General features: G+C 37.9%; 10 protein-coding genes, 4 long non-coding RNA genes and 1 other non-coding gene across 21 annotated transcripts; 6 read left to right on the forward strand and 9 right to left on the reverse strand.

Moving 5' to 3' along the window:
• Positions 1-36,763: 36,763 nt before the first annotated feature.
• LOC131007044 (uncharacterized) lies at positions 36,764-46,917 on the reverse strand. The gene is made up of 11 exons (XM_057934191.1): positions 46,733-46,917; positions 46,574-46,641; positions 46,235-46,316; positions 44,665-44,748; positions 42,333-42,372; positions 41,736-41,781; positions 39,254-39,312; positions 38,616-38,683; positions 38,068-38,151; positions 37,902-37,966; positions 36,764-37,086 (listed from the first exon to the last, which is right to left on the reverse strand). Exons 1-11 carry the CDS (start codon positions 46,786-46,788, stop codon positions 36,998-37,000), a joined length of 741 nt encoding a protein of 246 aa, XP_057790174.1. The 5' UTR covers positions 46,789-46,917; the 3' UTR covers positions 36,764-36,997.
• A 1,234-nt stretch (positions 46,918-48,151) lies between these two features.
• Positions 48,152-50,674, reverse strand: LOC131007045 (uncharacterized). The gene is made up of 3 exons (XR_009095869.1): positions 50,280-50,674; positions 49,029-49,089; positions 48,152-48,410 (listed from the first exon to the last, which is right to left on the reverse strand). It is a non-coding gene; the product is annotated as an uncharacterized LOC131007045 (long non-coding RNA).
• A 3,612-nt stretch (positions 50,675-54,286) lies between these two features.
• LOC131000616 (uncharacterized) lies at positions 54,287-55,559 on the reverse strand. Its single transcript, XM_057926661.1, has 2 exons — positions 54,396-55,559; positions 54,287-54,313 (listed from the first exon to the last, which is right to left on the reverse strand). The coding sequence occupies exons 1-2, from the start codon at positions 55,557-55,559 to the stop codon at positions 54,287-54,289; spliced, it is 1,191 nt and encodes a 396-aa protein (XP_057782644.1).
• Positions 55,560-57,875: 2,316 nt separating this feature from the next.
• Positions 57,876-60,400, reverse strand: LOC131007046 (uncharacterized). The gene is made up of 3 exons (XR_009095870.1): positions 60,002-60,400; positions 58,751-58,811; positions 57,876-58,134 (listed from the first exon to the last, which is right to left on the reverse strand). It is a non-coding gene; the product is annotated as an uncharacterized LOC131007046 (long non-coding RNA).
• A 4,590-nt stretch (positions 60,401-64,990) lies between these two features.
• Positions 64,991-65,984, reverse strand: LOC131007047 (F-box protein At2g32560-like). Of its 3 annotated transcripts, none has more exons than XR_009095872.1 (3): positions 65,743-65,984; positions 65,460-65,657; positions 64,991-65,250 (listed from the first exon to the last, which is right to left on the reverse strand). XR_009095872.1 is itself a non-coding variant. In XM_057934192.1 (3 exons), exons 1-3 carry the CDS (start codon positions 65,848-65,850, stop codon positions 65,223-65,225), a joined length of 225 nt encoding a protein of 74 aa, XP_057790175.1. In that variant the 5' UTR covers positions 65,851-65,979; the 3' UTR covers positions 64,991-65,222. The 3 variants fall into 3 exon arrangements, 1 of the variants encoding a protein (XP_057790175.1); XR_009095871.1 differs by having other exon boundaries at positions 65,578-65,657; positions 65,743-65,955; XM_057934192.1 differs by having other exon boundaries at positions 65,578-65,657; positions 65,734-65,979.
• An 11,021-nt stretch (positions 65,985-77,005) lies between these two features.
• Positions 77,006-79,417, reverse strand: LOC131000700 (uncharacterized). Its single transcript, XM_057926770.1, has 6 exons — positions 79,196-79,417; positions 78,686-78,817; positions 78,575-78,579; positions 78,307-78,344; positions 77,843-78,132; positions 77,006-77,734 (listed from the first exon to the last, which is right to left on the reverse strand). The coding sequence occupies exons 1-6, from the start codon at positions 79,415-79,417 to the stop codon at positions 77,006-77,008; spliced, it is 1,416 nt and encodes a 471-aa protein (XP_057782753.1).
• A 222-nt stretch (positions 79,418-79,639) lies between these two features.
• On the forward strand, positions 79,640-80,408 carry LOC131007048 (uncharacterized). Its single transcript, XR_009095873.1, has 2 exons — positions 79,640-79,747; positions 79,933-80,408. It is a non-coding gene; the product is annotated as an uncharacterized LOC131007048 (long non-coding RNA).
• Positions 80,409-85,479: 5,071 nt separating this feature from the next.
• On the reverse strand, positions 85,480-86,064 carry LOC131000778 (berberine bridge enzyme-like 18). Its single transcript, XM_057926887.1, has one exon. The coding sequence runs from the start codon at positions 86,062-86,064 to the stop codon at positions 85,480-85,482; it is 585 nt and encodes a 194-aa protein (XP_057782870.1).
• Positions 86,065-86,665: 601 nt separating this feature from the next.
• LOC131007049 (cellulose synthase A catalytic subunit 3 [UDP-forming]-like) lies at positions 86,666-94,324 on the forward strand. The gene is made up of 15 exons (XM_057934193.1): positions 86,666-87,069; positions 87,431-87,552; positions 87,831-88,026; positions 88,977-89,191; positions 89,287-89,362; positions 89,468-89,660; positions 89,851-90,117; positions 90,337-90,682; positions 90,763-90,900; positions 91,123-91,248; positions 91,329-91,541; positions 91,640-91,904; positions 92,227-92,429; positions 93,110-93,460; positions 93,540-94,324. Exons 2-15 carry the CDS (start codon positions 87,529-87,531, stop codon positions 94,122-94,124), a joined length of 3,198 nt encoding a protein of 1,065 aa, XP_057790176.1. The 5' UTR covers positions 86,666-87,069; positions 87,431-87,528; the 3' UTR covers positions 94,125-94,324.
• A 269-nt stretch (positions 94,325-94,593) lies between these two features.
• LOC131007050 (chaperonin-like RbcX protein 2, chloroplastic) lies at positions 94,594-95,960 on the forward strand. Its single transcript, XM_057934194.1, has 5 exons — positions 94,594-95,158; positions 95,226-95,317; positions 95,397-95,454; positions 95,534-95,599; positions 95,683-95,960. Exons 1-5 carry the CDS (start codon positions 94,877-94,879, stop codon positions 95,809-95,811), a joined length of 627 nt encoding a protein of 208 aa, XP_057790177.1. The 5' UTR covers positions 94,594-94,876; the 3' UTR covers positions 95,812-95,960.
• Positions 95,961-104,084: 8,124 nt separating this feature from the next.
• On the forward strand, positions 104,085-105,277 carry LOC131007051 (uncharacterized). Of its 2 annotated transcripts, none has more exons than XM_057934196.1 (3): positions 104,085-104,258; positions 104,501-104,692; positions 104,894-105,277. In XM_057934196.1, exons 1-3 carry the CDS (start codon positions 104,205-104,207, stop codon positions 105,047-105,049), a joined length of 402 nt encoding a protein of 133 aa, XP_057790179.1. In that variant the 5' UTR covers positions 104,085-104,204; the 3' UTR covers positions 105,050-105,277. The 2 variants fall into 2 exon arrangements, with proteins under 2 accessions (XP_057790179.1, XP_057790178.1); XM_057934195.1 differs by having other exon boundaries at positions 104,089-104,258; positions 104,492-104,692.
• Positions 105,278-110,052: 4,775 nt separating this feature from the next.
• LOC131007052 (uncharacterized) lies at positions 110,053-112,231 on the forward strand. Of its 4 annotated transcripts, XR_009095877.1 has the most exons (4): positions 110,056-110,553; positions 111,194-111,421; positions 111,705-111,778; positions 111,870-112,231. It is a non-coding gene; the product is annotated as an uncharacterized LOC131007052 (long non-coding RNA). The 4 variants fall into 4 exon arrangements; XR_009095875.1 differs by having other exon boundaries at positions 110,053-111,421; XR_009095876.1 differs by having other exon boundaries at positions 110,054-110,553; positions 111,194-111,778.
• A 3,258-nt stretch (positions 112,232-115,489) lies between these two features.
• On the reverse strand, positions 115,490-117,328 carry LOC131000850 (uncharacterized). Its single transcript, XM_057927006.1, has one exon. It carries the CDS (start codon positions 117,326-117,328, stop codon positions 115,490-115,492), a length of 1,839 nt encoding a protein of 612 aa, XP_057782989.1.
• A 7,561-nt stretch (positions 117,329-124,889) lies between these two features.
• LOC131001095 (uncharacterized) lies at positions 124,890-126,553 on the forward strand. Its single transcript, XM_057927350.1, has 4 exons — positions 124,890-125,495; positions 125,581-125,676; positions 125,794-125,864; positions 126,064-126,553. The coding sequence occupies exons 1-4, from the start codon at positions 124,890-124,892 to the stop codon at positions 126,551-126,553; spliced, it is 1,263 nt and encodes a 420-aa protein (XP_057783333.1).
• Positions 126,554-141,520: 14,967 nt separating this feature from the next.
• Positions 141,521-141,626, reverse strand: LOC131007393 (small nucleolar RNA R71). The gene has a single exon (XR_009096095.1). It is a non-coding gene; the product is annotated as a small nucleolar RNA R71 (small nucleolar RNA).
• Between the last annotated feature and the right edge of the window lie 2,553 nt (positions 141,627-144,179).

Raw genomic sequence — 144,179 nt, forward strand, 5'->3', positions numbered from 1 at the left:
ATTTGAAGGAGGCCTCATTCTCTTCATCTAGTATATATATGTTATATGAGTTCTCATAGTTGGCACATATCTGAGTATATTGTCTGCAGACTAATGATATTATTATGATGATGCAAATGAGTTTATGACAGAAAAACATGAACATGTATTTCAAATCTCACAAAATCCTGTTGATGCATTGAAAAGGGCAAGATTGACATATAGCTCTAAGAGCAACATTTCAATTATTTCCGGCATGAGTCTACTGAGTGCTTTTTGGTACTCAGCCCTGCATGTATTTCTAAATGTGCAGGTCTGGCTTGGCGCGAGGATGGGTGAAGGCTGTTGGAATTGTCAGTTGACTGTGTCTTCCCTATGTCTCATATTTATCTTTATATGCTTTGACTCTATAAGAATTTGAACTCCCTGCTATATGTCTTCACACATATAGTAACGCATATCGCTGCACAACTCTGATGAAACTTTATTTAATTTGCTTATGCCTGTAATATCCCATAAGGGAAATACGTCTTAAACCCTTGCTAAGTTTCAACTGCTTATTATGTTTCACCCAAGCGGCCAAAGTGGCCATTTTTGACTAAATGAGAAATGTGATTACTTGTTTTGATGCATAGTTATTGACAATTTGTATACATTGATTGAAAACCGAGTACTTTGATGCATTGAGTATACTCTATGTGATAATGTATACATATATATATATGAGATGCATGATATGTTGTGAATTACTCAGCTATGAGACTAGAGTATGAGAAGCCTTGTCACATAGAGGAACTTATCTTTTGACCAAACTTGTAGATTGTCATAATGCCTCCACGAAGAGTGTACAGAAATGTACCCATGAATGAGGAAGAACCCAGAGAACCTACGCCGCCGCCTCCACCTCAAGATAGGAGAGTGGAAGAACTTTTCTTAAGACAGAACCCACCGACTTTCGCAGGCACGAGAGACCCTGCCGAAACGGAAGAATGGATTCGTGCTATGGAACGAATCTTTCGATTTTTGAGATGCAACGACGCAGAACGTCTTATGCGCATGTCTTACCAGCTGAAAGGAATCGCTGACTATTGGTGGGAAGCAAAGCAGAAAACTATGGCCCCGGAGCAGTTAGATGAACTCACTTGGGAGCTTTTTAAGACTGCTCTGTGTGAGAAGTTCATACCCAGAAGTTATAGGAAAAAGAAGGAGATGGAGTTTACCACCTTAAAGCAAGGAAATAGAACTGTAGTGGAGTACGATCGACTATTCTGCGATCAGGCCCGCTATGCACCGTATAGAGTGGATACGGATGAGAAGATGTCTGAGTTGTTCTGCGCCAGACTGCAACAAGAGATAAGAGTTGTATTGGCAAGTCAAACGGCACTTTCCTACGCCGAGGCCTTGAACAGAGCTCTAGATATGGAGCTAGCAATGCAACCGGAGAAAGCAACACACGCACCAACGCCTCCATCAGCTCAATACACGCAAACATCAAACACTCCCTACTCTAACCAGGGCCAGAAAGGAAAACGCAAATGGGAAAATCGTGGAAATGAGGGTAAAAAGCCATGGCAAGGCCAGAATGTTCAGCCTCCATTCGTGAAGGGCGATAAATCATTTTATGGTGGACCAGCTACATCACATCCCGGACACCAAGGGATACCCCCTTGTCCTAAGTGCAACAAGTTACACACAGGAGTGTGCAGAGCTGGAAACCCAAATTGTTTCACTTGTGGAAAACCAGGGCATTACTCGAGCCAGTGCCCCAACCGACAGCAGGGGATGAGTGGAGGAAGACCCAATCAGTTTCCAACCCCACAGCTCAGGGCAATGGAAGGAATTCTTCCTCTACCTCAACCACTACAGCAACAACCTTTTCGCCGTCCAAACCAGCCTCATAAGCAGCTACCTGCACCGCAAGCAGGAAGACCACCGCAATATCAAAGGATGTATGCTATCAATCAGAAGAATCAGGATAAGAACCAAGGAAACCTAACAGGTATTGGGGAACTGAAAGGTGTACCCATTGTTATTCTCTTTGATACGGAAGCATCACATTCTTTCATCTCATATACCTGTGTGGATACGTTAGAGCTGAATATAGAACCAGCCCAGCTTAAATTAGGGGTAGCCACTCCCTTAGGAAAAGTCACCACTGTTACACATGTGTGTCCTAACTTGGAATTTGAATTAGGACCTCTTAAGCTTAAGGCTAAGACGTTGAGACTTATGCGCATGTGGACCACAGACATCATTTTGAGAATGGACTGGTTAGCAGAACACCATGCGGTGATACAGTGTGAGCAGAGACGGATATCATTCCAGCCACCAGGCGAGGAACCTACATGTTTTTATGCCATCAATAGAAAATGAAAGAAGACACCTATCATCTCTGCAGTGCAAGCGAGCAAGATACTGAAAGAAAAGGGTGCGACAGCATATCTAGTATACTTGAACCAAGAAGAGGAAGCACAAATAAAGATTGAAGATGTACCTATAGTGCGGGAGTATCAGGACGTTTTCCCTGATGTTCTACCAGGTCTACCCCCGAACCGACAATTGGAATTCACGATCGATTTAGAACCTGGAGCAGCCCCAATATCCAAAGCACCATATCGGATGGCACCAGCAAAATTGCAAGAACTGAAGTTGCAACTACAAGAGTTGTTGGACATGGGATTCATTCGACCCAGTGTTTCGCCTTGGGGAGCACCGGTCCTGTTTGTCAAAAAGAAAGATGGAAGTTTAAGATTGTGCATCGATTATCGAGAATTGAACAAATTGACCCTAAAGAACAAGTATCCTTTGCCACGTATAGACGATTTGTTTGATCAACTTCGAGGAGCACGCGCTTTCTCAAAGATAGACTTAAGGACAAGGTATCACCAATTGAGGATACGACCTGAGGATATTCCAAAGACAGCTTTCCGCACGAGATACGGACACTATGAGTTCATAGTGATGCCTTTTGGATTAACAAATGCCCCCGCCGTATTCATGGATCTCATGAATCGAGTGTTTCACGAATATTTGGATCAATTCGTGTTGGTATTCATAGACGACATCTTGATTTACTCGAAGAATGAGAAGGATCATGAAGAGCACCTTAGAACTGTGCTAGAGAAGGTAAGAGCTGAAAAGCTTTATGCTAAGTATAGCAAATGTGAGTTTTGGCTACGAGAAGTCAATTTCTTAGGCCATGTCATTTCAGCTGCAGGGATCAAAGTGGACCCTGCCAAAGTTCAAGAATGGAGATCACCAACGACACCTCACGAGATTTGTAGCTTCCTAGGATTAGCAGGCTACTACCGTCGTGTTATACAAGATTTCTCCAAAATAGCCAAGCCTATAACTCACCTGCTCAAGAAAGAAGTCAAATTCTTGTGGACGGACGAATGTGAACAAAGCTTTCAAGAATTGAAGAAGAGGTTGACCACCGCGCCAGTACTAGCCGTTCCAGAAGCAAACAAGGAATACACTATCTATACGGACGCATCAAAGAAAGGACTAGGTTGTGTACTGATGCAAGAGGGTAAGGTAATAGCTTACGCCTCGCGACAGCTGAGGCCACATGAAGCAAATTACCCGACACATGACCTAGAGCTAGCAGCAGTAGTGCACGCATTGAAAATTTGGAGACACCACCGTTATGGAGTAAGGTGTGAAATTTACACCGACCATAAGAGTCTCAAATATTTCTTTGAACAGAAGGATCTGAATATGAGACAAAGAAGATGGCTAGAATTGGTTAGGGACTACGATTGTGGAATCAATTATCATCCAGGCAAAGCCAACGTAGTGGCAGATGCCTTGAGCAGAATGGAACAAGCCAAGTTAGGGTGTATCCTAACCAAGAAAAATGACTTGGTCAGGGAATTCGAAAGGTTAAGGTTGGAAGTGGTATTTCTGCCGCAAACCACAGATTTGATCATGGCGACACTCAGTGTTACCCCCGATCTAAGATCGAGGATTGTTAGTATGCAAAGAGAGGATGAGAAATTGGAAAGATTACAAGTGAAAATCCGTACCGAGAAGCTTGATTCATACTAAGAAGCCGCAGATAATGCGTTAATATTTGAGGGAAGAATCTGTGTACCCAATGATGAGAAATTAAGAAATGAAATCATGAGTGAGGCTCATGACACGCCTTACGCAGCACATCCGGGAGGTACGAAAATGTACCAAGACTTAAAAGCAAGATTTTGGTGGGAAGGCATGAAGCGAGACATAGCTTCGTTTGTAGAACGATGTTTAGCTTGTCAACAAATAAAGGCGTTGCACCAACGACCTTATGGCAAATTACAACCGTTGGAAATCCCAGAATGGAAATGGGACCACATTGCCATGGACTTTGTCACTGCTTTGCCAAAGTCGAATAAAGGGAATACCGCCGTTTGGGTGATCATAGATGGATTGACGAAAAGTGCTCACTTCATACCGATTCCTATCACGCATGGATCCGAAAAGTTAGCTCAAATATACATTCGTGAGATAGTACGTTTGCACGGAGTTCCAATGACGATTACCTCCGACCGAGATACAAAATTCACCTCATGTTTTTGGATGAGCTTACACAAGGAATTGGGTACTAAGTTAAATTTTAGCACAGCTTTTCATCCACAGACAGATGGGCAGTCCGAAAGAACTATACAAGTTTTGGAAGATATGATTCGGACTGTAGTGTTAGATAGAGGAGCTCAATGGGAACAAGTGTTACCCCTGATTGAATTTGCCTACAATAATAGTTTCCAAATGACTATTAACATGGCACCATATGAAGCCCTCTATGGAAGAAAATGTAGATCTCCGCTTTATTGGGATGAAGTGGGAGAAAGAAAAGTGTTAGGACCTGATGCAGTGGAAGAAATGATCACAACTGTGAGACAAATTCGGCAACGAATTAAAGAAGCTCAAGATCGCCAAAAATCTTATGCCGACACTAGACGCACAGAGATTCAATTTGAAGTGGGAAGTAAAGTCTTTTTGAAAGTTTCCCCTTCTCGAGGGATTCACCGATTCGGTATAAAAGGAAAGCTCAAGCCTAGATTTATAGGCCCATACGACGTATTGGAAAAAGTAGGCCCTGTTGCCTATAGACTCGCGTTACCTCCAAATTTCGCGAATGTTCACAATGTCTTTCACGTGTCGCAATTGAGAAAATACGTGTTTGACCCGAAGCATGTTATTCATCGAGAGGATATATCTCTTGAACCGGACCTGAAATATGAAGAAAGGCCCGAAGCTGTGTTGGATAGAAAGATCCAACAATTGAGAAAAAAGTCAATTGCCTTGGTCAAAATACAATGGAGACATCACGGGCAAGAAGAAGCAACTTGGGAATTGGAGGATAAAATGAAGGAAAAATATCCATAATTATTTCCCGAAGGTGAGATTTCAAATTTCAGGACGAATTTTTTTTTTTTAAGGGTAAGGATGTAACACCCCGTATTTTGAGAAGCTAATCGTGCCCTAGCTCGTATTTAAATTGAGTTTTTAAATAGTAGCTAGAGGAATTATGCACGTGGGCGAATAAATGAGATAAGAATTATTTTGAGAGTTTAATAGGAGGCGATATTATTTTTCTCGGGCCTTATAAATCCTATTATTTTGAGAGTCATATCTTCGCCCTATATTTAAATATCTATGTGAGATTAATATTTTACGTGGTAGAATATTCACATATGATTTATTGATGCATTGTTATTATGATATTAGTAATATCATAATTGAGATATATTTTCTTGGATATATTCCTACACACTAAATAAGAGTTAATTATTCAAGCATATATATATGCCTCTCGATTCCTCTTCCCCTCACTCCCCTCGATTCCTCTTCCCCTCACTCCCCTCGATTCCTCTTCCCCTCACTCCCCTCGATTCTTCTTCCCCTCACTCCCCTCGATTTCTCTTCCCCTCACTCCCCTCGATTCCTCTTCCCCTCACTCCTCTCGACTTCTCTGCTCTCTCGACTTCTCTGTCTCTCTCGATCTATCTGTCTCCCTCGACCTCTCTGCTTCTCTCGATCTCTCTGTCTCTCTCGACCTCTCTGCTCCTCTCGATCTCTCTGTTCCTCTCGATCTCTCTGTCTCTCTGTCTCTCTCGACCTCTCTTCCTCTCTCTCTCGACTTCTCTGCTCCTCTCGATCTCTCTGCTCCTCTCGATCTCTCTTCTCCTCTCGATCTCTCTTCCTCTCTCTCTTACTCGATCTCTCTTCTCCTAGCACTCTCTCTCAGTCTCTACCTCTCCCTCACACTCTTCTCTTTCTCCTCCTTAAATGAGACTCACCTGCACCATTAACCACTCCCCTAAAAGGCTAACCTATCTAGCCAACACAATCCCCATTTTTAAGCTCACACATGCACATGCACGAGCTTCTCTCCCTCCCCCCTTGCTCGATCTCTCTCTTATCACTCTCTTGCACAATTAAGAGCATGACATCCTCACCATTACTTCTTCATTTACTACAAGATATGCATTAATAGCCAAGATCACACCATCACTTCTCATCAAGGCAAGCTCTCTCTCTCTCCCCTTCTCCTTCATATTTTCGGCAGCCTCCACTCCTCACTACACCACACTTCTCTCCTTGTTTCACCATTTTTGGAAAGAGTTAAGGAAGCCAAAAGTGTTCTACCTTCACACTAAAGTCATCAAGTGTGCTCCAATCTTCAAGCACAAGCTCCAAGCATACTACGCATCATCTTCTACTCCACCTCCATTGATCTTGTTGGTAGCAACCTCAATCCTCCTCTTATGTTATGTATATATTTTCATGATGTATAAGCATGTATATTGAAGCATGATAGTCCCCTCTCTACTCTTATGATTTTCGAAAATGTTGGTGAAAGAAAGCTTATGAACTCCTTCAAACTTTCCACTACTTCTCATATGCTCATACACACGTCTACATGTTAGATGCATGAGAAAGAAAGAGATACTTTTTGAAAACCCTTAAGAGGGTTATATGTTATGATAATTGAAGCATGATGAGTTATTAGTGAGAAAATGCATGAGAATAATGGTGGAATTATAGATCTATGATTATATGTGTAAATGTTGTTATTTCAACCATTTTGAGAAGTTTTCTTAGGTTCTGGACTGATGATTCGACGAGGTTTCCCTCGTCCAAAACTCTTCAAACTTTTACAGTGTGTAGATATATGTGTCTTGTAAGCTCTGGTAAAATTTCAAGTCTTTTGGACTTCGTTTACTACCTTTTTAAAATGTAAAACTTTTACTGCACATTTCCGCCGGAAATCTAGAAAGGCAGTCACTTGAGTCACACTTTTCAGTGACTTCCAAAACTATTCAGCCTCCCAAATTTTTATGGTAGAACGATACATGTGTTATACAGATGCATGTCAAATTTCAGACCATTTGGACAACGTTTGCTAATTTTTAAAAATCCTAACTTCCAGTCGTGCAAAACTGCCGAATCTGGTAGACTGTGGGAAAACACCCATATCTCTTAAACTACTCGGAGTTTTTCACACTACTTTTTTTAACGGTGTAAGTCTCGAATCCAGGAGATTTTTGAGTTAAAACAGTTTATTCTTTAAAGTTGAGGCAGAGCAGAATGGTAAACTGGAAGAGTCCGAAAATTTCTACTTTGAAATTGTTTTGAGGATTTCAAAGTTTTGGTGGATAAGTACACCATGTTTGGCATGAAAATGCTACTAGAAAATTTTATATATATTTTCCAAAGCTTACATGAATATTTGAGGATTTATTTACAATGAAAAAGATTTCAAGTTCATAGTGTGACTTTTAAGTCACTTGAGTATTGAGATAATTCATATATATATATATAGGGGGCCGCTCCAATGAGACCCCCTAATTTTAGTGAGATCTAAGGCACGATCTGGTGCGTTTATTTTATCAATCCTATGGCTGATATTGTATCTGGAGGGTGATTTTTTTTTCGCAGGGTTCGAATCCTGGAGGGAGCAGAATATTTTAAATTTTGTTATTCATCAGTATATACTGCATTGTTCATCAGTATATACGGCCCTGTTCATTAGTATATATGTCTTATTCATTAAGAATTTTTTAAATTTTATTTTTCATCAGTATATACATCTTGTTCATTAGATATACATTTTGTTCATTAGTATTATATGTCTTATTCATTGTCCTAGTGCTTCACGAAAAATAGGGAGTCTCACTGGAGCGCGCCCCTATATATATATATATATATATATATATATATATATATATATATTATGGATTAGTTGAGTAATTGGAAGCATGGATGACTATGTGATTTTTTTATGAATGCTATTTACCTAGGATTGAGAGTCTTTTAATTGGATAAGATATCCAATTAAATTGGGAGGTCCAATTGGATAAATAGTAGAGAAGTTATAAGATGAGATTAAGCATTGATGCAAGTATAAGTATTAGATATTAGTTAGATTAAATTCTAACTAGAGTTTATTTTGTCACATGGCAATCTAAACCACGTGCGCCACCAAAGGTTCGAGTGACGGCCGGCGTTAGTACGACTCTGAGCGTTACGTCATCGACCCCTGAGACAGGTGGGCTTTATTCTAACTCTATTATGGCTAGCTACCATGATAATGAGTTCAAATGCAAAATCTTATGAAAATGAAGCATGTTGAAGCATTATTGATGAATCTTATGAAAATGAAGCATGTTGAAGCATTATTGATGAGTATTATGAAAATTGTCAACTTGTCATATTTATTGATGAGAATGAGATGTGGTATGTTGCCTCTATGAAAGACATGATTATGATCATGATGCAAGATATCGGCCTTTAACTGATTTATATGACAGTAAAGGTTTTGTGCGCAGAGGTGATCGTGAGCCGTCTCTAGTCGGCCGGTCACGGTGATTTGAAAGAGACCTCCTTCTCTTCACCTAGTATATATATGTTATATGAGTTCTCATAGTTGGCACATACCTGAGTATATTGTCTGCAGACTAATGATATTATTATGATGATGCAAATGAGTTTATGACAGAAAAACATGAACATGTATTTCAAATCTCACAAAATCCTGTTGATGCATTGAAAATTGCAAGATTGACATATAGCTCTAAGAGCAACATTTCAATTATTTCCGGCATGAGTCCACTGAGTGCTTTTTGGTACTCAGCCCTGCATGTATTTCTAAATGTGCAGGTCTGGCTTGGCGCGAGGATGGGTGAAGGCTGTTGGAATTGTCAGTTGGCTGTGTCTTCCCTATGTCTCATATTTATCTTTATATGCTTTGACTCTATAAGAATTTGAACTCCCTGCTATATGTCTTCACACATATAGTAACGCATATCGCTGCACAACTCTGATGAAGCTTTATTTAATTTGCTTATGCCTGTAATATCCCATAAGGGAAATACTTCTTAAACCCTTGCTAAGTTTCAACTGCTTATTATGTTTTACCCAAGCGAGTAATTATTTTGGGTCTTAAAACTTTTCTTGAAAATGAGTATAAGTTGCAAATGCTTCCGCTAATACTAGATGCAAATTCCATTTCTTTCACTATTTCTTTTATTAGTCGTACGATACTTGGTATACGCTATCACTGGCTATATCGGGCTGCGACACAAAATCAATGGATATGATTAGTTCTTAGGTGTCACAAAAATATGCAATTCTCACAGGACTCTCCCTCTATATATATATATATATATATATATATATATATATATATATATATATAAAATATGCAATTCTCACAGGACCCTCCCTCTATATATATATATATATATATATATATATATATATATATATATATATATATAATTTATGCGAGTCTAAGATCACAATCATCGCGCATAGCGCGGAAGATACACTAGTATCATATTATGAGTTGATCTGCAAAAGAAAAAATTGTGGATAGAACTGTTAAATTTAGAAATTATAGATTATATATTAAATTATGAAGCATGACACAAATAATTATCTTTGTCACAAATACTCCTGTGCAATCGGTTGCACCGTGCAACTGGTTTTCAGAATGATAATACTTCATTCGGGAAATGACACTTGAACATTTTTGAATGACACTACTTCAACATACAAATGACACTTGAAGATCTTCAAGTGTCATTTGTATGTTAAAGTAGTGTCATTTAGAAATCAGTTGCACGGTACAATCGATTGTACGGGAGAGTGCCTCTTATTTTATAGTCAATTTTATTCGACCATAGCTACTTGATCGATTTACACATTTTGTTCATTGACTGAAGTTTCAAGGCAAATGCACTATCTTATCCTTTCGAGTAGAAAAACCAAACTAGTAAATGCCAAATTACCTTGTACAAGTTCACAATACAAATTACTCCTAATTAACAACCACGTCAAATTAATTACTAGATTAATTGCTCATGAGAATCACGGTTAATTAGTCTTAATTTACTCGATGCCGGCAGTTGTAAAAGAGGCCATGACCAAATCAAAAACAACTAAAGGTAGTGTTAATTGTAATCGCAATTACTAGTTGATGTAGGTATCATTAATATTTAATCCAATATATATTGACCAATTCAATAGCAGCCCTTGTTAATTAATTAATTAATTTTTTCTTCTAAAAGTAATTTATGGTTCTTAATTTTCGTACATACTCATTGATTATAACTTTATCTGTCTCAGTTCTGTGTATCAAATATATAACATTTGGAAATATGTTTATGAACTTTGTTTTTAGGGGGAATATGTTTATAAACTTTATTCGAAAGAAACCACCGTCGCCTTTTAATTATATATGGTCGCAAAGGCTAAAATAAAATATACTTCAAAGATTTAGCTAAGAATCATTTTTAGTTTTAGATGACGAAGATCTATACTAAATTTATCGCTTTATTTAATGAATTTATGATTTTAGGTTCTAATCTCATAGAGGACAAGTTCTAACCTTATTTAATTCACCACTTTTCACAATAAATTTATCATATTATTCATAGAATTCATCACATTATATCATATATATATATATATATATGATTGAGCTAAAATAAAAACTTATTTTAAAATATAAAATAAAAACTATTTTTAGCCTTTAATCATGAAGATCTACAGCGAATTCATAGCTTTGTTGGATGAATTAATGATCTTGTGTTAAAATCCCATGGCAAGTGAAAATTATAAATTTTGAATTCATACATTTTCACAGCAAATTCGTACATATTCTAATAAGAATTCATGAAAATTCATAGTTTCTAGTTCCTGTTTTAAAAGGGATTTGTAGTCCAACTCCTCCCTACATATATTTATTGTTGGGAAAATTATAAAGTTTTGATTTAATACTAAAACCCCCAGACTGATGCATATGTAATAGGTTGTATCCTATAGACTGCAGCTCACGTGTTTGGGAGTGTGCATTTCAGACTGAAAAACCAGAGACTGAAGGTTCAAGCTGATGGTTGAGCTAATCAGTGTGCGGTCAAGTTTCCTCCATTTAAAATTTTTCTATGTACCTGAAGTCCAGCTGCTGCTTTATCAATTTGAGTAAATTGACAGAAGGATCTGAAGCTGACACGTACCCAAATTTACTTATATCACGTCAATCCTAAAAGTCAGAATATATAAAGCAGAGTCAACCTTTGTAGTGTATCGTGGGAGATCAGACATTTAATACAAAAGATTTGGTATTTAATGAAGATCCCGACTTTTCAGAAAAAATGACAACATGGTACGAGAATTTCTACAAAATGTCAACATCTTCAAAGTACGGAGTTGCAGAAATCTGACACAACCTCTCTGTGGATCCAAAGGGGAAGAATTTTAAACCCAACCATTGAGGTTTTTGAAGAACTCTCTTCAACGGATCTACTCAACATGTCGATGTAAGCTTTAAGTGTTCTTAGTATCTATAATCCATTAGTTGTATAAAAAAAATTCTAAGAATACAAATATCCTAGCATCCCAGTTTGATATTTAGGTATAAGTCATCTAGAAATCATAAGCTTATAAAATTCTATGCATATCACTTATCTTACTGCTTTCGGTTCAGTTATAACTCAATAGTCCCTCACTTTATACTTTTGTAACCTCCCGTTAGATATCCACTTACATAATAATAGCTGCGGGGTGAAGCGTTACTAGCTCTTTATGCAATAGTTAGCTAATTAAATAAGTCACGGTCATTGCTATGAGCAATGACTCACATAAATTATTATCGAATAAGGCACTAGTCAATTCAGTGTTCCGTCACGCGTGAACCGTCCAAATGAAGAACTACGCCCGTGTCACTGACTTGTGCGTGGCAATCTTCTTTACATCTCATTGTATCTTATCATTGAACTCTTATGCATCCTCAAGGATATCTTACTTTTCATACTCCTTTGTTCTTCACTTTCAACTGTAGTAAAAGATAACTGAACTTCTTTATATTTTTGCTTCTATGTTATGTTGTAGAGGTGATCATATAACTTAGTAGCTCTAAGTTCTTGGGGATTCACACCATAGTCATACTTAATCATGCTTACGCCAATCATTTCGTTTAATAACAACATAACTTAGTCATTGACAGTTGCACACTTTCACATATCTTTCATATTGCATTAATTCCCACCTTTTATTCATGTTAATTGCTATTCAAGAATTTAAACATCAGTTTAAAATTTGGAAGCGCTCACCATTCGTAGAGTGTGATGCGATGAAGTGCTGAGCTTTGTCGACTGAACTCTAGACACTTTAGTGACTCAGTCTAGACTTGACTTAAAGAAGTCTAGGCTCAGAGTAAAAATAAACTACTCTGGTATCACTGACGCGACCGTACTTTGGGTTTTAAGCGAAGCTGTCGTATTGGTCAACGTACAAATAAATTTATAACCTTGCCTAAGATAGGCGTATTGCCTAATGGTAAGTAAGGGTCGATCCCTCAGGGAGTTGGTGCAGCTTGTCTCTTGTCACGAACAAAAAATAAGAAAATGGTGGGGTGGACTATCGTACTGGTCACGAGACACCTCTCGGGACTAAACTCAAATTGACTTGAAATAATGAAAATAAACTAAAAACACTAAACAGAAATATCAATAATAAAAGTTAATCTGGTCAAGACGTCGAATCTGTGAATAATCTCTTACACTCGTTCTTTGGTCAAGATATTCATTACAATATTGTGTCTACCGGTTATAACTTACCAATGGCATGTGCCCCCATTCTCACTTGTCACGTGCACTTCCATTGTCTAAGAAAATCTATCCTTAAGTGTGTTCAAGGTAAGGGACACCCTATACCATTAAAACATCCCGACCTAACCATGCAATAGGACACCTCAGAGCATGCAATTAATCCGAAAGACATTTAGCTATAGATAGACCCGATATTGAACTTAGGCAGACCTTAGTTTACTTCAACCTCTCGTGCCCGCGAATACTCTCAAGACGCACAGTGATCGTACACACCCCATAATCTTGATTTATAAGTCTACTTAATTAATTAATGGTCTGTTAACTAATCAAGTCGGTTTAGACACTTGGCTATAATGCCCAGCACTTCGGGAACACAACATGCAATTACTTAAGAACACAATTTGACCTCACGAGTTTATAAGTTCATATCCACATCATCTATGCCTTGCCCAGACTTATAAACTTAGTTAAACATAATATAAATTGCGAAAACAAAAAGATAAATAATACATGATAAGTAAATAAAGTAAACTTACGATTAAAGGAAAATAAGGCAGGATGCTATGCTGGCAATGCTGCCAACAAAAAGCATAAACTATCGTCTTGCCTAAACCGGAACTTTAACTACTAAAATACAGAAAAGTAAAAGATTGTTTTTTGGTACTCGCCTTACTCCTCTAGTTCGTGTACACTCAAAATGAAATGGGAACATGTATTTATAAGAATCCAGGCTGGGCCAAAGGCCAACACGCAGCTAGGATTTTGGAGAGTCCAACTCTAGTTGGAGTGTTCTTCTTCTGCCCGAGATAGAGTCCACAGGTGTAAGGACTCTACCTTTGATAAACTCCACCCTTTTGATTCGTGTATATCTTCAAGCTTTCATCCATATTCCCTCAGCGGATGGGAAAATGAATATTCCCTCGCATCTTCTTCTGCACCGGATCTGCCACGTCAGCGTCTAACCCTGGACGCCTGGTCGTGATGGATTGCTTTCCTGTTCATCGTTCCTGCCTTCATTCTGCCCTTCCACGTGCCCTTGGTACCTCTCGTGGTGGATGCTGATTTTCGAGCGTAAGTCAGGCCAACCTCTTGATCAGCTGCAAATAGCCTTGGCTGCAACACTCTCTCCCGGAAATGGCTCCAACTGCCCAGGGTCTTGCATTCTTCCTCATTAGAGCAGTACTACCTGCTTGGTCAACATTGATTTATGCCTAATTGTTCTTAATTTGGGGGTTTGCATGTGCTTATTTTGAGATAAATATCCTAGAAATTGGTGCGTTTATCGGTTTGTTTTATGCTTTGCAGGAGATTCTGATTTTATAGATGAAAGAGTGTTATGTTGGAGATTTTGGGTTAGAATTGCGTACTTAGGCGCAAACTGGTGTCCAGAGCTAAAAGTCCGCGCCAGAGCAGAGCGAAAAAGCCCGCGCCAGAGCAGAAAAGCCCGCGCCAGAATAGAAAAGCCCGCGTCAGAGCAGAGCTGACTTCCATAGTCAGAGCTGACCATCTCCAGAGCTGAACTTCACTATCAGAGCTAAATTCTCCAGAGCAGAACAAACTTGTCAGAGCAGAGTTAAAGCTCGACAGAGCTGAAGTACCAGAGTTGACTATTTCTCCAGAGTCAACATATTTCTCCAGAGTCAACATATTTTACCAGAGCGGACTTTACGCGCCAGAGTCAACATATTTTTCCAGAGCAGACTTTACTCGCCAGAGCTGAACTTTCCAGAGCGTACTTCCAGCTCTGCCATGACCGCCAGAGTTAGCAAATATTCGTCAGAGCTACCGTTACTTGTAGAGCACGTTGCCAGCTGGACTTTCCTTTGATTTCACGATGTTTATCTTTAAGAGTCCAGTTTTGCAAGGCCTTTTTGATGGTAATTAGGGTTGGAATGAAGTCTATAAATAGGGTCTTAATTGTAATACCCCGTTTACCTCGAGCTAGGTTTAGAATAATTTTTGAACTTAGATTTAAGATGATTCACGCCGGATTGAGAAAAAGAATTTATTTTAAATCCAACAAAAATGATTTACAAAAGCAGTTGTAAATTTTAGTTATTAAATTTATATGCATTGCATATTTATTTAATTAAGCATTTCATGAGTTGAGCTTTAATTTTGTTTGGGCCTCAAGCTTTTAATTACTTTCAAGGAAGAATGAGAATCGGCCTAAACCATTCCAATAAAGCCCAACCCATCTTTGCCTCAAGATATTTTCGTCCACCTCCACCGCCTCACTGTCCTCTCTCTTCAAATATATCTCCTCCACAAAGTTCACAAAAATCATCTCCTCTCATTCACTTAATTCTCTCTCGTTCCAACACGCCGGACGGAGCTTCAAACACTAAACTCCAAGAACAGCAGCCAACGATTCACCCAGCAAATCCAAGCCAAGGTTTCACCTTTAACTCCCCTGCTTCTTTACTTCACTTTTGGTCCAAGAATTCAAACTGCATGTTCATGTATTTGTGTGTTTATATGTGTTTTAGCTTCATAACTGTTATATGAATAAGGAAAGGTAGAGTCTTGAACTGAGTTGCTGTAAGTCGAGTCTTGGGCATGTTGTTTTGTGGAGTTGGCTGTGTGTGAGGGTCGTCGGAGTAGAGGAGAGAATTTGGGTTGATTGGGGGCTGATGTGGGGATTTGGAGGAAAGGAGCGTGAGGGTAGCGGTCGTGGCTTGCTACGGTTTCCGGAAAGAGAGGGAGGTGACGGCGCTTCACCGTTGCCAAGGAGGTGATCGGCGTGAACTGTACTGGTGAGCTGAGAAAGAGAGTCGTGAGGTGTTCAGAGGTTGGGAATGAAGAGCAGAGCAGGGAGATGAGAACAGAGTAGGGAGATGAGGGCAGAGCAGAGCTAAAAGCCAGAGCCGACCACCAGAGCTGACTGCCAAGGCTGAATGCCAGAGCTGGAATGCCAGAGCTGAAATGCCAGAGCTGACTGCCAGAGCTGAAATGCCAGAGCTGAATGCCAGAGCTGAGCCGAGAAAGGGGGCAGAGGCGGCAGTAGGCTGCCTTTGTTTTTGTATCTTGAACTTGTGCATATTTTTAGTAAACACTTTTTATGCTTAAGTATGAAATGAGTCATGCATTGCATCATGTTTTAATTGGTTTTATTTATAATTCCAATTACAAAAGAAAGATGAGTAAGAATATTGTTGGTGTTCTTAACTCAAGAGAAATGTTTACATTTATTTATTCTTTAATTTTTGAAAACCCGGCTAAGTGAATCATAGAATGTTAAGCACTTTACCGTGACTTGAGTTTAGATTTAAGAGACCTATTAAGAATAGATTTCTTGTAGGCTTTGAACGTCAGGAGGATTAGCACTGCTATTCCGATTCAGAGTTAAGTTTTAACGACAGGCTTTGCCTAAACAGGTGGGCATATTTTCCAAATGTGTGGTTTAGCTATTGAGCTTAAATGTTTCAATGAAATGAAAACTGTTTATCTGATAAAATATTTTGTGCACTCTGCTCTGTTTAAGGCTCGCAATAATGAATCGATCGAGGTTCTCTCTTGACCTAATACGTTATTTGAGAATTGTGTACACCTATTAGTTGACTCGGTGGGTTGATCTCCATTCGGGCACTAATCATGTATGAGGCGTTATAAGGGTGCTCGACAGGATGTGTTCCGGAGCATTGGGTCCCAAATGGGAACTTGACTGGGTTACGCCCTCAGTTCAAGTAAGCAGGAGTAATGGATCCGTCGGTGGCTAAAAGGTTCGGGATCACAGCGAGTAACGGAAAGGGAGTGTGACAATTGCGCGTAATATTATAATATATTTTAACATGTTTAGAAGTTATTTAAAACCTTTTAAGTCATGTCAAGTACAATTGGATAAACTGCTCTTACGATTATGAAATGTTTATAAAAATGCTAGCCCACTAAGTACATTAGTACTTAGCCCAAAAATACTTTCAAATGTTTTTCAGGTTAGCGGCTGGTGCTGACGGAGCGAGCTGAGGCTAGGGTTTAACTCTGTATTTTGTCTTCCGTTGTTGCACTAGCTCTTTTGTCTTTTGTTTCTCTGACTTAAGACCTATATGTAAATTCTGAATTATGTTTCTTATCGAGCTTAGACTCTCAACTTATATATATATATTTTGTTGAGCCGAGACTATTATTTCACAAGTATTTCATTCTAAATGTTGGTTATCAGAAGCATGACACTAAACTTGTGATCCAAAGGGGACTAGCCCGACTTGTTATTTTATTCGGGTTTTAACAAGGTTGTTCCTTGTTTATTTCTATGAATTAGTTGCACCTCGATTATAGTTTATTCATTCAAGAATTGGGGTGTGACATTAATATTCATTGTAATAATCACTCTTTTGCCCTAATCTTTCGTTCCACCTTGGAGAATCATCTTGCGAGCGCTGCAACCAAAGACTTAAGTTTTTCAAGCTTTCTTAATTAGCTCTTTAAGTTTTCGTTACTTTTTGTTCTAGTTCGATTTTAAGTTTAGCTTTGCTTTAGTTTTTCTTTTGAATTTGTAATCAAGTGACAGTGGTTGCACCTTCGAGATGTTTTATGGTATTTCGTATTTATTTTAATTCCTTTGCATCGTTTAAATTATGTTTTGCTTTAAATTATGCAATTTCATTATGTTTATGCTTTCCTTTAAATTATGCAATTTAGTTTATGTCAATTAGATTAGAAGCTTTTATTTAAAAGTATTTAAATTCTTAGTTAGTAGCGTTTACATTCAATTCACTTTTACTTTAATTGTTTAATCTTGCCTAGGGTTTAATAGTTTATTTCGCCTAGTTAATTCTAACTTCAATTTTAAATTGAGTTTTTAATTACAAGTTTTAGTTTAATAATTAAAGTTTACCGCTTTCTCATGACATAATTAAAAGCCCTTAAAGATCTTCCTTGAGAGACGACATTGAGTTAACTTACAACTACTAGGATGTCCTTGTTCTATTGCAAGTCAATCTAGAGGTGTTTCTAGTTGAGTCAAACATCATGCCCACGGCTTGACAAAAGTAACTCTCGCGCTTTGATTTGCATCCAACAAGGGCTGCGTTAGACTTGACCGTTGAGGTGCCTTCCCAGATCTCTTCGGAGTACTCCAAAAAATCCAATTATGGCATCCACGAAGCCCTGTCAAACAAGTGTTCTCCCAGACACGAAAACAAACAAAAACACACATAAAGGACTCGATCTAGACCTAGACACAACAAAGAAAAAGATCACAAACTTGGGCTCTGTTGGGGTCCCGGAGGGTTGACTGACAGGTGTATGGGGGGAGGGGGAATACACCTGTGGGCTATTTTTCACAAGGCATAATCAAACTTAACCAATTTCCAGTTTAGAAAATAGGTTGTGTTTAGCCCTATTTTGTGATGAATCTCTGGGTGTTTACGTGTTATATTGACTTTTATTTTGGTCTCTTTCACTTAAGAGTTGAATGATTTGAGCTTTTGTGCTAATTTTGTTGTCTCAGGATTTTGTGCTCACATTGATTGATTTGTGAACAAAATTAAAGTCAGAATTTAGTTGAATGGTCTGAAGAAGAATCAAAGTTCGTCTCGATACGAGTTCGTAGGCGAAAACGGATCTAAAATCCGACTTGAAACGAGGGAGAACGGACCAAAACAAAAACGCTGCGCATTGCAGTCTGCGAAAGGCATACACGGCGGCGCCGTGGCACGGCGGCCGCCGTCCCACGGCGCCGCCGCCTCTGTTCAGATCCGAAAGTACGATTTTTCGATTAAAAACCCCTTTCTAGGGTTTTACTTTATCATTCTCGTCCCCAGCAGCCCCCAGGCGATTTTTCCCTTGCTTTCCCTTAGTTTTAGAGTAGTTGAAAACATCATAAACATCTTGGATTCATTGGATTGCTTTGGATGTCAATTAACATTTCATCGGATTGGATTTCCTTGGATTGCTACGTTTTGTAAGAACTCATTTCGATTCTCTTGGTTATTTGAATCTTTGTTTCTTGCCTTTGATGAATGTGATGATTGAAGATCATTATTGTTGATTCTATATTTTCTTGGTTATATGAATCTTTTGGTTAATTGAGTTTTATGTTTTATGCTTTGATGAATGTGATGATTGAAGATTATTATTGTTGATTCTATATTCTCTTGATTTTATGAATCCTTTGGTTAATTGAATCTTTGTTTTATGCTTTGGATGGATGTGATGATTAGAGATTATTGTCGTTGAGTTTAGATAATCTACGTGATTCGTAGTTCGTTGCTATTGCTTACGTTTTTCCCTTCTTGTTGGTGAAAGTTTAGAGATTTCTTTTTATGGAGATTAAGATTTTCTTTGCATTCGAATCTTATGCTTGATTTAGTTTCTTGCCTAGGTAGTTATTAATCTTAGATGTTTACGAGTTTATGATCGTTTGGTTTAGTGTTTGAGTTTGAAACTCTAGTTGATTTCATTAATGTTCAAATGCCATGTTCTAGTCCTTATATGTTTTCTGCATTAGTTGATGTTTCTTGATAATTTAAGTGCTTAGTTAGTTCATCGTTGAGTTGCTTGCGGAATTCTCTTTGATTGTGTGTGTTTGCTTAACATTCATTTGATTAAATGTTAATATGTTATTTCGCCTAGATAATCGTTGTTTATGGTTGAATTGATGACTGCCTTCTAGATTGCTAGTTTAGAACCCTAGCTTTGTTTGCCTTCTTGCATTCTTATCGGCTTCCTATCTTTTGCCTAATTAACTTTATATGCTTTATTTTAATTACGCATTAGTTAATCGGAGAGGAAGTGTCAGACCCAAACTTCTGATTAGAGTGTTTAGGTTTATTTCCTGTTTTCTGTGCGTAGCATGATCAAAGCCCTGTTTAGCCTTCCTTGAGAGACGACTTGAGTCACCTTACCACCCTAGGACGACCTCGTATAAATTCGAGTCCATCCGTTAGGTGTTTTAGGATGAGTCAGGTTGAAGACTGATACTGAAGATGCTTCAGTAGATTGACATCAGTCGAGCACATGAGCTTAACTGATGTCCACGTAAGGCTTCAGTCTATAATTTGTAAAACAGAGTTGAGTTGTTAATAGTTCTGACTATCAGTTGAATCGTCAGTAGGATTAATAACTCAGCAGCGGAATTTAAACTTAATGTGAATAGCCTTTAAAAATATGTTTGTCACTTGAAAAATCCTTAGCTACACTTTTCAATTAATCCAGTTCAATTGGAATCAGTTCAGCACAGATAAGAAAATAACGAAAAGCAAATAAAGAACACAAAGATTTTAACGTGGTTCCGAGACATCTCCCTTACATCCACAGCCAGATATTTGTCTGACAAACTTCTCTGGGCTAATGCTTAGAGGTGCACAACAAACCTACCAATCCAACTAAATTGGTTTTAAAACTTAGCACGCCCTGACACTGTCGTATCCAATCAGCTAATGCTAAGGTAATTGGAGCCAGAACCTTTAAGCTGGACTCCCTCTTGGTTTGACGGTACCAAGGTAACCTACCTAGTTTAGTTTCCTGGTACTAAACAACAACAACTTGGCTTACCGGGTGCCAAGGGACCTACGGTTTAGTTTCCTGGTACTAAACCACAACCACTTGGCTTACCGGGTGCCAACGAACCTACAGTTTAGTTTTCAGGTACTAAACCACAACCACTTGGCTCGACTGGTGCCAAGGGACCAACTGCTTAGTTTAACGGTACTAAACAACCACTCAACCTTTTCTCTTGTAGAGATGTGATTTGAGCACTTCCAACTAAGATTACTAAGAAAACACTCTCGTGTAATCTAGACTAGACTTATGATATTACATGATGTACCTAGTCTATTAAGAGAGTTTTGATAATCAGCTAGACTGATTTTACAACATTGATTTACTCTATTCTTCGATTCGACATTAGTAAATCTAATGAATTGTTGGCTCTATAATATAGCAGAGCTTCAGCGTATGTCTTCGAATCGAAATTCCCCCAGATTGAAGATCTTCCTCGATCTCTATTTATAGGCAGAATCTTGAATAGACCTGTTGGGAACCTTGTGGAATACCCTAATCCTTGTTTTGATGATACCAAAATTCATAGGTCGTAATTATAATAGACTAGAACTGTTTTGAACTCAAGTGTTAGAGTTCGTTTCTAGTTTAGTATGCAGTTCTGAAGACTGAAGACTGAAGGACGAAGGACTGAAGACTGAAGATACCAACTGAAGTATCAGTTGAAGAATCAGTTTGGAACTGATTACTTAATGCGTGCCGCAGACTGATACTAAAGTCAAGTATCAGTTGAACATTCTTCCTCGGACTGATCTTCCAACGTTCAAAGGAAGTCACGTACTCACAAAAGTACAGCCGCATTAAATGCAGAGATCTCAGGATCTTATCTCTGCAGAGGTCATTCCTATTTGGTGGTTACTTTATCAGAGATGTCACATCTCCTGTCCCTCAAGAGAGTCGTTTCCACCAGACAAAGAACCTCGAAGATTGAAGCCTCAGCCCAAATTCAAATTGCTCTCCAACGGAAGAAATCTTGAGGACGTTCTACGCCAACGGATCTATTCAAGAGTTCTTCTACAAATAGCGCTCGAGGATCACTTCAACCTTCACCGATTCAACGACATAAGCTGAAGCTCTGCCAAAATCGCTACTCAGCCTAAAGCTTAAACCTCCCCAAAGCTTGAAACGAAGAAGAGAATTCCAAAGCCAAAATCAGTCACTGCTGATTACATACATTCTCTTAGACCTTAGGCAAACCTCTGTTTACCCAGAAGCCAAGGTCAAACTTGCTACAAAGAACTTGTTCTTTGCAGTATAGTTGGCACTCGTTCAAACCTCCTTTCCGAAAGAAAGATTTGAGTGTTTGAGTGATTCGGAGTCCAGAAAGGTACTCTGACTCTGAGAGTCTTAGCGCAGGTTGTGCTAAGCAAGAGAAATCCGACACGAGTGAAGTGTGGGTACTGAAGAAGGGTTTTCTTCAGTGGTACGGTTGTGTGCACCCGGCAAGCACACGGTTTGGTTTGCAGTGCACCTGTTAAGCACTTGCGGAGTGGATTGTTGGTCTGATCAACCGACCGTGGATGTAGGAAAGGGTTTTTCCGAACCACGTAAAAGTCTCTGTGTTGTTTACAGCTTTCAGTTTTACATTCCTACTTGTGTTGTTTCAATTGATAAACTGAATACTGAATAACTGCAAAGAGAAACCTAAGACCAACAACGTGCTCAACCGAGGCTATTGCGAAACTAAGTTTAATTTTCGCTGCGTATGATATCAGTCTGACTGACCTATCTTTTGATAGTCAGGAAGAGTGTTATCATCTCTGTTTTAGCAAACTCGACTGAAGCCCATAAGTGCATCAGTTAAGTTCCAGCAACTTAATTGATACCTCCTTACTGAAGAGCTTTCAGTATCAGTCGTCAACCATGTTTGGTCAAAACTGTTTTCAGTCAACAGGCGTCACTGTTTGCGTGTATAGTTTCGCTTAGATCTCTATCTTGAGATCCCTCACTTTGAGGAAAAGAAAAATAGCTCATAGGTGTATTCCCCCCCTCCCCCATACACCTATTCGAGACCCCCGGGACCTAACAAGACCCGTTGGAGATATGGTCTTCAGGATTTGTGCCGTTGTGAGACGTTCAGGATTTTTGGGCTAAGGCTTCAATTTGCTTTGCTCCTAATTGGTTAAGAGTTTGATTCCTCTTTACACCAAAAAGGAAAGTCATTGTACTGGAAGTGACGATCTTCAAATCTGATGCATTTAATGCCGTTGCAGAAGCATTTAATGCAAATATTCTGATCTTCAGTCTGGGTACAAGAGTCAACTGATAAGGTTTCATCGATCAGTTGTGCATATGATCAGTCGTTGACTTCAGTAAGATTGTCCTTTGTATTTCCTGTAGCTTTCCTCCGTTGTTCAGTCTTCGGTTGAGCTTTGGTCTTTAAAGTCTTCAGTCTTCAGTATTTGTCATCGAGAGACTATATCTATCAGTTACCTTCAATCTAGTCAAAGGACAGGCATAAGATCTAGTCTAAGAAAATAAATCTAAGGGTTTAGGGATCATCAAATCTGGGATCAGATAATTCTTCTATTTTCCTACAGGCTCGTCAATCACTCTGTAGGCACGTGATTTTTACTAAATATTTATTGATTTTATATTTTATTTAGTTTGGAATTCTTATGAAATCCAAGATTAAATATTATATATTATTGATAAAGATATTACCATATCACAAAGATTGAGATCAATTTCTTTGGCAGCAAGTCAAATCTTAGTATTGATATATATCAATCTTTAAGAGTCAATAAAACCGTGCTATGTCAGCCCTAGGCCCATAATCATGCGGGCTCTGACCCAAAGCCTGACTCTTCCTACAACTATAAATAGAGGTCTCCATATCAGTTCTAAGCACACCAAATCATAATTCAAAAGTTCAAGAATTGGAGGAGAGTTCTCTACAACGAGCTTCTCTCCAATATTCAAGGTGTCCAGTCGAGGTTCAAGGCGTTCTTCGTGGAAGCAACCCAAATTAATAATTGTATAAATTATAAAAAAAATCAAAATACTATATGTTCATTTTCCTTTTAACTTTAAATAATTAATAAGCAGAACAAATCGATCTTTGATTGTTATTTTAAATTCATAATTTCAATAATAATTTATGAGGCATAAGAATAAAAAATAAATGTATATAAAAAATAACAATAACACGAGCTCTAAACATAAATAGTGTTCGCATAAAGTATACAACATAATATTTCTCATTATTTAACGAATTTAAAACATTCACTTTTTAGTATTAATATCTGGTTGAAATCGAAAGTTTTTGACTAATTTGTCAAATTCGGGGTGACCGATTATAGTCACTATAAATCAAAAGGTTGGATATCGCATTATTACGATCTAAAAAGCTAACGCTTATACTTTCAAATGCAATTAACCACGTCATTTTCAGTATATATATATAAAAAATAGTACTCCTTCCCTCCCTAAAATTGAGACCCAAAGAAGATACACAGATTTTAAGAAAAATTATGGTAATTATGTTTAAGTGGAAATTAGGTCCCACATCTTTTAGTAAATAATGAGAAGGAAAGTGTGTGGGGTCATTTTCAAATAAAGAAAAGTCACAGTTTTCAGGGACGTCCTGATATAGTAATAAAGTCACAATTTTTAGGAACGGAGTGAGTATTTCTTAATAAATTATACTCCCTCCGTCCCTCAAACATCTTCCTAAGGGAGGGTGACACGTGTTTTAATAAAAGTTGGTTGTGTATTAGATGAGTGGAGAATATGTCCCACAAAAAGTAAAGATTAAAGAATAATAATGAGTGGAATTATTTTTAAAAATAAGTTAGGAAGATGTTTTGAAAATTGACCAAAATGAAAAGAGGTGAAAATGTTTGAGGGACGGGGGAGTAATTTTTATAGCCAATTAATATTAGGTTTCTTTGATAATGAATTATGGTAGAGTCAATCAAAAAGATAAATATGAGTATATTAAAAATAAGTTAAAAAATCATTACTTTTTACGTGAACTAACCTATATATTTGAATTATCCGAAAAGGAGAGAATATATAGTATTTATAAGAATGGTTATTATAAGAATGATTTTCCTTTTACCTCCGCTAGTTGTGGATGTTGTCGTGCTGTTTCTGGTTTTCAGTTTGGTTCCTTTTTGGTTGGTCGTGTTTTTGCTTCTTTTTTGCTTGTTCTCTTTTGTTGGTTTGCTTTGATGTGTTCGGGAACCGAGCTGCTTAGGGGTGATGGTTCGGCCGGAATCTCTGAAGTTGTCTCACTTCCGTTCCCACACAGCTCCTTTTTAGACGAGTACTCTTTTTCCCTTTTAAGGATTTTCCGAACAGGTTTGCCTTAAAAGGGTTTTAATGAGGCTCGGCCATTTGTTTGTTGTTTGTGCACTCAAGGGTTCTTGGTTCTTTTTTCTCTTTCTCTTTTTAATAAAATTTAATTTAATTATAATATTGTGTGCGGTCAACCGCAGCGGTTGACCCATTTATGCACGTATATGTGCCAGTTTTGAGAGACAATAGAAAAAGTAAAGAAGTGGTGCAGTGGTAGGCGGTAGTGCCTCACTGTTTTCCAGAGGCCACGTATTCGAAACTCCTTACCCCCACTTTTTTGATTTTTTTTCCTTTTATTTATTTATTTATTTTAGGTTTTTTTTCTGGTTTTGTTTCCATTTTTTTATGTTATTTTTTCCTTTTCCTGTTTTCTTCATTTTTTTGCATTTTCTTTTATATATTTACTTTTTTCTTTTTAGTATTTTTTTTCTTTTTGCTGTTTTTCTTTTGCATTTTTTTAAAACAAATTACTATTTTTCTTTTGCATTTTTTTTTATATTTTGTTTTTTATCCTTTATGTTATTTTCTTTGTTTTTTCGTTTGTTTTTTATTTAATTATTATTTTTCTTTTGTATTTTTTATATATTTTTGTGAAAAATGTAATACTTTTAAAATATTACATTTCTTCCTATTACATTTCTTCAAAAACTTTACATTTCTTCATGTCAATAATTATTTTTTCTTATAAGAATAATTATTTTGAATAATGTATAAATAAATACTAGAATAAAGAAAAAAAATAATCAAATAATTATTCAAGTAATCATTGTCATCAGGAAAAGTAACTATTGATATGATGTAATGTAATGTTCCTAAATTATTACATTTGTTCATGATAATTGTTACTTTTATTATGAAAATTTTTACTTTTAGTTATTTGTTCGAATAACTATTTTCGTAAGTAAGTAGTTATTGATGCGAAGAAAAGTAATGTTATTTTCACTCGTTAATACTTTTATTCTTAACTATTTGGCCAAGTAATTTTTGTCGTAACAAAAAATAATTATTGTTACAATGAAATGTAATGTGTATTACTTTTGTTTCTAAATTATTTTCAAAAAATACATTTGTTCACGATAATTCTTACTTTTATTCAAGTAATCATTGTCGTAAGAAAAAGTAACTATTGATATAATATAATATAATATGTCTAAATTATTACATTTGTTCACGATAATTGTTACTTTTATTTATGAGAATGTACTTTTAGTTATTTGTTCAAATAAATATTTTTGTAAGTAAAAGTAGTTATTGATGTAAAGAAAAGTAATGTTATTTTCTTTAATTAAATTTCAAATTTCTTAGTATTTTGCACTTTTTTAATAATATTTGTATCATGATTTAGTATTCATGGTCTAGTGTTCAGGATTTTAGGGTTTAGAGTTTAGAAAATATAATACTTTATATTGAATGATATGAAATACTTATATTGACATAAGTATACATTTGTGCAAAGAAATGTATATATTAGGCTAAATAAAAGTAAATATTCCAATTAGGGTTTAGTATTCTAAGGTTAGGGTTTAGTATTCAAGGTTTAGGGTTTAGTATTCACTATTTATGGTTTATTATTCAGTGTTTATGGTTTACAAAATATTGAATGATAGGAAATATATACTTATATTGACATAAGTATACATTTATGCAAAGAAATGTATATCTTAAGCTAAATAAAAGTATAAAAGTAATGTTATTTTTACTCGTTAGAACATGTAATTTTGTATATTCAGTCAAGTAATTATTAATGTAAGAAAAAGTAATTATTGATATGCACAAATGTAATTTTTTAAAATTATTACATTTGCTGTAATTATTATTGTATTAAAAGTAATTATTATTATGATGAAATGTAATATTTCGAAAACATTACATTTCTTCATAATAATGTTTATTTTTATTCATAAGTATACATTTGTGGGAACAAATGTATACCTTATAATATTAAAAGTAAATATTCCTATTAGAATTCATGATTTAGTGTTCAGGGTTTAGTGTTCAGGTTTTTAGGGTTTAGTGTTCATGTTTAGTTTTCAGCGTTTAAAGTTTAGAAAATATAATACTTTATATTGAATGAAAGGTATAAATATTATAATACTTTTGAATTAATTAACTACTTATATTAACATATGTATACATTTGTGCGAACAAATGTATATCTTATGGTTATTAAAAGTAAATATTCCTATTAGGGTTCATGATTTAGTGTTTAGTGTTCAGGGTTTAGGTTAGTTTTCAATGTTTAGGATTTAGAAAATATAATACTTTATATTGAATGAGGTAAATATTTCCATTAATATAAATAATGCATTTGTGCTAATTACAAATGTATAGTTTATACTTATTAAAAGTAAATATTGTCATAACAAAAAGTAATTATTCATAATAACAAATGTATATCTTATGTTTATTAAAAGTAAATATTCTTATAAGGGTTCAAGATTTAGTGTTTAGGGTTTAGGGTTTAGTTTTCAGGATTTAGGGTTTTAGAAAAAGTATAATACTACTTTGTATTGAATGAAGGTAAATACTTATATTAATATAAGTAAACATATGTGCTAACAAATGTATATTTTATGCTTAATAAACGTAAATATTCCTATTAGGGTTTAGTGTTCAGGGTTTAATGTTTAAAAAATATAATACTATATTGAATAAAGTTAAATATTTATATTAACATAAGTATACATTTGTGCGAACAAATGAATATCGTATGCTTATTAAAAGTAAATATTCTTATTAGGATTTACGATTTAGTGTTTAGGGTTTAGGGTTTAACGTTCAGGGTTTATGATTTAGAAAATAACAATGCTTATATATAAAATGTATATTTTATATTTATTAAAAGTAACTATTGTTTTAATAAAAAGTAATTATGCATATGAAGAAATGTAATATTTTAATATTATTACTTTTTTCACAAAAATTGTTATTTTTACTCACGAAAACTTGTAATTTTAATATTTGGTTAAATAATTATAGTCGTAAGAAAAAATAACTATTAATGTGAATAAAGGTAATATTAAAAAAAATCATAAATAAATGGGAAAAATAGAAAAATGTTTAAAAAGTGTTGAAAATAAAAAATTAAACAAAAAAAGGCATAAAATAAAAAACTGAAGAAAAATGAAAAAATGAAAAAGACAAAAAACTGAAAAAAGAAAAATAAGCGAAAAAGGAACCAAAAGAAAAAGAAAAAAAACGATAAAGTGAAAGAGGAGCAAAAAAAACGAAAAAGAAAAAAAAATGAAGCAAAAAATGGAACCAAGAAAAAGAGGGCAAAGGGATTCAAACTATTGCCCACTTGGAAGAATGCACATAGTCATTACCAGTGCACCAGAGAGTACTTTTGGTTTTGCGTACTAAAACCTTCTATATAAATATTGGATCCGGGTCTGGTTGGACCCAACCGCATACGATGCGGTGACCGCACACAAGACTAGCTCAAATTTCTTCCTATATAAAACATGAAATTGAAGTTGAATAAATGTCAATCTTATAAAGTGGTGTAAGAGAAAAGAAGGATGGGCCAAAGACATCTTAGTTACCTAATAAAGATTAAAGACATCATTTAGTAAAAGCGATATAATTTTGTTCTTGGCAAAGCAAATGTTTCAAGTTTCATGCTTTGCAATGATTTAGACTTAATGTTGAAATTTATTTGTGAAGTAACTTTGATAGTATTGAAGAGGGCAGATGTTACTTGGACACGGGCAAAAGTAGGAGAGATGTGAGATGACTTCTCATTGCAAAAGTCACTTGCAACTTCCTTTTGGTGTTTGGTGGCCTTCATAACTTAAAACTTGATCGATTGTTTGGACTCATATATATATATATAGCAATAATGTGTGCCTATCATACAATTATGAACTTCAATCCAAGAGTTTTCTAGAAAACATAAATAATAATAATAATAATAATAATAATAATAATAATAATAATAATAATAATAATAATAATAATAATAATAATAATAATAATAATAATAATAATAGAGAGGAATTCAAAACGAGAGAAATGATCTTCAAATTTTCAATTTGTTTGATTTACCATCACAAAAAGAATCGAATTCTCTTGAATTTTCTTGTTTACTACTCCCTCCGTGCTATTAAGCTTGTTTCATTTTTTTTGGCATGATTATTAAGGAGAATATAATTAGTGTAGTAAAAGTGTGTAAATATGTGGAATTATATTATTTGTAGCGTAAAATCATTATCAAATATAGAAATAAGAAAATATCAATAGAACAATTCAAAAAAAAAAGATAAAATCAATGAAACAAATAAAGTAGTATTTGATTGAGGAGAGTGGATGATGGAGCTAGAATGAAATATCGGTACTATGACGGTGGAGAAATGGTGTAGAAAGAGGGACATAGAGGAATTCAAATTCAAAGAAGAGTTGGGAATGGAAAAGCCTCAAAATTGAAAAATAAATTGAATAAAATCAATGAAAACTAGGGAATAAGAGAATCACATCCCCAAACCAAAAGGTGCTTTATTTTTTTGAGGAATAATCCTTTATTGTTTGGGTTGACTAGGGGGATCAGAAAAGTATAGTTGTAGGGCCCACCAGAGATTGATTGGGTAAATTAGTGATATTAGAAGGGATTAAGGGAGGTGTAAATTGAGTGTATAGAGAGTGAGGGAAAGCTAAATTCAAATTCTAATTCCACTAATTAATTAAAGAGTTGGAGAAGCGAGGACCACAACGTGGCAGCAGGCGCATAATAAGTTACCTTGGCCCCACCACTTGCTAGCCGACACTTGTGCTGTACTAACGGCGGACTGACGGCGCACGATGGAGACGCCTCGTGTTCCTAGGAACCAAGTAACGGAGTTGGAAAGCAGCCAGTCGGCGCCACTATTGAGCACTGACACGTGGGAAGCATTACGGTGTAGCGTGGGAGCGCCCTACTGGAACACGCGAATCAAAAGTTCAAAATATTCCTTTTTTTTAATAAAATTGGAAAAAACAACACTATCCACACAAAAAGATGGAAACATGTGGGATTGAACTCAAGATCTCTCATTTATGGGAGTTTTTTGGTGCCTTAACTTTGCCACTTAATCTAGGCCTCATCGACACACGTGAATCGATCCATCACTTAATTAATTAAATAGTGTGTTCGTGTCACGACCGGACTTAATTAAGGATAATTAAACCGGAAAACCATGACTAAGGGAGGGAGATAAGAAGCGGGAGTAGAAAAGGGGAGTGAATAAATAGAGAAGGATCGTACTTTTCATTAATAACGAAGGAAACATCTAATATATATAACGAAGGTTTAGTTGCAATGATTCGATTGAACTAGTAAGTTCGGATATCTCCGACTTAGCCAAAATAACATAAGACTTCTTTGAGTACGCATCGGAAGTAATAAGGTTTCTGATTACATGTATGAAGACATGTACCCAAGAGTTTTTCAAAACATATAACATCGAGACAAAAGAAGATCATGCTCGTCACTTCATCACCATCGGCTACTGCTCAACCTGCACATTTATAAATACATGCAGGGCTGAGTACAAAGGTACTCAGTGGGCACATAAGTCTATAATGAAATATAACATGCTTCGTAAAGTTGTAAATTGTCATGCCATCATAAACAGTACAGTAAGGGGGTTTTTCGCTAAAAAGGCCCAAGCTTATTAAATTCATTTGCGATTCTTAAAGTTCGTCTGCGCAGACTAAGTTCTCATAATCTATCATATCTGAAGCTGTGTGTCGGAGAGGTGGCCACCTCTCACGGACACTTGACCGGCCAACCCGCTCGATGACTCACGGTCACTGGTGTACACTAGCCCTGGCAGGATAGCTATCGACTGCTCAGGACCCGAATTCGATTACATAACACATCAGATAGATATCATACTAAATTGAAACATTTTATGGCAAGACAACAGTTGAAATAACTTCAATTCAAAGATTTTGTCATGAAATAACTTGCTTGAACGTAACATTTAAACTCATTTGATATATATGAAAGTAATGCACACCTGATAGAAACTTTCTGTGGTACAGTAGCTCCTTGATTGATTATTAATCTCGCGTTTGACCTTTATTACGAGAATATAAATAAGATATTGTTCAAGCAAAATCCTCAAATAATGAGAATACGAAATTAACGATGCATGATCCTCTTATGCATGAATTATTATTCTGAGATAATAATCAGAGAATTTCTATTGTTAATCCAGGCTATCGGATTTAAACAAAAGCTAAATCTCCTCTCATGAAGCCGGATAATTAACTAAAATTAATCCGTTCTCTTCAGGGTGTTCTAATCCGCCGATTAAATAAATCTCACTCGAGGTAATCGATAGAAAAGAAATAAATAAATACTTCGACTTATTCGCTTTATAACCTCATAAACTCAATCGGGCTTAATAAATAGGAATAAGTAATGTTATAAGATTAAATAATTAAAAGGCTCAACATAAGGCAGCCTAATAATTAATTAAGTAGAAGTGGGCCTGAATAAATAGTATGAAAGCCCAATCGAAATAATTCCTTGGCTTAAGTAATTAAATAAATCTTGGCCCAAATAATATAACAAGGGTCTAATTGAAGGATTATAAACAGCTCAAGTAAAATAAGGTCTGTTGGGCTCAAAGTGAAAGATTCGACCCAACAAATCATATAATTCAGCCCAAAAAACAATAAAGGCCCATCTGAATAAAATAAATAAGGCCCAACTGAAATTAAAATATCAAAGGCCCGTTCCTTCTTAAAGATCAGTCGGCCCAAATGAATAATAAAATAAGTTAGGCCCAACTGAATCTCTCTCTCCCTCTCTCAATCAGTCGAGCTCTCTCTCTCTCTCCCTCTTTCTCGTAACAGTCAAGCTCCCTCTCCCTTCCTCTCATCAGTCGCGGTCTCCCCCTCTCGATTCAGTCGGAGATATCCGAACTTACTAGTTCAATCGAATCATTGCAACTAAACCTTCGTTATATATATTAGATGTTTCCTTCGTTATTAATGAAAAGTACGATCCTTCTCTATTTATTCACTCCCCTTTTCTACTCCCGCTTCTTATCTCTCTCCATTAGTCATGGTTTCCCGGTTTAATTATCCTTAATTAAGTCCGGTCGTGACAGTTCGCCCGTGAGTTGCACATCAATTGAACAGGAGCTATGGCCCTGTTCGCTGTCCTCGAAATTCCTTTCTTTTTTTTGTTTTTTGTTTTTAATTATACTCACTCAAAACGACGTCGTTTTATGGCACATCAGATAGATATCATACTAAATTGAAACATTTTATGGCAAGACAACAGTTGAAATAACTTCAATTCAAAGATTTTGTCATGAAATAACTTGCTTGAACGTAACATTTAAACTCATTTGATATATATGAAAGTAATGCCCACCTTATAGAAACTTTATGTGGTACAGTAGCTCCTTGATTGATTATTAATCTAGCGTTTGACCTTTATTACGAGAATATAAATAAGATATTGTTCAAGCAAAATCCTCAAATAATGAGAATACGAAATTAACGATGCATGATCCTCTTATGCATGAATTATTATTCTGAGATAATAATCAGGGAATTTCTATTGTTAATCCAGGCTATCGGATTTAAACAAAAGCTAAATCTCCTCTCATGAAGCCGGATAATTAACTAAAATTAATCCGTTCTCTTCAGGGTGTTCTAATCCGCCGATTAAATAAATCTCACTCGAGGTAATCGATAGAAAAGAAATAAATAAATACTTCGACTTATTCGCTTTATAACCTCATAAACTCAATCGGGCTTAATAAATAGGAATAAGTAATGTTATAAGATTAAATAATTAAAAGGCTCAACATAAGGCAGCCTAATAATTAATTAAGTAGAAGTGGGCCTGAATAAATAGTATGAAAGCCCAATCGAAATAATTCCTTGGCTTAAGTAATTAAATAAATCTTGGCCCAAATAATATAGCAAGGGTCTAATTGAAGGATTATAAACAGCTCAAGTAAAATAAGGTCTGTTGGGCTCAAAGTGAAATATTCGGCCCAACAAATCATATAATTCAGCCCAAAAAAACAATAAAGGCCCATCTGAATAAAATAAATAAGGCCCAACTGAAATTAAAATATCAAAGGCCCGTTCCTTCTTAAAGATCAGTCGGCCCAAATGAATAATAAAATAAGTTAGGCCCAACTGAATCTCTCTCTCCCTCTCTCAATCAGTCGAGCTCTCTCTCTCTCCTTCTTTCTCGTAACAGTCAAGCTCCCTCTCCCTTCCTCTCATCAGTCGCGGTCTCCCCCTCTCGATTCAATCGGAGATATCCGAACTTACTAGTTCAATCGAATCATTGCAACTAAACCTTCGTTATATATATTAGATGTTTCCTTCGTTATTAATGAAAAGTACGATCCTTCTCTATTTATTCACTCCCCTTTTCTACTCCCGCTTCTTATCTCTCTGCATTAGTCATGGTTTCCCGGTTTAATTATCCTTAATTAAGTCTGGTCGTGACAGTTCGCCCGTGAGTTGCACATCAATTGAACAGGAGCTATGGCCCTGTTCGCTGTCCTCGAAATTCCTTTTTTTTTTTTGTTTTTTGTTTTTAATTATACTCACTCAAAACGACGTCGTTTTGAGTATTAGAATATAACTACAAAACGACGTCGTATTACATGTTCGACGGTTAGTCCACGTCTGCAATTTCCGGCTGCCACGTCAACTAGGCTTGAGGTGATGGTCAACGCGTGTGCAAATCACAATTAAATTAAAAGGTTATGTATTTTGGGGCTAATTTTGAAGGTCATGTGCAATTTGCAAATTCAGTGATAGTTCGTGTATTTTTCGACTATTAACCCATTATTAAATAAAAATTCAAATTTGAAAACGTAAATTTTCAATTTTGTATAAAATGTTATGATAATTATTGCTATTAAATAATTAAAAATGATTCGATAATGAAAATTAGCATTACACATTATTATAATAAAATATTACACGTCATAATAAATAAATAAATATTTTCATACACAAATATAATAAAAAGCCATATTTGAAATTCTATTTTTTTAATATTTAACTAATTATTCATCTATAAAGTTATCTTTGAATTAATATAATTTTTTTAAAAAGAGTTATAAAAGGAACCAAAATATTTTTCTTCACCTTTGTTACATTCTAAACTATTATAATTAAAAAATGTGTAAAACAAATATGATATTTACTTATTATTTCTTTAAAAACACACAAAATAAATAAATATATAGAAAAGAATATAAAATTAATATAGTAGAAAAAGTAAACATGTCATTAAATAGAGAGGCTATTACACAAAATAGAACAACCTTTTGAAGTTAACTGAAAGAGAGACTTCAGTTAAACAAAGGTTGAAGACTGATACTGAAGATGACTTCAGTAAAGAGATATCAGTTAAGCACGAGACTTAACTGATATTCACGTTGAGCTTCAGTCTTGATTTAGAAACAGATGAGTGTTATAAATCTTACTGATTATCCGAAGATTGGTCAGTTAGACTAATAACACTGGCATCGGAAAATTTTTACTTTGAAATAGCCTTTGTGAGTTAACACGTTGTCAGATTAAGGTTTCAATTTGCGATTAATCAGTTTCAGTTAAGAACAGGTTTGAGCACAGATAAGAAAGTAAGAACTGAAAGCCATAAAAGACAAATGAATTTTTACGTGATTCGGAACAATTTCCTACGTCCACGGTCAGTTGATCACACCGACAAACACTCTGGGCTTGTGCTTACGGGTGCACAACAAACCTTACAACTGAAAATCAAATTTTCAGTAATAACACACTGAGTTGGATTTCTCGCTCACTCTTGGCACGCTAAGACGCAACAATGCATTTGTTAGCGCTGACTAAGATCTCTTGAAGTCAGAACACTGGTCTGAACTCCGCTCTACTCAAACACTCTTTTCGCTCAATTGGAAGGAGGTTCGAAATACCAACTAGATCACAGATAACAGGCTCTCTCTAATCGAAACTTAGGCTTTGGATATTACAAATATTTGCCTAAGGAACTAAGAGAATATAGGTAATCAGTAGTCTGATTTTGACTTTGTATATTCTCTTCTTCGATTGAAACTTTGATGGCTTTGAATAGCTGAGTTCCAGTTTCGACAACGTTTCAGCTTGTGCTTTTGAATCGGTGAAGATTGAAGTTATCATCGAGCTCTATTTATAGGAGAGGTCTTGAATAGATCCGTTGGCGGAGATGGTCTTCAAGAATTCATCCGTTGTGAGAGTAATTTGAATTTGGACTGAGGTTTCAATCTTCGAGGTTCCTTGTTTGGTGAGAAACGGCGTCTCAGGTACAGAATGTAAGACGCCTCTGAAAAGTAATCACCAAAAAGGAATGCTCTGCAGATAAAGGACGATCCTCTATATCTCTGCATTTAATGCGATTGTACTTGGAGTGCGTGGCTTCCTTTAAACTTGTGGAGATTCAGTCCGAAGAAGAATGTCAACTGATATTTGACTTTAGTATCAGTCCGCTAAATCTGCATTTATGAATCAATTAAGATTTATTCTTCAGTTGAGAAACTCGTTCAGTCAAACATCCGTATTTGACTTTACCTTTAATTGCAAACATCAGTCTTCGGTCTTCAGTCTTCAGAACACTAAACAAACTAGAAGGAAAACCCCAACACTTGAGTTCGAAAGGTTCTAGTCTATTACAAAGAAAACCTAAGGATTTTGGTATCATCAAAACTATGCTAGAATATTTCATTAAGTTCCCAAAAAATAGGACAAGCCTAATTAGACGAAAGGAGTATATTGTAATATGGAGCAAACCAAAAATATACTCAACAAAAAAAATATGAGAAATTAAAAACAAACAAAGTAAGAGTACGTTGGACCTTCTAACCGCATTCATCTACAATCTTATATGGCGCTTCAAGAATTTCGTGTTTCTAATTTTCTAGATTATTGAATTTGTGCATCTGATATTCAAATCTAAATCATTTACCATTACATCCTAAAAAAATATCATGAAACGTACTAAACAAAGCTGTAGGAGAGATCAGCCAGATATTTCTTGATTGCATGATTACCGACTCTAAAAGAAGATTAATTAGTCGATAAAAGTCAAAAAAATTCTATAGAAACTCAAAAGGTATTAACCAATTTACTGATAGAACACAATCAAGACGCCACTAACTAAATCACATCAAAACAACACAATAATATCATATATAACTCAAGTTCATCTGTTACAATACGTCAAAGTGGATGATCTCCGACGAGAGATCGATCGTGGCGATTTTAGCGCCACGAACGATGAGCTTGAATCTGGCATGGATGAAGGTATTCTCAGTGGCTGCGTTGATTAATGAGAGAGAGAGAGAGAGAGAGAGAGAGAGAGAGAGAGAGCACATACTTGTGATCATAAAAGTATAAAAAGAGAGCTACTTTCCCCACTTCTAAATGAACACTTCTATTCTTCAGCCCGTCAACATAAAAACTGCACTTTTAGTCTTGAAATTTCAAAATTTATGTTGCACATTTAAGTAATGATTTTGAATTCTTTACGTAAATTTTGATTTTTGTTTTATCAATATTTTGGGAGAAAGCATACGCTTCATATAATACATTTCAGAATATATAATATTATCTATTTTTTTTCATTTACTCATATTTTATCTAATTACAAGTTATATTTAGTATTTAGATTTATTTGCTTAATATAGGAGTATTTAATTTCGATGATTACCAGTTCATCGTACGGAAGGGTTGACTAATTTGAATGACAGGAAATATTGAACAAAAATAGTTTGAATTTAAAGTGTACCTTAACCTTCAAAAACGAAATGGAAATAATTTCAATGGTTAATTCCTAGACACTAACACCATTTATGAATTCATCTCTCAATTGATTGATTAGATCAACAAGAGGGTGGGTAAAGAATGTATAGCAGCCATGACCATAAGTGCTACAATGGCAACAACAATCATTCACTACTATTCCAAACCAATTTATAAGAAGCAATATTTCCCAGTTGGAAGAAGAGCATGACCTAAATCACTAAAACTTTTGACAGATACAACTCAAAAGCAAATAACATACCAAGTTCGACTCCGTCTTAACTCACTCAGTGTATGCTTGCTTCCGATGCAAACGCTAGTAATCTTCAAGGAAACATCCCCGAAAGATATTCATCGAAGTTTTCATCGTCATCATCAGGCTTGTGATCACTGTCGGAAGTTAAAGCCTTGCCTCCTGAAAGCAAAATGCAAACTCACAAACCAAGACATTGCCAAAAAAGAGTTTAATTTATCTTAGAAAAGAACAGCAGGGAGATATTGAAAGTTTGGAAGAAAGCAACCATATACCAAAACTATTAATTCGATGATATACTGTTGTTGTATAGATTTAAATTCATGCATGTCAGTGAAGCTCATCTTCTGATGGAACAATTCAACCATTTAAAACATGACAAGAAAACATAAGAACCATATCAAACAAATTCTGTCCTACCAAGTAAGCTGCCGAGGAAGGTTTTTGAGTTGCATGCCATGTCTAAACCTACCATCGGTATGGATTCAGATACGACATTCATTATGGATCCATCATTTGCATCCAATTTACATGTGTTTAATAATCCAAATAGCAGCCATCACAGAAGATTTTAGAGAAGCTTAACAGAGTGATATCAATAGAATAACACTAAACACACCAACCCGGATTTTGATTTTGAGATGTTAAATCGGCTACTAAAACAGCTAATCAACAATTCTATTAGCAAGGATAATGAATCCAGCTTCTAAAGAATAGTTGAAGGGAAAAGAAGTCCCAAGAAGATAAGGATCTATATTACACTGTCATAGAGTCAAAGACCATAGTGTCTTTATCTTCCCTAATTAGAGGACGGGAGTAGCTAGGTTATACTATTTAACCTGTCTAAATATTAGGTATCTTAACCTACCACCTTTTCATTTAAGAAATCTTAGGTTGTAATACTTTAAATTCTCCATCCTGCATTCATAAACCATAAGTGATAGTTTTCAGGAGCATAATTCTGTGCAGCATAATACCTTTTCTCCTCTCTTTGCTTTTGCCATGGTTGATACTTGTGTCATCATCACTCTCAGACCGATCCCTGAAAGCAAATTAATTAGCCCAAAAGCAACAATTTTTTTGGATGTCCAGTCTCGTTCAGAAACATGTACATAATATTAAAATGATTTACAGGATGCTCACCTTTTTCTTTGGTGTTTTTCACTCTCTTTTCGCTTCAATTGTTCCTTCTCCTTTTGTTTCTTATAATAAAGCTTCTCTGCACATCTATCCGGTAATCAACTTTGATATAGAAATTCATGATCTAGAAAACTCATTAATCAACTTCTATATGAAATTCATGTTATTGCGAAGATAACTAAGAGAATATAGAAGTAGGTCCGAACTGAAGCAATTCCTACTAAAGTTCATCTTGATTAACTATTTTGTAAAAATATTTAAGAATACATTTTAATGGCCATTGAGAAGGCCTTATTAAAATTAAACTTAATGAGCTGTGCATCAAACATGCATTAATAAGGAATGACATGAGATCACCAGCATATCAATAAAGCGCTATATCAGGTGTATAACTAACATGATACGGAAAGGAATAATATTAGTAACCACTATGTTAACTAGGTGAGAATTAAAAAGTTCCTTTGCTTTAGAATTATAACTGTACAACAAAAGATTAACCAATAAGATGATAAGGACCAACATTTAAAATGATGAAACTGTTAATAATTTACCTCTCACACGCTACTAACTTCACTAGAGCTTGTTTGTTTTCCCCAGCTTCAAAATAGGAAAAGTTCACCTGGAAATGCATAGTGGAGACGGTTAGCTAATGCAACAAAAAAGAAGAGAAAAGAAAGCCTCAATGATAGATGAAGTTGCATATCTCAAGTACAGAATAACAGTATCTATGTTGCATTATAATTTAACATGTTGAGTATCTTTAACAATACGACGATACATAATAATTTTGTTATGTGGTAAAGAAGGAACATGTTAGTCTTGTACTTGAGATATCTGCCATTAAAAGCAGCAATTTTGTATGAACGGGGAAATACAGTCAGCTGGGGAACTCTTTATTTGAACAACATGCTAGCTAATTGCCTCTCTGTCATTTTCAAACCTAAATCTTACAGTACAAATGGTAGTTTTTGGAATTTGGGAGTAACTAGAGCCTTTTCGAGCATATTTTCCAATGTGAACTTCCCACTTATATTTTTATCTTTCCATTTAGCTCCATTGATTCAGAAAACGAGGCAACACAACCAATGCCACCTAGAAATTAGAGGTGAAAGTTACCAAAAGAAAGTGGTTTCTCTTCCTTATATATTTACGAAAAATAATTGGCAGATAACCTTGGCCAAAAACTTGCCTCATAGCTTGACAAACCATCTTCTTGGTCGCAGTGCTTATTACCACAAACAAACTGTCCTGACAGTTAAGAGGTATTCAGTCAGAATTAATTCCAAACTAAAAGAACAACAGAAGCAGAGAAACTCCATAAGCTGAAATTGAAAAGCAAAATACTATAATGCATAGAGAACTGTTGAAAGCACCCAAAGATCATTCATGGGTGACACTTCATATCTAGAAACATTTATTAAACTTTTTTTCTTTTTGAAGTTATTCTTTTTCCCGATGACACCTGGCTGGCTTCTATCCTTTCATTGTCCAAATGGTTATCCACTTATGCGGATGGCGGCTCTAGCTCACCACCCATTGCACACAATGAAGGGTGCTCATGTCATGCTCATTAGTGGTGAAGTTAACCAGAAAGGCAGAAACCATAATGAATTTTATAGAAAAGGGAAAACCATTCAATTGTTCCAAGGAAGAACTCCAAAATAATTCCATCAGGTATAACACCGATAAGGAAGAACTCTTGGTTTTAAAAGACGCAAGGCGCACCGAGGCGCAAACTAGCCTGGAGCCTAGGCGTAGAGCCTGAGGCGCAGGCACGGGCTTTTCGTAGGCGAGGCGCACCTAAAGTATAAGAATTCCAATATATTTATCTATAATATATTTTCTACTTTGTATCATGCAAAGTTATACTCCCTCCATCCCATAAGAAAGTATCACATGACCCCACACATTATCACTTTTTCTAAAAAGTAGTGGGTTCCTTTCTCCACTTAACATATTATCTACCAAACATTTCTTAAAACTCGTGTCATCCCTCAAGTGATACTCTCTTCCGGGACGGAGGAAGTATTATATTTTATACCTTAATATATTATTTAGGGTTAGAAATTCTTTTACAAAAAAAGTTGCGGATGATGGGTCCCTTTCATTCAGAAAGTTGCGGCTGTTCCTTGGCCTCTTGAAAATATATATATATATATATATATATATATATATATATATATATATATATATTTTAATAACAAATATTGCGGCTGTTACATGACCGCCTCATGCAAGCTTTTACACAGCCTCACAGCCTTTTAGCCTTGAGGCACCGCCTCAATTACTAATAAGACAATCTAAAAAAAAAAAATTGAAACCCTAGTGATACCCCAAGTAGAGCACCTCTGCGCTTCTAGCCTTCTACGCCTCGGGCGCACCTTACGTAGGTGCATGCGCCTGATGGGAGAAAAAGCACCAGTAGTGCGCCTCGCCTGGACGCGCTTTTTAAAACCAAGGAATAACTCAAAATTAATTCTGTTGAATCCTAAATGTCAGACCAAACGCCTGCCCAGCATAAAACCGAATTTTCCATTAACCTTCTCCTCGGGTAACTAATTTAATTTCATCATACTTAAATACTAGTACCTACAGGTTCAGGGACAATACAACAGTTGACTGGTGCCCAAAATGGTACCCAAAATACACAAAATAAATAAACAGCAATTACAAAAATAATCTAAAAAATGCTCAGTAGTATGGCTGATTCCTATCATATGATGCGTAGCTAATAAGAGATCCCTAGCCATAGTATGAAAATGCCATAGAACTGCACTTGATCAATATTTAAATGGTCAATCCAACACTAAGATGGGAGCCCCAAGGATTTATTTGATTGTTCAGGAAAGATTCGAAAGAAAAGTATTTCCAACAATCGTAACTTTTACTGAGAAAGAAACTCAAGCATCAATTTTCACTAATATTTGACTCCCATGATCTCAGAAAATGAATGGCTTTCAAGAAACCTCATGGAAACCTAGAAACGAATTCATAATTAACTTTTACAAGTTCATAACTAAATATAAAGCAAAGAAAAAGAAGTAACATAGCAAGATGTGGTAGTCACAAACAAGATAAGTTTTTTGCTCTTGCACTCAAAACTTGAGATACAAAATACAGATAAGCACATATACTCAGGAGTCAGGATGACATGCTTCAGAAGAAAAAAAAAAGTATTTACGATATGCAGAGAAAACAATTTCTTACAAAAGGGAAATGCAAGAGAAACTTTCACAATGTATTATAACTATCTATACCTGGTTCTATCATCTATGTATTCTAAAATAATGCTTTTAATTTATTTTCACTTGCCTACTTATTTTTTTATTGAGAAGATTCTATTTTGAATTTACCAAAGCATAAAACATAATCATTTTTTTACAGAAAGACTTATAAGAGAATGAATTGGTAAGTCCTCCCAAGTATGTTCTCCTTTCTTTTCATTGGCTGTGAAGATATTGAGTTGTCACTATAAATTATAATTACAAGAGTAATGCAAAAGCTAGAAGATTGTGGGATCCCCAAATCCCCACAACTTCTGCTACAACAAAATGCAGGGCAGAGGAAGAATTGCACTACAAGCATCATTTTGAGTGCTTTGCATAAAAATATTTTCATATGAACACTAATAATTGAAAACAGTGAGAAAAGGAATTTGAAGTAAACTATACCTTTACCAGATATTACTTCCTTTTCAATCCTCCATCTAAGGCCAATCTAAAAAGAGAATAAGCTATGGTTTAGCAAAAGGTTTGTATAAATAACTAAAACATGCAAAACTGCAGAAACAATAGTTACATGCAAGTAGGTCACTTAAATGTACATTATAGCTAAGTTGGTAAGTCTTACGCTATCAGCACAAAGCAATTAGTTCTGAAATATGCTGAAAGAGACAAGTGCTTGTTACAATTCTTATATTATGTTCCACAGGGTCCTAAATATATCAATAAACAACAAGCAGAATATAGGTATGAGATGGACTTCTACATGCATATACAAGCAAAAACTTTTAGCATTCTTTGGGTAAATTGGGTTTAATCAAAGATATTGCAGTTCAAAATCCACCAACTGGCTGAAGTTGAAACATCTATCAGAACCCATCTGTTTTCTTTGTTTTTTTTTTAGATAACTGTTATCTTTGATTACTGTTGGGAGAGATACAGTATACATGTTTTGATCATTTCTCCAAACGAAAAGTAATAACGAGAGGTGGGGGATCCTATTGACTATAAAATGCCTGCAAGTTACTAAGGTTAGGAAACTCATACCTTGCCAGTCTTGTAATGGGACATGTCAGCTATGCAGTATCTTCAAAGAGTTAAGAGACATACAAGTTGGAAAAATTCATTCATATTAAACCAATATAACAGCTAAAGAATCTATTGAGCAACTGTTTCATATACCAACACTATGTATGTATCATCACGTTTGAGAATGCCTGAAAAATATATATTTTGGGGCTGAGAGTTCGTAAGATGACCTGACAAAGATTTTCACTAGGTACTTGATACTTCAACACTTAAGTTTAGAATAACATTTTTATGATATTTGGAACCATCTTTCTGAAAAAACAAAGGTCCTCTCCCTTTACTAGTGATGTTACTAGATGCATTCAACCAAATAGCAACTTTTGTTAATTTTCTTTTGATTTGGCATGAGATTCTGAGTTCAACGTTTTATGCACAACATACTGTTTGAAATTTCCTGATACTCATTACAGTAACAGAAAGAAAAAATTATACCTAACAAGTAGAGTTTACTTTGTGGGCATAGCATTCCATCAGGTAACTAGTATCATCCCTTGAGGCCTTGAGCAATGTACTATGATTGTTGAATGTGCATTAATAACAGTAGTTTCATTAGTTTCATTACATAAAATTTTGAAGCACCCTGCTGCTAGCTTATTTTATTACAGTTAAGAAACTATGTCAAAACTAACAACAATATGGTGCGCCTAATGTTGTGAAAAGCTTAAGGCGGAACTGAGGGATTTTGCCTCGGCGAGGCGGTGCGAGGTGTAAGCCTCACACCGAAGACAAAAAAATCATAATAATTACTCCCTCCGTCCCAACAAAAGCGGTGCGTATTCATTTTTGAGTCGTCCCAACGAAAGTGGTGCATTTCCTTTTTTGATAATAATTTTACACTACAAATAATGTGGCCCCACACACCTTTACACACTTTTACACTACAATCTTATTTTCCTTAAATCCCGTGCCGAAAAGAAGCGCGTCCTTTTCGTTGGGACGGAGGGAGTATAAAAAAATATAGAACGTATATAAAAAAATATATACTCCCTCCGTCCTAGCTTTTAGTACCTATTTGAGAGTGGCACGGGTTTTAATAAAGTTGTTGGGTGTGTAGTGAGCGGAATAAGGGTTCCACATTTTATGTGAGTGTTAAAATAATTAAAGTGAACCAAGGGTCCCACCAACTTTTACTAAAAATAGAAATGGATACCAAAATGTGGGACAGCCAAAAAATGAAAAATGAATACTAAAAGTTGGGACGGAGGGAGTATAAATTATGGATTTATAGGTTTAAAAATAATCAAAATAAAAGTTGGAAGTATCTTAAAAACACAAAATTCTCTAGTTCATCAAATATTTATCATTTTGATTAGGGTGCTCAATCTTTTCCGACTTTGCAGCGCAAAGCAAACATGCAAATGTCTTTTAATTTATACTTTTAATTAGTAGCTTAAGGTTATAATGTAATATATTGCATGGACTTTTTATTTTAATATATAATACTTCCTTCGTCCCACTATTGTTGTCCCTAAACTTTTGGGCATGGGAATTAAGGTGTAAATTGGTTAAAAGTGGTAGGACCCATACCTTTTGAAGAGTTAATTATTACCTTTTATGGAAATGAGACAATAATAATGGGATAACCCAAAATGATAAGTGGGACAACAATAGTGGGACGAAGGGAGTAATAAATAGGCTAAATAATTAAACCAATTAAAAGAAGTCAGCACCGCTTCACAATTGCCTTGCACCGCTTCTATCATTTAAAGTCATGAGCAATCTGCCTCACGCAAAAATGGCATCCAATATTAAAAATTATATTGATGCTGTGCGGTTTTCCGTCACTGCGCCTCAAGGCGTCCGCACCGCGCGCTTTTCACAACAGTGGGTGTGCCTACATAACGTGGAAGAAATATATGTTTCTGCACACAGCAAGCTGAAAATTGAAAAGGCCTTGTGCATTGATATAGATAAGCATAAATCATTTATCTTAAAAAAGGGATGGTTTGGGGGCCACATGTCTTAGCTTATTGGTTATCATATGTCAGCTAGTAACCCAAGAGCCATCTGTTGTCCCCGAGTAAACATTTTTCTAACTACTTTGGCAATGTGAATGTGCAAACTAAATTAATAACTTGCTCAGGGTCAAAGTAAATATGCAGCAGCCATAAAGACTTTGACAGATTCAATCAGGATTAAAGGGCTCAGCTATTTCTCTGTGCTCACCCTCCAACACATGAATTGTTTTTCATCGGCATGATTGACTCGTGTCTACTGATTTTCAATCCCAGGGGGGAAATAGAAAGACGAGAAACCAATAGCATAGTAAGATCACTTATGCAAAGGATACTCCTTGAAGAGCTTGTCATAGTAACGCTTCACTAGCTTGTGTTCCCAAGAAGGATTCATGTCATCTTCCTCAGTCATTATGAACCTTTTGGCAATATGATAAAAGACATAGTTAGGATCACTGACTAAACATACGAGGACAAAGAATCAAACTGCAGCCAAATTCCTTAGGCTTTAGGTCCTTTGTTAGGGATGGGGTCATATTGCATAATTACATGTTGGATTTAGATCTTCAAACTAAAGATGCAAATAAATCGATGATTTCTGAAACATATCATTTCAATTTCTGGATGTATTTCAATGCCAAAAAGAGCTCGAACTTTGTACAATTAGGTAAATTCATATAAATTCAAGTTCAACAGTCTGGTACTTAGAACTTCAAAAGTCTACGGCTAAAAAGAAAAGAATCATATGCATATAGAGCTGTAAGTTCTAATATTTCTACTTCAAGTGCCACAAAAAATAATTCTTGACATATCTCATGTTTAATCTCAAAAGTTGCTGAAGAATGTAGTAGAATAAGAGTTACTAAAATGACTCTAAGGTCAATCTGGTTCTCACAGATACAAACTGGTTTACTAAATACTTAATTATATTCAAGTTGTACCGTACTTTTCCGCACAGAACCAGCAAGTCTGTATTGTCTATGTAATAGTAAAAATCAAAACATGGATGAAGTAAGTGGCCCTAGAGGACTTAAGCCTCCTTCAGTAGAAAATCAAAGTATTGGCTGCCTGATAGTCGAAATACAAACACTCATTAGTCCTACACTACTAAAGAAGTAAAGATGTCTGAGGGTCACATGACTTCTATGAGAATTGTAGTTCAAAAGACACAGAATGACTATTTGCACTTTCTGGCATAAAGTTAGCTTTCAAAGTCGAGTATGCTTCAAGGAGAAACATTAATTTTTTGCTTTTGAATAGGGTTTTTCAGAATAAACATTCCTCTCTGTTTCTTTTAATTCTAGGAGTATAGTACCAAAGAAATATCAGATACAAATGCCTGGTACAAATAGTAGTGGTTAATTTTTTGTAAAAAGCTTGCATTGTTCACTAGCTCCCAAAGAAAACCCGTATGGCTAAACAAATCACTTATACTTGGTTGTCATAAGTCATAACAGAACATCTTACAATTCAATGCTTTGAAGCTAGAACTCCCAGGAATATCTATCAATTATCAATATCGTCATTGGATATATTACATAGTCATACACAATCTTCAAGGTTTAGTGACTTTAGTCTAGTTCTTTCTCAATCTGGTCCCAGGATTCTATTATCCTAGAATATTGTTTGTCTAGAAGGCATATCGAGCCCAACTATCACACAAAGAATACGATGTTCTTGTCCAATAAAATGAATTAATAGGCAAAGCAAGAATAGGTTCTAAGACTTCCTGACCCATGTAAAATCATTTCCAGTCATAAAAATAAAATTATGACAGTAATAGATCGAAATAGCAAGGAATGCAAGGCCACAAATATGAAATTAACTCTCGTGAGACGGACAACAATCACCTAATGCATGTAGCAACAACTTTCTCTTACCAAATCAGACGGAAAGAAAACCTACCGATATCCTTCTCTAATGGTGTCTTGGTCAGTTTTAACAGGCAATATTTTTTGAGCCGATTTCTCTTTTCCATAATAAGCAACTGCAACCAGGAAATAAAAATGACATAAAAAATTATTGAGCTTATCTCCCCAAATGCTCTTCCCACAGAAGAACTAGAAATGCATATATAGACCCATTAACGTGCAACAACATTTTATTCTATGTGATTGTCCACAAATTACTATTCTACTAGAACATTATAAGCAAAAAAGAGCAAGAAATAAGGTCATGTCCTATCATATTCATTACAACAAGAAACAAATTCACAAATTTTTGAAACCTAAATGAAAAACTTACCGTAATCATTCAAAAATTTCTTGTGGCGATCGAATGCGTTGAGCCCTCGTATATGGTCCTGATACTGCCTGTTTGTTCGTATACCGAGAGACCCTAATTCAGAATTTCTCTAAACTAGACATAATTAAAACAGAAAAATAAAATAAAAAAACCACATACTGCTTTCGTGCTTGTTTCTCGAAAATTGCTTGCTTAATAGATCCAAATGACGCCATGAATTTGAATTTCCCAGCGATGGTTCGATTTTGATCAGAAATCAAATGGGAACTCCTGTTCTTTTCTGGCCTTGATTTACCCTTCGAATTTTTCACCGCTTGTGCTTGCTTTGTACTACTTTCATTACTCTTTCGAAGGAGTGTTAAGTCATACTTCCGCTGACTAATTCCAATAGGCTCACTTCTTTTGGTCACCGAAATTAAAAAAAATTATTTTTTAATAAAAAAGTGTTAGTAAAATAATACGATCCACATCAATTAAGTACAACTTTTTTATCCAAAAAAGAAAATGAGCCTATTGAAATGGGACATCCCAAAATAAAATGAGCTCATTGAAGTGAGACGGAGGAAGTACCTATGGGCTGATGGCCAGTAAATCCATCACTTATTTCGGTATTTGATTGATTTTGCACCTATTTCTATTTTTAAAAAAATGACTTCTAAATTCACTAGTTCGTTGGCCATCGAATTTTCAACGGAAATTAATTATTATATATAAATTTTATTAATAATTTTAAGTATAAATTTGATAATTATATAATATGCAGATTATGAATTTCGTATACTCGTATCGTTTTAAACTCAATTAAAAATAATTTTACTACTCATTCTCATTCTAAATTCATAATAGTAATATTCATTAATTAACCGAATATGCTTAAATTTATTAAATATCTAAATAATCAAATATAAGTTGTTATGATAATTAGTTATCTATTTCAATAAAAATTCATAACATTTCAAAATAAATATTAACAATAAATAATACTCCCTCCGTCCCATAAATAATGGCACGTTTCTTTTAAACACGGAGATTAAGGAGTGTTGAATTAGGGAGAAAAGTTGTAGGGACCACATGTTTAATTTATTGTTAATTAGTTTTCAAGGTTTAATTCCGGTTCGGTTCCTGTTTTTAGAATTGTGGAATCGCCGGTTCCGGTTCGGTTCGAACCGGGAACCGGCGGTTCCGGTTCCGGTTTCGATTTCGAACCACCAATTCCGGTTCGAACCGTGAAAATCGTCTTTTTTGTAATGTTTTATGTATTTAAATAAAATATGCTTTAATTATATGAAATATGCTTTAATAAAATAAAAGACACAACAAAATATAAATTGCATAATTACTTTAGTTGAATATTGAACTTAAAAATTACAACTCGTACAAATACAATTTAAGTTACAAAGTTGCACCTTTACAACTGTCGCAGCCCGATATAGCCAGTGATAGCGTATACCAAGTATCGTACGACTAATAAAAGAAATAGTGAAAGAAATAGGAATACATCTTGTTTTAGCGGAAGCAATTGCAAACTTTACTCATTTTAAAGAAGGATTTCAAGACCAAAATAATTACTAGCTTGGGTAAACATGATTAAGCCATTGAAACTTAGCAAGGGTCTGAGAAGTATTTCCCTTAAGGGATATTACAGACATAAGCAAATTAAATAAAGAGTTTCATCAGAGTTATGCAGCGAGATGCGTTACTATATGTGTGAAGACATATAGCAGGGAGTTCAAATTCTTATAGAGTCAAAGCTTATAAAGATAAATATGAGACATAGGAAAGACACAGCCAACTGACAATTCCAACAGCTTTCACCCATCCTCGCGCCAAGCCAGACCTGCACATTTAGAAATACATGCAGGGCTGAGTACCAAAAAGCACTCAGTGGACTCATGCCGGAAATAATTGAAATGTTGCTCTTAGAGCTATATGTCAATCTTGCCCTTTTTGCAATGCATCAACAGGATTTAACTGAGATTAAAAATACCTGTTCATGTTTTTCTGTCATAAACTCATTTGCATCATCATAATAATATCATTAGTCTGCAGACATTATATATTCACGGTATGTGCCAACTATGAGAACTCATATAATATATATATAAGGTGAAGAGAAGGAGGCCTCCTTCAAATCACCGTGACCGGCCGACTAGAGACGGCTCACGGTCACCTCTGCGCACAAAACCTTTACTGTCATATAAATCAGTCAAAGGCCGATATCTTGCATCATGATCATAATCATGTCTTTCATAGAGGCAACATACCATATCTCATTCTCATCAATAATAAATATGGCAAGTTGACAATTTTCATAATACTCATCAATAATGCTTCAACATGCTTCATTTTCATAAGATTCATCAATAATGCTTCAACATGCTTCATTTTCATAAGAATTTGCATTTGAACTCATTATCATGGTAGCTAGCCATAATAGAGTTAGAATAAAGCCCACCTGTCTCAGGGGTCGATGACGTAACGCTCAGAGTCGTACTAACGCCGGCCGTCACTCGAACCTTTGGTGGCGCACGTGGTTTAAATTGTCATGTGACAAAATAAACTCTAGTTAGAATTTCATCTAACTAATATCTCAATACTTATGCTTTCATCATATGCTTAATCTCATCTTATAACCTATCTACTATTTACCCAATTGGACCTCTCAATTTAATTAGATATCTTATCCAATTAAAAGACTCTCAATCCTAGGTAAATAGCATTCATAAACATCAAATAGTCATTCATACTTTGCAATAATCAATTTCCACATAATACATTTTCACGATTTATCACAATAGTCAAATGACTTAAAAAAAATAATCCTATGAACTCGAAATCTTTTTCCTTGTAAGTAAATTCCCAAATATTCACGTAAGCTTGGAAATAAATATAAAATTTTCTAGTAGTATTTTCATGACATAACATGGTGTATTAATCCACCAAAACTTTAAAATCCTCAAAACAATTACAAAGTAGAAATTTTCAGACTCCTACAGTTTATCATTCTGCTCTGCCTCAACTTTAACGAATAAACTGTTTTGACTCAGAAATCTCCTAGATTCGAGACTTACACTGTTGAAAACCTTTCTGCGTCTAGTTTTATTTAAAAAAAAGTAGAGTGAAAAACTCCAAGTGGTTTACGAGATATGGGTGTTTTCCCACAGTCTACCAGATTCGGCAGTTTTGCACGACTGGAAGCTATGATTTTTGAAAAATAGTAAACGTTGGCCAAATGGTTTGAAATTTGGTGTAAATCAGTATAATACATGTATCTTTCTACCATAAAAATTTGGGAGGCTGAATGTTTTTGAAAGTTACTGAAAAGTGTGACTCTAGGGACTGCCTTTCTAAATTTCCGGTGGACATGCGCAGTAAAAGTTTTGCATTTTAAAAAGGTAGTAAAAGAAGTCCAAATGACTTGAAATTTTACCAGCGTCCTCAAGACACATATATCGACACACTGTAAAAGTTTGAAGAGTTTTGGACGAGGGAAACCTCGTCGACTGATCAGTCCAGAACGTAAGAAAACTTCTCAAAATGGTTGAAACAACAACATATACACATATCATCATAGATCTATACTTTCATCACCATTCTCATGCATTTTCACACTAATAACTCATCATGCTTCAATTATGCATCAATATACATGCTTATACCACAAGAAAATATATATATAACATAAGAGGAGGATTGAGGTTGCTACCAACAAGATCAATGGAGGTGGAGTAGAAGATGATGCGTAGTATGCTTGGAGCTTGAGCTTGAAGATGAACACTTTAAGAAACCTTAGTTCTTACTATATTTGGTGGAACAAGAAAAAGAAGTGTGGTGGAGTGAGGAGGAGGAGGAGGGCTGCTGAAAATAAAGAAGAATAAGAGAGGGAGGGAGATGAGAGAGAGGTGTGCATGTGCTTGTGAGCTTAAAGTGTGGAGGAATGAGTTGGCTAGTTAGATTAGCTTTTTAGGGGCTCTTTAATGGTGCATGTGATTTCCATTGATGGGAAAGAGAAGAATAATGTGGGAGAGTGGGGAGGGAGCTAGTGCTGCGTAAGGGTGAGAGAGTGAGAGAGAAAGAGTGAGAGAGATTGAGAGAGATAGAGAGAGTGAGAGAGAAAGAGAGATAGGTGTGTATATATATATATATATATCTATATATATATATATACTTGAATAATTATAACTCTTATTTAGTATGTGGGAAAAATATATCTCATGAAAATATATTTATTCATGTGAGGAAAAATTATCTCTATTATGATATATCTAATATCATAATAACAATGCATCAATAAATCATATGTGAATATTCTACCAAGTAAAATATTTATATCACATAGACATTTTAATAAAAATATAGGGCGAAGATAGGTTTCTCAATAAGAGAATTTATAAGACTCGAGAAAATAATATCGCCTCCTATTAAACTCTAAAAATTTCTTATCTCATTTATTCGCCCACGTGCATAATTCCTCTAGCTACTATTTAAAACTCAATTTAAATTCGAGCTAGGGCACAAATAGCTTCTCAAAACACGGGGTGTTACATCCTTACCCCCTTAAAAAAAATTTCGTCCCGAAATTTGAAATCTCACCTTCGGGAAACAATTCTGGATATTTTTCCTTCATTTTATCCTCCAATTCCCAAGTTGCTTCTTCTTGCCCGTGATGTCTCCATTGTATTTTGACTAAGGCAAGTGACTTATTTCTCAATTGTTGGATCTTTCTATCCAACACAACTTCGGGTCTTTCTTCATATTTCAGGTCTGGTTCAAGAGATATATCCTCTCGATGAATAACATGCTTCGGGTCAAACACGTATTTTCTCAACTGCGACACGTGAAAGACATTGTGAACATTCGCGAAATTTGGAGGTAACGCGAGTCTATAGGCAACAGGGCCTACTTTTTCCAATATGTCGTATGGGCCTATAAATCTAGGCTTGAGCTTTCCTTTTATACCAAATCGGTGAATCCCTCGAGAAGGGGAAACTTTCAAAAAGACTTTACTTCCCACTTCAAACTGAATCTCTGTGCGTCTAGTGTCGGCATAAGATTTTTGGCGATCTTGAGCTTCTTTAATTCGTTGCCGAATTTGTCTCACAGTTGTGATCATTTCTTCCACTGCGTCAGGACCTAACACTTTTCTTTCTCCTACTTCATCCCAATAAAGCGGAGATCTACATTTTCTTCCATAGAGGGCTTCATATGGTGCCATGTTAATAGTCGTTTGGAAACTATTATTGTAGGCAAATTCAATCAGGGGTAACACTTGTTCCCATTGAGCTCCTCTATCTAACACTACAGTCCGAATCATATCTTCCAAAACTTGTATAGTTCTTTCAGACTGTCCATCCGTCTGTGGATGAAAAGCTGTGCTAAAATTCAACTTAGTACCCAATTCCCTGTGTAAGCTCATCCAAAAACGTGAGGTGAATTTTGTATCTCTATCGGAGGTAATCGTCATTGGAACTCCGTGTAAACGTACTATCTCACGAATGTATATTTGAGCTAACTTTTCAGAACCACTTGTGACAGGAATCGGTATGAAGTGAGCACTTTTCGTCAATCTATCTATGATCACCCAAACGGCGGTATTCCCTCTATTCGACTTTGGCAAGGCAGTGACAAAGTCCATGGCAATGTGGTCCCATTTCCACTCTGGGATTTCTAACGGTTGTAATTTGCCATAAGGTCGTTGGTGTAATGCCTTCACTTGCTGACAAGCTAAACATCGTTCTACAAACGAAGCTATGTCTCGCTTCATGCCTTCCCACCAAAATCTTGCTTTTAAATCTTGGTACATCTTTGTACCTCCCGGATGTGCTGCGTAAGGCGTGTCATGAGCTTCGCTCATGATTTCATTTCTTAATTTCTCATCATTGGGTACACAGATTCTTCCTTCAAACATCAATGCATTATCTGCTGCTTCTTGGTATGACTCAAGCTTCTCGGTACGGATTTTCACTCGCAATCTTTCCAATTTCTCATCATCTCTTTGCATACTAACAATCCTTGATCTTAGATCGGGGGTAACACTGAGTGTCGCCATGATCAAATCTGTGGTTTGCGGTGGAAATACCACTTCCAACCTTAACCTTTCGAATTCCCTAACCAAGTCATTCTCCTTGGTTAGGATACATCCTAACTTGGCTCGTTCCATTCTGCTCAAGGCATCTGCCACGACGTTGGCTTTGCCTGGATGATAATTGATTCCACAATCGTAGTCCTTGACCAATTCTAGCCATCTTCTTTGTCTCATATTCAGATCCTTCTGTTCAAAGAAATATTTGAGACTCTTATGGTCGGTGTAAATTTCACATCTTACTCCATAAAGGTGGTGTCTCCAAATTTTCAATGCGTGCACTACTGCTGCTAGCTCTAGGTAATGTGTCGGGTAATTTGCTTCATGTGGCCTAAGCTGTCGCGAGGCATAAGCTATTACCTTTCCCTCTTGCATCAGTACACAACCTAGTCCTTTCTTTGATGCGTCTGTATATATGGTATATTCCTTGTTTGCTTCTGGAACGGCTAGTACTGGGGCGGTGGTCAACCTCTTCTTCAATTCTTGAAAGCTTTGTTCGCATTCGTCTGTCCACAAGAATTTGACTTCTTTCTTGAGCAGATGAGTTATAGGCTTGGCTATTTTGGAGAAATCTTGTATAAAACGACGGTAGTAGCCTGCTAATCCTAGGAAGCTACGAATCTCGTGAGGTGTCGTTGGTGATCTCCATTCTTGCACTGCTTGAACTTTGGCAGGATCCACTTTGATTCCTGCAGCTGAAATGACGTGGCCTAAGAAATTGACTTCTCGTAGCCAAAACTCACATTTGCTATACTTAGCATAAAGCTTTTCAGCTCTTAGCTTCTCTAGCACGGTTCTAAGGTGCTCTTCATGATCCTTCTCATTCTTCGAGTAAATCAAGATGTCGTCTATGAATACCAACACGAATTGATCCAAATATTCGTGAAACACTCGATTCATGAGATCCATGAATACGGCGGGGGCATTTGTTAATCCAAAAGGCATCACTATGAACTCATAGTGTCCGTATCTCGTGCGGAATGCTGTCTTTGGAATATCCTCAGGTCGTATTCTCAATTGGTGATATCCCGTCCTTAAATCTATCTTTGAGAAAGCGCGTGCTCCTCGAAGTTGATCAAACAAATCGTCTATACGTGGCAAAGGATACTTGTTCTTTAGGGTCACCTTGTTTAATTCCCGGTAATCGATACACAATCTTAAACTTCCGTCTTTCTTTTTGACAAACAGGACCGGTGCTCCCCAAGGCGAAACACTGGGTCGAATGAATCCCATGTCCAACAATTCTTGTAGTTGCAACTTCAGTTCTTGCAATTCTGCTGGTGCCATCCTATATGGTGCTTTGGATATTGGTGCTGCTCCAGGTTCCAAGTCGATTGTGAATTCCAATTGTCGGTTCGGGGGTAGACTTGGTAGAATATCAGGGAAAACGTCTTGATACTCCCGCACTATAGGTACATCTTCAATCTTTATTTGTGCTTCCTCTTCTTGGCTCAAGTATACTAAATATGCTGTCGCGCCCTTTTCTTTTAGTATCTGGTTCGCTTGCACTGCAGAGATGATAGGTGTCTTCTTCCATTTCCTATTGATGGCATAAAAACATGTAGGTTCCAGGCCAGGTGGCTGGAATGATATCCGTCTCTGCTCGCATTGTATCACCGCATGGTGTTCTGCTAACCAGTCCATTCCCAAAATGATGTCTGTGGTCCACATGCGCAGAAGTCTCAACGTCTTAGCCTTAAGCTTAAGAGGTCCTAATTCGAATTCTAAGTTAGGACACACATGTGTCACGGTGGTGATCTTCCCTAAGGGAGTGGCTACCCTTAAGTGTAGCTGGGCTGGTTCTACATTCAGCTCTAACGTATCCACACAAGTATATGAGATGAAAGAATGTGATGCTCCAGTATCAAAGAGAATAACAATGGGTACACCTTTCAGTTCCCCAATACCTGTTAAGTTTCCTTGGTTCTTATCCTGATTCTTCTTATTGATAGCATACATCCTTTGATATTGCGGTGGTATTCCTGCTTGCGGTGCAGGTAGCTGCTTATGAGGCTGGTTTGGACGGCGAAAAGGTTGTTGCTGTAGTGGTTGAGGTAGAGGAAGAATTCCCTCCATTGCTCTGAGTTGTGGGGTTGGAAACTGATTGGGTCTTCCTCCACTCATCCCTTGCTGTCGGTTGGGGCACTGGCTCGAGTAATGCCCTGGTTTCCCACAAGTGAAACAATTTGGGTTTCCAGCTCTGCACACTCCTGTGTGTAACTTGTTGCACTTAGGACAAGGGGGTATCCCTTGGTGTCCGGGGTGTGAGGTCGCTGGTCCACCATAAAATAATTTATCGCCTTTCACGAATGGAGCCTGGACATTCTGACCTTGCCATGGCTTTTTACCCTCATTTCCACGATTTTCCCATTTGCGTTTTCCTTTCTGTCCTTGGTTAGAGTAGGGAGTGTTTGATACTTGCGTATATTGAGCTGATGGAGGCGTTGGTGTGTGTGTTATTTTCTCTGGTTGCATTGCTAGCTCCATATCTAGAGCTCTGTTCAAGGCCTCGGCGTAGGAAAGTGCCGTTTGACTTGCCAATACAACTCTTATCTCTTGTCGCAGTCCGGCGCAAAATAACTCGGACATCTTCTCATCCGTATCCACTCTATACGGTGCATATCGGGCCAGATCGCAGAATAGTCGATCGTACTCCACTACAGTTTTATTCCCTTGCTTTAAGGTGGTAAACTCCATCTCCTTCTTTTTCCTATAGCTTCTGGGTATGAACTTCTCACATAGAGCAGTCTTAAAAAGCTCCCAAGTGAGTTCATCTAACTGCTCCGGGGTCATAGTTTTCTGCTTTGCTTCCCACCAATAGTCGGCGGTTCCTTTCAGCTGGTAAGACACGCACATAAGACGTTGTGCGTCGTTGCATCTCAAAAATCGAAAGATTCGTTCCATAGCACGAATCCATTCTTCCGTTTCAGCAGGGTCTCCCGTGCCTGCGAAAGTCGGTGGGTTCTGTCTTAAGAAAAGTTCTTCCACTCTCCTATCTTGAGGTGGAGGCGGCGGCGTAGGTTCTCTGGGTTCTTCCTCATTCTCGGGTGTATCTCTGTTCACTCTTCGTGGAGGCATTATGACAATCTACAAGTTTGGGTCAAAAGATAAGTTCCTCTATGTGACAAGGATCATCTTACTCTAGTCTTATGGCTGAGTAATTCACAACATACCATGCGTCTTATATATATATATATGTATATACATACATTATCACATAGAGTATACTCAATGCATCAAGTACTCGGTTCTCAATCAATGTATACAAATTGACAACTACATCATAACAATGCATCAAAACAAGTAATCACATTTCTCATTTAGTCAAAAATGGCCACTTTGGCCCATCATGTATATACCGTGAAAATTGCCTCAGCGAGGACTTCTTTTGTACAAAATGTATACTATGATCTATAAACTGCTATAGGTCAGTACAAAGTACTACTCTGCTAAAGACCTAGCTACTGCATCAATATTGCCTCTATGTACAAGCAGCCCTACAACTGGGTACAGATACTATCCGTTACCCGTGTACTATGGGGGCCTAACAAAATAAGTACAAACCCTGGTCTGGGATGGAACTATCCATTGTTAGCCAAATCTAGGGGCTATCTAAACAAAGCTACCATATATATACATCTCTATTCAAATACCATCATATCAAAACCATATCCACCCATGACCTCTACCATCACCCCGGCTACTATCGTCACTCCCATCCTCCGTAGCATCATCACCGACATCTGCTCGAGCGTCACCCAATCGGGGCACATACGGAACACCATCCTCACTGTCAGAGTCGGCACGGTGAAAAGGGTCGAAGGCGGCTCTCTCTCGAATCGGATCTCCTCGAGGGACGTCCGTCTCGAAGGCCTGGCCCATGTTAGGAAGATCCAAGGGCTGTGAGATGAGAGTCCCAACAACCGAGACTGATCCTGTGTCGTCCTCCATGTCTCTAGCTGTCCCCTGGGGTCGTGAAGGTCCTGGTGCGAATGGATCAACATCAGCCATAGCAATCTCGCCCTCTCCAACCGTAGGGAGGGGAGGAACAGGGAGGGTCTCACGGATGGGGCTCATCAGCTGCTCGATGGTATCGATGGCCTCAGTGGTGTCTATGGTCATAGGGGTAACCAAGATATCAATAGGAGAAATCTCCTCCTCGGGCAGAGTGCCCTGAGGAAGTGAAGGAATAGGGTCATCAATCGGCTGGAAGATAAGGAGGTCTAGTCCCAATGCCATAAAAGGATCCTCAGTCTCAAGAAGACCCTGAGGCTGACTCTCTGCCTCACCCTCTCGGGTGTCACTCTCCGTCAGGTAAAAGTAGGGTGGGTTCGCATACATCACGAACCGGCTCAACAGAATGGTTAGGTACTCCGGGAATCGCACCTCAAATCCTCCCGGTGCCAACGGGCTATAGAAGTCTGGGGCGATAAAATGACACCAAGCCTGCCAGTGGGGTGGCATCCTATGTGGTAGTATCTGCATGGCCTGCTGGGCCGTGACTCCATGCTCTACGGCGTCAATCCACCTGTGGTGGAAGCGTGCTAAGAACTCTCCAATAGTCTCGTGGTGCTCCAAAGTACAGTCATAGAAAGCCTGTACTATGTCGAATCCGTCTGCCATGCTAGAATAACAACTCGTGTTACTAAGTCAAGAATGACTTACTCGTTTATTACTCAATAACATACTCGTTTGTCGGTGTTCCTCTAGGATTCTCGTAGTGTATCGGTATCAATATTGATTCCAATAAAAATTTTCCACCATCTTACTTATCCAGTCAATCAAAACCAGATATCAATAATATTGCATCATGTACTAATCATGCTTCTTTCTCAACTTATAAATATCATCAACTTATCAATTGCATATCTCATGCTCATAAGTAACTTTAAAATTTAACTTGCATACCTCGTCAAGCTGGCGGAGATGGGGTGTTGGCTCTTGTCAGTGACATAGCTCTTTTAGTCTAAGACTCTAGCTTAGACTCAAAAAAAAAAAAAAAAAAAACTCTATAAGAGATTATACTCAGAGCAGACGAGCTGCTCTGATACCACTCTGTCGCAGCCCGATATAGCCAGTGATAGCGTATACCAAGTATCGTACGACTAATAAAAGAAATAGTGAAAGAAATAGGAATACATCTTGTTTTAGCGGAAGCAATTGCAAACTTTACTCATTTTAAAGAAGGATTTCAAGACCAAAATAATTACTAGCTTGGGATAAACATGATTAAGCCATTGAAACTTAGCAAGGGTCTGAGAAGTATTTCCCTTAAGGGATATTACAGACATAAGCAAATTAAATAAAGAGTTTCATCAGAGTTATGCAGCGAGATGCGTTACTATATGTGTGAAGACATATAGCAGGGAGTTCAAATTCTTATAGAGTCAAAGCTTATAAAGATAAATATGAGACATAGGAAAGACACAGCCAACTGACAATTCCAACAGCTTTCACCCATCCTCGCGCCAAGCCAGACCTGCACATTTAGAAATACATGCAGGGCTGAGTACCAAAAAGCACTCAGTGGACTCATGCCGGAAATAATTGAAATGTTGCTCTTAGAGCTATATGTCAATCTTGCCCTTTTCAATGCATCAACAGGATTTAACTGAGATTAAAAATACCTGTTCATGTTTTTCTGTCATAAACTCATTTGCATCATCATAATAATATCATTAGTCTGCAGACATTATATATTCACGGTATGTGCCAACTATGAGAACTCATATAATATATATATAAGGTGAAGAGAAGGAGGCCTCCTTCAAATCACCGTGACCGGCCGACTAGAGACGGCTCACGGTCACCTCTGCGCACAAAACCTTTACTGTCATATAAATCAGTCAAAGGCCGATATCTTGCATCATGATCATAATCATGTCTTTCATAGAGGCAACATACCATATCTCATTCTCATCAATAATAAATATGGCAAGTTGACAATTTTCATAATACTCATCAATAATGCTTCAACATGCTTCATTTTCATAAGATTCATCAATAATGCTTCAACATGCTTCATTTTCATAAGAATTTGCATTTGAACTCATTATCATGGTAGCTAGCCATAATAGAGTTAGAATAAAGCCCACCTGTCTCAGGGGTCGATGACGTAACGCTCAGAGTCGTACTAACGCCGGCCGTCACTCGAACCTTTGGTGGCGCACGTGGTTTAAATTGTCATGTGACAAAATAAACTCTAGTTAGAATTTCATCTAACTAATATCTCAATACTTATGCTTTCATCATATGCTTAATCTCATCTTATAACCTATCTACTATTTACCCAATTGGACCTCTCAATTTAATTAGATATCTTATCCAATTAAAAGACTCTCAATCCTAGGTAAATAGCATTCATAAACATCAAATAGTCATTCATACTTTGCAATAATCAATTTCCACATAATACATTTTCACGATTTATCACAATAGTCAAATGACTTAAAAAAAATAATCCTATGAACTCGAAATCTTTTTCCTTGTAAGTAAATTCCCAAATATTCACGTAAGCTTGGAAATAAATATAAAATTTTCTAGTAGTATTTTCATGACATAACATGGTGTATTAATCCACCAAAACTTTAAAATCCTCAAAACAATTACAAAGTAGAAATTTTCAGACTCCTACAGTTTATCATTCTGCTCTGCCTCAACTTTAACGAATAAACTGTTTTGACTCAGAAATCTCCTAGATTCGAGACTTACACTGTTGAAAACCTTTCTGCGTCTAGTTTTATTTAAAAAAAAGTAGAGTGAAAAACTCCAAGTGGTTTACGAGATATGGGTGTTTTCCCACAGTCTACCAGATTCGGCAGTTTTGCACGACTGGAAGCTATGATTTTTGAAAAATAGTAAACGTTGGCCAAATGGTTTGAAATTTGGTGTAAATCAGTATAATACATGTATCTTTCTACCATAAAAATTTGGGAGGCTGAATGTTTTTGAAAGTTACTGAAAAGTGTGACTCTAGGGACTGCCTTTCTAAATTTCCGGTGGACATGCGCAGTAAAAGTTTTGCATTTTAAAAAGGTAGTAAAAGAAGTCCAAATGACTTGAAATTTTACCAGCGTCCTCAAGACACATATATCGACACACTGTAAAAGTTTGAAGAGTTTTGGACGAGGGAAACCTCGTCGACTGATCAGTCCAGAACGTAAGAAAACTTCTCAAAATGGTTGAAACAACAACATATACACATATCATCATAGATCTATACTTTCATCACCATTCTCATGCATTTTCACACTAATAACTCATCATGCTTCAATTATGCATCAATATACATGCTTATACCACAAGAAAATATATATATAACATAAGAGGAGGATTGAGGTTGCTACCAACAAGATCAATGGAGGTGGAGTAGAAGATGATGCGTAGTATGCTTGGAGCTTGAGCTTGAAAATGAACACTTTAAGAAACCTTAGTTCTTACTATATTTGGTGGAACAAGAAAAAGAAGTGTGGTGGAGTGAGGAGGAGGAGGAGGGCTGCTGAAAATAAAGAAGAATAAGAGAGGGAGGGAGATGAGAGAGAGGTGTGCATGTGCTTGTGAGCTTAAAGTGTGGAGGAATGAGTTGGCTAGTTAGATTAGCTTTTTAGGGGCTCTTTAATGGTGCATGTGATTTCCATTGATGGGAAAGAGAAGAATAATGTGGGAGAGTGGGGAGGGAGCTAGTGCTGCGTAAGGGTGAGAGAGTGAGAGAGAAAGAGTGAGAGAGATTGAGAGAGATAGAGAGAGTGAGAGAGAAAGAGAGATAGGTGTGTATATATATATATATATATCTATATATATATATATACTTGAATAATTATAACTCTTATTTAGTATGTGGGAAAAATATATCTCATGAAAATATATTTATTCATGTGAGGAAAAATTATCTCTATTATGATATATCTAATATCATAATAACAATGCATCAATAAATCATATGTGAATATTCTACCAAGTAAAATATTTATATCACATAGACATTTTAATAAAAATATAGGGCGAAGATAGGTTTCTCAATAAGAGAATTTATAAGACTCGAGAAAATAATATCGCCTCCTATTAAACTCTAAAAATTTCTTATCTCATTTATTCGCCCACGTGCATAATTCCTCTAGCTACTATTTAAAACTCAATTTAAATTCGAGCTAGGGCACAAATAGCTTCTCAAAACACGGGGTGTTACATCCTTACCCCCTTAAAAAAAATTTCGTCCCGAAATTTGAAATCTCACCTTCGGGAAACAATTCTGGATATTTTTCCTTCATTTTATCCTCCAATTCCCAAGTTGCTTCTTCTTGCCCGTGATGTCTCCATTGTATTTTGACTAAGGCAAGTGACTTATTTCTCAATTGTTGGATCTTTCTATCCAACACAACTTCGGGTCTTTCTTCATATTTCAGGTCTGGTTCAAGAGATATATCCTCTCGATGAATAACATGCTTCGGGTCAAACACGTATTTTCTCAACTGCGACACGTGAAAGACATTGTGAACATTCGCGAAATTTGGAGGTAACGCGAGTCTATAGGCAACAGGGCCTACTTTTTCCAATATGTCGTATGGGCCTATAAATCTAGGCTTGAGCTTTCCTTTTATACCAAATCGGTGAATCCCTCGAGAAGGGGAAACTTTCAAAAAGACTTTACTTCCCACTTCAAACTGAATCTCTGTGCGTCTAGTGTCGGTATAAGATTTTTGGCGATCTTGAGCTTCTTTAATTCGTTGCCGAATTTGTCTCACAGTTGTGATCATTTCTTCCACTGCGTCAGGACCTAACACTTTTCTTTCTCCTACTTCATCCCAATAAAGCGGAGATCTACATTTTCTTCCATAGAGGGCTTCATATGGTGCCATGTTAATAGTCGTTTGGAAACTATTATTGTAGGCAAATTCAATCAGGGGTAACACTTGTTCCCATTGAGCTCCTCTATCTAACACTACAGTCCGAATCATATCTTCCAAAACTTGTATAGTTCTTTCAGATTGTCCATCCGTCTGTGGATGAAAAGCTGTGCTAAAATTCAACTTAGTACCCAATTCCCTGTGTAAGCTCATCCAAAAACGTGAGGTGAATTTTGTATCTCTATCGGAGGTAATCGTCATTGGAACTCCGTGTAAACGTACTATCTCACGAATGTATATTTGAGCTAACTTTTCAGAACCACTTGTGACAGGAATCGGTATGAAGTGAGCACTTTTCGTCAATCTATCTATGATCACCCAAACGGCGGTATTCCCTCTATTCGACTTTGGCAAGGCAGTGACAAAGTCCATGGCAATGTGGTCCCATTTCCACTCTGGGATTTCTAACGGTTGTAATTTGCCATAAGGATCTTGAAAAAATTGATAATAAATTTCTAAAAAGTTGCAAACACCTTCGTATTTGAAAGACGGGTCTAAACATTTTGCAATTAAAAAAACATTAGGAATATATTTCAAATATTTTAACCATTTCAAAATCATAAAAGTAATGGATCTTTATAACTTTTCTTTAGTACTACAAATACTTAATTGAGCCATAATCATAGTACAATGAACAAGAACACGTGAGCAAGTAGGATAATAGACACCCGATAAATCTTTAGTAGCGGTCTCAAAAACTTTAAGTAATTGCATAAGATCATAACAATCATCCCAATAAGATGGCAATAAAATCATAGAACTCACTTCACTTGTAAAAAAATTTACTAATAAATCCTTAAATTCGTATGTTGAATTCAACATTTCATATGTTGAATTCCACATAGTGCACACGTCTATGTTAAAGCACTTGCTACGTCTAGTTTAGGCTTTAAAAAATTTTAGCCATGACCTATGTAATTTTTGCTTATCACGTAACATTTCAACAGCTTGCCTAATTGGTTTTATTGATTTATCCAAAGCCTTAAGGTCATTTTGAACACACAAATTTAAGATATGAGCAATGCAACGAGTATGAAAATACTTACCTTGTAGAGAATGATTACATGCACAAATTAAAGAAGGCACACTAGCGGTATTGGCACTTGCATTGTCAAAACCAATTGAAAATATTTTTTCAGTAATCTTGAATTGTTACAAAATTTTCAAGATAATAAGAGCAATATTTTCGGCGGTATGAGCACAATTGAATTTTTTTAAAGCAATAACATGTTTGTTCAAATTCCATTGCAAATCGACCCAATGAACAGTCATACCTATGTAAGAATTATGTTGAAATGCACATGTCCAACTATCGGAGCACACAGAAACTTTATATGGTAAAGTAGTCAAAATATTACGCAATTGTATTTTATATCTTCTAGCTAATTTAACTATGGTTCTAGTCATAGTTGTACGTGGGATTCTTTTAGCTAAGGGATTATATGCTAATTTCATGACATTTTCAAAATTCATGCTATCGGCAAATCGAAAAGCAAGAGATTCGGTACTAACAAATTTAGCCATAACTTCCCTAGCAACAATATCGTTAAACTTATAAAGAGAGATTTTGGGCGTACCTTGCTCGCCGAGGGTAGAGGTGAGTTGCATTTGTTTACTTTTGCCTTTGGTGGGAGGATGCACATTTTTTATATGCTTGTTGTAGGTGTCATAACCATTCCCCACGTTCAAAATATAAGATTTGCCACAAATATTGCACACGGCCTTCGTGACAGTTTCGCCAGTTTTGGGATCTTTCACTTGTACTTTTTTGAAGTATACCGTGAAGACGTTGGACCGCGGAGCTCGTTCCTTCTTGCTCGTTGTCGATCGTCTAGGTTGGAGCAGTCCAAGCTCATCCATCTCGTCCTCCAAATCGATGGCATCGGCATCGGCTTGTTCAGTTTGGTATGTGGATGGAATTTCATCATCGGATTGTTGTTGAGCAAGGCGCTCCACCATTTCCGCATCGGCACAGATTTGTGCCTCCTCTATTTCTTCACGTTCACGGCGATTGGGCACCCTTCGAAAATGAGAAGTAGGATCCTCACTCCCAAGATAGGTTGATTCGTCGGGATCATCTCGAATAACAACCCCACGTTGATGACGATGGGCGCAGGGTTTATTTCCAATGGTAGCTGACTCAAAATAAGCACATGCAAACCCCCAAATTAAGAACAATTAAGCATAAATCAACCCCCTCCCCCCTCACACTTAGCCTTTTGCTTGTCCTCAAACAAAATTAGTATGAATCCTAGGAAGAGAGCGTTTCACGATGATTATTTCCATCCAAACATTCAACAAGCCAATTCTAGATTTTTCAAAAAAAACATATGTCTCTAGACGATGCAAATACTTAGAGTTGAAGAAGCAACACGACTGTAAGACAAAAGATTCGGTCAGACCCACTTCTCCGCTAGAAGTGAATTCCCTAATGTGATTGCCTTTATAATCAATATCTCCATTTTTCACGCTTTGTGTGCTTAATCACTTAAATTTCGACAGTTGAGCCATAATTCATGAAATAAAACCATTTGGATGTAATCCAAAGTCTTTTCACGTGGTTTCCCATGCTCATAGTTAAACTAGAGGAGCAGAGACTCAGAGCTGTCATTTTCAGAGCTGACCAGATGTTTCAGAGCTGGCAATTCGTCCAGCATTTTGATTTCACATATAAGGATACGATCGTAGGCAATCACAATGACAACACTCCTTCTAGCATCTACCGGACAAATCACGTTTCACTTGCTTACAAACGCGTTGCAACAAACAAAACTCATAAATTATTTGCACCTACCGAAACATATATAAGACGAAAAAAAATCAGAATAGCCACCAATCAACACAAACCCGAAATTCTCATCAAAAACCATATCTTCCACAAATTCATAAAAATAAGCAAGCATTCAAGAGCACACTACTAAAAAAAACGCTCATACGTAACGGTAAATTTCCGTTATGTATGTACCAAAACTACCGTTGTATATAGTGGTGTTATGTATGAGGGCGCTCATACATAACGGTCATATACCGTTACCTATACTATGTATACATAACGGTAAATGAGATATACATAACACTTTAATTACCGTTCTATATAAATGTAATACATAACGGTAAAATCTGTTATAAAATGTATTTTTTTCATTATGTATTGTAACTATACATAACGGTTTTTTATATTTTACATAACGGTTAATTACCGTTTTCTTATGATAGCAAACATAACAATTTTTCACCGTTATAAAATTTATTTTTTCCGTTATAAAATATATTTCTTACGTATTGTGTGCAGTTGTTATACATAACGTTTTTTTGAATTTTACATAACGATCATTTCTGTTATCTTTTGTTATGAAACATAACAGTTATTTTTTTTGCCTATTTTTATAATTTCCCAAATATAAATTATACAATAGCCTCAAACACAACAAATACTACAATCTAAAACATATATTATATAAATAATCAATCATCCAAACATTGTACTAAAATAAACATTGTAATAAAATTCTCATCCGAAGATAATCAAAATGCTAAGTACAATAGTTTTATCTAAAGTCAAAAGAAAACAAAAATAACATTAAAAAAAAAAAAAAAAAACTACCATAAACCAATATGCCCATACAACACCTTACGAAACTAACTCTGTCCATGTCAACACCACTCAATAGATCCATGTACAGCAAGAGTACCTGAGATTGAGAGTCATTCACGATAGCTTTCAAGTTTCAACTAATAGCAAACATGAACAAACAAGCAGACAACATTATAATTTTATAATCCAATTATGCCATCAATTTTGTTGTTGTAGGAAGAAACCTAGAACTTTTAACTCATATTAAAACACTAATAATTGATATCTTCAATAACTTACAAAGTAGGTGGATGTAAATAGACTTACTTAGGAGATTCTTGTACATAGAAGGTTTTTATATCCGCAATCATCAAATTTTGACACTCAAAACCAAATGTACCAAAAAAGAATGAGCAAGATTTTGAAGGCCAATGTCGATCCATACCTAGCAACAAAATTGTCTGAGGTTGAACCATAGCTTAATTGTGCGTCATAACACGAAAGCATAAATCCCACATGCCCATTCTGCACATCAAAAATTACAAAAATCAGAAAAATGTTTACATCAAGAAAATTCCATACATAAGTTTTGAAAAATTACCCAATTTACCTCTCTGTTGAAAACCTGAGCTGGAAACCAGAATTTTCCACTTTCAAGAGCGAGATAGCAAGACATGAGTGAGTTATGTGGTAAAGAAGTATTTTTTTTATCCTTCATCTCTGATTTAGACCTAGACTTGAAAAGGGTTGAGAAGGGCAAGAATTTGCTTATTTTACACGTAGATGTATGAAACTCATAGCCAAGTCAGTAAGAAGAGAGTTTCATCATCTAATATTTAGCAGGATGTTAGATTATGTCATTATGATACAAAGATAAGAATTTGAATATTATGTATACTGTAGGACAGTTTAAGATGCATGTGAGTAGTTTGCGATATTTTAGATAATTTTCTAGACAAATATTTTCTGAAATGAGTGTTTAAATTGAGAGAGAGAGAGAGAGGTTACAAATTATAATGATATGATATATGAGGTTGGTAAATGATGGTGTAAATGATATGAAACAAATATCTAATAGAATATACCCAAGTTTCAAATTCTAACTAACAAAGTACTTCAGGAAAATTGGAAGGCAATAACAAAAATCAAAGTAAAGCAATAAGACAAACCTGCTCCCTCAAAAATTTGCTGGTATGAAGTAAGCTTTCTACTACAGAAGTTCTTTACTAACTCTTCCCTTACTGATGGCTCAAGGGCATCAACAACCAGGCATGCGTCAGATAGCTTCTGCAGTAAATTAGTTTCCTCTGTCTCTTTTCCTGTACCTGGAAACTGAAAATCAAATGCAATAAATTCTATGTATTCAATCAATCCTAATTAGAAGATAAAACTCATTACACCACCCACACTCTAAAGAGTTTTAAAATTTTAAAGAACTAGAGCAATATCAAGCTCATCACTAACAAATAATTTTCTTGTTCTCATCAAGCAACCCTCAAATGCGACGAAGCCTAAACATCTATTCAAAAACTTAAAGAGTAATTATTCAAAGTTGATTGTCATCTTACTAGAAAAGTTTAGGTTCAAGAAACAATTAACCTTTAGAAACTAAAAGTAAACTTAGCTTATTATTTTAACAGCAATGAGTTTCCTAATTAACATGAATATAATCTCCATCAAACAGAAAATGTTGATCTCCAGAGGCTTTTTCATTATGGACGAATGCTGGTTGCCTACTCAGAGCAGTAGGGAATAAAATAAAATAAAATAAAAACTCATAGATAACAGTAGGGAATAACTATTACAACTACCGTTATAAATTACGCTCATACATAATGGTATTCTTAACGCTGAAACAACCGTTGTTGAATACATGCTCATATATAACGATTGAGTTAACGGTTCAGTAGCACTGTTATATATATCATAAATAGATAACGATATTACGTAACGTTTAATTTGATACTGTTATAAATACATTTAGATCACAGTACATACATAACAGAGGTCCATAAAACTGTTATGTATATTCAAAAGTGCGCTCATACATAACGGTTTTTGACCAAAACCGTTATGTATGAACCGTTATCCCTATTTTGATTTTTAGTAGTGGCAAGCTAAGAATAGAGGGACCAATCGCCCAATCGAAAGCATAAGCAAAATAAGACACCCCCCACACTTAAAGCATGCCATGTCCTCAGGGCACAAAATAAAGAGATTTAGAAGACGTCCCTGATCAGTGGCAATGAAAAACGGAAGCGCTGTGAGGGCGGCGAAATGTCAGGTTTGCGTCCTCTGGCAGAGTAGAAATGTCAGCGCTGTCCTTTTCATAGTAGAATTTCAGATCTGGCACTGGACTTTTCAGCGCTAGCATTCTTCAGCGCTGGAGGCAAAGTCAGAGTAGAATTGCAGCGCTGGAAACAAAAACAAGAACACCCAGAATCAAAGCAACTGAACAAGCAACCAAAAACAAGAAACACAAAAGCGGAAAGCAAAGAACAAGAAAAACGTAAAAACAAAAAAAACACACAAAGACGAAAATATGGGTTGCCTCCCATGCAGCGCTAGTTTTAAAGTCTCCAGCCCGACTTAGAGAATCCGTTAACCGAAGTCACATTGAAGCTTCAGCTGCCTTAATCCCTGTGAACACACCTCCTCTTTGATTGCAGCTGCGGGTCCTCCTAATGAGCATACAACGCTCATCGCATCATAAGACTTCATGACTACTGTTTTTCGAGAGCTAAAACGCAAGCTCCCCTCTTTCTTACTTTCCAAAGGCATAACACACTGCAACCTTTGCACGACACAATCATTGTGTTGCAGCACGCCCATGAATTCATCCTTATTGGCTGCGTCCTCTTTCGGGCAGGTGCTCTTCAGTTTCTCCTCAGCATGATTTGGGCATGTGCTCGCTAGATCTGGCGAACAATTTTCAGCGATGGCATCCATCGCCAAGGCTGGAGTGGTAGACAGAGTTGGCACAAACGTCAGAGCTGGCAGAATGGTCAGAGCTGGCAAAAGATTGTCAGCGCTGAAAATTTCTACTTCTTCCACATGGTCAGAAATCTCAACAAAAGAACAAATATGCATTAAAGAAGTAGAAATAGCAGGTTTCTTATCGAAAACAGAGAACGTTACCGATCTACCTGACCCAGCCATACTCAAAGTTCCAGAACCTACATCAATGCGAGTCTGGGTCGTAGCCATAAAAGACCGGCCAAGCAGAACAAGATGGCCGTTCTATCCAATAATGCATTTCCCTGCATCGAGTACCACAAAGTCTGCCAGCACTTTAATTACTCTCACCGTGACTTCGACATCCTCCAAAAGTCCAAGGGGGCTGCTAATAGCACCGTCAGCTAACTGCAGTCTCATATTAGTGCACTTCAGCCCCTCTTCCTTCCTGCCCAATTTCTGAAAAATAGCAAACAGCATCAAATTGACTGCCGCACCCAAGTCTAACATGCCCGGTACCTCCCCAGCTTTACGCAAACCAATACTAAGAATGAAGCTGCCTGGATCTCCTTACTTCGATAGTGGTTGGGTTGGATCAACAATCGCGGGTGGCAGAAGCGGGCTGGGGCGTTGGATAGCTTTTGGTGGTCGATATGGCGTAATGGACTTATGAAGTTTCAGCTCTGGCGCCCTTATCAGCTCTGGCACTCTTCTTAGCTCTGGCGCCCTTCTCAACTCTGGCGATCTTCTCAACTCTGGCGCTCTTATCAGCTCTGGCGCTCTAGTCTACTCTGGTAGACTTGACAGCTCTGGCATCCTTCTCAGCTCTGGCGCTCTTATCAGCTCTGGCGCTCTAGTCTGGTCTGGTAGACTTGACAGCTCTAGCATCCTTGCCAGCGCTGGCAGTGTTGTATGCTCTAGCAGAGTAGTAATAGCCAGAGCCTGATTTGGTTTCCTGGACTGCTGTTGCTGCTGGAGCTGATTCAGAGTTCCCGATAGCTGCCCCACCATAGTCTCAAGACGTTTAATGGTAGCACTCTGAGCCTCCATAGCTTGCTTGCTCATCTCCATAAACGATTGCATCGTCTCCTCTAAAGAAAGTCCCGAGTGTTGCTTTTGGTACTGTGGAGCATTCTGAACTTGTTGAGCAGGCTGGAAGTTCCCGTGCTGCTGGTACCTCGGTGCATAGGGTTGCTGACCTCTCCATCCGCCATTGACGTTCTGTTGGCCTTGATTATAACTCTACCCAAATTGCGGTCTGCTCTGGAATCCTTGCGCAGAGTAAACTTCAGCTTGCCCTTCTATCGTGAACTCGCCCATTCTGTGACACTGATTAACTCCGTGGCTAAAATCTCCACATATTCCACACGGTTCTACATTCTGCATAGGGACAAGGGACGCTTCCATCTTGCTCATCTTGAGCTGTTGTACTTCTCTCATAATTGAGGCCAACTGTTTTTGTAAATCTCCATTCTGTGATTCAGCGCTGGCCTCAACCCTTTTTCCGCGGATCAATTTCTATTGAGAACTCTCGGCTAAAGTTTGGACAATTTGGTTGAGTTCCTCCGCTGTCTTCCGAGCTACGTTCCCTCCGGCAGTGCTATCCACCATGAATTGGGCAGTTTGCATTAGCCCGTCATAGAAAAATTGCATCACCACTGTCTTTGAAAGTTGGTGATGAGGGCACTGCCGTAGAAGCTCCTGAAATCTGTCCCAAGCCTCATGAAAAGGCTCATCAGCTCCTTGTATAAAATCCATAATCTTAGCACGAAGTTCCTGCGTCTTATGATTTGGATAATATTTGAGCATAAACTTCTCGCAAGCTTAATTCCAATTAGTGATTGAATTTGGCGGCAGAGACAACAACCAACTCCGTGCTCTATCCTTTAGCCATATTGGAAGCACTTCAACTTTAATTGATCCTCTGTTATGTTGAGAAGCGAAAACGTCTGCACTTGGGTACAGAAATCTCTAACAAAGCTCAACGCATCTTCATGCGGCAGCCCATTGTACAACGGCAGAAGGTTGGCGTCATGGGGCTTCAGTATGTAATTGCGGACTGCAGTGGGTAAAACTATGGCAGAGCTGGTGGCTTCAATTATAGGTCGCGAAAAGGCGCCCATATACTGTGGGTTATTTTGGGCCATCTCCTTCTTCTCCTGTACTGGATTCAGCTCTGGACGGTTGGGGTCAGAGTTCGCGAGATCGTCCAGAATGGTGTCAGAGTAGAGCTCGTCAGCTCTGTCACTTTCCCTTTCGTCCGAACTAGAATCAGAGCTCTCATCTCATTTCTTTTTGAAAACCCTTGTCCTCGTGCTATCCAACGGAGACACCAACTGTCATTTCAAACTACGGAGTCCCTGCATGCACAACACTAAACACACGGATTAAACGCACCGGACGGAGAGAAAGTAACAAAAATGAGAAAAAACTGAAATTTAAATAAAGCAAGTAAAAGCAAAAAGAAAAGCGACACAACTAAAACGCCTAAAACCTTCCCCGGCAACGACGCCAAAATTTGACTCAAAATAAGCACATGCAAACCCCCAAATTAAGAACAATTAAGCATAAATCAGTAGCAGTGTAGTCAACGGGTATTCTTTCCTTGCCACCACTACGACCAGAGTCGGAACCGGAAGCCGCCATTTTTGTAGTGAGGATGATAAATGACAGAAGGAAGAAGAATAGTAGAGAGAATGCAGAGAGTAATAAAGAGAGTATTTGTAGAGAGAAATAGAGTAATTGGGAGAGAGTAATAGAGAGAGAAAGAGAATGCATAGAATAATATAGAGATAAAGAGAGTAATATATAGAGAGAGAGTTTTTGTAGAGAGAATTGTTGAGAAAGAGTGAAGAGATGATAAATGGTGTGAGGAAAATGAAGGGAATTAATGGTGTATTTATAGGAAGATGTTGAGGTGAATTTGAGATAAATTTGAGGTGAATTTGAGGTGAATTTAACATTTGAATTTGAATTTCAAATTCAAGTCTGCAATGCAGACGCTTCCCCTACATATTTGCAGCAAAATAGCTGCCAAAGGGCTGCCAAAAGAGAACATTAAAGAGCTGCCAACGCTACAAAAAAAAAGCTTGCAATGTCCAGACGATTCCGACGGTTCCGCACGTTTCTGATTCTGATGCGGTTCTGATGCAATTCCGATGCTGTTCACAGTTTCACGGTTTCGATTCCGAACGAATCGGGAACCGGCGGTTCTCAAAGAAGAACCGTATTCGAACATCATGGAGACGATTTTGGTTCCAGTTCGGAACCGTCTCTCACGGTTCTGGTTCCAAAACCGTGCCGGTTTGGTCCGGTTCACAGTTTCAGTTCACGGTTCCGGTTCTTTTGGCCATGTCTATCTATATGTGTGTTAACAATAATTAGTATGAATAATAAAAACTATATAATTTATGCACTTGTTTAAAACTTATATATTTTTACTCGTGTCAAACCCGATTTAAAAGTAATTTTAATTATTCGCCCATCCAAACTGACAAACATATGAAAGAGAGTAACTCTCTTTCCAAACATATACTTCACCTATCCTTATAAAAAGTACCCATTTGTAAATGGCACGAGTTTTAATAAAGTATTTGAATGTGTTCTAAATGGAGTAAGGGTCTCACTTTATTGTGAGTGTAAAACTTATAAAAAATAGATTGAATACATTTTATGAGGACGGGCGAAAATGGCAAATTTGATACTCCATTTTATGAGGACGGAGGGAGTATAATAGCATCCGTTAATTATCGAAACACATTTAAATTTTATAAAATATCTAAATAAACAATATAAATTGTTATAGTTATTGATTATTTAACTCAATAAAAACTTACAATTTGTTTATGGACATTACGAAGTATACATTTATAATAAATAGCATAAATTATAAAAGATTAAAAATTAATTTATAATAAATGTAGAAATTATACATTGTATGAAATCTTTTTAGAATTTATATACTAGTCATGTAGAAAACCCAATTCAAAAGTATTTTTACTACCAGTTCCCGTCAAAACACGTATAGTAATATCCGCTATTTTTTTTCAAACTCGTTTAAGTCTATATATATCTAAAGAGTCAAATATAAGTTGTTACAATAATCGATTATTTGTCTTATTAAAAATGTTGGGAACTTTATGAAATATCCAAGCCCTAGTTTTGATGATACCAAAATCCTTAAGTTTTCTTTGTAATAGACTAGAACTTTATGAACTCAAGTGTTGGAGTTCCTTTTCTAGTTTAGCTAGTGTTCTGAAGACCGGAGGAATGAAGAATGAAGAACAGAGGACTGAAGACTGAAGAACTCGACTGTTGTTCGCAACTAGGCAGAAGTCAAATACTGATATTTGACTAGAACGAGTTTCTCAACTGAAGAATCAAGATCAAAAGTCTCTAAACTAAAGGAGAATCCCGATGGGTTTTGAAAGAAAGCCACCCCCAGTTAAGGAATAAGAATGGTGCGATGCTGCTGGGAGAGACTCTCTTGGTCCTTTCGAAGCAGATATTCGTACGCCATTGGGCGAGCAGCTTATGCTTACTCGAACGATAGAGTAAAGGTTCGGGCAGCTTCCGTCGAGACAGACCTATTAACATGTCTAGGATATTGGATAAATAACTCCCTTCTTCATGCGCTTGGAAGCTTTCTCCAGGAGTCCCAGCACGACAAGCACAATAAAGAAGATCCGAGTGAAGCAGCTTGCCCAAAAGGAGCTTCAAAGATGACTCTTTGGCCTTTAGACTCGCTTCCGCGACCCCGCCATAGATAGCGATGGTGCTCGGGGATATAGCTCAGTTGGTAGAGCTCCGCTCTATCAAAGAGTTTTCTTTCCTCAATCCGGAGAGAGATGTCGTGTATGCTTTCCGCGTGTTATTTCGTATAATATAAGAGGTAACGAGCTTTCCGAAACGCTTTCCTTCGAAAAAGACAAGAGATGCTTTACTCTTGTGGAAGCGTTATATGACTGATTCATCTAATGCCGGCTATGTGGAATCAACGGACTGATACTAAAGTCAAGTATCAGTTGACATTCTTCCTCGAACTGAACCTTCAACGTTAAAAGGAAGCCACACAATCAAAGTACAACCGCATTAAATGCAGAGATATAGAGGATCGTCCTTTCTCTGCAGAGCATTCCTTTTTGGTGATTACCTTTTCAGAGGCGTCTTACCTCTTGTACCTGAGTAGCCGTTTCTCACCAAACAAGGAACCTCGAAGATTGAAGCCTCAACAAAATTTGAATTACTCTCCAACGGATGAATTCTTGAAGACCATCTCCACCAACGGATTTATTCAAGACCTCTCATATAAATAGAGCTCGAGGATCACTTCAATCTTCACCGATTCAAATACACAAGCTGAAACACTGTCAAAATCGTCACTCAGCCAATCAAAGCCTTCCAAAGTTTGAATCGAAGAAGAGAATGACAAAGCCAAAATCAGTCCATTGCTGATTACATATATTCTCTTAGAACCTTAGGCAAATATTGTTTATCCAAAGTCTAAGTTACTGATTACAGAGAGCCTGTTCTCTGTGATCTAGTTGGTAGTTTTCGAACCTCCTTTCAACTGAGCGAAAAGAGTGTTTGAAGTTGTGTGGAGTTCAGACCAGTGTTCTGACTCCAGAGAAATCTTAGTGCCTAGTGCGCGCTAAGTGTGTTTGAGAAATCCAACCCAGTGTGTTGGTGCTGAAACGTGTGGTTTCAGTTCAAGGTTTGTTGTGCACTCGTAAGCATAAGCCCAGAATGTTTGTCAGTGTGATCTACTGACCGTGGATGTAGGAATTGGATTCCGAACCACGTAAAAATCCCTTTGTCATTTATCGCTTTTAGATTTACTTTCTTATCTGTGCACAAACGTTCTTAATTGAAACTGGCTAATCGCAAAGTGAAACATAAACCTGACAACGTGTTAATCTTAAAGGCTTTTTCAAAAGACAAAGTTTTCCGCTGCGTGTGTTATTAGTCTAATCGATAAATCTTCGGATAGTCAGTAAGATTCATAACACTTCTCTATTCAATCCAAGACTGAAGCTCTACGAGTGTATCAGTTAAAGTCTTGACTTTAACTGATATCTTTACTGAAGCGTTTTTTTTTCAGTATCAGTCTTCAACCTTTTGTTAACTGTTAAAGATTGTATTATTTTTGTTGTTTTTGAAACTGCCCATAGGTGTATTCCCCTCCCCCTCCAATATACCTATTCTAGACCTTCCGGAACCTAACAATATATTGGTATTAGAGCAGGTTGTTCGCAAGAACGATTTGCTTTGACCCTGTTCTACTGGACTAGATCCTTTTTCAACAAGAAGGTCTTAAAATCCCTTTAAAAAAAGTGCTACTTGCGTTCTTTTTCTGTATATCTTTCTTTTCCTTAAACTATGGAAACTAACCACAGCAGAGTATCATCACTCCCAATGTTCACCATTGAAAAATATGATATTTGGAGATTTCGGCTAGAGAGCTATCTTGTTGCCCAACACTGCCGAATGTGGGAAGTCATCACCAGAGGGCCAATCATCACTACAGAGATAGTCAAGAGAACTCCTCTTGATCCTATCAGAGATCCTTACGACAAACAAAAGATCAAAGACAAGGCCGACTTCACCACCGAAAATGACACGGTGACATTCGAAATTCACACTTTGACACATTTATGACACATGAAAAAAAAAATAAAAAAAACCTACCCCACGTCTTCCCCAGCTTCCCCCAACCCCTAAACCCTAATTTTCTCTTCCTCACTCGCCGCCACCGCCCCCTGCTGCCGCTACCGCTGGCGCGCCTTCTACACCTACAGCAGCGCCTTCTCGTCATCTTACCACCGCCACATCGAAACACATAGGCACACAGACACAGCAAAATTGAGGCAAAGTCGATGGAGAGGCTGAAGAGGGCTGTTACGACGTGTTCTTGAACTCGAAAACCCTCACCGCTCGCTTCAGCCTCAGCGGAATCAAAAAACCCTCGTCGTTCGCTTTACCCTCGCTTCAAACTCTAGATTTTCTCACCCATCACCCTCACCTCTTGCTTCAAACTCCAGATTCTAGGAGCCTCCGCAGCGGCTCGCGAAGGAGTCCAGGGATGAGCCTAAATCACGAGCTACGCCGGAGGTGGAGCTGGGGCTTCACGGCATGTTCTTTCCAGCGCCACTCTGTCATAAAGTATCCAAGTGTCCTTTCTGGCTGCTCTGTATCAATTTCTGATGTCCACGTAGGAAATTGACCGATCACCGGACAAATTTGACCGATCATCGGACAAATTTGAGATGAAAATGAAACGTTATGGATTTAAAGGTCACTTTTTCAAAATAAGTGCAAAAATCAAATACCGAAATACGTTATGAATTTACAGGCAATTGCCCTTATTTTATACGATCTACAAAAATTTTAGTGTAAAACTATGCTATATTAAAAAGTCAAAATTTTAATTTTAAGTTAATTTAAATATCGATTTTAAAATGAAGTGGTAATTTTATAGATATACTAATAAAAATGAAGGTTGATTTATAAATTATATTTTTTGGGGGTAATTGTCTCTAAATCCATAACGTTTACCCCGAATTATTTTTGCTCCTAATTTAAAAACTCTACTTTTAAATACATAACCTTCCGTTTTTGTCACGAATTTGTTCGATGACCGATTTTTTCTTACTCCGATGCCGAAAATGATATGGTGGCACATTTATGACATGTGGAAAAAAGATTAAAAAAAAAACCACCTTATCATCTTCCCCAACCTCCCCCACTCTCAAACCCTAATTTTCCCTCCCTCCCACCTACCGCCGTTCTCTTTGTGTGAATCTCGGAGTGTGCTTGCAGATTTTCAAAATTTCATTTATTCTGATTCTGTTCATTCCGCCGATAACAATGGTGGAAATCTGGTGAATTGTGAGATTTACGGGAGGTGATTTGCAGTGATAGAGAGGAACATAGATTTACGAAGAGCGACTGTCTCGGCCGCTAACGGTTTGCCTAGAAGATGACAAAGGATTACTACTCTCAGAGATTCAACCGGTGAGAAAAAATCCTTCAGAAATCTCTAGATTCGATAATTATTTCAATTTTTATTATTTTGTGGTTTTATAATCCTTGTTTTTGGATTTTTTCGGCGCATGATAGATAGATGGAATTGCAGGAAACCGTGAGGTTAGGAGATCGAGAGCAGTTACAGAAGAAGGACCGGAAATGAGAGTTTCCTAAGAGAAGAAGAATCGATAGGTCTGTGGCACATAAGAGAGTTGGTGGCAGTGAGAGTTGTAGAGAGAATGAGAGAAGGGGCGGCGGCGCCCTGCACTGCGTGAGAGAGGGACTCAGACGGAATGGCGACCGGCGGCGGCGGCGGGTGGGGGGAAGATGATGAGGTGGGTTTTTTTTCCCCTTTTTTTTCCACGTGTCATAAATGTGCCACTGTGTCAATTCTGGCTGTCACCATGTCATTTCTGGTGCCGGCGTAAGAGAAAACCGGCCACCAGACAAATTTGAGACAAAAACGAACATTTATGTATTTAAAAATAAAGTTTTTAAATTAGGAGCAAAAATCAATTAAGGGTAAACGTTATAGATTTACAGGCAATTACCCCTATTTTTTTTCTTTGTAAAATTGTGAAATTCGACTAATTATATAATATGGTAAATATCATATTAAACCCCAAATTATACATATTTTATCAAAAATATCCTCAATTATAAGAAATATTTTTAAAAACTTCAAACTATTAGGTTTGTATAAAAAATGTTGATGAAATAAGCAGTGACGTAGCCAGAGTTTATAGTCAGGGGGGGCCAAATAATAATCATAGTATAATAAGATCATAAAAATAATATAGAAGACTCCGAACAAATAACAAAATTTCAATAAAATCACAATCGTGCTTTAGTTGCACTATAATATTACAAAAGTAAAAATAAATTTCCTACCATTATAGCATTTCCCTTCTATTTTTCATGTTTTGAAACCGCTGCATAATTGCTTCATTGGTAACATTTACAAATACATCCTTTTCGATGTAAGATATCAGACAATCATTCAACAACTTATCTCCCATGCGATTGCGTAGAGCACTCTTTATGAACTTCATAGCTGAAAAAGCTCTTTCTACTGTAGCAGTAGCAACTGGTAGAACCAATGACAACTTGATTAACAGATAAACTAACGGAAAAACTTCATGCTTTCTTGTAGAAACCATCTTTTGAGCCAGACCTCCAATCCCTGATAATTCTGAGAACTTTTCATCTAAGCGCACATCAAAAATAAAGTTCTCCAGCTGACTTTCAAGTTCATACAAAGTTACTTCAGAAAATTCAGATGGGTAAAGCTTTGCAAGGCGAACCAGCTTCTTGACATCAAATGCAGAAAATGAATCTCTAGGATCCAAGCATGCCATGCATAAAAGTAACTCTGTGTTGACTTCATCAAAACGTTGATTTAACTCTAGAACTTGCATGTCGATCACAGAATAAAATAACTCAACTCGATAATGATGGAGATTGGTCATTTTTTCAACTCTACGTCTTCCTCTTCCTCGAGCTACATATTCATCTTCCATATCAAGCATAATTATCTCATGTGTGCTACAAAACTTAGACACTTCAGTCAACAAAATCTCCCAACCATCATCTCTCATTGCTTGCAAACGTGCTTTTGCCACCTTAACAAGATTCATAGCATTAACAATATCTTAATCCTTTCTTTGTAGCACTTGAGATAGTTCATGTGTGATTCCCAAGATTTGCCTCATAATATGTAACACAAAGACAAACTCAAAGCGATTCATAACTTCTAACAAATCAATGGCTTCAGCCCTCTGTGCATCATCATTTCCATTCTTCCCAACGTACTCAAGAACATCAATAATAGAAGAAAATAAATGCATTAGGTTGATAAGAGTACCATAATGAGAACTCCAACGAGTATCCCCAGGCCGCTTCAATTCCATCTCTTGATTTAATCCTCTTCCCGTCTTAATTTCACCATTTGCAATACCTTCAATGATTTTTTCTCTTTGATTCTCTCGAAGCATATCTCTGCGCTTACAAGAACCACCAACAACATTGCATAATCGTGTGACAGTATTAAAAAATGACCCAATACTTGTATGTTTTTTAGCAACAGCAACAATTGTGAGTTGAAGTTGATGAGCAAAACAATGAACATAATAAGCACTAGGACTCCTCTTAAGTATCAAACTTTTCAACCCATTGAACTCACCTCTCATGTTGCTTGCACCATCATATCCTTGACCTCTCAAACTGGAAACACTTAAGCCATGAGTAGAGAACAAAGAATCAATACCCATCTCAAGTGAGGTTGCAGTTGTGTCACTAACATGCACAAGACCAAGAAAACGTTCAATAACACATCCATTCTTATCCACATAGCGTATGACAACACCCATTTGCTCCTTCACAGATACATCCCGACACTCATCAACTAAAATAGAGAAAACGTCATTTCCAATATCCATAATGATAGCTTTTGTTGTCTCAACTGCAGCTGCATTTATGATATCACTTTGGATGTCAGGAGATGTAAGCTTGAGGTTGTCAGGAGCATTTTTCAATACAACATTAGATATATCTTCATTGCAAGAAGCAACAACTTTCAAAAGCTCAATAAAATTTCCTTGATTTAAGGATCTTTCCGACTCATCATTTCCTCGAAAAGCTAAACCTTGCATAATAAGATAGCGAAGACAAACAACCGAAGCATTCAATCTACAACGATAATCAATCTTAGATTGTTTTGATACTCTAAAAAGAGTCACTTCAATGTGTTGGGCTTGATTCATCAAATCTTCGCATGCCAATCTACATCTATTATGCTCACTAGTATGGTCTCCAACATGATATCTCAATCTTTCTTTTTTGCGCCAACAATTAAATCCTCCTGATACAAAAGCATCATGTCCCTTTTCAATGCGCCCCGATGAAAAGAGATTATAACAATTCAAACAAAAAACTGCATCTTTTGCAATGCTATATTCTAGCCAAGTCTTGAATTCATCAAACCAAAATGGAACAAATTTGCGTTTTCGATTTGCTTCCATTTTTTGAGGAAAGTCATGATTCCGTGGCTGACATGGACCTTTCAATAAATAGGCTCTACGAACCTGCTCAATTAAATTTGGTGGATAACTCATTATATCAGGTCGTAGTCCTGGATCACTTGGAAGATTTTCTAAATCGATTTCAATATCCATTCCCTTTGTTGATGCTTGAGGTGGGGAATCAACTCCAATGTTCACTTCCTTCGATAATATTTGAGGATGTTCATTCACTGATGAAGATGGAACATCTACTGTGGGGGATGCTTTGGAATAATAGCGCTTCATTTATCTAAAATATAATAAACAAAATTAAACAATGAATAAATAATAAATGAACAAATAAATAAATATGAAACAAATGAATAAACAATTAACTCATTTTTTGGCTTTACACGTTTCAAAGGAAATGAAACTAGGGAACACCATTCTGAATAAACAAATAAGCAAATTTCAATGGTTTTAACTTTTAAGATTGTTGTTTTTTGCTTTTACACGTGTTCAAACTTCAAAGCCAAATCCTATATGTGGATTGTGGAGTATTTGTATTTGTATTTCTTTTGCTTTTTTCCCATTAGTCTTCGCTCTCCAGTTCAAATCGCAACGGCGCAGCGGAAGGTAGGTAATCATTTTATGCTATTCATGATTCTTATTTTTGTGATAATTTTCGTTGATAATTGATTAGATTATTCATACGCAATTTGTATACCCTGCTTTCTAAAGGAAAAAATTCAATAAATAGAATTAGGGCTTCTAATTTGGGGATGTTCTTACTCTGAATCAGTATTATGTAAAATCTGCAGTGTTGATGGAGCAGCGGTGGTGCCGTGGTGGTGACTGGTGAGGATCGTCGCCGGTCGTCGTTGGAGTTGGGCCGACAAGAGGCGGCGTTGGTGTTGCTAATTGCGAAGAGAAAGAGAGCAAAATTTCAGTGAACCGATGAAATGAAAGGAAAACTAGGATTGCAGCTAAAATAATATTGTTTATTTATTTAATTAATATTAAATGTGAAATTACCAAAATACCCCTAGTTTTTTTAAAAATTTCCAGGGGGCCCAGTGCCCCCACTGCCCCCCCTCTACCTCCGTCACTGGAAATAAGTATCAACACCTTTATTTAAATAATATAAAAAACTTATGAAATTAAACTTGAGTGACGGAAATTGCCTGGAAAAATAAAGAATGCTTAAAAAACAATGGAAGAACGCTGACGAATTGATGAAATTTGTTCTATATATTAAAGATAGTGTAAAATTTACAAATGAGAAAAGTTTGCTATTTATGGAAAAGATATAATGGGGTCAATAAATTCTGACACTCATGTGCGTTGCATGCTAAAAATTAAAGCTCTATCATTTTACCTAAAAACATCATTAGTAACTATCTAGTAGCCTTTGTCGGCCTATGTTGTCAGAACCCTAATCAATGGTGACTTGGTACTCCTATCTCTTGACTTCTTCGCCTCTGACTTGGTTTACCAGTGAGAACAAATTCGTGGGTGTTGATCATTTTGATTTCTTAAAGTCAGCTCTGACACATACCCTTCAATTCGCATGACCATTATTAATAACCTGCCTTATGAATTCTTCGACCTTGATCAGTTCCGGTCACCTCTATTATACATACGTCAGTACCAATCGTTTCCTCAGCTCTGATTTTCAGTGTCCCGCCTCACATACCTTTATTCACATTTCTTTTTGATGAGCTCTTATACTGAGACTCTTCATTGGATGAGTTCATGGTTAGAAGTTTCTGATCATTATCATTCATCTGAAGGGGATTTTGTTTCCTACAAGGTAAGTGTAAGTTCATAATGACAGTTTATGCACTATTGGATGTATGGAAATTATTTTCCCAAAATAGATTTTCAAGATGCTTTTTCGTGTAAAAACTATTTTTGGCTATGAATTTTCAACCAAAACATAGATGATGTTAAGATATGCACTCACTGCTTTGTTAACTTTCACACTTCACACTTGAAGTTTACTTGTCAACTTCTTTCTTACTTCAACACCTAACTTCTTCAGAGGGTGGGAGTTAAGAAATAAAGGTTTATCCAACTTAGTGAACACACTGTTACAATGAAAAATAATTGATAGGATCAGCGTGTTCAATTCTAGGCTTTGGAAGTTTATAATGAATAACGCATGTCTAGGAACTACTAATGTATTAACAAGTATGAACTTGAAATTTACAATGAAGAACAAGTTCCTAGTTGGGTGGGGAGATGTTGTTTTCTAGGTTTAACACTTTGAGAGCACAACAATTGATACCGATGACCATCCCGAAGAATTTTCTCCATTGCGTATCTTAAGCTTCTGTCGTATTTATAGACAAGATCTCGTCGAGCCGTTGGGGAGAGATTTTTTCAAAATTCATATGTTGATCTTTAAAAACTTTTCGTTGAAGTAAAGAGTGCCTGATATGGCCGGACCTGCAGTTTCGCATGGTGGTGTTGACGTTCGGAAGACACCCTTATACTTTTCTTCTGAAAAGCGAGATTCACATTTAATGCTTAATTTGAATGCTTCAAATGTTCGAAATAGATTGATACGCTTTTGGTCTGACTTTTCTTTTAGCTTATTGACTTTAGGGTTGACGTGACTTGAGAGAGTTTGAGCACGTGCTAGCTTAAGTCGGCCAGCTTGAGTAAGCTGATGCTTCCATCAACATGCATTGTAATTCAACAAAGTCTTCGTGCTGGTGGCTTGCCACGAACTATGATCAACTTAAGGTTGGGATTTTTCCATCAGTCTGGAACTCCTTCAGCTTATCTTTTGTTGGGATTTTGTCTCATCTTGATCTTCAGCTGAGAATTCTTCAACAAACTGCATTGAGTTTAGAACATTCATTATCCTTAAGCTGTGTTTTGGTCATCATCAGGGTTTCATCATTGGGTTTTGGCATTAATCATTCTAGATTTCGGAGATGAGAAATATATATGGAGAAAAGGATGTTGATAGCAGCGTACAAATGAAATAGAACAAGAGGTCGTAAGAGAGAGAGAAAGAGAATAACTTGGCGGCGGAGCAACTAGAGTTTGAGAGAGAGTAAGAACAAAGAAAAAGGACATATGCCGAGTTTTTATATGTACAAAAGATAAAGCGAGAGTAATTCGGTCCAAAACACTGAAAATTAACTATGATTTATTGAAATAATGTTGGTTGGACAACTATTGATTTTCACTATATTCAATGAATATTTCGCACCGTTAATACAAATTAAATTTACATAGAATTGATTCTTAGACCTTTGAAGAGTGAAAAGATTTTACCATTACACCATTTTAAATTACTATTCAAATAAACAAATACATAATATATATATAACAAATACATAATATATATATATATATATATATATATATATATATATAACAATGCCTTATTTTTATTGGGGGCCTGAGGCGCTCGCCTCACTAGCCAACCGACCCTATTTTTACCCGAGCATTGAGCTACAATAGTATTCTAAAATTACGTTAATCTATTATTGTTATAATTATTAAAAATTAAAAAGAATCCAAAATTCGTAATTGTATTTTTGTAATTAACCCTTTGAATAGCACTGTCTCTGTCCTGTAAAGATAGTCCTAATTTTCCTTTTTGGGGTGTCCACAAAAAGTAGTCCTATTTTATTTATGGACACTACTCCAAAATAGATTACCCTCCATATATTAATTTATTGGATTATTGGCGCATAAATACACCAACTTTGGACTAATTATGATTTTTAATATTAACTTTCAGAAGTGTCAAAAGATACACCAACTTATTGATTATAGTAACTAATATATGTCCATTCGTGTGATGCACGATGAACATCGAAACTAAACAATAAATTTAAATAAATAAATAAATATAAATAATAAAAAAATCAAATTATAAACAAATACAACATATATTTTAAAAATAAAATATAATAATTCACATCAATTACTCAAAAAAATCCTGAATTAAAAAATGTAAATTCCCAATTTATACAAAGTGTAATGATAATTATAGTTATTAAATAAATTTAAAAATTATTCGATAATGAAAATTTGCATTATGCATATTATTATATATTTATTGTTCATCATAATAAATATTTTCATACACAAACATGAATAAAAATTATAAAGTTTTAATAAAGAGACTATAAATAAAATACTTTAATTTTTCCGTAAATTATTCATATTGAATTCCTTTTTGATGGTTTTTATACTATATTAAATTTAAGATAATATTGATTATTTTTTCATGAATCAAATTTGATGACGTTTAGAAAATAATTAAAATATATAAAAAAAGAAAAAAATAGTCCAAAAATTGGTAGAAGAAGAGAGGGAAAAAAACTCCTATTTTATATGTTATATAGATTTTAACACGAATTCTATTTTAGTGTATTTATATGTCAATAATCCTAACTTATTTACCTATTTTACCACTTGGTAGGACCTATCGTCACTCACAATACAATTAATTATAATTATTACTCCCTCCGTCCCATTTCTTTTGGGCACGAAGATTAAGGAGTGTGTAGAAAGTAGGGCTGAGCATAAACCGAACCGGACCGAAAAAACGACTGAACCGATTATTTTTGGTTCGGTTCGATTTTTTGATTTTTGGGTCGATTTTCGGTTCGGTTTCCAAATGTGAAAACCAACCATGTATCGGTTCGATTTCGGTTCTTCGCCCATGGTTTGGTCGGGAACCGAACCGATATATATATATATATATATATTATTAATTATATTATTTAATTTAATTTAATATACTAAATAGTAGTAGAAACTAGAAACCCTAAATCTATTCATTTCTCATTTCTGGGCTTGAATTAGAAACATCTGCCGCTTTCCTTTTCTCTAGCCTCGGCAGTCGCATAGTAGCCTTCCTTCCTCCTCCCTCAATTGCGGCGCCGCGCCGGGCGCCACCACTCATCCCCGCCGTCGACTAGCAGCAGGCCAGCGTAGCTGCGCAGGAGCCCACCTAGGCCACGCTGACGCAGCAACAGCAAATCAGCGCCACTCCCGGATTTTCCTCCGACGCTCTTCTCACCCTTCACTACTTCCCCCACCCTTCTCTCCCTCGCTGCCAACAGCGCCACCATCTGTGCCTTGACTTTCCCTATTTGTTGATGCAGCACAGTGCGGCTCGGCCTCCCCTCTTCGCCGACACAGCACAACACAGCAGCGACAAACAACCTCCGCCCTCTCTTTCTCCCTTCTCGTTGGTCGGTTCGAAAAATCGACCGAAACCGATCGGTTTTTTATGGTTCGGTTTAGATTGATTTTCGAACCAATATCGGTTCGGCTCGATTTACACGATGGAACGTTCGGTTCAATTTCGGTTATGGAAAAGGCTATCTGTTCGGCTCGGTTTTGAACCGATGCTCACCCCTAGTAGCAAGTAGATAAAGTGAGTTGGTGGAAATTATTTAAATATTAGGTATAGAGAGAGAGAGAATATTGCCATAAAGGGAATGATACACTACTAATGAGACAACCTAAAAAGAAAAGTGAGACACTGCTAATGGAACAGAGGGAGTAATATTATTTTTATTGTGGAATCATTTTTTCTTCACTCATAATAAATTTAATTATTTTTATTAAAATTTGTGTTACTCCCTTTTTAAGACTATTTCTACCAGTGAGATGGAGTATAAAACTAAAAAAATCAAAACTCTTTTCACATTCCATCACCAACTAGACGAAAAATTGCAACTAAGGGAGGTGTATTCATTGTGGAATTTGATGGATTTCTATGGATTTTAAAAGTCTGGGTGTATTCGTTCAAGACTTTTAAAAGTCTGCAGAAATCTGGGTCTATTCATTCAAGACTTTTAAAAGTCCATATAAATCTGGGTATATTCGTTCAAGACTTTTTAAAATCCATACAAATCTAGGTGTATTCGTTATTCCATTGACTTAAAATCCGGAATGACTTTCATGGATTTCATCAAAAAAATACACACGACGAAATCCGGCCAAGAACCACGAGAATTGAAATCCATGAAGTTTTAAGCGAGCGCTGAGTTCCAGCGCCCGCGGCCAAGAAGCCAGCGAGCGCTGGAACTCAGCAATTCCCAGCGGCCGCTGGGTTGCCGCGGTGATACTTCGAGATGCAACCAAAGTCTCTTTCGGATATGATAGGTCAGATAGGTCAGAAGGTTCACTGACATGATCTGCTTGATATCTTTTTGTGTGGGAATTCCTAACAGATACAACAGAGCTAATTGCATGTTCGTATTGGTTTTTAGTCACCAACAGCAACACATGAGATGTGTAATCCAAAAATGAGAAAAGTGCAGCTCTAGCTTCAAAAGCTACATCTTTAGGGAATGCATGTTGAAACTTATAATTGCCACTGACAATTATTTTAGAAGCCATGGCAAAGGAAACAAGCAAAGTAGAGAGCTGAAATGCCCGCCAACGCCTACGGCAGGGCCGATTCCTGCGGGAAAGCCTAACACCGGACTTTTCTCCGCGATCTTGTAATACAGCTCGCCGATGATAGCGCCGCCGCCAACCCAAGCAGTTTTGTTCTCGACGTCGATTGTTATCTCCCTGAGATTGATCAAATCGAGGATCAGAAACGGGACTTGTGATGCGTAAGACGACAACCCTTCGTAGTCATGTCCGCCGCTTCGAGTTCTGATATGCAGACCGCTCAGTTTGGCACAGCAAAGGAGCGGCGGGATCTGGGATTCATGTTCCGGGGTGACGATTACGGAGGGTTTTGGAGTGGAATCCGACACGAATCTCAGATTATGGATGGAATAACGCAAGGTGGAAGAGTAAGAAGCGTTGATTGGGGTGTAGACTTTGTTGGAGATGGAAGAGTAGTTGTTGAATTCTTTGTGCAGACATTCAAGAAAATTGTCAGTAGATGATAATGCTGCTACTCGTGAGCTCCATATGGTGACGAAAAGAAGCAAAGCGAGAGTGAAAGTGCTCATGATTTTGAGATTATTGGAAGGGAAAGAACAAATCAGCGGTCGATGGGTTTGAATAGGTTTGAATGTGTTAACTCTATGTTTGAATGGGTTTCCAGCGCTCGCTGGAACTCAGCGGTCGCTGGGTTTCCAGCGGGTGCTGGGACTCCGCGGGCGCTGGTTCTGCGCGGGCGATGGTTTCATGGAATTCAATTCCAAAATTATCCCGTAAAGTCTTCGAAAATCAGGGTGAAATCCAACCACGAATTCTTTGAAAGTCGTCTGGAATCTATGTGAATTCCATGGAATTTAAATTCCATGGACTTTTTAAAGTCTGTGAAAATTCACAACGAATACACCTCCCTAAAACTCTGATATACACTTCTCTCAAAAAAAAAAAAAAACTGATATAACACTAACTATCAGGAAAAATGGTAGTATTACATAAAAAGAAATATTTTTTGTAAAGATTACATCCCGATCTTGGAAGGATTAGTTGAGAAGTCACACTCATATTTCATAATTAGACAAGGGCACAGCAGTCTGAAGTGTACAAGCATTTGAAGCGCTGTAATAACAAATGGTCTCAAAGTACCACTGCGCTGCTCGCAGTGTCGGTGTGCAACCGTCACTCTTTCTCTCTCATCCTTTTCTCTCTCTAGAAATACATGAGCACGGCCTTAGCAGCTCCCCTGTCGTATTCTTCCCTTCCACGCCATTTTTTATATTCCTCATATTTTTATTGCGACGGACAATCATAATAATTGAGATTTGAGAACTACCCACTCATTAACAGCTATACATACACTCACCTTTATATCTCTCTCTAGTGAGAGAAAACTGAAGAGAGAGAAGCCGAGCCGACAGCTAGTGGTTCTACTCGCTCTGCTCTCCACTGCTTCTCTCATCCGCATTTCCATCTTCTGTTGTGTGCTTTTAGCATTGTGTTCAGATCGGTTGTGGACTCAATCTGTTTCTCACGATCTGTGGTTGATTGGCGGAGATTGTCGGCATCGTTTGGATTGCGCGGTGAGAAATCTGTTTTTTCGTTGAGGGCGCTTTGTAATAGACGAATGCGAAAATTGGCGTTTTAGTAGATATTGTTTCAGTTATTTTTGTAAATTGTGGGTGGGATTTAATGCAGTGTTTGGATTGTGTGCAGTAATTTCATTGACCCGGGTTACTTCAATTTAATTTTAAGAGTTTTGACTATTTAATTGATTTTGGAGTCAAATAAATAAGATATTGTTCCATAAAAGTGCTGAATTTGACTGTCGGCAGGCGCGATCGAGGGTTTAGATTTGTTGATTTTGTGTAGTTTTGAATGTAAGCAATAGATCTAACCTGTGAAATGACGAGTTCGGAGAGATTGAGACAGAACATTTTGCAGTTTGTGCAGGAGCGCATTGCTCGGGGATGTTAAATTCAGAGTGAAGCTTTGCATCTGGCTGATTCTGATCCATTGCTCTTGACTGAGGCTAAGTGACAATGGAACCTGAAGCAGAAATCAAGGTTGGTATGAATGTTGTTGATTCTGATCCATTGTTCAGATGGTTTTTTTTTTCTTGGATTCTTGAGCATATCTCCATGATTGGATCCATAAATTCCTGATTAGCTTTTCTATCTTCTCATGGGTATATGGTGTAAAATTTTCTCTTTCTCCACGGAATTTTATTTCTTGGCTTATATTTATGGATACATTTGTTTCTCAGTTTAAGTGTTTAGTGTCATTCTATTTCTTTGGAATATTATGTTCCGTTTTTGACTTAGTTACTGTGTTCTATTGCTAGGGAAAGACCTTGAAGACCATGGGCAGCCAGGTCTGTCAGATCTGTGGTGATGACGTGGGTTTAACTGCTGACCTTGAGCCATTTGTTGCTTGCAATGTCTGTGCATTCCCGGTTTGCAGGCCTTGTTATGAATATGAGAGAAAGGATGGAAATCAGTCTTGCCCTCAGTGCAAAACCAGATACAAGAGACATAAAGGTATAGTAAGTACTAAGTTCTAATAATAGTGTCTCTTCCTATCCTCTGCCAATTTAAAATCAGGTGTAGGAAATTATAAGAGTTTCATGGTAATTTGCTAAATTAGTTGCAATGTAAGTCTCTCTAGCTTACTATAGAAAACTATATTGAGTTGCACAAATTGGTTACATCTTCAAGGTTGTCAAAGTTTTTCTTATAGTAAATCTAATGCTTCTCAAATCAGATCAGATAAATATAATTAACTACAAGGGATTGATTGGCATATAAGGTAGAAACAGCTGCTATAGCTAGAATATTGAACAGTGGACTCTTGGGGGATTTGCATCATATGTGACACCGTGTTAGGAAGCAGTATAAGTCTTGAAAGATTTCACATGCAATGCCCGAACAGTAGATAAATCATGGGAGTGATATTCTGGACTCTGTAATGTTATTTATTTGTATTTTAAAAAGATGTCTTGGAAAGCTGTATTCCCTGGAATGTTTGAGTTATAACATATGCTTTTGGTTTCACTTTTAGAGGGGACATCTAAATTTTTTAGAATGTGCAGGTTAGTTCAAATGTCGTAGAAAATTTCAGTGTTTGGCGGTGTCGCATCAAGTTTGAATATTATTATGTATTGTTATTGAATTAATGTAATGATTATAGCATTCAGAAAATGATTGTATATGATTGTTATTGATTATCTAGCTGTGATATGCATAGATATACAACTACGTTCCTAAAATAATTGGAATACCAATATGTCTCTACATGTATGTATGGCCATGATTCAGTTTAAAATTATTTTTGGAAAAATTAATGCCTTTTCAGTGAATAGGAACACCGAAAGACATGGCTGTTGAACTTTTTTATGCATAATTTTCAGCAACTTTCTAAACACTGAAAAATTGAGTTGATTCAAAACCAAAATCTGGTTTCTGAAAATGAATTTGATACTTTCAAACAGGGAGTCCTGCAATTCATGGTGATAGTGAGGAGGATGGTGTTGCTGATGATGTTGTTGATGATGTCCATTACTCTGAAACTCAAAGTGACAAGCAGAAAATTTCAGAACGAATGTTGAGCTGGCGTGTTAATCATGCGGGAGAAAGTCTTAATGCACCAAAGTATGACAAGGAGGTTCCTCAAAACCACATTCCTTTGCTTACGAATGGAACAGATGTAAGTTTTGATGCTTTTGGATCACTGTATTCTACTGTTGTGCTGTGCAATCATATATTATGGCATAATTGATAGACTTTTTATATGTTTTACAGATTTCTGGGGAATTGTCTGCCGCATCACCTGGGCGCCTTTCAATGGCATCTCCACCTCCTGGAGGCGGTGGAAAACGTAAACTTTTACTTCATTACAATTCCTTTGATGGATCTTAGTATTTATTTTGTTCCCTGAGCCTTTCACATTCTTTACCTAATATCTTCCTTTTCCCATTTGCAGCCAGGATTGTGGATCCAGTGAGGGAGTTTGGATCCCCAGGCTTAGGCAATGTTGCCTGGAAAGAAAGAGTGGATGGCTGGAAAATGAAGCAGGAAAAGCCTGTTATTCCAATGACTACTAGCCATCCTCCTTCAGAAAGAGGAGTGGGAGATATTGATGCGAGCACAGATGTTCTTGTTGATGACTCTCTGCTGTAAGTTTAAAATTTTATATTCAGAACTTTTCTCTAGGTATGCAGGGTATTTTTGAGCAAAAACTTTGATAGTATTGGTGAATTCCATAAATCACCATCACTTGCTCTCATGTGGCAGCAGAAAATGACGCACTCTATATTTTGTTGCATGGTAGCCATTCTCCCTCTGATAAATTTCTTCTTGGTGTAGGAATGATGAAGCCCGACAGCCCCTATCAAGGAAGGTTTCTATTCCGTCATCAAGGATAAACCCTTACAGGATGGTTATTGTGTTGCGGCTGGTGATTCTTTCTATTTTCTTGCACTATCGAATAACGAACCCTGTACCCAATGCATATCCATTGTGGCTGATTTCTGTGATTTGTGAGATTTGGTTTGCTATATCCTGGATTCTGGATCAGTTCCCAAAATGGCTTCCTGTAAACCGTGAAACGTATCTTGACAGGCTTGCTCTGAGGTGAGAAATTTTCCCCGCATATGCGTGTCTTTATATTTGGCTTCATTGTACGTTCCTCCCAGTTGAAAGGCTCGTGCTTATAATAGGTAGACAGTGCAGTGCCTTTGTTTAGTTCTACTGCCTTTATTCGGCTAAGCCCTTATATCTTTAGTTCTTATATTACCAAAAAGCCACTCTTTTTGTCCTCACTCGAAATTAATAATGTGTATTGTGTAACAGATATGACCGTGAAGGAGAGCCATCACAATTAGCTGCTGTTGACATATTTGTCAGTACTGTTGATCCTCTGAAGGAGCCTCCTCTTGTTACAGCTAATACTGTTCTGTCCATTCTTGCGGTAGACTATCCGGTGGATAAGGTCTCTTGCTATGTTTCTGACGATGGGTCTGCCATGTTGACATTTGAAGCTCTATCAGAAACATCTGAATTTGCAAGGAAATGGGTTCCTTTCTGCAAAAAGTACAGTATTGAGCCACGGGCTCCCGAATGGTACTTTGCTCAGAAGATTGACTACTTAAAAGATAAAGTCCAGCCATCTTTTGTGAAAGACCGTCGGGCTATGAAGGTGAGAATTTTTATTTTACCAGATTTTCCCTTCACATTTGGTCAAATGTCTTATTACTTTTCTCCGGGTTTGTACTATAGAGAGAATATGAAGAATTCAAAATTCGTATCAATGCGCTCGTATCCAAGGCTCAGAAAATTCCTGAAGAAGGTTGGGTCATGCAAGACGGTACACCGTGGCCTGGAAATAATACAAGGGATCACCCGGGAATGATCCAGGTGAGAAGATAACTGTACCTTCTATCTCGTCGAGTGTCAATGGTCCTTTGTACAGTATAGTGCATGTTCATTTCGTATGCAAAGGACATACCTTTTTCATCGTTTTCATGTTTCTATTTATTTGGTTTTAAAGCACGAGCCACACATGCTATATATGTTCTGCCTCAACAAACATGTACTTAATTGCATTCCTGTAATGTTACTCATATTTCTTGCTCACAGGTCTTCTTGGGCCAAAGTGGAGGTCTTGACAGTGATGGTAATGAGCTGCCTCGGTTAGTATATGTTTCTCGTGAGAAGCGTCCTGGTTTCCAGCATCACAAGAAAGCTGGTGCCATGAATTCACTTGTAAGTAGTCAAATGATGTCTTTTTGAACGTATAACTTATTATGCTGCAAGTTTGGCATTCTTATGTACTACAATTGCAGGTTCGCGTGTCAGCAGTTCTTACCAATGGACCTTTCTTGTTGAATCTCGATTGTGATCATTACATTAATAACAGCAAGGCCTTGCGTGAAGCAATGTGCTTTTTGATGGATCCGAATCTTGGAAAGTATGTCTGCTATGTGCAATTTCCACAGAGATTTGATGGTATTGACAGGAGTGATCGATATGCCAACCGCAACACTGTCTTCTTTGATGTGAGTTTCAGTGTTTCTAATCATAGCAGTCCTTACAATCCATGTTCTGTTTTTGGTTACCTACAACTCATTCGAACTGTTCCTTTTTGGCTCACCAGATTAATCTGAGAGGTTTGGATGGCATTCAAGGCCCTGTATATGTGGGCACTGGATGTGTCTTCAACAGAACGGCTTTATATGGTTATGAGCCTCCTCACAAACCTAAGCATAAGAAACCTGGCATGCTTTCTTCCTGCTTTGGTGGATCAAGAAAGAAAAGTTCTCAATCAAGTAAGAAAGGTTCAGATAAAAAGAAGTCCAGCAAGCATGTTGATCCTACTGTTCCTATCTTCAGCTTGGAGGATATAGAGGAGGGTGTTGAAGGTACGCTTTCCGTGAAACTAACAACTCAACGTATGATCACTACTCATTAATCCTCTAGCTCATACGAATTAGTTGCTTTCATGGGGATGTTGCTGTTTAAATGTTTATGCACATGGTTTGCTTTTTGATTATGAAAATTTGTCACCGTGATGTTTCTGGTTTAGATAGTCGCCCTTGCATAACAAGGGGAAAAAAGTTTCTGATAGTAAAAAGATTTCATGGAAATTTCAGAGTGTCACTTTATTGGCTTCATCCCTTTGTTGTGTTGCGATCCATCCCCTTTGTTGTGTTTCTGATTCATCCCCTTTGTTGATCGAACCAGGTGCCGGATTCGATGATGAAAAGTCATTGCTCATGTCCCAGATGAGCTTGGAGAAAAGATTTGGACAGTCGGCTGTTTTTGTTGCATCTACCCTGATGGAGAATGGTGGCGTGCCTCAGTCTGCCACACCAGAGACTCTCCTTAAAGAGGCTATTCATGTCATTAGCTGTGGGTACGAAGATAAGTCAGAATGGGGAAGTGAGGTACGTGGCAAGTTGTATGTTGCATTACATACTGTGTACTCTCTGCCTTACTAATACCTTGAAATAGCAGGATGTCTATAATAGGATAACCTAACATGCCAAAGCAATATAACATAGGTTAACATTTTTGTTTGGAGTTTATGATGTTGATTCTATTAACATAGTCATACTGAGGGTTTTTAGCTTTACAATGACTGTTCAAAGAATTTCTTTTACATGTCTTTGGAAATTAGTGTGAAAATTATAGTTTATTAAGAATGAAGATCTGATAAGATATTGGTGGTCTTATTCGATTGGCTGGCTCTAGAACTGGAAGTTCCCATCAAATCTTTTCTTCCATTTAGAAGCCTTTTCCTATTGTTTGGGCCCTGAGATAGTTTATGCCTATGTATTCATGACGTGTAGTTCTCAATTCTCAAGTAAGCTGTAGAAGAGACATTTAAAGATGTATGATATTTAGTTTTGTTATTTTTTAAATCCATAGGAATCGGATCTACTACAGAAGTATAATTACAGTTAGTTATTTTGTAGCCTCTACATTCATGCTCTTCAATTGTCAATATTTCTTCTCTGTCCATCAAATGCTTACTTCTATTCATGTGATAATTAATTCCTTGCTTCTGAAAGTAATTCTTGTCCACTTGATATTCTTACGATTCATTTTCCTCTCATGTATGCAGATAGGATGGATCTATGGTTCTGTCACAGAAGATATTCTTACAGGATTCAAAATGCATGCACGTGGCTGGCGATCAATATACTGTATGCCTCCAAGGGCAGCCTTCAAGGGATCAGCTCCAATTAATCTTTCCGATCGATTGAATCAAGTGCTTCGATGGGCCTTAGGGTCTGTGGAGATTCTGTTTAGCAGGCATTGTCCAATATGGTATGGATATAAAGGGAGGCTCAAATGGCTAGAGAGATTCGCATATGTCAACACCACAATTTACCCAATCACTTCCATTCCTCTGTTACTTTATTGCACATTGCCAGCTGTCTGCTTGCTTACTGGGAAATTCATTATCCCACAGGTATGTGTTTCTCGACAAATTCAACATCTCTTATGGGAAGCCGAGAAACATGTTTTAAACTATATATTTTGTATTACAGATTAGTAACCTTGCGAGTATCTGGTTTCTTTCCCTCTTTCTCTCCATCTTTGCCACTGGTATACTGGAGATGAGGTGGAGTGGTGTCGGAATTGACGAATGGTGGAGGAACGAACAGTTCTGGGTCATTGGAGGTGTTTCAGCTCATCTCTTTGCTGTATTCCAGGGGCTGCTCAAAGTTCTTGCTGGAATAGATACAAATTTCACTGTCACATCTAAAGCTGGAGACGAAGAGGGAGATTTCACCGAGCTTTACATGTTCAAATGGACAACTCTTCTGATTCCTCCAACCACTCTTCTCATCGTAAACTTGGTTGGAGTTGTTGCTGGGATTTCCTATGCAATCAACAGCGGCTACCAATCATGGGGGCCGTTGTTTGGGAAATTGTTCTTCGCCTTCTGGGTTATCGTTCATCTCTACCCTTTCCTCAAAGGTCTTATGGGGCGCCAGAACCGCACTCCCACTATCGTCGTGGTGTGGTCGATTCTTCTAGCTTCGATCTTCTCTTTGCTGTGGGTCAGAGTTGATCCCTTCACCACTAGAGTCACTGGCCCAAAGGTCGAAGAGTGTGGAATTAACTGTTAAATCAACTTCTCACAATTTCGATGGACCTTTTTTTGTCTGTGTGATGTTCCTTTTTTTTTTTGTGTAGAAAGAGAAAGATAAAAAAGCTACAGAATTTATTTCGTATATTTATCGTAAGTCGATGAAAAATGTTTGCCCATTGTATGTTAGAACTTGTAAGCTGTCAACAATATTTATAATGCATTACTTTATTTTTTGAATTCGTTTCTTTGGCACGCGTTTGCTCGATTTTCCAATTTGTTGGCAACATATGAGTTGCATCCAGTAGAATTTATATGAGAACTACATCTATTGTGTGTGTCTGTAAAATTCGAAGGATGGATTAAATAAATAAATTTGAGCTTCGTAAATTTACTACTGAAGTATCGGAATCTCCTTTCATGTTATGGAAGCAACAGGATTCTGCCAAGGCTATGTAGAATCTATTTACCAAATTACATCCCCAAATTTGAGTAGTAACAGTTGGCAACTCTGCTCCATTCATGTGAGATATGACAAAACAAGAATTAGTATTGTGGAGAATTTGGGACCTCACAAATATTTGAAAAAAAAAACACACACACACACACAAGGAAAACATTGTCTATAATTCACATAAATATCTGAACTTGAAGCCAGATTCTTGAAGATAAATCAAAGAGGCAGAAGATTTTTTTTTTGTTTTGTTAGAATCTTTCTCCAGGTGGCGCCTTGCTCAGAATTATCTCTACAGTTCATTTGACAGCAGCATTGTTTAATACTCCATTGAAGCAATGGGTGAATCATGGGCATGTTTATGCGTGGACAGCATCATGCCTTCAACCATAAAGGGAAACAACTGTGTCTCTTATTTCTACAGAAACGTAGGGAAAAGAAGGCAATTGCAGCAGCAACAGCAGAGGATGGTGCATTTGAGCAATTCTTTCTTGGATCCATGGCCTGCAAAAATGGTGTCAATCTGCACTAGTTCAACAAAGAGACACAAGCTTCAACGCCTCATCGTTGTGGATGAACTAGGGGGGCAATACGAGGACACCTTCAACGATGTCAAAATGGTGAGTTGATGCTTTAAAACATATATATATATACAATCAGAATTATTAATGAAATTAGTATGGACAGGAACTTGTTGAGTTCTTCACGTTTAAGGCTGTGAGGACAGTTCTTGAACAGCTGTATGAAATGAATCCACCACAGTATAAATGGTTCAACAAGTAAGAAACCCAAATTCCCTCTCTTCATCTTCTGCACTTTATATGTTCCTCAACCTCAACACGTCGTCCAATCTGGCAGCTTTGTGGCTGACAATGTACCAAGCAAGGGGAACCGCTTTCTTCAGACTCTGGTTAAGGTAATATGTATGTTGTTGGAATGGAGATTCAATTGGACCTTGGTAGAGATTGATAAATATAATGTTGTTGGGGATGCAGGAGAGGAGAGAACTTGCTGAAAGAGTGATGATCACACGCCTCACACTCTACGGCAGATGGATCAAGGTATGTATTCCATGAATTCTTCATCATACACAAAAGAATGAATGAATGGTTATGGGGTTGATTGCTTGGGTTTTGTAATACAGAAATGTGATCTTGGTGAAATATACAAGGAAATATCAGATGAGAATTTGAAGCTCATGAGAGAGAGGCTCCTGGAAACCATCCAATGGCCGTCTGATGATAATTCCAAATCTGATCAGGATACTGATTAACTTCTCTTTGCTTCTAAACATACGGGTATTTTTAGGGGTGTAATCGAACCGAATACTAGTGTGCACAAGTTTGATTTGTTTAATATTGAGTCGAATCCTGAACTTTGTTTATTGAATACTTTAAAACTCGTGAGCTTAATCGAGCATATACAAATTTTCTACATTTATATTTATATTCAAAATCTTGATTATTTTTTTATAACAAACAAAGTTAATTAGAGATTTAATATAGTTATTATTAATTTTAATAGATTATCTACTACTAATTTATATTTTCAAGCTGAATCACTTAACGAACGTGTTCACGAGCTAATGAGCCGAATACTACCAAACTCAAGTTTAGTTTGTTTATTTATCGAACTTCACTAAACGAACGTTTTTTGAGCTGAGCTCCGAATAATTTACGAACAGCTTGATTTGTTTATATCCCTAGATATTTTGTGCCCAACAATTCCACTTGTCTGCTTACTTTTATATATACTACATATTATATCCGAAACTTTGATAATGGCATCATTTATTTAATTGAATAAGTCTTAGAATAAAGAGTGGTCTCCTGTGAGACTGAGTGTACAGGTGAAACGAGTCTGATCCAATCCGATCGGAGGGCGCGAGAGGGGGAAGGGTGCGGGCCAGGCCTGGGCAGAGCAACAGGAGCACGAGTGCGATGTACTTATTTTGGTCAAGTAATTATTGTTATAAGAAAAAGTAATTATTGATATAAAGAAAGGTAATATTTCAAAAATATTATTTTTTCTTAAAAACAAACACCCGAAGGGTGAGGGGTTAGGAAGACCTCCAATCTATAAATAAAACATCAACCAGTGTCCCACACACGACGCTGTCCAAAAGTAACAATGCCCAACATAAACCATAGGGAGAAACAGAAATCAGACATATCAAAATTATACATAGATATAGCCCAAAAGTGAGTACATCTAGAGGACAAAGGAAACAATGTAAAAAAGAAAACAAACCAAAACAAACTAACTATCAACATGAAATCTAAATATAATGTTAGGATAACCAAGCTGGCCTATCCTAACCAAAGCAAGAAAATAACGAGGAGCAGAAAAACAGTCGAAAGTAGTCAATGCCTGGGCCTGATGCCCTCTCCTCCCCATAAAGTCAGCAGGCCGGCTTTCCTCGCGGTGGATGTGAGTGAAACGGACTCACCGAATCTGAATAAGCTGTCAAATCCAAGAAACAATATGACATATGCTAGCATGACCGTGATGCTCAGTAGAAATGAGCAAAACGATCGCCTCAATATCCAGCTCAACCCATGTATTAGTTGAGAAAGTAATAGCCAGCCTAAGACCCTCGAGCAAGGCAGCTAATCAGCCTCAAAACTGAAAGTGGCAACATATGGGTGCAGAAAGTAGTAATGAGGGCTCAAGTGTGATCACGAACCGCTTATCCACCGGCACCATGCTGCGTCTGTGAGTCGTAAGATCCATCAGTGTTCAGCTTCACCCATGGGGACTCCGAAGGGAGCCAGAGCACTATAGTGGAGCGAAGAGTCCTCCTCACGGGGGGATCTCGTGGCATGAAGTCAATCGGGGGAGCACATCCTCACCAATGAATATCGGTGAGTTTCCCGCTGTAACAAGTAGATGTAGATGATGAGTAACCTATCAAATCACATGAAAAACACGAAAAACAAGGGATCAGAAAATAAATGTGTCTATTGGCCTCTCTAGGGAAGGCGCGCCGCCAATGACTTAGTCTACGTGCAATATCAGTGCTCGTGTGAAAATGTGTGTGCACATAAGCAAACCAAGAGTTAAAATGAGTTCAGATAATCAAAGCAGCCTCACTCCGCATGAACACATGCAGACACGACTCGGACTGAGGAGACACACAACACAGACACATGGATGCAAGGGAAATGCCCCACGACTGGAGACGAGAATCAACAGAAAGACGACCAAATAACAAACGCCACAGGAAAATAGAAATGGTAGGAGTAAGACAGTCACTCTAGATATCAACAAACAAAGTCTGCCTGGGCAGCCGTCTCCGGACAAGATCCCAAGCAGAGGAAGTCGAGAACTCACCGTGGCTGGTTAGATCCCAACGCATCACATCCTCCGTCCCTATCACAGTCGGCGTTCGACTCAGAGCGTCAATCAAATCAGCAGGAATATCATGCAAATCACATAAATCATGCTAGCAAGTCTCATCCCAAGCAAAGTCATACCAAAAAATCACGAACTCAAGAAAAAGTGTGACCATTTCCGGGATGACTACATGAGCTCAAGGGACGATCCCCGAACCATATGTCATCCCATAAACTGATCCTACCATTCCCAATAGACCACATAATATGACAATGAGTAGACTAAAAAAAATGTGCATCATACGACGCCAAATAAGACTCACATGCACAATGTAATGCGAGCGCTGAGGAAAACGACCATTACAATACTTGCCCACATGTATCTAGCCCAAAGTGACTCTCTAGCCTGAAAGTGCCACCATAATTTAAAGCTGAAGGCGCGAACTAACATAGAGAAGCGGCGAATGCCGAGACCCCTCTCCGCTAAAAGCATGCAAATTTGCTCCCAACTTACCCAGTGAATCTTCCTCTGCTCACCCACAAAACCCCTAAAGAAGTGAGCAATCAGTTGTTCCCAATCCCGAAGGACACTCTGCAGAGGCTCAATCACCTGTAGAATGCAATGGCAGATCCAAAATAAAATAATAAATAATAAATCTGTAAATGTGGAACAAACTAGAATTCTAAACCCTTTCGAATACAAAACTTGAGAAGCTTCTTGGAGGCTCACACCATCGCCGCTCGCCTTCAATTTGTTAATGGTTTGAATTTGTGTGAATTGGTAATTGAAAATTATATTTGCAATTTGTTGTTTATGAATGCTAAATTAGAATAATTTATTTTTATAGGAAATTGAACTTGTTTTTCTTTCTAAAAAAACGTAGAGGTCAATCTTCATGTGATTCAGTTACACCCGCTATTGAAGCAAATGTAGAAGATGAAACAAATTTTGATGAATACGTTCGTGATCCGGGGTTAAGAAAGCCAATTGAGGAGTTTTCAATTGCTATTCGCGATCAAGTACGTAGAGAGTAATTATCTATGGGGCATTATCAAGTAGTTAGGCATAAGCTATCCGAAAACTCAATTTGGCAATCAATTAAGAAGTTTTCAAGATGTTTGGTATCAAAAGTTTGTGTGGCTAGAGTATAGCGTAGCAAAAGATGCTTGTTTTTGCTTGTGATATTATATTTTCAAGCACTCGGATAAAGTGGGTCGGTATGGCGCAGATGCATTTACCAAAACGAGCTTTACCAATTGAAAAAGAGGATTTAATTAAATTTTCAAAGCACGTGGGAGATGCAGATAAATGTCACAACAATGCTAGAATACAAATTGAAGCATTTAAAAATCAAAGATGAAGTATGGCAAATATGTTTAGATCAAATGCTCGTGAGGTGAACATTGCTTATCGTGCTCGCTTGACCGCTTCATTGGATGTTACTCATTTTTTTAAGCAAGGATTGGCTTTTCATGGACATGACGAGTCAACTAATTCTTCAAATCGAGGTAATTTTCTTAAGCACTAATTTTCTTAGATGCATGGCGTGTCTTGATCCGAGAAACAATTTCTCTCAATTCAAAATTGATCAACTCATGCGTTTGACTATTTTATATCCCAAAGACTTTGGGCCAAGTGATTATTTATTATTTCCACAATTACTTCGTGATTTTATTATTAATGTACATTTTGTGCATTGTTTCTTTAGGTGATTGTCTATGTCTTCCACAACAACTTCGTAATTTCATAGCATTTGTTCGGCATGATTCTTGATTTTCAGCAATTAGCAATTTGAGAAGTCTTGCTCAGGACATAGTTAAAAGTGGTAATCATTTAGTTTTTTAATTGATTTTTCGAATGATTAAAGTTGACATTGGTTTTACCCGTAGCTATTGCTTCTGTTGAGAGAGCATTTTCTGCAATGAAGATTGTTAAGACTGATTTGCGAAACCGTATGAAAGAGGAATGGATGAACGACAGTTTGGTCATGTATATTGAGAAGGAAATTTTCTCAACAATTGACAACGAGAAGATTTTGCAACGTTTTCAGTCAATGAGTACACGTCAAAATCAACTGTCATTGCTATCTCAAACAGAGACGACTAGCTCGAGTTCGCCAAGTATCTATTCATAGATTATTTGTAATGTAATAGACATGGTAATGAATGAAACTATTGCACGTTTTTATTATTATGGTTGAACTAATGACAAAAAAAATTATTATTTATTAATTACTATATATTATATCCAAAAAAAAACCCGGGATAGCCTCCTTCCCCCTCATCTCAACAAAATTCCTGGATCCACCCCTGGTAGGATGTGGAGGGGAATGGCACTAAGAGTACTCCGAATCAAGGCCAGGCGCCAGCCAAAAGAGAGATGGCGATGAGACCAACCGTGAATTATATCTGTCAACTTGTTTCTGACACCAAGGTAATAAGAAGCTCGACAGTAACCACGAAAAATTGGAATACCAATATAAGTGAAAGGCAAGGTACCACGCTGAAAAGCCACCAAGCTCACTGATACTCTGCTCTCACTGCCCATGACGGTCACCGATGTAGAAACAACTCTTGCCATTGTTCACCTTCTGCCCAGAAACAACATAATAGTGGTCAATGCACTCAATCAGGCGCTGCATGGACTCATTATTTTCCTGCGTGAAAATGATAATGTCAACAACATAGAAAATGTGGGAGATGGGGAAACCCATGTAGGTCGTCCTATACATTATGTGTATCTGCCCAATAATAAGCATATCACAACCTAGACAACTAATGAAGGAGAGATCAGATCACTCTGTCTGAGCCCACGAGTCGCCTAAAAGAAACTGGAAGGAGCTCCATTCATAAGAATTAGGGGTGGGAAGATAGGGTTCGGGTATAGGGTACCCGATTACCCGACCCAAAAAAATCGGGTATTTGGTACCCTATACCCGAAAAATTAGGGGTCGGGGTCGAGTTCGGGTATTTAGGGTGCTAAAAAATCGGGTATCGGGTATACCCGAAATACCCGATTTTTTTAATTAATAATTTTAAATTATTTAATTAAATTTAATTTAAAAATCTGTAAAATTTTGAATTGAAATTCAATTTTAATTTCGGGTATTTTTTGAAAATTTTTCGAAAATTTTCGAAAATTTTCAAAAGAAAATAGGGTATTTCGGGTATTACGATTAAGCCAAATCGGGTACCCTAATACCCGATTTTCACAGTTTGACTTGAAAGATGCAATTTTGACCGGGTAATTTAGGGTACCTGAATACCTGACTCGGGTACCCGAGTCGGGTATTAGGGTACCCGATTTTTTTTCGGGTTCGGGGTCGGGTATAGGGTTTTGGTTTTATTCGGGATCGGGTACCCGATTTTTTCGGGTAGGGTACCCGATCCCGACCCGATTCCCAGCCCTAATAAGAATAGAAAACCAACAATGACCGATACAACGCTCGATAAGGCTCAACCACCTAGAGAAAACCCCATCATCTGAAGAACCTGAAGCAGAAATGTGGTGTTGATTGAACTGACTATGTGGGCTTGATTAAAATAAAGGGGAAGCTACAGATGGTCGTCGGTTGAGGAAATGGTGAAAAAAATGGTTGTGAAAAATCTGCATAAGGTGGGAGTTTGAGGAAAAGAAGATGGTAGGTGAGGAAAGACATTTCAAATTCGAGTAAAATAAAAAAAAATGGGAAAGCAAAGTAGCGGCAAAATACACGGATGAGATCAACTGGTACGCGAGTATTAAGAGAGTGAGTAGAAAAAATCGAGAGTGGGGAATGTGGAAGCTGAAAAGTTCACCGACGTGGCGTAACACGTGTTTAGTAGATAACATGGTTTGATATTTTAAGACTTTTTTGGTCAGTAGAAGCGTTGCTACTGGGAAATCAAGACTTTTGTTTTACACTTATAACAACGTAGTTGCTAGGAATTCAAGGCTATAGTTTTGTGATATGTAATCTATTAAAAATACTGATTAATTTTGGTGTATTTTTACTAGACTAGGGGAGGAGTTGATGAGGACAAATTTATGCTGCCCACGGCTCCGAGATTGAAGCCACAAAATGAGGGCAAATTTGACCTAATTTGATAGTTAACATCGCTGCTATCTTGGCGGTCCAGATTGTACGGAATTTGACATTATGTGAATTTGTTGTACATCCGGTAAAATAGTAGGAGATTGACTTGAAGATGAGGATGAAGAGTTGTAGTTCCATTAAAATAGAAGCAAACTCCTATTCCTATTAGGATTCTTAATGATCTTAGACTATAAATACATGTAAAAAAAATCTCATCGTAAACAAGACATTACACACATGCAAGCTATTCGTATTTTACTTAGCAATATACAAAGTTCCAAAGTTACAACCATATTCACGTTTTTCTTGCTTTCTTTTAATATTGTTATTTTTTAGCATAACAAATTGGGACGACCTTGTGAGATACAAAACTGATCACAACCGAGACGACTTTAGGACGAGTTTTTGATTTAGGCTGCAGTATAGATGAAAGTAGTTTGTATTGACTAATTATCTATACTGGTACGTGTGAACGCATTGATAGGATCACAACGATTTGTATTATTCTATCTAACCTAAGTGAAGAATCAAGATCACAATGACTTAATTTCAGGTGTATATATCAATTTGTGTATCACTTTACATATTAGCTTGAGTATTATGTATCTTAGGTGATAGAAATTTCTATACTCCCTCCATCCACGATATCGTTTTCACTTTTGTCATTTTGGTTTGTCCACAATATCATTTCCACTTTCATTTATATTAGTAGGGTCCACATAACACTTTATTATCCTCCACACATTTATAGTGGGATCCAAACTCCACTCACATCAATATCCATTATTATCAACTGCTATCCACTATTTTCTTAAAACTTGAGCCGCCTATAATGTGGAAATGATATCGTGGACAGATGGAATATGATATTTGGTAATCTGTATTAGATAACTGTATTCGGTATATGAAGATCACATCCCCTTAAAGGAGCTCGAAAGGTTGCACTAAATTCTGTATGTTGTTAAGTTCAAGTGCAATAATGAAGTTGAGCTGCACTACGTAAGAATTAATAAGAAATTAATTAAATTCTAAAAAAAATAAAAAATTAATTAATATAAGCTGTCAGAAAGCTTTAATTAATTAATGAATATTGGATATCTTAAATACGGGGGTTCGATAAGTTTAATAAAAGCCCTAACTTATCGTTGATATTAAAAGGGCAAGTCAATATTAATTTTTTTAGTTGAATGAATTACTCCCTTCGACCCATAAAAATATGTATAGTTTTTCTTTTTTGTTCGTTCCATAGTCCATTTATAATAATAATTTTTCCACTAAACTTCACAAATAATGTGGGACCTTTTGTCCACTCACTCTATACTCATGATTTTTTAAAATTCGTGCCGCCGTCTCATACTATGCATATTTTTCTGAAACGAAAGAAGGGAGTAAATTTATGAATTAATTATGATTTGAATTGATCATAAAAATTAATTCATTTGAAATATATCTTTATTCTTTATATTTTTTATTATTGGATTGGCCCAAAATCTCCGGACTCCAATAGCAGAAAAACAGTGCAGCTTATATTATCGTAAGCTCAGGCCCAAACTTTGTATTAATAACAACTATAAACACAAATTTCCCTAAAAGAAATCTATAAACACAAATTTGTGCTCTCAGAACTGAACAAACGTTAATTTCATAAAATAGAAAAGTAGGATTCTGAAGAGCTATGAGGGGCACTTAATTCTGAGTGGGACATTTTTCTCTTTCAGGAATCTTTGAAATTTATCGTTCGTCCGTTGTTGGAGATTGAATGAGATACAATTTAAAAAATCAAAGTTATATTCAATTTCTCACAAAAAAATCAAAGTTCCAAAAATTTCAATAAAACAATCATAATTTTCTCTAGAGAACTTCAATTCAGGTGAAACAGTACCCAATATATACCTACAGAAGCTTCTTTCGATAACGATTAATAGTACTCCATATAGCTAGTGAGTCATACACGAGGAGATATGATCTCACCCAAATACACACTCATTTATCGGATAATATCCAAAATTTGAGAAAGCAAAAGAGGGTATGACACGTGGCGGCTCCGAGAGTGGAACTGCATGTGTTATGTAACGTGTCAAATAAAGAGATAATACACCAAACTACCACTTCTCCTCATCATCCATTACACGTATCACTTCTCCACTCACATTTATATATATGTACAATTCCGTGCATACCATCTTTAGGAATAAAATCTTGTTGCTATTGTTCCTTCCAATATCTGCGCTTTTTATCTCATTTTCAACGAAAAAATGTCGGCCTTCGAAGAACCAATACTCGCTAGGCTCAATCGACTTGATCTCATCGTAACTCTCTCTCTCTCTCTCTCTCTCTCATTATGATCAATGTAATCTTCACCTACAAAAATTAATGAAACTCGGTTTATATGCTTCATTAATTCATGTGATATTCCAAATATAAACAAATTATAAATAAAGAAAGTATTTAGAGGTTTAGGTTGTATCCATATATATATAGTATGAGGTTTAGTTTACATGCATGTTACGTGTGTGTGGGCGAAAACTAAAATTAGATTCAGTTGAAACAGTTGGAAGAAATTCGAGGCGATCATCACTCTCCCAAGAGTTCAAACGCTTCGAGCGGAACCCTAACGAGCGACAGGCAGCCGTCGTGCTCACCCGAGCGGCGGTGTCGGCCGGTGAATGAGGTGATGATCGAAGTCGAAGAGAAGGGCAACTTGATCGACAGATTGATTCACGCCGAGGATCGAATCTTGAAGGTTAGCTTTTAATTTAATTGCCTACTCTCATCCTAGTGAAGTTTTTTAAATTATAGTAGTGATTTTACTAGTAATATTTTAACTTTAAAATGAGTTTATATATATATATAATTTTTTTTTCAAGGGATTGTTGTTTTGATAAATAATTTTGTGATTTCTGAGTGTCCAAAATTATTAGATCTTTGTTTTTACAATTTTTAGGTATGTTTGCAACTAGAAGAGGAGTTCGAAAGTGAGAGGAGCAGAGAGCTGAATGGGTCAGCAGAGAAGAAGTCGCCTAAGAAGGGGTTGAAGCAATTTGTGAAGTCATGCGTTAAGAAGCCTAATAAACAAAAAACTAGCATTTTGTCTTCTTGAATTTCATGACTCGTTTTGTTTATTTCTTGTGGTGTTTTCTTTTATATTTTGAATATTTTGACGTTTTCCCAAGTTTGATCTTGTAAAGAATAAGAGCTCTGCTCCGAATTTCCTTGATCTGGTACGGTGTTGGCTGTTCTAATTTTTGTCATTGAAAAATGGTATGTATTCAACAATCGGCAGTTGCTGGCCGACGATATTTATTTTCATCGGCTTTATCACCCTACATTTTTTGGTGTTCCACCGTAATTCATGGTTAGTTAGGACTGGTAATCGATCCGGTTAGGTTAAAAATCGAACTGGTTTATTGATTAATCGGATCCGAATAAGAAGTATTTTGGTTATCGGTAATCGAATCGATCAATACTTCGGTTGTAATCGAATCGATCAATACTTCGGTTAACCGATTAATCGATTAATACGTTAATTTTTGAATTTGTTCAAAAAATCGGTTAATTCGATTAATCGGTTTAATTGAGGCATATTATGAAGTTAAAAAAAAAAATTAAATTTCCAGAACGTGAGAGCATTCACACCTGATGTTGGATTTGTATACTGAAAGCAAGAACATTTTATGCTTGTATACAATAATTTATGTGTTCACTATATCTCCTATCTAATTGTGTTCATGATTGCATATATATGTTCTTTATTTTTATATAAGTAGATTATATGGTGATTAACGGATCACTGAAGGTCATATAATTGGAATAAATTTAAGAGATATAAATAGATCACAGCCGAAATGACTCTAGGACGAGTCATTGGTCTAGGCTGCAGCATAGATGAAAATAGTTTGTTTTGACTAGCTATTTGTCTATACAGGTACGTCATAACGTATTGATAGGATCACAGTGAGATGTATTCCTCCGTCTGACATAAGTGAAGAATCAAGATTTCGGTAACTTAATAGAATCTTAATACTAATAAGGTTTCAAATATATATGTTGATTCGTGTATCACTTTGATTTACTATGGGTGTGGTGAATTAGATTCGAACGAATATAGATTTAATCGGTGATTTATTATCGGATTACGAATTATACCTAATGTTGTTTGGAAAAGCGAGAGAGAAAAGCAAAGTTGAGAGCCCGAAAATCTGGTTGCTGTAGTATTGCCAATGAAGTAAGCCTTTTTTTACAAAGAGTGTATGCATGGCTATTTATAGATTACGAGCTAAGGGCAAAATAGTAAATTCAGTGCTAAAACATGCGCTTCGCATGGTCGAGGGCATAGTAGTAAATTTGCTCCCAAGCGAGAGCCTTCTCCGCTCTTTCGGTGATTTCTCTGGCGGTGGCCATTCCTCTAACACGGGCCACTTCTCTGGCGGGTGTGGCTTCTCTGACATAGGTCATTTCTCTGGCGACACTCGTTCCTCTGGCAAAGTCCGTTCCTCTGGCGAGGTCCGTTCCTCTGATAAAGCTCATTCCTCTGCTCTGCATATATTACTCCTCATCAGGGTGAGAGTTATATATTAACTTGAGTACTCTGTATCTTGGGTGATAGCGGTCAATATATGATACTCTCTCCGTCCACCAAAGATATGCCACTTTACTTTCGGCACGGATTTTAATAAAATGTGAATGAAGTTGGTAGTAGAGTAAGGGTCCCACTTTAAATGTGAGTGGAATGATGTGGACCCTACTACTAAAAATGGATGCGGCATATTTTTTGTGGACGGACGAAAAAAGAAATTGTGGCATATCTTTGGTGGACGGAGGGAGTATTTGGTTATCTCTATTAGTACCTGTATCCGATATAGGATAATGACATCCCCTTAAGGAGCTCAATAAGTTTTATTGCGTTAAACCCTGCAGGTTGATTAAGTTCAGGCGCAATAATAAGGTTTGAGTGGTACTTCTTAAGGATTACAAAGATATTAATTAATTTAAGCTGTCAGAGCTCTAATTAATTAATGGATGTCGGATATTTTAAATACGGAGATTTAATAAGTCTAAATACAAGCCCCGACTCATCACTGGGGTACTGCTTAAGGATTACAAAGAGATTAATTAATTTAAGCTGTCAGAGTTCTAATTAATTAATGGATGTCGGATATTTTAAATACAGAGATTTAATAAGTCTAAATACAAGCCCCGACTCATCACCGGCAATAAAGGGGTAAGTCAGTATTGATTCTCTAGTGGAATGAATTAATACTTATGAATTAATTATGATCTGGGCTGATCATAAGAATTAATTCATTATAGGACCATTTTATTCCTTGTATCTGATCCCTGGACTGGCCCAAAGTCTCCTGAGTCCAGGAAACAGTAGGGGACGCCCAACAGCAGTATAAGGGCCCTAGGTCTGTGTTTTGTCTATAAATATAGCTATCTGCTCTCAGAATAATATACACAAAAATTAGGGTTTTGAGAGAGCAGTAGGGGCGCCGATTTCAAGGTGGTCGAATTCTCTGTGGGAGTTCTCATAGTTCGTTGTCCATCCAACGTTGGGAACTGAGCGGGATATAGTTCAGAAGATCTGAGCTGGAGTCAGTTTTTTGCAGGAAACCAAGTTCTGGCAGTCTCCGAAAAACATCCATAACTTCCTCTACAGAACTCCAATTGAGGTGAAACAGGAGGTCATAGAAAGCTCTTTCAATGACGAAGAAGTCATATTTCTGTACAAAATACAATTGGAGGTCGTTTGAGGGGTCAAACAGAGCGTTGAAGTTGGCTGACCTGTTCAGTGATGAAGTGGGGATTCAATCGTCAACAGCCTCTGCGTTCAATTCATAAGTAAGTGGTTCTAACTCCAATGTGCAACACTTAAATTAATAGGAGCATGCTAGGTTTAATCGATGTATGGTGAATTAAGATAATCCAAGAGACGATCCTCGGGCAAATCGAGTATTAATTAAATTTAATATTCCTTCACCTGATAGGGGGATTCGAGTCACCCCCGAAATCAGGTCGCCCACTGCAGGAACAAGGGACTCGAGGGAAGCCTGATAGCCAAAATCGAACGTGCGTGCATACGCTCCATTTAAAAAAATTTAATTAAAATTAGAAATTTAAAATATCTGTTAACCTCATTTTCAGTTTTTTCTTTTCCAACGGCTTCATAGCCGTTTGTCCACTTTTCCTTTTCATTTTTTTCCCCTTCTTCTTCTATAAATACATCCACTCATTTCTTCATTCACACACACAAACTCCTTCAATATTCTTATCTTTTTCTTAAAAAAATAGACTAGTTTGATGATAATTCGTCGTCTTCCTCCGACGAGGTAGCGCAGGCGATCATCGATGAGATCCAGGAACAGAAACAATTGCTTGCTCAAACGTACTCCCAATCGACACCAAAACGTGTTGTTCATCACCGACAATACGTCCACCGTGATCGTGAGGATGCCCATTAACGTCTTATGCAAGACTACTTCAACGACAATCCGACGTACTAGCCTATATTTTTCCAACATCGTTTTCGGATGCAGAAGGAGTTGTTCTTGCCCATAGTCGAGGCTGTTCAAGGTGAAGATACTTATTTTCAGATGAGCCATGATGCACAAGGTCGGGACTCTCTCACGCCTTTGTAGAAATGCACGACGACTATCCGCCTATTAGCCACTGGCGTCAGTGCGGATACTTTCGATGAGTATCTCAAGGTCGCCGACACGATGAGGCGTCTATGCCTCAAGAGATTTTGCAAGGCTGTTATCCCGGCATACTGAGGCGAGTATCTTCGACATTTGGCGTAGGCGGACATCCAACGCCTTCTTCAGATGCACGAGGCGCGACACGGATTTTTTGGGATGCTCGGGAGTCTCGATTGTATGCATTGGGCGTAGAAGAATTGCCCAAAGGCGTGGTACGACGCATATACACGCTGTGATCAAGGGGAGCCCACCTTGATCTTGGAGGTCGTTGCATCCCACGATCTGTGAATTTGGCATGCCTTCTTCGGTGTCGTCGGTTCGAACAACGACATCAACGTTCTGAACCAGTCGCCTCTGTTCTCCGACGTGTTGGATGGAACGACGGCGCCGGTGATCTTTGAGGTCAACCGACGCTACTATCAGATGGGCTACTATTCATCAAGAGTCCGCCGATGGCGACCAATCCAAAAGAGATGAGGTTCAAGAAGATGCAAGAATCGGCACGAAAGGATGTCAAACGTACCTTTGGAGTCCTTCAAGCTCGATGGGGAATCATTCGAAGTCCGACGCGAGGTTGGTACATCGACAATCTCAAGGAAATCATGATGTGTTGCATCATTATTCACAACATGATTGTTGAGAACGAAGGTGAAAGAGCTACCCATTGGAGAGATGACGACGCAGGACACGGGGCGTCTAGCAGTGACTCGTCCGAGAGTGCTCGAGCAACACCGGTTTGCTTCGAGGAATACGTGCAAAGAGATGCAATTCTTTGAGATAGACAGATACATGCTCAGCTCCAACGTGATTTGATCGAGCACATTTGGGCACGTTTCGGACCTCTACAGCCAGAATAGTTATTTTAGGATATGCCTTTAAATTTTTAAGATTTTAATTAATTTTTATGTAATTTTTAGGATTTTAAAATTAATGCAATTTAAATTTGAAGTAAAACGTGTTATTTAAATTTGTGCAATTAAATTTAAATGAAAAATACAAAAATCAAAACTAAAAAGATCAGGTCAGCTATCATGTCATCCCACTGCAGCCTCCTTGACCCAATGTGGCCCCCCCTCTATTAAGTCAGCTATCATGTCATCCCCATTGTGGATGCTCTGAGCAATAGCATAAGGTCTTATTCACTCCACCAACTCATGATCTGTGATTATTTAGAACAATCAATATATAATACATTAAGGATTCCTGCGCTTTCCTTAATCTGGGGTCCTACGTGGCATATCTAAGAATTCACCATTCAAAATCCCTGCAATTCTAGAGCTTCTGGTATAATATTATTCATCATCCATTCAAAATTCCTGCAATTCTAGAGCTTCTGGTATAATATTATTCATCCTATGTGGCAAAATACATCCTACATGGCATATCTTATTTTAATTCTTAAAAGTATTTCTCTTCCCCATATTCAATTCCCCTAAACAACCCCCGTCTCCACACTACTCTCCCCTCCCCCGTTTGAATCAGGGCCGCCCCTCTTTCCTCCGCCGTGAATCCCTCCTCTTCGTTTGTCTATTCTTTCTGCAGCTCCACACCAGCCTCTCCCCTCTCCCGCGGCGATTACTCCGGCCCCAACTTGGCACCGTGGCCCCTCCTTCCTGTTTCCGCGTAGCAATTTCTCCATCTCTTCCGCCGCGATTTGCGTCATCGCCGCTGCCGCAATCGCCAGAGATCTGCTCCGATCTGCCACCGTGGCCTCTTCTTCCTGTCTCTGCGTAGCAATTTCTCCCTCTCTTCCGTCGCGATTCGTGTCACCGCCGCTGCCGCAATCACCAGAGATATGCTTCGATCTGCCTCCCACTCCACCAATTTCTTCATTCTGCCTCCCGCTGCGATTCGCTTCGCCGCGCCGGCCACCGCCCAGATCGACACAGTCTGCCGCCTCGCCATGGTAAGTATTCAATTAGGAAATGCATTGATGTCCTGCAACCTTAGTTTCGTCTATTGCCTGCAAGATAGTATTGAGTTTGTTATAACCTTAGTTTCTTCTACTATCTGCAAGATAGTAATGAGTCTGTTATGTTCTATTGGATCTATCAATTGCCACAGTTTTCTAGATATAGTTAAAGATGGTGCCTTTTGGATCCTCAAAACTCTTCTGGTAATTGAAAAAGTAAGAACACAAACACAAGGAAGATTTAGGGCCACTTCATGAAGTTGTTAATTAAGCTGTAGTAGCATGTAAGAACTAAGAAGCCCACACAAAGATGCAGACTCCACTCTTTTACCAAATTCCACCTACTTTGGTATGCTTAATCTGTAGTAACCCTTTCATATTCGTTATTAGACGATACTTCTTTCTTGGTTTGCTTAATGTTGCAATCTTATGTCGGACAGGTTATTCGAGCTAGAATACAGATAAAGTAACTTTCCATTTGTATTTTTCATGACTTCTTCAAACTGCTTATAAGAGGGGAAGAACACAACTAGGCTATATCTTAAATTTTCATTTGTTGTGCAACTGAAACCAATGTTCTTTCTCTTACATTTGAATCAATTGGATTAATGATCTTCTGAAAATAAATTTACAGTAGGTATTGAGGGCTAGCGTCTATCAAGTTCTTTAAGAATGCCAGCGGGCACTAGAAAAATCCCCTGCTTTTAAGGTAAAATCTTCTTCCCCCTGTCTGAGCTACAAGTATTTGATTTGGAAACCACGTCGTGTAGGTTATGTTATCTTGCTCGAGGAAGAAACGGAGAGTGCTCGGTTGTTCCCCTTGGCTATTGCAATACGAAGAGTTAGTTGGGATAAGCTAAAGGTGCTGTCAGTTAAATTCATCTGTTATTTTTAGCTTTTTTCTGGTTTGTCTTTCTTTTGGGGTTATGAGAATGATCATTAATAGCTGCTGATGAAATTAGGCCTTTGTGTTTTAAGTTTAAAGTTGTTTGAATTAAAGATGATGTTATATCACAATTGTAAAACTCCATGTTGCATGTATTGAGCAAATTAATCTGGTTTTGAAAGGTTTCCTAAGAAACAGAAGTTGATTCATGATCTGATTAATTTGGTTATTAGCTAACTCTGTTAAATTTATATTGCAGGCGATGAGCTTCTCTCTAACTCATTCCCATATAAGGAAGTCGAGAATGGGATGTTGTGAGAAGTAGAAGGAAATGTATAAACTAATGATCATATACACTCATACTATATATGAATTTTGTGTGATTAGTGAGAAATCTAAGACAAGTTTTGTTTGGTATGTGTAGTGGGTCGTTCAAGAGCAACCTCCTTTCGACAAAAAACAGTTCATAGCATACGTAAAGAAATATATCAAGAACTTGATCCCCAAGGTTCCTGAAGCCGAGAAACAAGAGCAGTTCAAGAAGGGTATTGAAGGAGTTACAACCTTGGAAGTGAAGAAGGTTGCAACAGGAGATACAGAGGAACAACCGAACTTATTTGAGGCAACGAGTGCCGTTCTTTCTGCAGAACCAACCACCAGATCATATTTGTATATAAAATTGAGATCTCGTAGGATCATTAGTGTAGTAGGTTTCTCCTTCGAATTGGATTTGTATGTGTCTTGTCAGATTACTATGTGCCATTAATAAATATTTGTTAGTATTCAGTAAGGTTGGAAATATATATATATAGGGGATGGCTACAATAAAAACACTTCTTAAAATATAAATATAAACGTTTTTTAATGTACGAATTTTATTCAACAGGGTTACGAATTCATCCAACATGGTTACGAATTGTGAAAAATAAATTTTTGCTACCTTTGGGATTCGAACCCAGGACCACGAATTCATCCAAAAGGGTTACGAATCAACCGTAGATCTTGATGATCTAACGGCTGAAAATCATTTATATTTTATACACTAAAAACACTCTTAAGTCTATAAAATATAAATGATTTTCAACCGTTAGATCATCAAGATCTACGGTTGATTCGTAACCCTTTTGGATGAATTCGTGGTCCTGGGTTCGAATCCCAAAGGTAGCAAAAATTTATTTTTCACAATTCGTAACCATGTTGGATGAATTCGTAACCCTGTTGAATAAAATTCGTACATTAAAAAACGTTTATATTTATATTTTAAGAAGTGTTTTTACTGTAGCCCTCCCCTATATATATATATATATGTATATATATATATATATATATATATATATATATATATTGAGGTATTTGTTACAAAATTAGGGATGTGATGAAAAATAAGACTATTTGTGAATAATTTTTTACCTTACAGTTATTTGAGTTTTTGTGATAAAAAATGACTATTTGTGATTTTTTTTTTTAATCATATAAGCATGACACTCTAATGTAAGGAAATCAAGTTTTCCTCACATATTACTATATGTGAGGACCCTGTCGTGACAACTTTGTGACGAATTTTTTCCCCTCACATATAGTCTTTCGTGATGAAAATATGTATTTTTTAACAAAAAAATTTATTGCAAAAACTCAATTTTTCCCCTCCCCTATATATATATATATATATATTGAGGTATTTGTTACAAAATTAGGGATGTGATGAAAAATAAGACTATTTGTGAATAATTTTTTACCTTACAATTATTTGGGTTTTTGAGATAAAAAATGACTATTTGTGATTATTATTTTTTTTTTTTATCATATAAGCATGACACTCTAATGTAAGGAAATCAAGTTTTCCTCACATATTACTATATGTGAGGACCCTGTCGTGACAACTTTGTGACAAATTTTTTCCCCTCACATATAGTCTTTTGTGATGAAAATATGTACTCCCTCCGTCCCGCTATTCATGTCCCATTACTTTTCGGCACGAAGATTAAGGAGAAGCAAATTAGATGAATTAGGAGTGTGGTCCACATGATTTAGTTTGTGATTAAGGAATAGTTAATTGAAATAGTTTAGTGTCCCAAATTACCAACAAAGTAAAACTGTGTAAAGAAAAGAGTAATGTTGAATGCAATGTTATCAACAGAATGTTACTAACATTGCTTTCAACATGCAGCGGAAATAAATAACACACAAGAATACTTTTTTCACGGATTATAAATAACCCGTGAGTGCCTCAAGGCTAAAATCACTATGTTGTATCAACAATACAAATTACAGATTTGGATCTTCTTGGAGATCTATGTTTACAGAATGACTGTCTAAGATAAACCAACCTATCTACTTTCGGTACTACGATGTTGATACAACACAGAATCCAAAACAGCCGAATAACTAAAGTTAATCGGACAAAGCAAACAACCTGCTACGCTCCAATGGCCTTGCACTTCAACTCTTGCCCTCGACGTCCCGTCGATACAAAGATAGACTTTACAGATTGGCTGCCTAAGTCTACTTCGTCAAAGCAATCCTTGAAGAGCTGGTGACACGTTTGCAGCAGGTAAATGACGAGATGGTTGCGGGTGAATGTTAAGTCTCTGATTTTGCACTTCCAAAATGTAAGGATGAATGAGGCTTCTTGCTGCTTTTATAGACCTTCATGTCGTGGTCAGTTTCCTCTACTTTCCACTTCCAGAAGCTTCCAATAACCGCTGCAATCCACCTCCGAAAACTGCTAGTCGACCAGTCTGGAATGTTGGTTGAAAGATCATGGCTCCTTAAAAGTAGGAACTAACACCCCACTACTTTGGATCATGAAAAACCGCCTTTCCATTTATTGAAAACGTGGTCAACAAGCTTGAAACCTTTATTCCACAACCAAAGAATAAAAAAGTGTGAAAGGAAGGTAAAGATTAAATATATACAATTACCAATGGAGAGTCAAAGTATGGAGTCAAGGCAGACTCCGGAATGTTCGTTGCAACCCAGATATGTTGACACCATGAATGTTATCAACATTCCACCCAACATTGAAAACACGTATGTTATCAACATTGGTCCCAACATTGTCGGAGTCAACATTGACTCTAACAATCTCCCCCTTAATCTTTTCCTTCCTGCAAAAAAAACACAAACAAAGAAAAACTATATACAAAAACGAATTCTATGTTACAGGAAATCAGATCAAGAAAGAGTTAGAAACTCCCCCTTAATCAAACAAGAGGTGAACCTCAAAATCAGTCCAGAGGAGAGTCATAAAAACACTCCCCCTGAAACAAACAAGAGGTACAACCTTAAGAAGCACTTGAGGTACAACCTTAAGAAGTACTTGAGGTACAACCTTAAGAAACACACGAACCTGCAAAACAGAAGAGAGAAAAAACAAACAACAACATTCAGAGCATTTAACCTCTCGATCAACATTGATCAAAACAAAGATGAAACCTTAGCTTCATTTGATCAAAATAAAGGTCGGCCGAAGGCCAAGACCTTTATTTAACCTGCCCAACACAATATACGAAGGTATATCAAAAACATGATAAATGTTGAACCAACAGATAATCAAAAACCAAGATAACATAAACTATGTTACCAAAAACAGTGCTCATGCACCACAAAAAAAATCACGATGTCCATGCATCAAACACATCACCAAAGAAATAAAAATTGTTTTTGGAACAAAAACTGCCAACAAATAACAAACACTACTCCCCCTTTTTTGTTGAAGAAGGAAAAGGTAGGAGTTTGGCGAAGACTTGTTCACAACATTCGACCCGGGCAAGCATGTCCTGTCCCATCTTGATCGTCCGATCCACCATCAACTGCACTTGTCTTTTGATCTTGAGAAGGTCCTCTCTGGCCTTGATGAGCTCTGCAACATCAAGATCAATCTCAACTTCTGAATCTCCAGCTGGTTCCTTGCCTTTACGAGATGTGGATGTTTCTCTAGTGAGATGTGCTTTGACAGAAATGATGTTGGAAACATCAAGTGCAACATCATGAGCAGTCGCACGATCAACATCTTCGTCTTCACCATACATGTCAATCTCAGCTTCAGCAGTCAGCTTCATCATCAGGCTGAGGAGACAAAGTAGGACCAGCACGTGAAGGTACGTAGGGGAGATCTTTGACACGATCAGGAGTGATGAGGGTTTTGGAAAACTCAAGTAGATTCTTCTCTTCAACAAGCACAATTTCCTCTCTCTCCTTAAGTTTTTGCTGAACCAAGAGATTGTAGATGAGGCTTGGAAAGGGAAGCATACTTCCACCTGTGGATTTAAAGGCTGCACGAGAGATGTTAGCAAACACTTGCTCACCAAAGTTGAAAGCCAGAGGCTTACCAACTTTAAAGATAAATTCAGCTTGTTCCTTGGTTAGAGCATTAGTGTTTTTGCTTGGAAGCCAGTTGTAAACTGCAATCTTGTGAAGCACAGAATATTTCCAAGACAAAGTGGATGCAGCAAACTTCGAGGTCCAAGCCTTAAGTTTCCCTCCAGTCAACTCCCTAGTCATCTCATCATCATCAACCTCAACATCATCAGTGTTGGTATTCGCAGTGTAACATGCTTTGTTAATGGCAGATGGGGAGAAATCAAAGACCTTACCCCTAACAAAAACTTTCCGAAACTTAACAGATTTTGGGTCAAAAGCTTCTGTCATCAGATTAACATAGAACTCCCTAACAATTTCAGCATCATAGGGAAACACATTAACAACCGTACCCCACATACCCCTATCTTGCAAAAGGATATCAAGCTTATACTTTGAAAAGAAATCCTCATCCACACGTCTATCATTATGAAACTTCCTAGCAGCCAACACTTTGAGAGCATTCTTTGCTTCACGAGTGTAAAAACGAGTGGAGTACGACTTACTAACCTCAACCTCTGATTCAGAGGAGCTTCCAGAGCAGCTGATACGAGGAGAGGTAGTGTGAGAGGTAGAAGATACCTTTCCACTCTTTGAGTTGGGAGAATGTTCAACCTTTGGCTTGAGAACAGGAGGCTGTGATGTTGGACCAACATCACTGTCTTCTCGGCTGGGAAGATTGAGAGTAGAAGGGATCACCCGTGTGGATTTTGACCTTGAGGACCGCCTGAGAGAGGCAACTCCAGCTTTACGTTTTCGACTTTTCTTGTCAGGAACAAAGGTGTCAACATCGATCACATCTGTGCTTTCTTCTGGATCAACATCCTGACCAACATCAGGAATTTTTTCAGGGTCGTCAACATCCATGGATGTGGGTATATCACCAGCAGCACATTCGTCTTCAGCAACAATAGAAGCTTTATCAACATCTGACCCCGGTTGTGAAGCAAGATCAAGCAGGGCCTCTTTGGCAATTTCCCCAATTCTCTCCATGGAGGTATCTTGAGAAGCATGTGCTGATTCCTCTTTTGAAGACGGAATTGACTCTTCGCTTGGAGTGGGAAGAGGAGTTTGATGTTGAGTAACACCGAAAGCTGGCTGTCCTGAGGATTTCTCCGAGGTCGCAAGAACAGTGAGGTTTGGTAGAGAAGTTTTCCCTTTCGTGAGATTTTCGTCAACTTTCACAGAGGAACCAGGCGCAATTTTTGAATAAACACCCTCAAGAGGAGGAACAGTGGAGATCGGCTCAGGGTTGATGGGAGTTTCTACCATTTGCAAAGAGACAGGATCAACATCAGCCCCTACAGACGACTCAGTGGTACTTCTCTTCGGAGAGCCTTTTGGAGAAGGAGCTGGAGGAAAAGATCCTCCTGGGACTTCCACTGGAGTTTGAGAAGACGAGGGTTTGTCGGTTGATTCAGCCATCTGAGGGAGGGCGGAGAGATGTTTGGCTGCACTTTCCGGTGATCCGAAGTGTTGGATCAGACTCTTGATGAGAGAGGAAAGATCAGGATTTTTGTCCATGACTTTTGAGCTTCAAAAGGAAAAACTGCACAAATCTCGATAGAAGGGTTTGTGAAATGAAAGGTAATAATGAACAATCAGAACAACCCCCTTAAATACAAACGAGAGGAACCCAGCCAACATCAACCACTAAGCCACGAGATAAGAACAAATCCCATAAAAATCTCCCTCACAAAAACAAATCAAAATTCGAAAATCATATCACAAGAGATAAGGAGAGGCGAATCAGGCATCAGACGACCAAACCCTAGAAACACAAATAACTGATAAGATCACCAAGGAAAAAGATAAAGAGAGAGAACCAGAGAAGAGAAGGGAAATGCCTATTTGAAACAAAACAGTAGAGCCAATGTTACATCAAATGTTCGTCCAACATTAGAAGACAATGTTATCCAACATCCGGAAAACAGACTATGATTCTTTCAGCAGAGGAAGAAAAAACACTTTGAGATCTTAAAGCTCAACATCCATTTTCCCTGAGTGCATCGTCGCTGCGAACGCCGTGCCCCGAGTACTTAGATGAGAGAAGGGAGGATCCATTTATTTTCAGATGTTTTATGACCATTAAGCCTCACTCTTGTGCTACCGGTCTTATAACATCATTTTTTTTTAATTCAACATCTGCTAAAAGAACACAGCATAAACCGGTTAGACCGAATAACATCAAAACAACCAACATGGACATTGCACTGTCAGTAACACAGGCTCCAACATGCATATGCCTAAATAAAAGAAAGAAAAAAAACACACAAGAAAAAAAATAAAGATGTTAGGATCCAACAAAGAACACCTAAGTCCTAACATCTCACATGCAAGGACACTTAAATGCAGCACAAACCAAGAGACTTCCTAAGATGGGAGAATCTCTCAAAATCTAAAGCCTTGGTAAAAATATCAGCAAGTTGTTTTTCAGTAGGAATGTATTCCAACACAATGAGCTTTTTCTCAACAAGATCTCTTATAAAATGATGACGAATATCAATGTGCTTTGTGCGAGAGTGTTGAACAGGATTCTTAGAAATCTCTATAGCACTAGTGTTGTCACACATGACAGTCAAAATGTTACTTTCCATACCATAGTCGTCCAACATCTGTCTGAGCCAAAGAAGTTGGGCACAACAACTGCCAGCAGCAATGTATTCGGCTTCAGCAGTAGAGAGCGAAACACAATTTTGTTTCTTGCTTGACCAGGACACAACATTGTTTCCCAAGAGATAACATCCTCCACTTGTACTTTTTCTGTCATCAGCATCACCTGCCCAATCAGCATCACTAAATCCGACAATGTTAGAGTTAGTGTCTTTGGAATACCACATTCCAAGTTCAGATGTTCCAGCAACATAGCGTATGATGCGTTTAACAGCCTTCAAATGTGACTCCTTTGGCTGAGCTTGGTACCTAGCACACACTCCTACACTGTACAGAATATCAGGTCTACTTGCAGTTAGATAAAGCAAACTGCCAATCATTCCTCTGTATAGTGTTGGATCAACATCACGTCCAACATCGTCCCTGCATAATCTGTCAGTGGAACCCATGAGAGTTCTCATGTGTTTAGCAGACTCTAGGCCAAATCTTTGAACAAGACTTTTTGAGTACTTGCTTTGAGAGAAGAAAATACCTTCAGGAGTTTGTGTTACCTGTAAACCTAGGAAAAAAATTCAATTGTCCCACCATACTCATTTCGAATGTGGTAGACATGGCCTTAACAAAATCCTTCACAAGCTTATCATTAGTTGCACCAAACACAATGTCATCAACATAAATTTGTGCAATGATAGTGTTACCAGCATGCCTTTTGATGAACAAGGTTTTATCAACTTGACCACGAGAAAAACCATAATCAAGGAGAAACACAGTCAACCTTTCATACCATGCACATGGTGCTTGTTTTAAGCCATACAAAGCCTTTTTAAGTTTAAACACATGATCAGGCTTACTAGTGTTTTCAAATCCTTTAGGCTGTTCAACATAGGCTTCCTCAGATAAGACACCATTTAGAAAGGCACTCTTAACATCCATTTGTAACAAGGAGATCCCAAACTAACAAGCAATGGCAAACAACAGCCTAATTGACTCAATTCTAGCAACAGGAGCAAAAGTTTCATCAAAATCGATCCCTTCCACTTGCGTATACCCCTGTGCTACCAATCTAGCTTTGTTTTTAACAATGTTACCAGACTCATCAGTTTTATTCTTGAAAATCCACTTAGTACCAATAACATTCTTGTTATGTGGTCTAGGGACAAGATCCCACACATCATTTCTAATAAACTGATTAAGTTTTTCATGCATAGCATTGACCCACATAACATCTTTAAGAGCATCAGCAACATTCTTAGGTTCAACAAGAGACAGATAACATTCAACCTCAGCAAGCTCACACACAGAAGTCATACATGCAATTCTTACCAACTCTTTGTAATTGACTTCCTTCTTCTGTCGAGTGACAACTTTCTCACCAACATCTCCAATGATTTGAGAACTTGGATGATCTCTTCTCACATGACTTGGGGGATCTCGTCTGATGGAATTATAAAGAAATTGAGCTTCCAACTCTTCTTCAGAGTCCGACACGTAGTTGCCAGCTTCTCCTTCTGATGTTGACCCTGACGAAGTAACATCAGATGTTGGTACAGATGTTGTACCATCATCGCCACTTCTGTGGTGGTCAGAAGCATGACCTATGTTGTTGGGCTCCTCAAGTAGCTCAGTAACATCTTCATCCTCTGTTCTATCAATGAGACTAAGACAATCATCAAACACAACATTAACAGTCTCTTGAATAGTCTTTGTTCTGAGGTTATATACACGAAAAGCATGACTATTCACAGAATATCCAAGGAAGAGACCTTTGTCACTTTTGGAATCAAACTTGTTGAGGTGATCACGGTCATTCAAGATGTGACAGACACATCCAAAAACATGAAAGTACTTGAGATTGGGCTTCTTGCCTTTAAGAATCTCATACGGAGTTAACATAGTACCTGGTCTCATGTACACCCTATTGATGATGTGACATGCTGTACTTACAGCCTCAGCCCATAGTCGTTTGGAAAGACCTTTTGCTTGCAACATAGCTCTCACGATTTCCTAAATGGTTCTATTCTTTCTTTCGGCAACACCATTTTGCTGAGGAGTTTTGGGTGCAGAGAACTCATGGTAAATTCCATTGTTAGTGCAGAAGTCATCAAAGAGAGAGTTCTCAAATTCTTTGCCATGGTCAGTCCTAATTCTTCCAACAAACTGGCCATATTGAACTCTAAACCTTTTATACAATTTCTTGAAATGAGCAAAGGTTTCAAATTTTGTTTTCAAGAATTCAACCCAAGTGTATCTTGAAAAATCATCAGCGCACACAAGTACATACCATTTTCCTCCTAGGCTTTCAACTTCAATGGGTCCCATCAGATCCATATGCAGGAGTTCGAAACATTTCGAGGTACAACATGTTGACAACATTGGATGAGCTGTTTTGTGTTGCTTCCCCTTCTGGCAAGGTTGACACACAACATCTTTCTTGAAGTTCAGATTAGGAAGGCCTCGAACTACATCATGTGTGATCAACTTTTGAAGATTCTTGAAGTTGACATGTCCCAGTCGTTGATGCCAAAGCTCAACATCATCAAGTTTGACTGCATTGCAGAACGTTTCTTCTTGGGACTTGTAGCAATTGTCAGACGACCTTTTTCCCATCATCACACACTGATTTGTGTCATCAAAGACTTCACAAAGATGTTTGTCGAACTTTACGGTCATACCTGCATCACATAACTGACTTATGCTAAACAGGTTAGCCTTAAGTCCTTCAACAAGATACACATCTTTTAATTTAGGAAAATCAGTAACATTGAGAACTCCTTTCCCCAGAATTGTTCCTTTCGCACCTCCTCCAAACGTGACTTTTCCTCCAGATGTTGGAACAAAATCAGAGAGTAAAGCCTTTGTTCCTGTCATATGTCTAGAACACCCACTGTCAAAGTACCAATTCTCAGAAATATTAGCATTCAAGGAGGTGTAGACAACAGTGTTACAGGTTTCATTCTGTTCTCTCTTATCCAACAATCTGCTAAAGTCAAACCTGCCAGTGTTACTAACATTCTTCTGGTAACAGTCAAACATCTGTGTCGCAGATTTTACAGCACAATCACTTATGTATTTGACACAATGAGGTTTGATATGTCCGGGAGCAGAACAATAATGACAAACATAGGATTTTTTCCTTTTGCTTTTCTTATGAGGATCCTTAATGTTGTCAACATTCACACTGACATTTCTTTCTTTAACAAAAACAGTAGTATTACGATGTTGCTTTCTTTGCTCCTCAGCATAGAAACCAATACCAGAATTACTATGCTGACCATGAGATAGAACTTCATTTAAACATGAGGTCCCTTTGTTAAACCGTTTAAACACCCTTTCAGAATCACAAACTTTACCTCGGAGTATATCAAGTTCAACATCACGTTGAGAGAGCATCCTTTCAAGCCTTGTAATTTGCCCTTTGAGATTTTGGTTTTCATCAACCAACATACAGATGTCATTTCTCAACTCCCGACATTGAGAATCAACAATCTCATAGAGCTCTTTAAAATTCTCCATCTCTTTCAGTGGATCACTCTCCTGTTCTTCCAAAGCTACAACACAACAGAAATCCGGTATACTAGAGTTGAAATCATCAAGAATAGTCATTTCATACCAGTTCGTTGTGTTAGTGGGGATCTTCATCCCATCAATCTCCTGAACATCAGTATCCATGTCAAAAACAACATTGTTAAAAATCACATCAAACTGATCATTTTCAGAAGAGATGTTCACATCAGTGTTGGCAACATCAACATCAACATTCATATTATCAGACACATCAATCAGATCAACATCACAGTCGGATCTGGAAATATTGTCATCAACACTTAGAGTTCCTGATTCAGAAGAACTATCTGAAAAAATCATTTCATCATCAAGATTTTCAAGGGCTCCAATCATGTCTTCTCCCTGCAAATGCTCTTCATCAACTGTAGCCATAAGGAGAACTTTTTCCTCCTCAGAATCTGAGTCATCACTAAGAGTTGCAGTAAGACCAGAATGCCTTTTTCTTGCAGCTGTGGGACACTCATTTGCATAGTGACCCATCCCTTGACAGCCCCTGCATTGAATGTGATCAACACTTCGTACTTCAGATGTTGTTCCAACATTCTTCTTAACATTGGTGATGTTGGACGAAGATCCAGCAGACATCCTAGAAGGTTTCCTAAAACCATTTTTGGATTTTCCTTTCTTAAAAGATTTCAGCATGTTGTTAAAATTTTTAACCAACATAGCAAGATTAACATCATCTTCCTCCTCGGGATCAACATCTGTACACTCAGACAAGTTAGTAATTTCAGAGTTTTCAGGAATCTTTTCAACACAAAAAGCCACACTTTTGGACACATGATCAGCTTTCTGCTGTTCGAGATTCATCTCAAAAGTTAACAACTTACTGACCAGATCCCCAACACGCAAAGTAGCAACATCAGCAGTTTCTTCAATTGAAGAGATTTTCATGTTATACCTTTCAGGCAGAGATCTCAGTATTTTACTGACCAATCTTTCGTTGCTAATAGGTTCTCCAAGTCCAACAGCTTCATTTGAGATTTCACAAAGTTTCTCATAGTATGCAGAGAAAGTCTCATCATCGCGCATTCTCAAAATCTCAAATTTGGTGGTCAACATTCGCATTTTTGTTGCTCTAACACTGGCTGAACCTTCACATTGTTCCTGCAAAATGAGCCAAGCATCTCGAGCTTCCGTGCAATTAGAAATCATGCGAAAGGCAGGAACATCAACAGAGATAAAGATAGCATTTAAGGCTCTGGAGTTATGGTTAGAAATGAGTCTTTCATCAGCAGACCATTTACTCTCGGGTGTGAGAGAAGTAACTCCATTTTCATCAGTGGTACGCGGTGGAGTCCACCCATCCAACACAGCCACCCAGGCACGTTCATCAATAGATTTGATATAGATTTTCATCCTAGTTTTCCACAAGTTGTAGTTCTTCCCACCACTATCAAGAGTAGGAGGTCGAGCCGACACACTTGACAAATCCATAAGTGGTAATTTTGCACACAGGAATCGATTCTTAGTACGTCAAGAACCTGCTCTTGATGCCAATTGAAATAGTTTAGTGTCCCAAATTACCAACAAAGTAAAACTGTGTAAAGAAAAGAGTAATGTTGAATGCAATGTTATCAACAGAATGTTACTAACATTGCTTTCAACATGCAACGGAAATAAATAACACACAGGAATACTTTTTTCACGGATTATAAATAACCCGTGAGTGCCTCAAGGCTAAAATCACTATGTTGAATCAACAATACAAATTACAGATTTGGATCTTCTTGGAGATCTATCTTTACAGAATGACTGTCTAAGATAAACCAACCTATCTACTTTCGGTACTACGATGTTGATACAACACAGAATCCAAAACAGCCGAATAACTAAAGTTAATCGGACAAAGCAAACAACCTGCTACGCTCCAATGGCCTTGCACTTCAACTCTTGCCCTCGACGTCCCGTCGATACAAAGATAGACTTTACAGATTGGCTGCCTAAGTCTACTTCGTCAAAGCAATCCTTGAAGAGCTGGTGACACGTTTGCAGCAGGTAAATGACGAGATGGTTGCGGGTGAATGTTAAGTCTCTGATTTTGCACTTCCAAAATGTAAGGATGAATGAGGCTTCTTGCTGCTTTTATAGACCTTCATGTCGTGGTCAGTTTCCTCTACTTTCCACTTCCAGAAGCTTCCAATAACCGCTGCAATCCACCTCCGAAAACTGCTAGTCGACCAGTCTGGAATGTTGGTTGAAAGATCATGGCTCCTTAAAAGTAGGAACTAACACCCCACTACTTTGGATCATGAAAAACCGCCTTTCCATTTATTGAAAACGTGGTCAACAAGCTTGAAACCTTTATTCCACAACCAAAGAATAAAAAAGTGTGAAAGGAAGGTAAAGATTAAATATATACAATTACCAATGGAGAGTCAAAGTATGGAGTCAAGGCAGACTCCGGAATGTTGGTTGCAACCCAGATATGTTGACACCATGAATGTTATCAACATTCCACCCAACATTGAAAACACGTATGTTATCAACATTGGTCCCAACATTGTCGGAGTCAACATTGACTCTAACAGTTAATTATTTCTATTTAATCATTATTAAAAAAGACTTATTTTTTTATAATTTAATTTTATATAATCTGTAATTTAATTTATTTTAATATTATTTGTAATTTTATTTTTATCCTACCTAAATTTCGAACAAACATGTTGCATTGAAAAAGCAATTTCAGAATTGGAAAAGTGCAAGCTGGAACCACAATGAAAAACACAAAAAAAAAATGGCGCCACAATGAAAAAGTGCAAATTTCTATCCAATTTTGCATTGAAATTTTAAACAACATTCAAATTTCCCACCGTTTTAAGAATATTCAGAACTTAAACCCTTTATAAATAGGGCAGAAACCACATTTTACACACAACAACTCCTACAAAACAGAAAAAACTTCAACATGGCTAGAAGGAAGGATCTCTCGGCCTTTGAAAGAGCTGCCATAATCCAGTTTCTTCTTGAAGGAAGCCACAATGGAAAACAAGCTAGAGGCAAGATCAATGCTGCAGTTCAAAAGTGGAGTTGTTGCCGACGAACGATTAGTCGTATTTGGGCAGCTGCAAATAAACAAAGAGCAAGTGGTGAGGTAATAAGTTCATTGAGTAAAAAAAAGCTTAGGCCAAGGAGAAAACTGGTTCATCTTGATTTAAATTTGGTTGCTAGCTTAGAATTGTCAAAGAGATCTACCATAAGAAGGCTTGCATGTGGGATTAAATGCAGTAAAAGCACAGTGGGTAGGTGGATTAAATTGGGACTGATCAGACCTCATTCTAGTGCAATAAAACCTGATCTTACTGCTCCAAACAAGTTGCTTAGGCTACGGTTTTCCTTAGAAGCTCTAGAATATGACAGGATTCTTAGGAGTTTAACTTTCTTTCACATTGATGAGAAATGGTTCTACATCACAAAAAGTAATCAGCGGTTCTATTTGACTCCTGATGAGATAGACCCTCATAGGACATGCAAGAACAAGAAGTTCATCACCAAGGTGATGTTCATGTGTGCTGTATGTAGGCCAGTGTTTGGGGCTAATGGTGAATGCTTGTTTGATGGAAAAATTAGAATTTTTCCATTCACTGAACTTGTTCCAGCCAAAAGAAACAGTAAGAACAGGGCATGGTACTATGGAGTGGAAACCAATTCAAAGCATCACCAAACAAGTAGTGAAAGATTGCCTAATATACCAGGTATATAGGGTGAATGAGATATGCCCTAAATGTAACAATAGCATGTTCCAAGTTCAACTGATTTCTGTGTATGATTAGTTGTATTGAATGATTCAATATGCTGTGTATGTATGGCAGTGGCTACTTAAGATGTATGACAGTGGGTACTTAAGAATAAATGCAGTGGCAGTGTGTATGTATGGCATTGTGTATGTATGTATGGCAGTGTGTATGTATGTATGGCAGTGGCTATTTAAGAATAAATGCTGAGTTTGTTTCTTTGATTTTTTTTTAAAATCAGATCATCCCTGCTATTAAAGCAAAGTGGCCAGCAAATGCAAGCAAAACCATATATATACAGCAGGATAATGCTAGGCCTCACATTTAAGACTCAGACCCAGATTTCAGGGCAGTAGCTTCAGCTGATGGCTTTGATATTCACTTGGTGCATCAACCACCAAACTCCCCAGATACAAACATCAATGATCTGGGGTGGTTCAGGGCAATACAAAGCCTCCAAACTGAATCAATGTCTACAAATGTTGATGGTCTAGTGAATGCAGTCATCAAGTCATTCAATGAGTTAAGTCCTAGCACTTTGAATAAGGTGTTTATAAGTTTGCAAAGCTGTATGGTTGAAATCTTGAAGGTTAAGGGGAGGAATAGCTACAAGATCCCTCATCTAGGGAAGGATGCTTTAATTAGACAGGATATGCTTCCCTTGAATTTACAAGTTCCAAGTGAACTTGTTAGGGAGTGTTTATCCTACTTAATTGAGAATGGAGCATTGTCATATGGTGATACACTAATGAATGAGTTGGGAGTGCAAGCAGGATGCACAGATGAGGTTGAGATGATGGTTCATCAACTTCAAATTCAAGGAACAGAAGTTATGTGAAGAAGAAGGAGACATTTTGGTATTTTTTGTAAATGCATAAGCTTTTATTACTGCAATATGATGTAAATGCAGAGGCTTTAATGCAAAGCTGTGAATGTAAAGCTGTGAATTTTTGTAAATGATCAGACCTCATTATAAATGCAGGAAGGATATGCTTGTAAATGCAGAAACTTTTGTAAATGCAGAAACTTTTATAAATGCAGAAGCTTTGGTTTTTTTTGAACATGAATGAAAGGATATGCAGAGCTGTACTTAACCATGAATGCAGAGACTATGAATGCTGCACACAAAACCATCAAGACCAAAAAAAAACAGCCAACTAGAACCAAAAACACCACCAGCCAACCACAACCAAAACCAACACCACCATCAGTCAGCCAAACCAGAACCAACAACACCATAAACATCAACCAACAACTCAAAAAAACCCATTAATGCTAGAACAACGGAAACCAAACCATAAGAACAGGGGAACATGGAAGAATTAGGTTTTTTGCATCTCATAAATTCTTTTTTAAATCATAGCAGAACCATGTACACCGAGACATAAAAAATGAACATCAATAATCATTTCAGACCACCTTTAAACACATACCACAATTTACTAACACTGCAAACCCCACATGCAATTGCCTAAACCAAACCATAAGCACAACAGATCGCCCAAGAGCCTACACCAAAATAAAGAGTAGGCTAGATCTCACCAGAAAAAAATTAGGCAGCATGGATTTCAGCATCAACAACATGCTGTCGTTCATATCCCTATGTTGCCAGTTTTCCTCACACATAAAAAATGAATCTGGGTAAGAACTAGGGTTTGAATCACAAATCGGTTCTTCACCGGAGGAAGAACTAGGGATAGACAAAGTGAGTGTACCTTCTTGGACTAAAGCCCGGCGACGCCAATCTTTGCATCCATCTTCAATCACCAACAATTGAATCCAATTCTCCAGCTCAGCTATCCATTTGAAATCATACTTGTCTCCGTAGGATTTCGACATTGAATCGGTGGAATCCCTCAGAAAGTGAATAATTTTGTGTTATTCGACGAAAGGCGTAAGAGAGAGAGAGAGAGATAGCTTCAGATCTTTTGTAAATCTACATCATAGGGATCGGGACATTATCGGCGATGGAGAAGGATTAGGAGGTGAGAGATGAATGCAGAGAGGCGGCGGCTTACACCCAAGAAAGGCGGCAAACGGCGAACTAGGAATTTCAGACGGCGGAGTGATGCGAAATGAGAGATGAAGCTTCGCGAGAGAGAGAGAGAGATAGAATAGATTAGGGTTTCTCGGTGTGGCGGAATCGAGAGCCAAAATTAAAGAGGAAATGAAATGGGCTCCCCAAATCCGAGTCCAATTAGTTAATCATTAGGCATTTTAATTAGCATTAAGTAAGCCCTTATTATTTCCTAAAAAGGAAACGGGACATTATCGGTGGGACAACCCAAAAAGGAATACGAGACATGAATAGCGGGACGGAGGGAGTATTTTTTAACAAAAAAATTTATTGCAAAAACTCAATTTTTTTTGTAGTGATAATATATATAAAATATATTTTAAATAAAAAAACTAAAACGTATTGTTTGACATATCGTATCATGTTTTTTGGAAAAATGATGTATTTACGTCCCCGTATCGTTTCCGTATTACGTATTCGTCCCCATGCTTCATAGAATTATTCTATTATTCAACTAATATTTATCGTTATTTTCAAGCCTCGGCGGGTATCCGACGGGTAGTGAGCGGCAGGTATCTGATGGATAGCGACGGGTATCCGCAGTGGCGGAGCCATGAATTAATTTGGGATGGGGCTGAACTTACACGGGGGTTCGGGAGCGGCAGCCCCAGAGAAATTTTTTTTGGACATTCCGTATATTTAAGGCATTATTTTATTAAAAGACAAGCATAATAGTAATAATAAAGAACAACATTTTCATAAATTATATAATTTAAATATATAACAAATTAGTTTCAATACATTACAAATTTTTTGGGACATTCTGTATTTTTAAGCATTTTTTATTAAAAGACGAGCATAATAGTAATTATAAAGAACAACATTTTCATATACTATATAGTTTCAATATATTACAAATTAATTTCAATACATTACAATTTTTTTTTATTATTTCGTACATTTTAGGCATTTTTTATTAATAGACAAGCATAATAACAATAATAACGAACAACATTTTCATAAATTATATATTTTCAATAAATTACAAGCTAAAATCAATAATAATAAAAGACAAGCATAATAATAATAGCAAACAATTTTTTTTTGGGCATTCCATCCATTTTAGGCATTTTCTATTAAAAGACAAGCATAATAGTGATAATAATGTATAATATTTTTATAGATTATATAGTTTTAAATAGCACAATTATCGTTAAATTAATTATAAATGGAAGAATATAACAAGCTAGTCAACTTTAGTAAAACAAATTTCTTTTATAATATATATATATATATATATTAAAAAAAAACTCAAAATTTGGGAGGGAGCTTTAGCCCCCCCTAGCCCCCCCTTGGCTACGCCCCTGGGTATCCGCGGGTCGCGAGTAAGGATGGCAAATAGTAGTGTACAAGAAGTTGAATTTTTTTCTAAAATTTGCTGCAATTTCGTGGTGATTTATTTGTTGGTGGTTTATTGTATTTGTTGGGTGGTTTATTGCAAGATGTCGACGCCGAGAAGCAGCTGCGCCCTTACCTCTCAAGCCTCGGCGGGTATCCGATGAGTAGTGGGTGGCCGATACCCGACGGGTGACGGGTATCCGCGGATCGCGGGTATGGGTAACAAATAGTAGTGGGTGGCAAATAATTTTTTCGAATATACGTTTCGCTAAGTCATGTTAACGATGAAAGTCCTCTTTAATTTATTTTTTCATTTTAGTTTGATGTGTAACATAGATGACTCAACCTAAACACTACTCTAGATTGACTCGCAATAGTACGAGATCTATTGTAACGTGTAAGTTAACCCTAAGTCGTCTCACAAGGAAAGTCTTTAAGGGCTTCTAGTAGTATCGTAGGAAAAAGTAATAAAAGAAAGCAATAAAAAGTTTGATTATTAAACTAAAACTTAGAATTAAAAACTGAATTAAAAACCGAATTTTAGAATTACTAGGCGAAATAAATTATTAACCCTAGGCAAGATTAAAACAACTTAAATTAAATCTAACTTTAAGAAAATTAAATACTTGTGAATTAAAAAAAAACCAACTAATCTAGGCGTGAAACTAAAGTGCATAATCTAAATTGCATAATTAAAAATAAAGCATAAACATGAATGAAAAACATAAACATGATTAAACAAAATAAATAAAATTGAATTACGAAATACCAAAACGTCATGAGGATGGAATCTGTCACGTGATTACACCTTCGACAAAAACTAAAGAACGAATTTAAAAAGAAACTAGAACTAAAACTCGAAATCTTGGAGAATTATGAAAGCAATAAAATTCCTAAGTCTCGGATGCCACAGATCTCCAAGATGGCATCTAAAACTAGGGCAAAAGGTTGGTTTTTACAATAAAAACTAAACCCTATTTATAGACCTCAAATTTTCCTAGATCACCATGGAAGTTGCCTTACAAAGTAGAACTCTAAAGGCAATAAAATCATGCAAGATAAGGCAACTCTCCAGCTGGATGCGCGCTCTGGAAAACACTCCTACTCTTGCCGAATTCGCAGCTCTGCCGCGGCAAGGCAGAGATAAAAGTCAGCTCTGAAAAAGTGCAGAGCTGAAAAGTCAGCTCTGCAAACATTGACTCCGTCGAACTTTAGCTCTGCGCTGTCAAATTACTTTGGCGATCGTGGCAGAGCTGAAAGTCAGCTCTGGCGGTCATGGCAGAGCTGGAAGTCAGCTCTGGAAAATTAGCTCTGGCGAGAGTAACTCTGCTCTGGAAGGCGAACTCTGGTGTTTATGCTCGGGAAAGGTAGTCAGAGCTGGAAGTCAGTTCTGGCGAGTAGGGCAGAGCTGAAAAGTCAGCTCTGGCGAGATGGGCAGAGCTGAAAAGTCAGCTCTGGCGAGATGACTCTGATGAAGTACAGAGCTGAAAGGTCAGCTCTGGCATAGTTAACTCTGCTCTTCCGGGTTTACTCTGTTCCGTAAATTAGCTCTGCTCTGTAACACTTGTTCTGCTCTGGAGATGTCAGCTCTGGAAATTCCGGCTCTGCTCGGGAGATGTCGGCTTTGCTCTGCTACAGAGCTATCTTCACAGCTCTGCTCTGCTCTGCAGCGCAGGCTTCCAGCTCTGGCGCGGGCCTTCAGCTCTGGCTAGCTCTGGCGACAGAGCTATGATCGCAGCTCAGTTCTGGCGACAGAGCTATGCTAAAAACGCCATTCTTAGCCCAAAAATCTCCGAAATTGCATTCTTCCATCTATAAAACCTAAATCTCCTGCAAAGCATAAAACAACACATAAAACGCACCAATTTCTAGAAGATTATCTTAAGATTAAGCTCATGCAAACCCCAAAATTTAGCACAATTAAGCATAAATCAGTAGACCTATATCATATTAACATATTTTTTAATAAAGGGTTAAGTACCAAATCCCCCCCAACGTTGGGGCCCCTATCGCGTATAGGACCCTATAGTCAGGGTAAGCGCTGTTTACTACCTCAACGTGGCTAAACCTAAGCAAATTCCCCCACCCCCGCGTTTTAATGGCGCTTAACACCGTTAGTCAGGGGTTCAATTTCTCCAAAAATTGGGGTTTGATTCCCAACCTCCGCTGCTGCTTCCCCCGCCACCGCCAGCCATGCCTTCCCCGACCACCATCACAGATCCACCGCCTTTCCTCCACCGCTCTCCACCGCGTCTTCTCCAGCTCTAGCTCCATCCGCTACCCTCCCCCACCACCACACCTCTTCCTCCACCGCCTTTCCCGACCACCATCACAGATCCACCGCCTTTCCTCCACCGCGTCTTCTCCAGCTCCAGCTCCCTCCGCTACCCTCCCCCACCACCATACCTCTTCCTCCACCGCCTTTCCCGACCACCATCACATATCCACCGCCTTTCCTCTACCTCCCACCACCACGTCTTCTCCAGCTCCAACTCCCTCCGCTACCCTCCCCCACCACCACACTTCTTCCTCCACCGCCTTTCCCCACCACCATCACAGATCCGCCGCCTTCCTCGACGCCCTCTGTCGCCTACCCCAGCAATCCCTTCTCCTCCTCCACCACCCTCCCCCACCAGACTATGCGCCTCCGCCGCACCAACTAAAGCTCCAAAAAATTGGGGTTTGATTCTCAATTTCTCGACCTCCCTCTGAATTGGGGTTCGATTTCTTATGTTGTGGTGGTGGTGGCGGTTGGAAAGATGAGGGAGGATGTTTGGTAATGGCTACTGGGAAGATTGGGGGAGGATCTACGGTGAAGAGAGAGAGGGGGACACCGGGAGGTTTGGGAAAGGGATGTCTGGTGGCGGTGAAAGGTAGGTGTCGTAGAGCCACTGGCAGATGGAGACGTTGGCGGAGCCGAAAGAGGCCGCAGAGAGGGAGGAGTAGGCGGCGGAGGAGATGAGAAGGGAGCAGGCGGGGCGGTGTGTGTCGACGAGGGAGGGAGGGAGGAGGGGCCCACTTTAATTAGAAATAAAAAAAAATTAAAAAACTAACGGTGTTAAGCACCGTTAAAACGCGGGGGGGGGGATTTGCTTAGGTTTAGCCACGTTGAGGTAGTAAACAGCGCTTACCCTGACTATAGGGTCCTATACGCGATAGGGGCCCCAACGTTGGGGGGGGATTTGGTACTTAACCCTTTAATAAATAATCTCCAAAATTTATAAATATATTAAGAAATATTTTTTTATGTTTTTTTTAATATAAATTATAACACTAAATGATACCCGTCGAAATTCGACGGGTTACACACTAGTTTTTTTATAGAGACTTGTAAATTTGGGATTTTTGAAAATTTAATATAATAAAATATAATTAATTAATTTAATAAATTTAAACCGGTTAATCGGTTTAACCGATTAAACGGTTAACTAAACATACACTAACCGATAATCGAATTAAATCGGTAAAAATCGATTATCGGTACCGATAACCGATTTTTTCGGTTCGGTTACAATTTTAACCGGAAAATCGGTATCGATTTACCAGCCCTATCGTTAGTGTTATTTTTTAGTGATAGTTTACTGTTAAAAATAAATATATTAGTATTATTAATAAAATTTAATTAATATTTAATATTAAAAGTTGAAATGTATGAAGTTATATGTAGTACTAGATTAAGAAAATGACAAAAAGAATAAATCTCTTTGAACACAAAAATTTGTGTGCGCTCCATAGAGATTGAGAGTGTTCTATGCGCTCTATTTCACCTTATATATATATATATATATATATATATATATATATATATATATATAGGGTGCGGTTATAGTGAGAACCACACTTATCGTGAGAACATAAGAACCATTAAAATCAATGCATCTACTATATAAATTAATGCATTCGCTATTAAATTTAATGCATCCGAAAATAATAAATTTTTTGCTCCCTTCAGGATTCGAACCCAGGATCTGCATTCATCCACCAAGATGATGCATCCACCGTAGATCTAGATGATCGAATGGTTTAAAATAGTTCTCTGTTCTAATTTTATTTAGTGGTTCTTATTTGAACCTCTCCCTATATATATATATATATATATAGAAGGGTTCAACAGAGAAGCTAAATATTGTGGAGAATAGAGAATTCGCAAAATAAAAACGAACAGATCTATAATTTTAATGAACAGATCAATGTACCGCATGAACAGCAATTTGCCCCGGGTTCGAATCCTGCTGGTGGCGAGTTTTTCTATATTTTTACTAAATACGTTTGTTCATTAGTTATATTGATCTGTTCGTAAACTATATAGATTTGTTCATGATGAATAAAAAGATAATTCTCTGTTGAACTCAACCCTATATATATATATATATATATATATATATATATATATATATATATAGGGGAAGGCTAAAATAAAAACGCTTTTTAAAATATAAATTAGGAACCATTTTCAGCCTTTAGATCATCAAGATCTACGGTTGATTCATCACCTTCTTGGATAAATTCATGGTCCTGAGTTCGAATCCCAAAGGTAGCAAAAAATTATTTTTCGCAATTCATACCTTTATACAATTTATACATAAAATTCATGCATTTTTGCTGGTTCGTAATTCTTAAAATAAGAGTGGTTTATTGAATAACCGCCCCCTATATATATATATATATATATATATATATATATATATATATATATATATATATATATATATAAAGTTATTGTCACTTAAATACTTGAATTTTGGGTTCTATTTTGATTTGTTTCACGAATTTTGAAAATTATTAAAAATATACACAAATTTTAATTCATTTTTGCTTTATCTCACAAATTTTGAGAATTGTTAAAAAATATACTCCCTCCGTCCATGAAACATTGCCCTCCATTTTTCCTTGTCCACAAAGTAATGTCCTACTCTGCTTTTTGTACCACTACACCATTTTTTCTTTTATTTATTTACCATCAATTGCCACTAATGTACCCACCATACAATAACTTATTTTATTTTTATATTCTACTTTATTACACTTTATTACTAGTGGACCCACCACACAACACCTTTAACACTTTAGTCAACTACCTTTATCACTTTAGTCAACTACCCTTATATTTCACTCACAACCACTTTTTCAGCTTTCTTAAAACCTGTGCCGAACAATAAATGGGGCAATACTTTGTGGACGGAGGGAGTATGAATTTTAATTCATTTTATTTTTTTCGTTATAAAAAGTAATCTCAAGAGTTAGGTTCCGTTAGCGGTAAGTACAAGATCGATCCCAGAAAGAGCCATTCCACAAAGAGTTGATGTATTCATCCTCCCGATCTCACTCTAAAGCTTAAGATGGAAATTCTCCAATTCTAGCAAATTGATGGAGAAACACTAGTAGAGTCATGCGAGCGATATTAGGAAAAATGCCATGGTTTTGATGAAGGAACATAAGTAGTGATGTTCTACAATGCTTGTGGGGAGCGTATCAGGATATTCATGGATACAGCTGCAGGTGGCTCATTGCTTAAAAAGAACAGCTTAGAGGCCATGGAAATCATTGAAAGTGTGGCCACCACAAGTTATCAATGGCCATCAGAAAGAGTCATGTTGAAGAAGGTGGCGGCTATATCTAGCTCTGATCCTATGGCTATGTTTGCTACTCAGATGGTTGTGTTGACCCCTAAGATTGGCACTTTCAATACTATGAAGGCTGATCCGACTGTGGACATGAGAACCCAACTGTTCTGGATGATGCTGATTTTGTCAACAACAGAAACTTTGGGAACTTCCAACAGGGTCAACAAGGTGGGTTTCAAAGAGAAAACCAGGGGAACTATCAAGGTGGGCAACAATTCTACAATAGAAATCGTCCTTACCTAAATCTGTCATGTGGAAATCCCAACAATGCACTTCAGGCTCTACCATACTTCTCTGTTGCTAATGGAGTTATCAATAAGGAAAATAAGCCAAATTTGGAAAAATTGTTGATGAAGTACGTCTCAAAATCAGATAAACAAATGGAGAAGCTTGAGTCTATTACCGCTGCTTTAAGGACTCAGATGAAAATGTTTGAGACCCAATGAGCTTAATGGCCAATGCTATCAACAATCTACATCAGTCAGACAAATTTCCAAGCAATACTATGTTGAACCCAAATGAGCAGTGTATGGCCATTGAGTTGAGGAATGGCACTGCATATGAAGGCATCCATGGATCTCACGAAATGGAGGATGAGCTAAACAAAAATTATAAGGAGCGTCGATGAGTTCCACCTCCTAATTATCCTCCCATGCTGGCGGGAGCCCGTCGTTGTAGACTCTTCACACAAATACATTTATAAGTTCATATGCGTTAGGTTGCGCTAGCGGTAAGTACAGTGTCGATCCCACAAGGAGTTGGTGTATTCTTTGTTGGATTTGTATACTGAAAGCAAGAACCTTTTATGCTTGTATACAATGATTCCTGTTTTCACTGTTTTAATCTCCTATCTGATTGTGTTCATGATTGCATGTGTATGTTCTCTATCTCTATATAAGTAGATTATATGGTGTGTTGTAGATCACAGAAGACCATATAATTGGATTAACCTTAAGAGATATAATATAATCACAACCGAGATAACTTTAGGACGAGTCATCGTTTTAGGCTGCGGTATAGATGGAAGTAGTTTGTCTTGACTACTTATCTATACTGGTACGTCATTACGTATTGATAGGACCACAGTGAGATACATTCTTCTATCTGACTTAAGTGAAGAATCAAAGATCTCGGTAACTTATAAGATCTTAATACTAATAAGATTTCAGATATATATGTTGATTCGTTTATCACTTTGATTTACTATGAGTGAGAGTTATATAGTAACTTGAGTACTCTGTATCTTGGGTGATAGCGGTTAATATATGATATTTGATTATCTGTATTAGTACTCGTATCCGGTATAGGATAATGACATCCCCTTAAGGAGCTCAATAATGTTTATTGCGCTAAACCCTGTAGGTTGATTAAGTTCAGGCGCAATAATGAGGTTTGAGTGGTACTGCTTAAGGATTACAAAGAGATTAATTAAATTAAAGCTGTCAGAGCTCTAATTAATTAATGGATGTCGGATATTTTAAATACGGGGATTTAATAAGTCTAAATGCAAGCCCCGACTCATCACCGGCAATAAAGGGGTAAGTCAATATTAGTTCTCTAGTGGAATAAACTAATATTTATAAATTAATTATGGTCTGGGCTGACCATAGATAATTAATTTATTTGTGGCCTATCTTTATTCCTTGTATTTGGTCCCTGGACTGGCCCAAAGTCTCCTAGCCCAAGAAGGGCTAGAAATCGCCCCACCCTAGTTGGCGCCCCCTCTCTTTGTATTTCTTATTTAAATACAGCTATCAGCTCTCAGGAAAACACACTGATAAAAATTAGGGTTTTGAGAGCTGTGGGAGGCGCAGGAAACGTGTGGAGATTTCTAGCTTGGGACTTTCATAGCTCGTTGTCCATCCAACGGTGAAAGCTGAACGGGATACAGTTCAGAAGGTCAGAACTGGAGTCTTTCGATACGATCATCAACGACCTCTGCATCCGCTTCTCAAGTAAGTAATTCCTAACACCTATGTGCAGCTGTTAAATTCATAGGAGCATGTTTAAGATTAATCGTTGTATGATAAATTAATAATAACCAAGAAACCATCATCGGGCAAACGAAGCATTAATTCAATTTAATATTCATTCAATTGGTATAAGAGCCCAGGATTAATTTCTTGGCTCTATTATTAATTTATGTACGATTAATAATGTGCGTTGTTTTTATTGCTGTTGTTCTTCGTGGCTTGTTGATTCGTGGGATACGTCGTTTTGACGTTGTAATCATTTTTCACCACGAGAAAATCCGTGGTTAGATTAGGTTTTTCCAAATTGTATATATTTTTCTGTTGTAATATGTAAAACTGAGGAACGAGACGAGGACGACGACGAATCAACAACGGATGAACGGTGTGAGGAGGACGTGCAGGGTGCGGAGCGGGCAAGGCTACCGGCGCCGAGGGCAGCGCGCGCACAAGCGCTTGCGCGCTGTGCGCCGCGCACCTGGTCAGGCTGCTGAGCACGCCGCTGCTGCTCTCGCCGAGGGTGCCGTGCACGCCATGCGCGAGGGGCTGCTGCGGGCTGGGCGAGCAGGCAAGGGGACAGCCGGCAGGGACGATGCGCGCTCGGGGCCGCGCCCGGCGAGCGACGCGCTGCCGTTGCTGTTGCCGCGCGCTGGATCGGCTCCGCTGCTGCTGCTGCTGGAGGCGCCGAGCGCTGCCGACTGCTGCTGCTGCTGGACGCCGCTGGAGGGCTGCCCGTCTGGCTACTGCCGAGCGACGGGGCGGCTGCCATGGGAGGTGGCGGCGGCAGCTAGGGTTTCCAAACCCTAGCTGCGAATCTCAAACCCTACTTTCCAAAGACGGGCCTGTTTTTGAAGTGTTCGGGCCAAGTTTACGTTTTTGGGCTTTTTCTTTTCTGTTTTAAATGTAATAGATTAGAATTTGGGATTCCACGAATGGGTCACGAAGAATTTAATTCTTTAATTATGTTCTTTGCATGCCGTGGTGTTTATCCCTGATGCTCTTTACCTGCTTTTCTATGTCTTTGCTTGTTAATATGTTTTTATTAACTGCGCTTAGACAAGCATTATAATAGGTTTATCGTTTTCTTAAGCATGTTTTAGAATTCTGCGAGCATGTTTTACATGTTGCGTTCTAGAAGAGCATGTTTAGGATTATGTGCTTGAGCATGAACAAACCTTTTGAAATTAAAAAGACTAAACAGTTTTAATAATTTTTAAGCAATTAAAAATTATTATAAGACCTCCACATGCGGCCTCAAGACAAAGTGATTGAGATTATGAGTAAACGTCCACACGAACGTGGCTTACTTCGTATTTGATTTCACAAGTTTGTTAAGTTGAGATTTCTATTAAAAATATTTAAATCCATTTAAGTAGTGGGAGCTATGCGGTAAACGTCCACACGAACGTGGCTTACTCGTGTAATTCTCATAAGTACTTTAGAGGATGGATTTTAAATAAGATAACCAAGAGATTAAATTGAAAGCGATATGGTCCTTGTGAGTATGCTAATTTCAAGAATTTAATCATCAAGGTTAAATTGTTGTTACTGTTTAGATATCATTTCAAGTATAATGTACAACTCCCCAACGGAGTCCCTTCTTGAATATGATATGGTCTGGTTTAAGTCCAACTATTAATTTCCTTTGTCAAAAGGTTAAGTTGACATGGATGGAAATTAAATGACTAAGTAAATAGTCTGGTTGAGGGGTTCATGTGTAAACGTCTACACGAACGTGGCTTACATATGGAATTCTTTGAGCGGTTGGAGGTTTCATTAATATTGTTTTATCAAAAGGTTACAATATTATTGTTACGAATTATGTGCTTCATGTTCTTACATGTTTAAATTGTTTACTTTCAAATATGTCTATGTCTCCAATCATCTCTAGTCTTGCAAACAATCCTTTCACCGGTCCTAACTATACCGAATGGAAATGCCATATTATGTACATTCTTGACGCTGAGGAGCACAATTTTGTGCTTACTACTCCACGTCCTGCTGCCCTAACTGACGCGTTGACCGATACGGAACGTGAGACGCATAAAAGGTGGCACAAGTCTAATAATATGGCCAAGTGCTATATTATGATGACTATGTCACAAACTTTGCAACTCCAGCATCAGGTCATGATTGACGCGGCTGGCATCATGCTGAACCTCTATGAGGTTTATGGACATGATGAGAGAAATCTTAGCATGTAAGATGAGCGAGGGCAGTTCTGTGCACGAGCATGTCATGAACATGATAAATCTGTTTGACAGGCTCGACATGCTCGGAGGAGGTATCGAAGGCGAAGCCAAGATCGATATCATCCTGAACACTCTCCCCAAATCCTTTGAGAACTTTCGTCTCAATGTCGTTATGAGCAAGGTCAACTATACTCTTAATGAGTTGTTGAATGCTCTAGTTACGGCAGAGAGAGTCTTGGGCAATAGGAAAGAAGTGCTTGTCACTGCCAAGGGACCTGCTTCTTCGTCGAAAGATGGGAAAAAGAAGCGCAAAGGTCCAAAGGGAAAATGTGGCAAGGAAGCTAGTGGGAGTGGTAAGGCAGTTGGCCCTACTGGCGGCGTAAAGAAGCCAAGTGGAAAGGGAAAGTGCTTCAAGTGCGGCAAGACTGGGCACTGGAAGAAAGATTGTCCGGTGCTCAAGGTAAAGGGACAAGGTACGTCACAAGTTCTAGTAACTGAGACATGTTTAGCTTCATTTTCTACTCATTCTTGGGTAGTAGATACGGGGGCAACTGACCATGTTTGTTACACCTTGCAGGGCTTCAAGCCGACAAGGAGTCTGGAATGTGACGAGATCACCATCTCCATGGGCAACGCGTCGAAGGTCGCAGCTGTTGCTGTTGGAGATTTATCTTTATGTTTTGGTGATGACATTTTAGTTTTGAGAGATGTTTACCTCGTATTTGGGCAGTTTTTGCGTTGGTTTCTACTGTGCATTCGAGCGTGTTTCATGACTTTTGCCCTATATTTCACGTGCTCGATGATCTTTTTGGGTGTGCTACTGTCGTGTGCAGGAATCGAGAGCGGCAAGCGTTTTTAGCATCGTTTGGAGATAATTTCGAAGGCAACCTCACGGCGGCCGCCGTGCCACGGCGGCCGCCGCCTAGACGGCGCCGCGGCACGGGCCGTGCTTGTTTTTGGACGATTCTGCGAAAGGGCCTCACGGCGGCGCCGTCCCACGGCGGCCGCCATCCACGGCGCCGCCGTGCCTGTTCAAATTCGGCAGTTACGATTTCTTCATATAAAAACCGATTTTTAGGGTTTTATTTGATACACTCGAACACAGCAGCCTCTAGGGCGATTTCCACTATTTTCCTTCGGTTTTTAGAGATTCTAAACATCAATATTCGTGCTCGGTTTCATTGAATTGTCGTTGATTGATCGTTTCATTCCGTTGGATTTGTTTTACTCGGATCACTACGTTTGTAAGAACTCATTTGTTTCTCTTAGTTACTTTGAATCTTTGGTTATTTGAATCCTTTAGTTGATGCTTTTGATGAATGTGATGATTTTAGATTATTGTCGTTGAATCTTGATAAATTACGTGAATCGTTGTTTGGTTATTGTTGCCTACGTTTCCGCTCTTGTTGATGAATGTTTAGAGAATTCTTTCTTGGTGATTTAAGCTTTCTTTGCAATTGAATTGATGTTTGATTTAGTTTCATGCCTAGGTAATAATTATTCATTGATGGTTCATAAGTTGATGATCGTTTGGTTAGAGTGCATCAATTGAAATCCTAGTTGATAATCTTCATGTCTAATACTTGTGTTCTTAGTTGTTCATGTCTCCTGCATTAGTTAATGTTTAGTACTTTTCTGTTTATGTCTTGGTGAGTAGAGTGCGAGATAGTGTCAGACCCAATTACCGATTAGAGTGTTTAGGTTTTATTTCTGTACTTGTGAGTAGCACAATTGAAGCCCTGCTAAGTCTTCCTTGAGAGACGACTTGAGTCACCTTACCACCCTAGGACGACCTCGTGTAAATTCGAGTCCATCCGCTAGGTGTTTTTGGATGAGTCAAATTTTGGCGCCGTTGCCGGGGAAGGCTTTAGGCATTTGATTGTGTTGCATTGTTTTCCGTGTTTACTTTTGTTTATTTCTTTTGACTCGGTTATTTTCTCCCTCCGGTGCGTTTGATTTGTTTGTTCGTGTTGTGTATGCAAGGACGTAGAAGCTTGAAGAGAAAGCTTGCACCTTACTACGACAACATTCACCGACCACGTGAGGTCCTTTCAAGCCTGGAGAAGGAGTCCGAGTCCAGTTCGAGAAACCTTGTGGAATCACAGTCTCGAGAGGGAGACCGTGAAGAGAGAATCGCTTCCAACCCCATTCTGGAAGCCGTTGAGGATACACCTTCTTTGCACTCTGACGGAGAAGAAGAAGCTCGGCCAAATCCTGACCAAGAAACCATGGCAGAGCAGAACTCATAATACATGGGAGATTTCTCCAGGCCAGTTATTGGGACCACTAGCACGTCAGCGATAGTGCTTCCCACGGCGGTCCGGAATTACAATCTGAAGCTCAACGATTCAAACCTGCTGCCGCTCTTTTATGGGATGCCGAGTGAGGACGCCTTACAGTTCATCCGTGACTTCTGCACTCAAGTGCAGACCTTCCCACTACTGGAACTCACCGAGGATCAGTTGAGACTCAAGTGCTTACCTTATGCACTCAAGGACCGGGCAAGAACGTGGTTACTGTCCTTGCCGCCAAACTCCATCACCACATGGGCAGAGGCGAGTGAGAAGTTCATGCTCAAATACTACCCTAATCACAAGACGCAGGAGATTAGGACACAGATAATGAACTTCATGCAAGGAGCTGACGAGCCCCTCCACGAGGCTTGGGAGAGATTCCAAGATCTCCTCCGCCAGTGTCCACAGCACCAGTTAGCACCCGTCATGTTGATGCAGTTCTTCTATGACGGATTGATTCAGACGGCACAGTTCATGGTGGACAGTACCGCTGGGGGCAACATTGCCCGAAAGACAGCTGATGAGCTCAAGGAGATCTTCGACACTCTTGCCGCGAGTTCTCAACAAAAATCAGTCAGAGGAAGGAGGGTTGAAGCCAATGCTGTAGCCCCAAACAATGAGCTGCAGAAGCAAGTAGCGGACCTGATGAGGCAAGTTCAGCATTTAAGAATGAACCAGGTGGAGCCTCAACCCGTCCAAGCACCGCCGGCTCAAGCATCTCCAGCTCAGGCACCGCCAGCAGAAGGATGTGGCATATGTGGTGACTTTGGCCACGGAACCAACGAGTGCTATCGAATGGGGGAGTTCACACCCGAAGGGGAGGTAGAGGTCTATGTTGCCCAGGGATACCCAGGGAGGCCTCAGTTTGAGCAGAGGCCCATGTTTAATCAAGGGCAACAGAATTCCAACTCTGGTTGGAGAGCTCAGCAGAATTCTGGATGGAGGAACCAAGCTCCTGGCCAAGGATCGGGATCAAATCAGGGAAATCAATTCCGCCGCCCTCCTCAGCAATTTGGGTATCAGAACCAGCAGCAGTTTTACCCACCTCAACAGCAATTCCCCTTTCTTCCTCAGCAGATCTACCCGCAAGCTTATCAGCAGCAGCAGCAGCCCCCGCAGTATCAGTAGTATCAACAGTTCCCTATGCAACAAAGGGAATTCTCAGCAGCAGTAGCAATTCCAGACTGCCCCCCAACAGTTTCAGAAGCAAGCTCAACCGCAGAAGCCGTCCCTCGAGGACACCATGCAATCCTTTATGGAGATGACCAAACAGAACATGGAGTCACAGTCTGCTACAATCAAGCGCCTTGAGACGACCGTTGGACAACTCTCAGGGACCTTGAACCAGATGCAACAGCAGCAACAACCAGGGAAGCTCCATGGCCAAGGATTGCAGCCTCATCAAGCTCAAGTTGTCACAGTCCTACGGAGTGGAAAAAAGGTGGACAACAAAGTGGAGATCCCTACTGACGAGCCCCCTAAGGAAACTTGTGAGGAGGAGATGGTGAAAGAAGTACCCCCACCGAGAGAAGAAAAGCAGGAAGGAGAGCCCTCGGTGAAGCTTCACAAGGCCACCAAGCCTTACAGACCACCGATCCCGTACCCAGGTCGGTTGAGGAATGAGAAGCAAGATCAACAATTCACCGACTTCTACAACATGTTGGCAAAGATGAATGTCAACTTGCCACTTCTGGACGTGATCAGAAATGTCCCAGCCTATGTGAAGTTCTTCAAGGAGCTGGCGTCTAAGAAGAGGAAGTTTGTTGACAACGAGAAGGTTCTTGTGTCCGAGGTTGCCAATTCCATCATGCAACAATCCTTGCCACCCAAGCAACGAGATCCAGGTAGTTTTGTTATCAATATTGCTTTGGGGAATGGTAAGGAGGCCTCGGGTATGCTTGATTTGGGGGCAGGAATTAATTTGATGCCGTACTCTATTTTTAAACAACTAGAGTTAGGTGATTTAAAACCCACTCGAACATGCTTGCAATTGGCAGATAGATCAGTTAGGTATCCTCGGGGGGTCATTGAAGATATCTTAGTTAGAGTGGGTGGTTTAATCGTGCCTGTCGATTTTGTTGTGCTTGAAATAGGAGAAGTTCATGAGAATGGCAAGGAACATACTTTAATGCTAGGAAGACCATTCATGGCCACCACTAACACGTTGATTGATGTGAAAAATAGAACAATAAAAATGACCGTGTTAGGAGAGTCCGTGTCTTTTTCTGTGCATCATAGTCGCGCTTTGCCATCATCTTCATTTACTAATGAATGCTCCTATATAGATGCTATTGATGGCCTCGCCGAGATGGTTTATGTGCAGGAACAAGAGATAGTGGAGATCTTTGCAGGATCGGCGGATATGGAGGAGTTTGCTAGGGAAGCCGAGGAGAGAGAGAGAGAACGAAGAGACAAACTCCCCATTGATGAGCCTGTGGTGCTTGAAGATGCCACGAAGTGCAAAAAGCCCAAATTGGAACTCAAGGATCTCCCCAAACACCTCAAATACGTGTACTTGAAAGAAGGAGAGGAGAAGCCCGTGATAATATCCGCCGAGCTCACGCATGAGCAAGAAATGGCGTTGATGGAAGTGCTAAGGAGCAACAAGTTGGCATTTGGTTGGGGCCTTGCCGACATTAGTGGCATTAGCCCCGCCACATGCATGCATCGGATTCACCTCGAGGATGGAGCAACACCCAAGAGGGATGGTCAACGAAGACTCAACCCCGTCCTCATGGAGGTAGTACGCAAGGAGATACTCAAACTATTAGCGGAAGGGATCATTTACCCTATCGCCGATAGTGAGTGGGTAAGCCCGGTGCATGTGGTGCCCAAGAAGGGAGGTATCACAGTTATCCTCAATGACAACAAGGAGTTGGTGCCGACCCGTCCGGTAACGGGTTGGCGTATGTGTATTGACTACAGGAAGCTAAATGTCGTCACAAAAAAGGATCATTTTCCTCTTCCTT

This window comes from Salvia miltiorrhiza, chromosome 1 (assembly GCF_028751815.1).
Source record: "Salvia miltiorrhiza cultivar Shanhuang (shh) chromosome 1, IMPLAD_Smil_shh, whole genome shotgun sequence".
Lineage (NCBI taxonomy): Eukaryota > Viridiplantae > Streptophyta > Magnoliopsida > Lamiales > Lamiaceae > Salvia > Salvia miltiorrhiza.

Coding starts and splice junctions, on each gene's coding strand:
- LOC131007044 (XM_057934191.1), bottom strand. CDS start 46,788: ATGGCGTCATTTGGATCTATTAAGCAAGCAATTTTCGAGAAACAAGCA. Junction 42,373..44,664: donor TATGACAAGCTCTTCAAGGA/GTATCCTTTGCA, acceptor AACTCTTTGAAG/ATACTGCATAGCTGACATGT. Junction 37,087..37,901: donor AAGCAAAGAGAGGAGAAAAG/GTATTATGCTGC, acceptor TTTTGCTTTCAG/GAGGCAAGGCTTTAACTTCC.
- LOC131000616 (XM_057926661.1), bottom strand. CDS start 55,559: ATGGAACGAATCTTTCGATTTTTGAGATGCAACGACGCACAACGTCTT. Junction 54,314..54,395: donor AGATCACCACCGTGACACAT/GTGTGTCCTAAC, acceptor TGTGGACCACAG/ACATCATTTTGGGAATGGAC.
- LOC131007047 (XM_057934192.1), bottom strand. CDS start 65,850: ATGAAGGATAAAAAAAATACTTCTTTACCACATAACTCACTCATGTCT. Junction 65,658..65,733: donor TCAACAGAGAGGTAAATTGG/GTAATTTTTCAA, acceptor TTTGATGTGCAG/AATGGGCATGTGGGATTTAT. Junction 65,251..65,577: donor TCAGACAATTTTGTTGCTAG/GTATGGATCGAC, acceptor TCTCAATCTCAG/GTACTCTTGCTGTACATGGA.
- LOC131000700 (XM_057926770.1), bottom strand. CDS start 79,417: ATGAAGCGCTATTATTCCAAAGCATCCCCCACAGTAGATGTTCCATCT. Junction 78,818..79,195: donor CACCAAATTTAATTGAGCAG/GTTCGTAGAGCC, acceptor AAACAATCTAAG/ATTGATTATCGTTGTAGATT. Junction 78,133..78,306: donor TCAAGGATATGATGGTGCAA/GCAACATGAGAG, acceptor TATGCAATGTTG/TTGGTGGTTCTTGTAAGCGC.
- LOC131000778 (XM_057926887.1), bottom strand. CDS start 86,064: ATGAGCACTTTCACTCTCGCTTTGCTTCTTTTCGTCACCATATGGAGC.
- LOC131007049 (XM_057934193.1), top strand. CDS start 87,529: ATGGAACCTGAAGCAGAAATCAAG. Junction 90,901..91,122: donor ATCACCCGGGAATGATCCAG/GTGAGAAGATAA, acceptor TCTTGCTCACAG/GTCTTCTTGGGCCAAAGTGG. Junction 93,461..93,539: donor GGAAATTCATTATCCCACAG/GTATGTGTTTCT, acceptor TTTGTATTACAG/ATTAGTAACCTTGCGAGTAT.
- LOC131007050 (XM_057934194.1), top strand. CDS start 94,877: ATGGGTGAATCATGGGCATGTTTATGCGTGGACAGCATCATGCCTTCA. Junction 95,318..95,396: donor CAGTATAAATGGTTCAACAA/GTAAGAAACCCA, acceptor CCAATCTGGCAG/CTTTGTGGCTGACAATGTAC. Junction 95,455..95,533: donor TTCTTCAGACTCTGGTTAAG/GTAATATGTATG, acceptor TTGGGGATGCAG/GAGAGGAGAGAACTTGCTGA.
- LOC131007051 (XM_057934195.1), top strand. CDS start 104,205: ATGTCGGCCTTCGAAGAACCAATACTCGCTAGGCTCAATCGACTTGAT. Junction 104,259..104,491: donor TCAATCGACTTGATCTCATC/GTAACTCTCTCT, acceptor AATTAGATTCAG/TTGAAACAGTTGGAAGAAAT. Junction 104,693..104,893: donor CCGAGGATCGAATCTTGAAG/GTTAGCTTTTAA, acceptor TACAATTTTTAG/GTATGTTTGCAACTAGAAGA.
- LOC131000850 (XM_057927006.1), bottom strand. CDS start 117,328: ATGGACAAAAATCCTGATCTTTCCTCTCTCATCAAGAGTCTGATCCAA.
- LOC131001095 (XM_057927350.1), top strand. CDS start 124,890: ATGGCTAGAAGGAAGGATCTCTCGGCCTTTGAAAGAGCTGCCATAATC. Junction 125,677..125,793: donor AAGATTGCCTAATATACCAG/GTATATAGGGTG, acceptor TATGTATGGCAG/TGGCTACTTAAGATGTATGA. Junction 125,865..126,063: donor GTGTGTATGTATGGCATTGT/GTATGTATGTAT, acceptor CCCAGATTTCAG/GGCAGTAGCTTCAGCTGATG.